The 117,738-nt window shown below is 40.1% G+C and overlaps 1 protein-coding gene and 1 long non-coding RNA gene across 2 annotated transcripts; both read left to right on the top strand.

The window, feature by feature from the left end:
* Positions 1-3,727: 3,727 nt before the first annotated feature.
* On the top strand, positions 3,728-12,867 carry LOC309382320. Its single transcript, XR_014173659.1, has 4 exons — positions 3,728-3,755; positions 6,761-6,861; positions 9,133-9,207; positions 12,689-12,867. It is a non-coding gene; the product is annotated as an uncharacterized lncRNA (long non-coding RNA).
* A 32,340-nt stretch (positions 12,868-45,207) lies between these two features.
* LOC309382321 (cation channel sperm-associated auxiliary subunit beta-like) lies at positions 45,208-112,380 on the top strand (the record flags this gene model as incomplete). Its single annotated transcript, XM_081971829.1, has 20 exons — positions 45,208-45,322; positions 46,900-46,969; positions 47,507-47,602; positions 48,059-48,205; positions 54,108-54,200; positions 58,199-58,317; positions 59,616-59,648; positions 61,709-61,775; positions 64,851-64,897; positions 78,841-78,993; positions 79,426-79,578; positions 80,982-81,126; positions 88,273-88,424; positions 89,648-89,784; positions 92,541-92,737; positions 95,228-95,554; positions 103,811-103,950; positions 109,086-109,196; positions 109,486-109,596; positions 112,242-112,380. Coding segments are annotated over exons 1-20 (2,446 nt in total), but the record flags the coding sequence as incomplete, so codon positions are not given.
* Positions 112,381-117,738: the final 5,358 nt, after the last annotated feature.

Below are 117,738 nucleotides of genomic sequence, written 5' to 3'. Positions count from 1 at the left end.
ACAGAGCTTTAAATCAATAATGCAAGCATATAATCTTTGGCATAACATACTTAATGCAAAATAATGATATATAGCAGCGAGAAAGAAAAAGACAAGTAATACATATGGAATAGCTCTTAGGGCTTATCCTCTGAAGGCACTCTCTCCAGTCTCCAGGGTGCAAGTTGAACATATGTACCTGTGTCTGAAATCTCATCCTTATCATAAGGATATGGGGCAATCCTATGGTCAATAAGGCTTTCCATCAAAACTAATTCTTTTTCAACCTCTATTTCCTTTACTGACCTCATAACTAGTTTTCTGAGTATCACGCAAGGAAGAAAGGCTAGGCTTGCAATCCCACATAACAGTAGAAATAGCATTTGTTTAATCCAACCAGTCCCAGGTAACCAAGAGAACTATGCATCTGCCCCTTGCAGCCTCTGTCCAACCTTGGATTCCCGGTCCCGCAAATCTTTGGCTATTTCTCGGACCACACCTGATTTATTCATATAGAAACAGCAGTCTTCTCCCAGGAATACACACAGCCCACCTTTCTCAGCAGTTAAGAGGTCTATGGCATGCCGGTTTTGAAAAACCACTGCTGCCAAGGAGTCTATTTGATCTTAGACCTCAACCAAGGTGCCAGCAATTTGGCTTAGGCTTTCTTGGAATTCCTCAGTGCCTAAACTGTATTATGGAGTGTGTCATTCCACCTGCACCTGTTCCAACTGCTGTCCCTATTCCCAGGATTACTAACAGTGGGATTACTAGTGGCACTCTTTTCTGAATATGCCCCATGAGAGGAACAGGTAGAGTTTGTTCCCCACTGACAACATTCTTCTTGGGGAAGAGGTGTTCCCCCCACATAAGAAAAAGACCCCATTTTCTCCTAGACACACAGCTATGTTCATAAAAAAGGTATGAAAAGTTCTTTTCATTAATCCATACCCCCAAGGTTCCTGCCACGAACATGCCACTCAATGGTTGTAATGGAACTTCTTGCTTAGGGTCCTTTTGCTTATCCCTGAGAACTGATCCTTCAAAGAGATAATGAGTACTGGTGTTTCCAGGGGGAAAGTGAAAACATAATCCTGTGACGGATTGAATCGAGAGCCAAATTGGGAATCAGGGTGGCTGAAATGGCCTTGGGCATTTTTCAGTTGTCAAATTCTCTCCCCATCTGCTAATGATGAAAGGTGGCGGAAGCGAAAAGGTGACCTTCTGTTGGAAGAGGTTGTGGGCAGAAGGAGAAATACTGTGGGTTAGTTTTACATCCATAAGTGTCTCTCTAGGGTTAAGGTATAATTCTGATATACATTGCTCTTCAGCCAATATCCCTACAGGAATGTCAGGTTCCTGATATTCATTTGACATAGGTTCTCAACATCCCCAGATCATCCCTCAAGGGCAAGGGGGATCACTGGGGCATTCTCACAACATTGGGAACTACTGTTCAGGATGTTATCACTCAGCAGGCCCTTTGCCAATAACAGGCAAAGCCACAAAATACCACATAATTGTCCTTTACACAGAACCTACCCAATCACAAGTATCTTAATCTACAAAATCACTACGTCAGGAAGAAGGTTAGGGTTATATGTGACTTGGGAAAGGGCAATATCAATCTTAGGTGTTCCACAAAACCAACCCCTATTTGTAACATACAATGTCCACAGACCTAGGACTAATATAGCACTACAGAGAGCCCACTCCCAGGTTTCCTCAAACATAGGTGTCTCCAGGGGTTTCGTACTGCTCTCTGCCACAATCAATGATTTTTGACTTGGCACCTGCCTTTCTGGGGAGTGGGCGACTCCAGAAGAATGAATATCCAATACAGCAATTCACAATAAGGGCAAGCACACTCACTAAAGCAATGCAAAGTGCAGTTATGGCTATGTATGCTCGACTTTCCATCCTCTGACAGGTGCCCAGAGATTCTAATACATCTTATATCTAATAAACAGAATGTTGCCTTCCTCCTCCAAATCTTCAGCCATAGGTAGAGGAGTCAGATTCCAGGGGTGACGCCAGTAAGGCCTCTTCTGCCCCGTAAGTAGTTTACCCTTTGCCGGTAACACAGTTATAGGGGGCGCTTCTTCAAGCGTACCACTAAAGGACGGGCTTTGTCCCGCTCTGTCTCCCAATACTGATCAGTAGCTGGCTTAACTCGAGTACACTGAATCCAAAACTTGGATTCCAACACTCTTACTGCAGGTGGAGAACACATGACCACAGTATAGGGGCTCTTCCACCTGGGTTTCAAGTTCTTTCCTTTCCAGTGTTTTACCCATACTCTGTCCCCCACCTGAATATTATGAGCAGAGGTGTTCAGAAATGGTGGACTAAGGGACACACAGTATTTTTGGATTTCTTGTATTTGATTATTTAATTCTCCCACCATTTGATTCACCCATGAGGTCCCTATTTGACCTAAGTCCCCTACGTGATTTTTCAAGTTAGCACTTATAACCGGGGGTCTTCCAAATATCATTTCCAAAGGAGATAACCTAATTCCCTTTCATGGAGTGCATGCACAGAGCAAAGTGCCAGCGGCAAGGCATCCACCCATTTAAAGTGGGTTTCAAGGCACACCTTGGTTATCTTTTCTTTAACATTGCAGTTCGCACGTTCAGCGTGACCCCCACTTTGGGGGGTGCAGGGAACAATGAAGTCTCCAGTGGGTCCCTAAGGATTTTGCTAGCCTTTGAATTACTTGATGCACAAACTCAGGCCCATTGTGCTCCATATCAGGGCACAATGTTTTAAGTAGGATTCTAGCTACTTCGCATGCCTGCTTTGCCTTGGTGGGAAAACATTCAGGCCATCCAGTATAATTACACACTATGACTAGCATTGCCTTATACAGCCCACACTTGGGCATGTGTGTGAAATCAATAATTAATGAATCCATAGGGTAATATCCCTTGAGCTGACTTCCTGGCGGAAGACTAGGTCCTTGTCTTGGAATAACTTGAGCACATGTATTACATCTCTCAGTTGCATGGGCACATAGTGAGTGAAGGCAATTGATGTACATGATACGCTAAAAGGCTTTTGCAAATGCATTCTTGTCCATGTGACTTGTTGAGTGAGAGTCTATTACTACTGGCCAGGCTAAATTTTCTGGTACATAAATTATTCCATCTGGGAGTATATACCATTCTCCCTGCTTATGTCCCTTCAAATCTACAGTTGCCTAGAGTTCCTTTGCTTTAGAATATCTGGGGCTCAGTCCCCTTTGCATTTCCAATAAGCTGTCATGTCAGGGTGGCTCTGATCATCTCGGGTTGCTGACAGCTTTGCTTTTCTGTCAGCTGCTCTTCCCTTTTCTGCTGGATCCGAGCATCCAGCTTGGAGATTGTGCAGATCCCCCATATGAGATCTTTAATTCCCCCGGGCAAGCACACTAGTTGCTCTTTGTTTCTAATACTCCACAAATTGCATGACTAATAAATATAGTAATTGGCTGCCCACAAGTCAATTTATTAGCTTCCTTGATCAGAAGAGCAGTTGCGGCCAGGATTTTAAGGCAATGCCGCTCCCTTTTTTTGCTACTTCATCATTGTTTTGACAAATGGGTTGTTGCCACTTCCCTTTTCTTGAGTCAAGAAAGTTTTCTCAAGATTGGGAAGTTCCTTAACATGAGCTTGAGGCAATGCTTACTTTAAAATCTCAAATGCCTGTTTTGTGCATAACAGAGACAGGCTGGAGCAACCTGATTAACAATGGCATATGTGCTTTTTTCCAGCATGTATCAAGTGACAAAATCAGTGAGTATTTTCTTTCAAAATAGCCCCATGAGCATGTAAAACTCTAAATGCATATTTTCTGTCTGTGTAGACATTAACCACCTTCCCTTTTGCTAACTGGAGAGCTCTTCCTCTGACTGGGAGTGGGATTCTAACTACTGACCCCTCCTCGACAATTCTTCCGGCAGTTACCCTGGCCTCCTGCTTTTCCTGTCTAAGGGCTTCGGCGAGAAAAACGACATTTCTTCTTGCCCTTTGAATTCCCTTCTTCTCTGAGATTTTGAGCCCACTTAATATACGCTTTGTATTCTCATTCCACAAGTTCAGAGATGCCTTTCCTGGCCCCCCTTTTTGTCTTCTGTAATTTTTACCCTAATGTCATCTGCAGAATGACCAATGAAGATCATATTGACCATTCTCTTATTTTCTTCAACCTCAGGATCTAATGTAGTATATTGCCTAAAGGTTTGATAAATGCATTCTAGGAATTCCCCTGAATTTTCATCCTTTTTTCTGTTGAATTTGATAAGTTCCTACCTTTTGTTTGAGTCCTAACAAAACTAAGGTCCAATACTTTTGCAGATGAATGGACTAAGGTTCCCAATCTGGTTCCTCCTCTTTTCTTTTCTTTTTGTAAAACAAAAACAAAAAGCACACTTAAACACATCAACAAAGACAAACACGCAAGTCAAAACAACACAGCAGCTAAATGTTTCATTGAGACTCTCCTTTTCTTTTTTCTTTTTTCTTTTTTTTTCTCCTTGAGGCTTGTTACCCATCCAGGTAACTGACTATATCTCAGGGGGTTTTTTTCTAAGAGTGTTGTATTCTGTCTACCCAGGACTACACACCTTACAACTCTTTTTCTTCTTCTTTGTTCTGGGGTGTTCAGTGTCTTCTCTTTTCTAATTTTTTTTATCTCCCCACAAGCGCTGGCATATTTTTAAAGATCCAAAGTTTTCTGTATCTATCTTTTGACCTCCCTACAAGTGTTGGCCTATTTTTAAAGATCAAGATGTATAGAGTAACATGTATTGAAGAAGTGTTCGAGGAACGCTTCCTTCACCACCCATGTTCTATTTCTAAGACACTGTCACCGATCTGGGGTGCTGGAGTATCACAGTCGCCTTCAGGAACTGCAGTGACTTAACCTCCCACACAATTCTAGGATCTTGTTAGGACGTGCCAGTCCCAGATCCCAGGGGGGTGATCAGGCCCCCTCTTCCACTCTCAACCGAGTGAGTTTACAATTCCCACAATACCTGCCTGCAGGCGTCTTCTTCTTCTCAGCCAGTGTAATTTATTGACTTGTCCTCATCCCGGTCCAGTTCTTGGATCAGTAGCGTCCACCGGATGGCCAAGGGAGATCATCTACCTCCTCCCAGAGAAACTCTCTGTTGACGCCTGAAGGTTGGGCAACACGGCCTCGATTGGGCCATCTCTGCCATCCTCAGTGAAATACCGCTCTAAGTCCTGCCATGGTCACCACAATTGTTGCAGAAAATAACAGGGCTTAGACGTTTAAGGATCAAGGAGAAGTTTATTTGGCAACCAGGTTCAAAAAGGTAGTCAAAGGCCAGCATGTAACTTCTGAACAACTCTTCTAATGGAAGCACACATTCTTATACTTTGTCAAAAGCAGCACAACACGGAAATACTTAACCCATTTCTGATTGGTTACCTTGAGGAAAGAGGCCTTATAAGCAGATACTGTCTTGCTTCCCCTTTTGTCTGGGCCGCAGGTATGGAGCTCAAGTCTCATAATGGCTACGTGGCTTTGTAAGAACTTTAGCTGAACTCTGTGGTTTTGTGAGAACTTTAACTGAACTCTGCGGCTAGGCTTCATACTTCCTGTTCTTTTACAAGTTTCAAACTCCGTCTTTTACTTTATAATAACAAGACGAAAGCCTCCCCAAGAGGCTATCCAGCCTGACCCCGTATGATCACTCTTAATGTCCAAATCTCACTTTACGTCCTATTTTAGTAAGAAGCAGACTGCTAGGGTTCAGAAGGAATCTTTCTGAGAAATTCTGTTCAAAATGTTTGTGTTGCCATGTTCTTTTGTAGGAAGTTAGGACCCCTCCCCTCCCCTAGGAAAATGAAATATCCTGGGAAATATTGAAAAGGCAGAATATTATATTTCACTGGATGCAAAAAGCTAGAAACATGTTTTTAAAGACAAAGTAGCTCCTTGCAGCTTCCTGACCCCCCTTTTCTCAATGAGCGATTAAAGCCTGGGCTAGTCTACTCAACATAACAAAGATAGGATTAGCTTTCTACAGAAACTCACCACATGGCATATGGGAACTCAACCAAGCTTGGGACTCAAAAAGACACACAATCTACAAAGTTAGCTAAGACCCCCACCCCTGGGAGTCTGACAACCAATCAGAATCCATTCTTATCCAGGAACAGGAAACATAGAGGTGGGGCCGAACAGAGTATAAAAAACCCAGGAACTCTCAGCAAAGCCCTTTCCCCCGTTCTTTTCTTCTTCACCCAACATCTGGAAGCATGTGATCTCCCTTTTCTGTTCAGGAGTTCAAGCCATGTGATCATGTCCACCATTAAACCATCTTTCCAAGCAGCTTCATGTTTCCAGTGTCTTTTTCCCCACTTGGATCTGAACCCACAAGGACATTTCTTCCAACAATTTAATGCTCTCTTCCTTGCCAAACCTACAATAACTTAAAATGAAAAATATTGTTTTCCAGATCTATCCACTTTCATTTTCATTTTCACTATTCTTGAAAAGTTTCTACTCATGATAAAGAGTTTTGATGATACTTTGCTTTACCAAGTTTTAAGTTTGCCCTTTCATCATAAGTTATCATGATAACAAAAAATCTGCTGCAGATAGATCTCCATTTCTGATTTCTAATCTAAATTTTTAGTTTTTGCTAAAGGATATCTTTATTCAAAGCATTGGCTAATCACCATTTATGTAAGATTCATTTATTACTGGAATGCATAGTCAGACAATGTGTAGAACTATTACTCAAAAACTATTTTAAATATTTTTTCAGGTACCAATGAAACATTAAGTTTGTTAAAACTAAGGACATACTTGGAGAAGAAGATCAAAAGCAAGTTGTATAATCCAGATGGGCTAACTATATCAATAACTGTAAGCTTCTGATAAAATACGTATTTTGAATAGAAAGCCAAAAGTGTTGCCACAATCTGGCACACCATATTTTGAATCCTATCCCACCCTGTTTTAGGAATACCATACCTTGGCTCCAAATTTCTGAATGATCATAAGAGAGCAGCGAGATGGTACATGTCAAGTAGCTATCATCCAGGTTTTTGCAGCCCAAATAGAAACTACATTTGTAAAAAAAACCTTCCCTCCCCCCATGGAACTCAAAGAAGTGCCTGACACAAAACAAATCCAACAAGGCAAGCAGGTTGAAAAGAGCCTTTAATACCTACCGTCTGGGAGAAATGTGAATGTCATTGGCATCACAAGACACAGATAGGTTAAAGCTTTCTTCCTTGGTCTTGATTTTGGTCAAAACGACCAATCAAACAATTGGCAATCTTAACTCTAGAGAAAAAATCTTTGTTTTCACATCAAAGGGGGAATTTTTTCCATCCTAATGTTAATTATTACCCTAATGGTGTATCTTAAATTGAATACCTGTATTTCAAGAAAAAAAAATCAGATTTGCTAAAATTGCATGATTTTGCTATCTATGATTTGTTGAATGAACATTAATTAGTATACACATTGCATTAAATAATTCAGTACAAATATTTGCAGATTGTTCTCCAATTTTAGTTGTTTCCCAATGCAAAAAAACCCCTCAATCATGATATTCATTTTCATGAATATTCAGAGAAGGCAGAATCGGTCTAGATCAGTGGTGAAATCTATTTTTTTTATTAATGGTTCTATGGGTGTGGCTTGTGGTGTGGTGGGATCATGTGACTGGGTGGGCGTGGCTATGTAGTCATGTTACTGGAGCAGGGGTGGGTTCCTGCCATTTCTAACCTCTTCTATAGAAGAGGTTCCACAAATCTACTGTGCCATTTTGAACCGGTTCCAGCTCCCTCCCCCCGCCCATCCACCGCTCACTGATTGGCTGGTTCACCAATCGCCCCACCCACCTCTAAGAGTTCTGTTTAAACCTTAAAGTCTTAAAGCTCTCAAGTTTGAACATCCCTGGGTTTTTTTTTCGAAAGGGTTAGGAGTGCAAGGATCTTTCAACTTGACAGCTTTAAGAATTGCGTGCTTCAAATGCCAGAGTTTCTGAGCCAACATTTTGGTTGCTAAGCAAGAGCGTTGTGAGAGAGTTTCACCACATTTTACAAGTTGGCCACGCCCACCCAGTCACATGACTGCCAAGCCACTCCCAGTTGGTCACATGACTGCCAAGCCACTCCCAGTTGGTCACATGGCTGGCAAGCCACTCCCACCCAGTCACATGGCTGGCAAGCCACTCCCACCCACAAAGCAGGCCACACCTGCAGAAGACTTTCTAAAAAAATTTGAAACCCACCACTGAACTGGAGGCTCAAAAGACAGAAACTAACGATGTCCTGCTGGAACAGCGTTGGTCCCTTCCAGCCCTGGATTATCCACTGAAGCTGCGTCTAGTGCCAGGTTTGTAGTCCTTCTTTAATCTCCTTTTTTCCTCTCTCCCTCCCTCCCTCTCTCCCTCCCTTTCTTTTTTCTTTCTTTTTCTTTCTTTCTGTCTCCCTTCTTCTTTCTTTCTCTTTCTTTCTTTCTTTCTCAGCACCCCTCCCCCCCCATTTTTGGCCTAGCAGGTCCAAAGATCAGCTGTGCAACGTATGATCGTCAGAACTTTTTTTTTACTTTTTAAAGTATTTTTTTTACTACCAGTTCTGCGAACCATCCCGAACCGTTAGCATTTCACGCCTCACCTAGATAGACAGTCAATAGATGATAAATGTAGTTTAACTTAAATCCCTATCTATCTGTCCAAATAAAGACACCTATCTAAAACCAATCAAGTTATTTAGGGCAGCAAATCCCACTTTGCAAATAAAGTAAAATAGTAATAGAGAAAACAATTCATTTCCATTCAGGTCCCAGAGATGCTTTTCCAAAAGGAAGTTGAACTTTCTTGGGTTTTTTTTCTTCAAAATGTTTTCCTTTTTATCCAAGAAGCTTTTTCAATTCTGTTTGAATGATGGAGAATGGGTTTTCAAAGAAAAAAAACAAGAAAGTCCATTTGTCTTTTGGAAAAACACCTTTGGGACAACCATAACCTGGATAACTGAAAATTCCCACATACATTTAAATTCATATCCTTCAAGATGACCTTCGAAATAACATTAATTTTAGCAGATTAAGCAATGCCAGAAAATCTATTTGTAGTAAAAGAAATATTATTATGCACTAATAAAAAATAATGTTTCTTTTTAACAGGGATCTGAACTTTTCCATTTCAGAGTATCCACTATTCCCAGAGTCTCCTTTTGCAATTTATTTGATGAATTTCAGGTATATTTTTCACAGTATTGAAATATAGAAGACTATGAAACAAATTTCAAATACATAGAATAATTACATTATTCTAGGGGTATCGCCAAGCCACGTGTTTGCCGCCACCTGGCTCCCGTGGCTTGGCGATATCGAAATGCTAGTGAATGGCGCTCTGCACGGCTGGAGAGAGGGTTTGCTTGAGCGGCTGTTCTGCTCTCGCTCACGCGCCTCCCAGCTCATGATGCCCTGGCCCAGCTCTCGCTGCAGAGCCAGGGCACCTCCACTGCCGCCGCCACCGCCATCCCACCATGGCTTTTTCGGAGGCTTCCAAACCGAGCCTCCCAGAAGTGGCCGCTCTGGGCGTATGCTCTATGGTTGTACACTCTGCAAGCAGCTAGCCCACAACCATAGAGCGTACGCCCAGATCGGCCACTGCCGGAAGACTCGGTTTGGAAGCCGCCGAAAAAGCCATGATAAGATGGCAGTGGTGGTGGCGGCAGTGGCAGTGAAGGTGCTCTGGCTCTGCAGGGAGAGCTGGGCCACAGCATCATGAGGCTGGGAGGCGCATGAGCAAGAGCAGAAGAGCCGCTCATTCAACCCACCTCTCCAGCCATGCAGAGCGCCATTCACTGGCATTTCGAAGGTGCAGAGCTGCAGGAGGCGGGTGGCGGCGAACAAACGCTCACACGACTTGGCGATACCCCTAGGTCAGTGAATGATGCTTTGCTCGGCTGGAAAGGGGTTTTTCCGGGTGGCTGCTCAAGAGCGTGGTCGCTTCATGGCTGTAGTGTTGCACTGCTGCAACAGCGCAACACAGCCATTTGCCCATGAGGCTGTGCCCGGCTCTTTGGGAGCCCGCTCGCAAGAGAGCAGCTGCCCAGCAACCCCCTCTCAGCTGGGCTCAGCACTGCTCACCAACCTAGCGGTATCCCGGAGGCACCAAGCAATGCAATCACCTTTGCCCCCCCTCCCCGGTTCCTGTGGCTTGGCACCTTCGGGATACCGCTAGGTTGGTGTGTGGTACTCTGCCTGGCCGGAGGTAGTGGGTTGTCCAGGGGGCTTATTTGCAGGGGAAAGCTTATATTTTTGCCCATCAGAAAAATGTGGCATGGCCTTATTATCAGGACATGTCGTAATTTCGGGGAAACACGGTACCTATTTGGCCAAACCAGTCCAAACTGGTAAGAACCCACCTCTAGTTCACTCCCCTCTTCTTTGTGACATCCTCTCAGATATTGGAAGATTGCTATCATGTTATCCTTAGTCCTGCTCCTTTTTAGACTAGATCAGTGGTCAGCTCTTTACACATTTTAATGCGGCTCTTCTGTGTGCCGGGCGCCCGCTCCCCTCCCTCCTCTCGGGCACTTCAAAACAAGCGCCCCTTTCCCTTTTTTCTTTTCGACCCACAATGATTAGGGAGGATCCTGAAGTCGGGCGGGGACGAGAAGCAAGGAGGAAGAAAAAGAAACGGAGGCTAAGGAGCTTCCCCCCCGCCCCCTCCTAGCAAAATTCTAACTGGGGAGCCGGGCGGGCAGTAGCAAATTAGCCGATCACGGCTCCCCGGTTAGATTTTTGCTGGGAGGGGGCGGGGGGGAAGCTCCTTGGCCTCCGTCTCTTTTTCTCCCTCCTCACTTCTTGGGGCTCCACCAATGGGGGAGCAAGGCCCGCCCAGCGCCAGGCTTTGGGCTAACACAGAGGTCTGCAAAGTTGGCTGTTTTAAGACTGGTGGACTTCAATTCTCAGAATTCTGGGAGTTGAAGTCCACGAGTCTTAAGAGCCAATTTTACAGATCCCTGGGCTAATATGATTGATGCCCTTGGTGGACTTCAATTCTCAGAATTCTGGGAGTTGAAGTCCACAAGTCTTCAAGCTGTCAGGTTTGAAGACCCTGGTTTTTTTTTCTAAAGGGTTGGGGGTGCGAGGGTCTTGCAACTTGACAGCTTTAAGACTTGCATGCTTCAATGCCAGAGTTCCTGAGCCAACATGACTGGAGGAGGAATTCTGGGAGTTGAAGTCCACAAGTCTTAAAGCTGTCAGGTTTGAAGACCCCTGGGGGTTTTTTTCTAAAAAGTTAGGGGTGCGAGGGTCTTGCAACTTGACAGCTTTAAGACTTGCGTGCTTCAAATGCCAGAGTTTATTGAAACTAAAAACAGTGTACCATCCTATGTATTTTCGGTTTTAAAAATGTGGCTCTCAAAATAAATTTCAATCGTGGTTTTGGCGAGATTTGGCTCAGTTGAAAAAAAAGGTTGCCCACCACTGGACTAGATATACCCAACAACAATTCATCATATGTTTCAGCTTCCAGCTCCCTAATCATCTTTGTTGTTCTTCTTTACTCACTTGCTAGAGTCTCAGTATCATTTTATATTGCAGGGACCAGAACTGGATGCAGTATTCCAAGTCTGGTCTTACCAACGCAGTATATAGCACTACTAATAGTTCGTGTGGTGATAATCCTCTGTTGATTCAGACTAGGACTGCAGTGGCTTTTTTGGCAGCTGCAGCACACTGGTGGCTCATATTTAAGTGGTTGTCCACTAGGACTCCTAGATGCCTCTCACAGTTATACTGTTGAGCCAGGTACCATCTATTCTATCCATTTGGTTTTTCTTACTCAAGTATAAAACCTTACAGTACTTTTCTCACCATTGAATTGCATTTTGTTGGATAGGGCCCAGTGTTCAGGTCTTGGCTATTTCCCGTAGTTTGCTGCAAATTTGATGAGTTCCCTTTCTATTCCCTAATCTAAACTGTTTATGAAGAGGTTGAAGAGCATTGGGCCTAAGATAGAATCTTGGGGTACCCTCATTTATACTTCCCTCCATGTAGACATAGTTCCATTGAGAACTATAATGGTTGTCCCTATTTGTCTCTTTCTAGAATTTAAGCAAGTTAAGCAAATATACCATTAAGTAATACAAATATAACGTTACAAGACTTTGACACTGATTGACTGATTTATTGATATTCATCCATTTATTCAGTTCTTATAATATACATATAACCTCAGATTACAACTGTAGTGGAACTTGTCCATCACTATCGTAACTTATGCTGGGTATAAAATAATTGGTTACATGACCTTTTATAAAATGGTTACAAAATGTGTTCATGTGACCACAGAACATTGCAAATTGCCATAGAGTGTGGTCAGGTGACCACAGGGATACAACTACAGGATCTTCGAATTCAGGTCATAAGTACCACCACTACCCAGGTAGGCCCATCAGAACATCGAACTGTCACTAATTGGTCATAAGTCAAGGATTACGGTACCTGTACTGTATTTTAAAACTTTGAATAGTCCTAAAATGGAAATGTAGCTGCTCTTTCTGCTTCTTTAATGTAATAAATTTTCAAATCTGTATTTAAACTTGCAATGCTAGACTTGGCTTCAAAGGTACATTTACTAATGTAAACTTAAGTTATCTATCTCAAGATACACCTTTTAAAGTAGTATGACATTTCAGTTTACCGGGATATATTTTTATTGCAGATTTATGTTGATGATCCACCACTGGCTTTTCCTGGACAATATCTCATCACTACAGTTGTAGCTGTGTCAATAGGAGGGATTCTCTTTATAGCTTTTCTTCTGCACATGTATGAAATCCAGATAATAACTTTTTTAAAAAGAAAGAAAACCAGAAACAAAGTAGAATCAAAAACTTCAGTTGCCAGTGAAGCATCATATGAAAGCAACAAATCATAATTGTTAATTATGGCACAATGTTCTCACTGCCATGCCAGTATGTGGCTATTTTGGTCTAATTTGGCCCACAAAAATTGAAAGGATTTGTTAGGGTTTTTTTCTTGTTAGATAACAAAAAGAATATTCTTTGATTTCTAAATATGACATTATTCTAGCTGCTGTTGCCATGCACTTTTTAGCTTTTGAGTGAGGAAGCTAGTTATGTATGCATTTATTTTTGCCAAAGTGTAGACTGATGTTCAGAAAATGTCATTCAACAGTATATAATAACTTAATTAACATGTAATAGAAAAGAGTTATTAAATATATATCCATTCTAACTCTGTATTTATTAAGTACCAGTTATTTTTGATTAAAAGCTCTGTAAGTCAAATCTAGCAGTTATTGTCATTTATGTTAATACATTGCAAAAAAAAAGTAACTAAACAAAGTTAAGAACAAACAAGATTAAAAACAAATAAATTTAAAAACAAAATTATGAATGCATTATAATGTATTTTACTGTAGCGAGAAATTCCCTAATTATGAGGCTGATAAAATATAAATGAGAATATACATTACACTGAACATTTTTAAATTTTAAGAAGTTATTCAGAGATAATTTCAAAGGAAAACAAAAGTATATATAGCAAAAAAGAAAGAAAAAGAGCCATGATAGCGTAGTGGTTAGAATGTAGTATTGCTGGCTAGTTCCGAGATCAGTAAAAAGAGGACCCAGATTGTTGGAGGCAACATGATGACCCTCAAAACACTTAGCGAGGGCTGTAAAAAACACTGTGAAACAGTATATAAGTCTAACTGTTATTGCATTTGCTTAAAAAATCCACCAACTACTGTTACATATGTGCTTTATACTTCCAGGAATTTGAAACAAAGGGCAAAGATTCAAAATATTATTTTTTAAAAATAATGTCCCCACAGATTAATATGGTTGGTTCATTGCCATACAGCATGAGAAAAAGATGTATGATATAAAATGGAATCTGAAATAAAAATGAGGAGTATAACAATATTCCTGTTTAAGGATTCAATGCAATACTTTGTTCTATTCCTCTCGCTTCCTTCTCTCAAAGTGATTCCCAAACTATCCGTGAGTTGAGGTGTAGTCATTCGGCTAAAAAGGAAGCATTACAGTTTGCTTGACCTATGGATATAATGCAAAACTTAGGATTTCCCCCAAATAAGTTTATTTTTCACTGGGCTCCATTTAGCCTACCATGCAGTATATCACGTGAGTTTCTCACTGGAATGATTTTTTTTGTATTATTACCCAAAACTAATCAGTAAAGACTAGTATATGTATAACATCAATACAGGATCTATCCCACCTAAATTTTACAAGCATAGCCATTAAAAAGGCAGTGAAAAAGGCCTGGAAAAAAGCAGAACTATCAAAACATGGAATGTTCAGAGATGATCTTCATTAGTCTTTACTAAAAGAAGACCAATTCAAGTGCACACCAAAGTCAGGGGCAGATTTCTCATCCCAGTGTTGCATGACAATTGTTTTAGTCCTCTCCCATGACTGAAAAGATCCACTGTTTTGATAGATGGCATATTTCAAATGTGAGGATATAATCCAAAAGAACTTAGGCATCTTTGATATTGACCCAGAGGCTAACAATGCTATGTTAGCTCCAAATATAATGCCATAGGATAAGATATAATCATATTGATTACAGTTCAAATTTCTGTCTTTCATGTCCAATAATAACGTGATTATACCCAACTCTTAATGAATGTTCTTTAGGATATACGTAGTAAGCTGTTGTGCATATCTCATTTTAAGACCATAAGCAATGAATTTCACATTGTTTAATGTAGTGTGCCATTGGTTTACCAAGAAAGGTCATTCAAACTTGCTATTCTAAAGGTTACATGCATAATATCAATTCATTCAGGTTCCTCTAAGAAAAGGTTTCTGGCTTGGGAACCCCACATAATTCTCTAAAACCTCTAATTTCTGCAAAGTATCAGAAGTTGCAATCAGATCTGAATAAAATAACAAACATGTAAGGTGACTATATTGCCAAAAATGGAGTAGATTTCTAATTTTTCATCCTGTAGAACCAGGCAAAAGACAAGCCTCAGAAGTGCAGAATAAAATAAAACATTACCATCTAGTGGTAACTATACAAGCTGCAGTTTGCAGAAATGGTGTGCCTTACATCCAAATTTGACTTTAAAAATCAGCTGGGGGGGGCTTCAATTTAAATTCAGAGGCACAGCACACAGTATTACTTTTCAGACAGAAAAAAAGTAAATGTCATGATAAGACATAAAAACTTTCTCTAACATGGTAAAAGAAAGAAAGTACTGAGAATTATTAAAGATATATATCTTTGCTTGTATTTGAAAGATATTATTGGCTTTGGCTCTTACATCCTAAAGTCTGCTTTGTTAGACAATAGGACAACAATTGGCTGTGTTTCACTTGCCTAGCTGATTGGCTCACTCCCATACAGGATTAACAATCTGTCTTGTGTTTTGCCCTGTTGGCATCCATATACCTTACCAATTCAATACCAATACAGTTTGCAATACCACTACAGAATATTGGCTGGTAGCTTGAGATTTAGTTTCATTTCCTTCAATCTCTTGACTGGAATCCAGACTCCTGTGGTTGATGCCTTCCTGCAAAGGAATCTGAATGCTTCCACAAAGTCTGGTCTTTTCATTTCCCAACTGCTGTCCTGTAGTCTCAGACTTCCTTGTTTAAAGTCTGCTGTAGATTTTGAGTTTCCATTGGAGCCCTGATCTCGTTTGCTCCAGCCAGCCCCAGATACCGAAGCAATATCTCATTAGAGAAGCTTCTAGAGAAGATTCCACCAACATTGAAGCATCTGATCACCTTTTCTGTTCAGGGCTAAAGCCATGTAGACCTGTCCACCATTGAACCATCTTTCCAAGCAGCCCCCAGAATGTGGGTTTTCCAGTAACCTTCCTCTGGAGTGGGGAGGGAATAGAGATTTTACAGTATCCTTCCCCTGCCATGCCCACCAAGCCATGCCATGCCCACCAAGCCACTCCCACAGAACCGGTAGTAAAACAAATTGAATCCTACCGCTGATCGAGATATACAGTTAAGCTAAGTGCAACTTTATTCATTTACTTCACTAAGCAACAGTTAAAGATGATACAAAGAAAGTTTGTGTCAAACATTAAATGGGGGGAGGGGGAAGAAATATTGCTGTTTTAGCCATGCTCTGGCTAAAGTAGCCCTTAAATAACAAGATCAAACCCAGTTTTGGACATTGCATAAAAATGAATATATGTTTCTATGCTAGCAGAGACTCTGCCAATTGAAAAGTGAACTTGTAAACAAATATAAAGTTGGCTTTTAGTGGAAGTTGATTATATAGGAATGTTTTTAAAAGTTCACACTGAGTTGTATTTGCTGATTTGATATCCATTTTTCTGGTTAAGTGAGATCCTTTTATCGTTCTTCACTGAATGACAAAATAAAGTGATAATGAAAAATTGCTACCTAACTGACTGGGTGGAGTCACTTTAGCCCCACTCAATGACATTCCTTTTTCATTGTTTTAGCCAAAGCAGACCTTTGTTTGTTTGGAACTAAAGCAAAACTCACCTGGTAACCCCACCAGGATCACTTGATAGAGTCAGTTGGCCAAGTTAAAGTACTGTAATTGCACAACACATTTCTCTCTCCCTCATGGTTCAGCGTAGTATAAACAGTGAACAGGGCCAAGTATTATTTAAATCACCTTTATCTGCATGTGTTTTTTTAATACTGACTGGATTCACTCATCATTTCCTGGCTTGGAACCAAACCCGTCAGAAAATAGAATCCTTACGGCCTTAAGCATGAGCAACATTTTTAAGACCTGCAATTGGTATTTAAAGGAAGGTGTCAGAGATATTGGGAAAAGGGCTTCAAAGCCAGAAAGAGTATGCATGTCAGAGCATACAGAGAAAGCTCTCTTGCAAAGGATCACGGAAGAGTCGGATGAATCTCACTCAGTCTTTGAGTCTGTGATGGGGGCCAAAGCATAGTGGGACTATGACTAGGGACAAAAGTTGAATGGGAGAATGCATTTAGTGAAATATAGTTGACACTATTATTCATAATCTTCTTCTGTAAGCCTAAACATTAGCTTTAGATAATTTATTTATGTCCTTTCATTTGTTTTCATTTATATCCCTCTTCTTCTCTAAGAGTTCAAGGACATTTATTTGTTGCCAAAATAAATTGCCAGGAATTGACCTTCACTATAAATATAGTTTATTTACTTTACTGCCCTATAAACAAATAGAGTTTCCAAATTAGCTCTGCCAGTTTATATTTAGGAATTATATTCTGCAAGGGGACTGTCTCATGCAATCTTCTGCTTCCAATTGAAATCATTCTGAAAATCAACTGTCTGGATGTCCATCATTGTTTAATAGTCCTCAACTTATGACAACAATTGAGCCCAAAATTTACTTTGCTCAGCAGGACAGTTGTTAAGTGATTGTTGTCCCATTTTATCACCTTTCTTGCCATCGTTATTAAGTGAATCACTATAGTTGTTAAGTTAGTAACACTAACTTCACTAGCTTCCCAATTGACTTACTTGCCCAAAAGTTTGAAAATCTGATCATATGACACACACATCCGGGAGACTGCAATCGTCATAAATACATGACAGCTGCCAAGTGTCCAAATTTTGATCACATGACTGCAGGGATGCTACAATGGTCATAAATGTGAAATATGGTCATGTCACTTTTGTGCTGTTGTAACTTTAAGGGAATGGTTGTAAGTCAAGGACTACCTGCAGTTTGATCTGCTCATATAACATGATGTTTGGAAGAGAAACTGCATCCTTCTAACTGCCTTTCTGAAGATTCAAATGTAAGAATCAGTTAACTGGCTCTTTCAAAGGCCCTACAAGGGGGTGGGGCAGGAAGAACTCAGCAAAAGCGCAAGGGAGAAGACCCCAGGAAGTAGAGAAAGGTATTGTTCGTCCTTGTTTCTCATAGATATTTGACTACCCACCATTAATATCATCAGCCAGTTGTTATAGCACTCTGTCTTTCAAAAGATATACCATTACAAGGTAGATTTACTAGATAATCCTTCTGTTAAAAAAGCTGCATCTCATTTAAACTCTCCTATTAGTAAAGCCAGCCCTGGCCAAGTTAGGTAAGATTTATATATTTCATTCCTTATTTATTGCTTGTAGCCCAATGGGTTTAGCACAGGACATGATGATTCCTTTTTTTTGTCAAACCCTCAACTCAGTAATTTTAGGCACATATTAAGGTTAAGGCTTAGACAGCAAGTAAAGCAACATATATAACACATGAAGAACAAAAAAACATATTGTTCCTTGGCAAAAAAAATGATTGAAAAAAGCAAAATAAAGGGATTAAAAGAGAGAATTTTAGGCACAGAATACCATCAGGGAGCAAATCAGCACCCCCAACCCCAGGAAAGAGCCATCAGGGGGATACTGTTCCACAGCTGCAGAGAAAGCACTTCAACCCTTCTCATCTGTTTCCAGAACAATGACATCTGTCTGGGTCCGTGAAAAAATATATTTGGGAGGAAGTCCGTTTATTAGGTCATTGCTACTTTGCAGTAAGTAGAAAGTGTGATTTTGTTTCCTCCAAAACCTGGTTCTATAAGTCCAGTACTTTGCTTTTACTTATGGGAGATTTATAGACATTCACTAGTAGTAGGAAAAAATGGAAAGTCAGTGGGGTGTGGTAGACAAGGTGCAATGCTATATCCTGGTGGTCCCCATTCTTACCAGTTCTGCAGACCAGTGGTGGTGGTGGAAGCAGGGTGAGAAAGGGGGTAGTTTCGTGTGTGTGCCCAGCATTTGCTCAAATGGAGCTTCGTGTTCTTGTGAGTTTGACCGTCACTTGCGTGACCTCGTTCTCAATGGGCTGCAACCCAGTCCTGAGCTATGGACCAGGGGTTAGGGAGACCATTGAGCATGTCCCTAACTATTCATTCTCTAGCATCCTGCCCTTCCTCACCATGCATAGAAGGCAAGTCTTGCTGACTAGACTTGGTGTGGACAGGTCTACCGTTGACTGTCTTTTTCTTTTATGGATTTCTCCTTTCTCACTAGTCCCCATTCTTTTTCCAAATATTTATGCACCTTGGAACCCACTCCTACATTTTCTTGTTTGACACTACCAAACCTTTCTTTCTTTCTTTCTTTATTTTTCTTTCTTTCTTTTTTCTTTCTATTTCTTTCTATTTCTTGCTTGTTTCTTCTTCCGTCCATCCATCCATCCATCCATTCATCCATCCATCCATCCATCCAATTATCTATCTATCTATTTATCTCTATCTATCTATCTATCTATCTATCTATCTATCTATCTATCTATCACCTATCTATCCATCCACCCACCCACCCATCCATCCATCCATCCATCAATCCATCTTTTCTCTTATATTATACTATTGTTGCCTTGATGCTACAAAGATTAAAGTGAAAAGAACACACTGTCCCTTTGTTAGGTCCATAACAATTTTGTGGCAATGAAGAGCTGATAGGTTCATAGAAGAAAAAGAAATAGGATTCATTGAAATGTTGTGGCTTCATTCCAACATGCCAAAATTGTAGTTTAAAGATTTAAAAAGTGGGGAAGAGAACTATTGTAATACTATTCTATTGGGTCAGAAGGAGAGGAGAATGTACTTCTACCAGCCTAAGCAGAAATCAAAAAGAAGGTGTTTTCAGGAGATAATATAAAGATAACCTGGAGAAGAGGTAGGGGACCTGGTGGAAAAAACAGAGCAGCTGGGAGATTTCAACTGGATTTTTAAAAAGGAAATTACTTATCCCCTGAGGACAGCACAGCCTACCCGCCTGGTCTAAGCAGGTATGTAACGTATGAACCAGCCACTGGATCAGAGGATGCAGCACAGTAAACAGCAGTGTGCTGAAGTGCCACCTGCCCATGCAATGCACATAAAAACAGATGCAGCTGGGATTGCACTCTTGGGGCTACCATCTTGACTTTATTTGACCATGTCTGGAACAGAAAGTAAAGGTTCATATTCACATTTTCTTTTCTTTTCTTATGTCATAGATGGAGCTGCTACGGCTTTATATTTTGCTTGGAGCTGTTTTGAAACTTTCTTCAGGCATTACCTACAATAAAAGAGGCAAGTTGTGATTTCAAATGCATTCACCCCTGATTGTTAGAATGATCAAAAGGAGAAGATGGACGCTCAGGCTAGGGAATTTGCTCATTGTTCTCTTTCTTTGCCTGTTTATGCCATAGGAAGGCTCGTGCTGGCTTTTTTGTGCTTTTTTGTGATGTCCCGGGCAGCTACAATGACCATCAATCATGTTCCTGACACTATAAGGAAATTTTGCTTTAAATGACAGCTGAAATCATGCTTGTTAGGTTTCATAATGGGTTCTATTTTAGATTTTGTAATGTCCTTGTTTTATTATGAGATCTCATTGGCTCACCACAAGGGCATCCTCAGCTTCCTGACGATACTTCTAAAGAATCATATTACGGGTATATCCTCGGTCTAGCAAATCCAAGCTGCAAAAATTCAGATGAACAATGGATCCTGGCAAAGAACCCTTGGCTGCCATCTAGTGGTTTTCCAGGTTTCTGCAGCCCAGATCTGGCAGTCCTACCGTATGCCTCCTGGAAAAGTTGTGACTATCTTGCAGATGTAGCTATTGAAAATTTCAAAACAAGACATACAATCTTAGATGTTGTGATAGTAATCTATCTCTTCTATGAATGCATTATGTGGAACCTGTTGCAGCCAGAACTGAAACAAATTAATATTAATTGACCTCAGTGTGTGTGTGTGTGTGTGTGTGTGTGTGTGTGTGTGTGTTGCATTTGTGTTGATAAATAAATAAAGGGAGACTTGGATAGATCTATTTCAAGCTATTTAGCTCTCATCAGCTAGCCATACCCTTACTGGGATTCGAACCTTGGCTGTTTTTACATGTTACCCAGTTTTATTAGCCTCTAAGCCACAAACTCTCCTCCCTTATCAGCTGAGGCAAGGAAATGATTAAGCATTATGTCAAAGCACCTGGTATGCCCAAATATGGGAGGGAGCCTACTGCTTCCCTTTTGCCTTTCAGCTCCACCTTAGGAGCCTTCCAGGCAGAAAATCATTTTTGGGAAGCAGTATGTTCCCTCCCATATTTGGGCATACCAGGTGCTTTGACATAACACTATGTTTTCTATGTCTATGTTTTCGTAGATTTTCACGGGTGTAGGTATGCTGGTCTTGTTGTATTCTTGTTGTATTTGGTTCTTTTCCCGTGCAAGATCTTACACGAGAAAAGAACCTAATACAAGACCAACACACACACACACACACACACACACAAACACACACACACCTACCAGGACAATCATTCTTGCACCACAGTTTTATTAGAAAGGGATATCAACAATCCATTTCTGATCCATTGCAAAATTTGTTATTGTTTATTAAGGTGTTCTGTAAATTAAATGTAATTCTTTAAATTAAAAGAATAACTCTCTGCTTGCAATTCTATGGTATCTTAAATTTCTGTAAGCAATTAAGCATTTGATTTGGCCCAAAAGAAGGAGCAAGGAGGCTATTTATGTAAACTAATTTTTACTACAAGCCCAGTGATAATATTAACAGTAAATGACACCAAGAATGTTTTGTCTGTCTGTCTCTGCCTGCCTGCCTGTCTGTCTCTGCCTGCCTGCCTGCCTGCCTGCCTGCCTGCCTGCCTTTCTTTCTTTCTTTCTTTCTTTCTTTCTTTCTTTCTTTCTTTCTTTCTTTCTTTCTTTCTTTCTTTCTTTCTTTTTCCTTCCATTTCTCCATGTCTCCTCCATTTCTCTAAACTTTTAATTTGTTTCTCCTTCAGGCTTTCATTTATATTAAACATCAAACATAATGATTGTACAATCTAAGTTTCACTGGCTGCATACTGCTTTCCCAAATCTTGAGCATTAGTCCTAGAATTTGTACATAATCATATTGTAATATAACACAAGAGGAAAAAATACTATAGTAACCTTCAAATTGTAGGGCAGTACTCAGAGTTTAGAAGGTACCCCATAACCTTTTTTGGTCCCAAGGCATGTAGCTCTATCGATTCTTTTGTGTTTCTCACAGCTTAGTCTCAGGGCTACTTCGTTCTCGACGTTACCAAGGCCTGAAAGTGATCATCTTCAATTGCGATGTCCCTGGTATTTCCTTCTGATTTAAGGAAAAGGAATAAAATAATTCAACAAATAAGCCACAACTTGGAAATAGGCCAGGAGAGAAACCTAACATAGAAGAGGGTTGACGGGAAAGTAGTGACAGAATTTTTGAATTCACCATGTATGGAAACCCTAGCGCTTATATGCTCAAATAGTACAGGGGAACAAGAGCTTTTAGTATATTTTGCGGAAATATGCATTAAATTGAAGCATTTTTTCATGACTACTAAGCCAAAGGGCCAGTTTGATCAAAGTCACTCAACATGGTTTGATAACGAATGCAAAGATAGGAGAAAACAGCTCAGGAAGTCACTTAGGAAATACTTAAACAGCCTAAACATGGAATTACAGAAGGAATATATCACCATGTGGCAGAAATATAAGTAGCTAATGAAGAAGAAAAAAAGGCTCTTATACTGATAATTATTGGGCTGGCTTAGAACAGGCAGCAAAGCTGGCCTCACCTACACTCTTCTGGTTGGGGGTCTCAAAAATTATTAAAGATAGAAAATCAATAAGTGACCCAACTATTACTGCAGTAAGTTGGGAGAGGCATCTGGCCACTCCAGCAGTAGCGGAAAATTCTGATGACGTGATGTCTTCTCTTAGCCTGGAACAGAGATATGAAGCCTTACCCCAGTGGGCAGAAGTGTCAATCATGGACGTGAGGCGTTTACTTTCTTCCCTGGAGTCAAAGCTCCAGGACAGGATGAACTCCCGGCAACGTTATTTAAAGAAAACATAACCTGGTGGGCGCCTGCCCTGGTGGGTCTCATTACTTTTATTAATAGAACAGGTTATATTCCTGCTAGCTGGCACACATCAATAATTATTCCACTACATAAAAAAACCTTTAGGGATAACCCAGATAATTTCCAGTTAATTAGTTTAATTGACCAAGCATTTAATAGTGATTACCATACCATGTGCTTGTCTATTTGCTGATATTCTGCCTTAGTTATGTCCCCCTCTTTCCACTTTTTATACTTATCTTTTTTGTCTTTCAGTTTGTCAGAGAGTTCTTTATGTAGCCATGCTGGTTTCTTTTGGGAGCTGTTATTTTTCTTCTTCATTGGTATTGTGCTAGACTGGGCTTTTGTAATCTCTGAGGAGAAATTTCCTGACAGTTAGAACAATTAATCAGTGGAACAGCTTGCCTCCAGAAGTTGTGAATTCTCCAATACTGGAAGTCTTTAAGAAGATGTTGGATAGCCATTTGTCTGAAACGGTATAGGGTTTCCTGCCTAGGCAGGGGGTTGGACTAGAAGACCTCCAAGGTCCCTTCCAACTCTACTATTGTATTGTATTGTATTGATATTTCAGCAAAAATTTATGCTAAGTATTTACTGCATAAATTAGAAGATTGGATAAAGAGAGATAACATTCTAGCTGAAGAACAGACAGGCTTCAGGCGCGGAAGATCTACTATGGACAATTGTTTTGTATTGGACCATATAATAACAAAGTTTAAGTTTTGGAAAAAAAACCACTGTATGTGGCATTTATAGACCTAAAGGCTGCCTTCGATACCATTAATAGACAAATATTATGGGATAAATTAGAGGCCATGGGAATAGAAAAGAAATTGCTATATTTAATTAAACTGTTATACATGGAAAACCAGGTTAGAGTTCGAGTGAACAGGACAGGATCGGTAACAAGTGCAATCCCAATAAATAGGGGCGTAAGACAAGATTGCATTTTAGCTCCAACACTTTTCAATTTATACTTAAACGACTTGCCAAAATGTTTGGAAGACATATCACTCCATGGGCCTAGTATAGGAACAAGACAGGTAAATTGCTTATTATATGCTGATGATATAATTTTGATGTCGGCCTCACGGGTGGGGCTACGAAGGTCACTCGGGAGGTTGGCAGCACATTGCATAAAGAATCGCTTGATAATTAACGTAGAGAAATCAAAGGTAATGATATTTAGCAGGCAACAAAAGATGAGGAGATGGATTTTAAATGGCAGAAGAATAGAACAAGTTCAGTCTTTTACCTACTATGGGATAGTATTCCAGACAAATGGTAAATGGAATAAACATGTAAAAGCCGGAGCTCAGAAGGCTCTGGCTTGGACGGCCCAATTAAATAAACTTATCTTAGAGAAAAGTCCATCTTCATTAACCCCAGTGTTAAATGTCTTTCAGGTGAAAATTGGACCAATACTTACCTATGGGCAGAAATATGGGGGTTAGTTAAGTTGCCTGGGTTGGAAATCCCTCAAAATAAGTTCTTGAGGAGAATCTTGGCTATGTCCCCTGGAACACCAGCATGAGTAGTGAGGGCAGAATTGGGAGTACATGCGATTGGCACAAGGGCCATGTTGAAGACTGTTTATTACTGGCTAAGAATAATCGAGATGGAGGAAGGGAGGTTAGTAAAGGTAGCGCTAATGGAGCAGATTAGATCAAGTAATAAAAATAATTGGTTATCAAGAATTTTGAAACAGGTATCAAGTTTTGGTATTCCTCTAAATTGGCAGCAGCATGATCTTAGGCAGATCAGATCTTGGATTGCACAGAGATTTATGGACATAAGTACACAATCAGACATTGCACAAGTGACAGCAGCCAAAGTTTGCCCCCGGCTATCAGTAAACAAACAAATTTTTAAAATAGAAAAAATTCACCTTTATCTCCCGTCATAAGGAGATTTTTTTTCCAAATTGAGATTGGACCAACTTCAAACAAACATGCTTTGGGGGCAGGTATAAGGGAATCCCTGCAACTGAAAGAGTTTGTTTATGTGGGATGGGGGAAGTCGAAACAATTTCCCACGTAATTTTTGATTTCCCCCTGTACTCAGATTTGAGGGAACACCAGTTGGGTAGGATCTTTTATATCAGCACTCCTAAGTCCAAAGAGCGCTTTTTGCAACATTGTTTGTTAGGTATTAATTTGCAGTTGCTGAAATAGATTGCCAAATTTACTGTAAAGTTGATGGAAACAAGGACAAAGCTGGTGCAGCAGAACGTGGTAGATTGTAGGAAAAACCACTTGACGGGGTAGACATAGGGGTGACATTGTAATATAATTTTAAGCATATTTAATTTGTAATTTAAATTATTGCACTCTATTCTGACTATATTTTAAATTGCATTTTATTCCATTTACATTTTAAATTGTGATTTATTTCAATCTCATTTTAAACTGTAGTTTTTGTCTCTGGAACTTAGTACTTTGATATGGCCCAAGGGCTAATCAATAAAGATTGATTGATTGAATACTATAGTCACATCATTATATTAATTACATTTGATTTCATTTTAGTTAGATTAAAATTTGGCTTTTATCCTGCTACCCTTTTAGTCATAGGTGTACATGAGCAAAGACCAGATGCAGCCTTTAGCCCACAAAGTTTGTACATCCTTAGTATAAATAAAAATGTTTAGAGATGTTATTATAGTAATTCTGTATTTTCTCTCAGGGGTGAGCACTTCAAGTTTTTCTTGCTACACTGATTTGTACGAACTTGAGATTATGAAGTCTAAAACAATCAAACTGTTTCTTTACTCGACGAGCTTAGTAAGTTGCTCATTCATTTTCATATACTGTGCAGAAAGTTAAATTATAGCAACTAACAATGACTTTTGAAAAACTCATTATCCAGTAAATAGGTTTACCAAATCTCTGTTTCACAGACTTCTTAAACAACAGGCAAAATGTCATTTTATTCACCATTCCACACAGGCACTATTTTACATTTGATTGTAACCGATCCATCCCTTCTCTCCCATGAGTCTGTTAAATTAAGGATTTCTTCTTTGTATGAATGAAATTATGTTATTTCTATAAAATTATTCTTTTGTTGTTATTTCTATAAAATTCAGCTTGAATAGTTATATACAAATATTTTTGATAAGAAATGTCCCTGAAAACAAAGAATAGTTTTTTACTTGCTAGGGGAATTTTTTTAATCTATGGAAGTATAGAAAGGATACGGTAAATAAAATGTAAATTAAAGAAATGGCTCTCAGCTATCAATTTTGGTCTAGTCTAGTGCCTAAGGCAACAGTCGAGAAACCAGGAGACTATCAGTTCTATGCCTGCCTTAAGCATGAAATCCGCCTGGTGATCTTGGGCCAGTCACTCTCTTTCATCCCAAATCACCTCACAGGGTTCTTGTGTGAGGTAATAAAAGGAGGGAATATTAGGTATGTTCACCACCTTGAGTTATTGATAAATAATAATAAAGGCAGGATTTTAAAAAAATATTTAAAAAGAGATAAAGTGTTGTAATCATATTGTCCACTCTTCCAGCATGTAGGTACTGAGGACTTTATATTCTGCCATTTCACACCTGGGTTTTCAAAGGGCAAGCACTCACTTCCTGCCTATAGCAACAAGGGGAAAACAGGGATCTTAAACAGGAGGCAGGAGGCAGAGTTGTGGACATGCCTGCTGTGATTCCTGATGTATTGACACAAAAGAAAAACATTCAGAAAAAAGCATCTGCAGCATTTGCTGCAATAAGTTTTCATTCAGGGTTGAAAGCCAATCCCAAACAGGTAACAATGCGTAGTAATGGCATGAGGCCTAGGACAAACCATGTCTTTGTATGGATTGATAAGACAAGGATTTAGAGCAGCTAAGATTCCACTTTCTAAAAAATGAATTGCCAACATCAGCAACTTTTCACACATTGTGAATATTGAAGTCTATTCTTATTATTATTATTATTATTATTATTATTATTATTATTATTATTATTATTATTATTATTATTATTATTATTCAATTGTATCACAGTGGCCAGTTGTTTGGCCAGATTTGGCATTGATTACTAGTCGGGCCCCACCCAGGGGCCTAGGATGTCGTAACGTATTATCTTAATATACGTGCAGATCCAAGCAGTGCAGCTTTTTGCATTTGACTGATGGTGATTTTGTCAAGTTTTAACTGTTTTAAATGTAATTCCAGTGCTTTTGGAATAGCACCCAGTGTGCCGATGACCACTGGAATTACCACTGCTGGTTTGTGCCATAATCGTTGGATTTCGATTTTTAAGTCCTGGTATTTCACGATTATTATTATTATTATTATTATTATTATTATTATTATTATTATTATTATTATTATTATTATTATTATTATTATTGCATCAACAGTATTGTATCACAGCAGCCAGTTGTTTCGCCAGATTTGGCATTAATTACTAGTCGGGCCCCACCCAGGGGCCTAGGACATCATAACGTATTTTTGCAATATGTGTGCAGATCCAAGCAGTGCAGCTTTTTGCATTTGACTGATGGTGATTTTGTCAATTTTTAACTGTTTTAAATGTAATTCCAGTGCTTTTGGAATAGCACCCAGTGTGCCGATGACCACTGGAATTACCACTGCTGGTTTGTGCCATAATCGTTGGATTTCGATTTTTAAGTCCTGGTATTTCACGATTATTATTATTATTATTATTATTATTATTATTATTATTATTATTATTATCATTATCATTATCATTATCATTATTATTATTATTGCATCAACAGTATTGTATCACAGTGGCCAGTTGTTTCGCCAGATTTGGCATTAATTACTAGTCGGGCCCCACCCAGGGGCCTAGGACGTCGTAACGTATTTTTGTAATATGTGTGCGGATCCAAGCAATGCAGCCTATTGCAATTTGACTGATGGTGATTTTGTCAAGTTTTAACTGTTTTAAATGTAATTCCAGTGCTTTTGGAATGGCACCCTGTGTGCCAATTACCACTGTAATTACCACTGCTGGTTTGTGCCATAATCGTTGAATTTTGATTTTTAAGTCCTGGTATTTCGCGATTTTTTCATATTCCTTCTCGGCGACCCTGCTATCACCTGGTATTGAGATGTCTATGATTGTAACCTTATTTTTCTCAACCAGTGTGATGTCTGTTGTATTATGCGCCAGTATTTTATCCGTTTGTATGCGAAAATCCCACAAGATCTTGACCATCTGACCCTCGACGACTTTTCCAGGCTTATGTTCCCACCAATTTGTTGCTGTTTTAATATTATAATTTTTGCACAAATTCCAGTGGATCATTTGTGCCACTGAATTGTGCCGCATTTTATAGTCAGTCTGCGCGATTTTTTTTACAGCAGCTGAGTATGTTGTAAACAGTTTCATCAGCCTCTTTGCAAAGTCTACATTTGGCATCATAAGAGGATTTTTCGATTTTGGCCTTAATGGCATTTGTGCGGATAGCTTGTTCTTGCGCAGCCAGGATTAGTGACTCTGTTTCTTTCTTTAATGTACCTGCTGTTAACCATAACCAAGTTTTTTCACTGTCCACTTTATCTTTTATGTTTTCCAGAAATTGGTCATGCAATGCTTCGTTCTGCCAACTCTCCATTCTTAATTTTATCACATCTGTTCTGTATTCTTGTTTCGTCTGTTGGGCCTTCAATAGATTTTTGTTCTTTACTTCGATTAATAGATGTTCTTGACTTTCTTTTAAATAATCAGCCAGTGCATGTTTTTCTTCTTCAACTGTTTGCTTCACTTGTAATAATCCTCTGCCACCTGATTTTCGGGGTAGGTATAGACTATCAATATCACCACGTGGATGTAAACTGTAGTGCATTGTCATTAGTTTCTTGGTTTTTCGGTCCAAAATGTCCAAATCAGCTTGTGTCCAGTTAACTATACCAGCTGTGTATCTTATAACTGGTACTGCCCAGGTGTTTATGGCCTTGATTGTATTTCCACCATTCAATTTAGATTTCAAAATTTTCCTAACTCTGTTGGTGTACTCTCCCCTGACAATAGTTTTTACTTCTCCATGCTTGATGTTATCCAACTGCAGAATGCCTAAGTATTTGTAGGCTTCATTTTTGTTGCATTTAATTAGTTGGCCATTGGGCATTTCCATTCCCTCATATGTAGTGATTTTGCCCCTTTTTATGGATACAGTGGCACATTTCTCCATTCCAAACTGCATTGAAATATCGGTGCTGAATACTCAGACTGTGTTTGTCAATGACTGGATTTCTATTTCTGACTTTCCATAGAGTTTCAAATCATCCATATATAATAAATGCGAATTTTTTTCGGCTTCTTTGGCTGTTTGGTAGCCTAATTTCATTTTTTTTAAGATTACTGATAGTGGGATCATCGCGATGATGAAGAGAAGAGGTGAAAGTGAATCACCCTGAAAAATTCCTCGCTTGATATTAACCATTCCGTAGTTCTCATTCCCTACTGCCAACTCAGTTCTCCATTGTTTCATCGCCTTTTCAGTAAAGGATGTAATATTTTTGCTAATGCCAGTTGTTTCTAAGCATTTTATGATCCAACTATGTGGCAATGAGTCAAATGCCTTTTTGTAATCAATCCAGACCATATTCAAGTTCGTTTTTCTGTTCTTGCAATTTTCTAATATCATTTTATCAATTAGGAGCTGATCTTTTGTGCCCCTGCTCCTTCTTTTGTTGCCTTTCTGCTCTACTGGCAAGATGTCGTTTGTTTCCAAATAATCCATAATGTTATCTGCAATAATGCCTGTGAGTAATTTGAAAGTTGTTGGCAAGCATGTTATTGGTCTGTAGTTTTCAGGTATTGTTCCTTTAGTTGCATGTTTCTGAATCAAGTATGTTTTCCAGTTGTCAAACATTCAGCAATTTGACCATTTTGTAAAATTTCATTCAGTTGCCTGGCCAACATTGCATGTAAACTGGTCAGATATTTGAGCCAGAAACCATGTAATTGGTCATTTCCAGGTGATGTCCAATTCTTTACTTTTTTTATTCGATTTTTGACCATCTCAGTTGTTATTTCTAATACTTGCATTTGTTTGTTGCCAATGCTTTTCTCAAAATCATGTATCCATTTTGCTTCCTTATTGTAGTCCTTTGCATTTTCCCACAATTCTTTCCAGAATTCAACTGTGGCCTGCTTTTCTGGTTTTTGACTTTTGGTGTCACCATTCACATTAAGACTTTGATAAAAACGTCATTGGTCTGATCAAAATTGCTGATTTTGTTTATACTGGATGATTTGTGCCTCATATCTTTCAATTTTCCTAGCTGTTGCTGTTATCTGCTGTTTTACAATCTCTACATTATTATTATTATTATTATTATTATTATTATTATTATTATTATTATTATTATTATTATTATTATTATTATTATTATTATTATTATTATGTTAATCTTTGGTGAGATTCACAGCCTTTGGGGCTGGTTGGTAGCCTAACAGCTTGAGTCCTAACCAAGGACCTAGGAACTGTTAAGGTAACGTTGGAGGATATAAGTTGTTCCAAGTAGGGTGGTTTTTTTGTAGAGTCAGGATGTTCAAGTCAGGTAAATTTAGAATTTTCAAATAGCGAGGTAGCCCTTTAAGTATTGCTCCAAGGGCTCCAGTTACAATTGAGACAACACATGATTTCTTTTTCCACAGTCGCTCAACCTCAATTTGCAAGTCCTGGTATTTTGTGTTTTTTTCTTGCTGTTTATCTTCAATTTGTGCATCACCAGGTATTGCAATGTCAATGAACCATACTTTTTTTCTTTTCACTTATTGTTATGTCAGGTGTGTTGTAGGCCAAGTGCCTGTCAGTCTGGATTCTGAAGTCCGACAAGATTTTGCCTTTCTCATTCTCTAAAACCTTCTCAACCTGATGGTCCCAGTGGTTTTTACTGTACTAAAATCCAAACGTTTGGCACAATTTCCAGTGAATAATCTTAGCAACATGGTCATGGCGTTGTAGGTAGTCAGTTTGTGAAATTTTGCTGCACCCTCTGATCAAGTTGTCGACTGTCTCATCTTTCTCATTACAGAGGCGACATTTGCTGTTGGAGGTAACATGTCGAATTTTTGCCTTCATGCAGTTTGTGGCTAAGGCTTATTCTTGAGCTGCCAAAATGAAGCCTTCTGTTTCTTTTTTCAGTACTCCTGATCTTAACCAGTTCCAAGTTAGTTTTTGGTCAGCTTTGCCTTCAATACTTTTCAAGTATTGGCCATGCATAGCTTTGCTTTTCTAATTTTCAGCTCGCTTCTCAATTACTTCTTTCTTATATTCAGCTTTTAACTTAGTTGTCTTCAAAAGGCCTCCTTTATTTACTTCCTTAATCATTGGTTCTTCACTTTTCTGGATGTAATCATTCAAGCTGTGTCTTTCTTCTTCCACAGTCTGCTTTACTTGTAGGAGTCCTCGACCACCCTCTGATCTTCGTAGATACAATCGGTCAACATCACTTTTAGGGTACAAAGCATGATTCATTGTCATAAGCTTCCTTGTTTTTCTGTCCAAATTGTCCAACTCCATCTGGGTCCAGTCAATTATTCCTGCAGAGTATCGAATTACAGGTATAGCCCAGATATTTATGGCTTTTATGATATTTCCTCCATTCAGTTTGGACCTTAATATCTTAAGAATTTGTTGAATGTACTTGGCTGAGGTTAATTCCTTGACTTTATTATGCATTAAGTCAGAGGCCTTTAAAATCCCCAAGTACTTGTAGCCTTCTTCTGGTCTTACTGCCTTTATCATTTCTTCATTCTCAAGTTGTAATCCATCATCTTCTAGGACCTTGCCTGCCTTGGTTGCCATTGTTGCACATTTGTCAATTCCAAACTGCATACCAAGGTCTTGGCTAAATTCTTTTGTGCTTTCAATTAATAAATTCAGTTCAGCTTTTGTTTTACCAAACAGCTTCAAATCATCCATGTACACCAAGTGTGAAATTTTCAGTCCTTTCTTTGTAAGTTCGTATCCACAGTTCACCTTCTTCAAAATGGTTGTCAGTGGTAGCATTGAGAGTATAAAATATAGGGGTGAAAGGGAATCACCCTGGAAAATTCCTCGTTTAATTTCAACTTCACCCAGTTCTTCTCCATTAGCCATAAGCTTCGTTTTCCAGAGGTTCATTGAAGTTTCCATGAATTTTGATATGTTGCTGCTGATGCCAAAGATTTTCAGGCATTTCTTGATCCAGCTGTGGGGAACGGAATCAAACGCTTTCTTATAGTCTATCCAAGCTATGAACAGCTTGATTCGTCTTTTCTTTGAATTCTTTAGGATTAGCTTGTCAATCAGCAGTTGGTCCTTTGTTACTCTTGAATTTTTGCAGCATCCTTTCTGTTCTACAGGAAGCAAGTCATTTCTTTCCAAATATCCGTAAACTTGGTTTGCAATGATACCAGTAAGGAGCTTGTATGTTGTTGGCAAACAGGTGATTGGCCTATAGTTTCCAGGGTCCTTTCCTTTTTCTTTATCTTTTTGGATCAAAAATGTCCTTCCAGTTGTCATCCATTCATCATTTGCAGGTGTTTTTAAAATATGGTTCATTTGGGCTGCCAATCTTTCGTGCATACTTGTAAGTGCCTTTAGCCAGAAACCATGTAGCTCATCTGGTCCAGGTGCACTCCAATTCTTCACTTTTCTTGACTGCTTTTGCACCATTTCTTTTGTTATTTTCACATCTTCCATTTTATGCACTTTAATAGAATCCTCAACCTGCTTGATCCATTTTGCATTTCTGTTGTGCTTCTTGTTGTTTTCCCACAAATTCTTCCAGAATTTCAGACCTTTCTCTTTACCAGGCTTTTCATTTGTTGTTACTCCATCTCCACTTTCTAAGCTCTTACAAAACTGGTGCTGATTTGCTTTGAACTGTGAGTTTTCCTTGAACTGAGTTACTCGATTTTCATACCGTTTAATCTTTTCAGCAATGGCAACAGCCCTCTGCTTCAGCTCTTCAATTACTACCACAATCCCCTTATCCTCCAAATCGTATCTTGCTTCCAGGCTGCTTTTGACCTGCTTGTTCTTTAGCTGACCTTGCCATAGGTTCTTCAAGTTGCTCAAGTCTCCATGAAATTTTTTGATCTTCAATTCCAAACAAATTTTCCACTTAGGCTTCCCCTTCTTGCCTCTTTGGTTCCTTTGTATTTTCAAACCCAATTCTTTGGTAGTTATGAAGGCTGCTGCATACATCAGCTGGTTTGTTTCAGCTAATGTAGTGGTTTGAATGGTTTGCACAGCCTTATTGACCCTTTTTAGTACATTTCTCAATTCTTTTTGGTTCACTTGGTTCAGCTTTGGCAAACGTGTTCTTTCAGCGCCCTCCATTTGATGCTTTATTTTCTCAGCTAATTGAGCACTATCTGTTGGTGCTTGTTCTTCAGTGCTTCCTTGTTCTTCATCTTCATCCATTTCAGCAGCCTGTTCCTCCCTTTCTTCCTCAGTTTGCTTTTGAGTCTGCGGATCATTCTTGATGTTACTCTTCTTTATTGGTATACTCAGACCATTAGTTGCTTTCTCTTTGATTCCTGTTAATTCTGCAGTAGAGCTTCCGATCGACGATTTAAAGGCCAGGCAGCGAATTCGAGGGATTCCTGGCTACCTACCTGCCCTCGGAGCTCGTCAGCAGCCGCTAACGAGTCTCCCGGTGGAGCCTCAACCGCGGTGGTCGCGGAAGGGCCACGCACACCGATCACCTGTCCAACGCACTCACACCACTTTATAGGATCGACTAAATTAACAGACCTACACTAAACTAATACAAAAATAATAAAAAAGAGACTACACTAACTATATGGAGAGTTCAATTTGCTGCTCAAGGTCTGGAGCCTCTCCAATTGCATCCTTTTAGGGCGACTGAGTTTTTAAAACTGAGCTCCTGGAGGGAGCAGGAGGCGTGGCTACACAAAGATTTGAACTCAGTCCTTGGGCAGCAAGCTGAAGTTAACCCATGCTTGGACACTCCAAGCAGCGCCTAGAGAAGGACCATTCAGGTAAGCCAACAGTCGTTCTGCTGTAGTGAAAAATTTGTGGCTAAGAATTACACGTCATTGGTCCATTAGCCTTTGTTCACTGATTTATTCACTTTGTTTTGATTTCTTCACTTTGTTCACTGAATTATTATTATTATTATTATTATTATTATTATTATTATTATTATTATTATTATTATTATTATTATTATTATTATTATTATTATTATTATTATTATTATTATTATTATTATTATTATTATTATTATTATTCAATTGTATCACAGTGGCCAGTTGTTTGGCCAGATTTGGCATTGATTACTAGTCGGGCCCCACCCAGGGGCCTAGGATGTCGTAACGTATTTTTGTAATATACGTGCAGATCCAAGCAGTGCAGCTTTTTGCATTTGACTGATGGTGATTTTGTCAAGTTTTAACTGTTTTAAATGTAATTCCAGTGCTTTTGGAATAGTACCCAGCATGCCGATTACCACTGGAATTACCACTGCCGGTTTGTGCCATAATCGTTGGATTTCAATTTTTAGGTCCTGGTATTTCGCGATTTTTTTCATGTTCCTTCTCGTCGACCCTGCTATCACCTGGTATTGAGATGTCTATGATTGTAACCTTATTTTTCTCAACCAGTGTGATGTCTGGTGTGTTATGCGCTAGTATTTTGTCTGTTTGTATACGAAAATCCCATAGGATCTTGACCATCTGATTTTCAGTGACTTTTTCAGGCTTATGTTCCCACCAGTTTGTTGTTGTTTTAATATTATAATTTTTGCACAAATTCCAGTGGATCATTTGTGCTACTGAATTGTGCCGCAATTTATAATCAGTCTGCGCGATTTTTTTACAGCAGCTGAGTACGTGGTCAACAGTTTCATCAACTACTTTGCAGAGTCTGCATTTGGCATCATCAGAGGATTTTTCGATTTTGGCCTTAATGGCATTTGTTTGGATAGCTTTTTCTTGCGCAGACAGGATTAGTGACTATGTTTCTTTCTTCAATGTACCTGTTGTTAACCATAACCAAGTTTTTTGACCGTCCACTATATCTTTTATTTTTTCCGGAAATTGAGCATGCAATGCTTTGTTCTGCCAACTCTCCATTCTTGATTTTATCACATCTGTTCTGTATTCTTGTTTCGTCTGTTGGGCCTTCAGTAGATTTTTGTTCTTTACTTCGATTAATAGATGTTCTTGACTTTCTTTTAAATAATCAGCCAGCGCATGTTTTTCTTCTTCAACTATTTGCTTCACTTGTAATAATCCTCTACCACCTGATTTTTTGGGCAGGTATAGTCTATCAATGTCACTGCGTGGATATAAATTGTAGTGCATTGTCATTAGTTTCCTGGTTTTTCAGTCCAAAATGTCCAAATCAGCTTGTGTCCAGTTAACTATACCAGCTGTGTATCATATAACTGGTATTGCCTAAGTATTTATGGCCTTGACTGTATTTCCTCCATTTTATTTAGATTTCAAAATTTTCCTAACTCTGATGGTGTACTCTCTCCTGACAATAGTTTTTACTTCTCCATGTTTGATGTTATCCAACTGCAGAATGCCTAAGTATTTGTAGGCTTCATTTTCATTGCATTTTATTATTTGGCCATTGGGCATTTCAATTCCCTCACATGCAGTGATTTTGCCCCTTTTTATGGATACAGTGGCGCATTTTTCGATGCCAAACTGCATTGAAATATCGGTGCTGACTACTCAGACTGTGTTTGTCAGTGATTGGATTTCTATTTCTGACTTTCCATAGAGTTTCAAATCATCCATATATAATAAATGCGAATTTTTTTCAGCTTCTTTGGCTGTTTGGTAGCCTAATTTCATTTTTTTAAGATTCCTGATAGTGGGATCATTGCTATGATGAAGAGAAGAGGTGAAAGTGAATCACCCTGGGAAATTCCTCGTTTATATTAACCATTCCGTAGTTCTCATTCCCTACTGCCAACTCAGTTCTCCATTGTTTCATCGCCTTTTCAGTGAAGGATGTAATATTTTTACTAATGCCAGTTTTTTTAAGCATTTTATGATCCAACTATGTGGCAATGAGTTGAATGCCTTTTTATAATCAATCCAGACCAGATCTTTTCTTACAATTTTCTAATATCATTTTATCAATTAGGAGCTGATCTTTTGTGCCCCTACTCCTTCTTTTGTTGCCTTTTTGCTCTACTGGCAAGATGTTTGTTTCCAAATAGTCCATAATGTTATCTGCAATAATGCCTGTGAGTAATTTGAAGGTTGTTGGCAAGCATGTTATTGGTCTGTAGTTTTCAGGTATTGTTGCTTTAGTTGCATCTTTCTGAATCAAGTATGTTTTTCCAGTTGCCAACCATTCATCAATTTGACCATTTTGTAAAATTTCATTCTGTTGCCTGGCCAATATTGCATGTAAACTGGTCAGATATTTGAGCCAGAAACCATGTAATTGGTTATTTCCAGGTGATGTCCAATTCTTTACATTTTTTTACTCGATTTTTGACCATCTCAGTTGTTATTTCTAATACTTGCATTTGTTTATTACCAATGCTTTCCTCAAGATCATGTATCCACTTTGCTTCCTTATTGTAGTCCTTTGCATTTTCCCACAATTCTTTCCAGAATTCAGCTGTGGCCTGCTTTTCTGGTTTTTCACTTTTGGTGTCACCATTCACATTAACACTTTGATAAAAACGCCGTTGGTCTGATCGAAATTGTTGATTTTGTTTGTATTGGATGATTCGTGCCTCATATCTCTCAATTTTTCTAGCTGTTGCTGTTATCTGCTGTTTTACAATCTCTACAGCTTCATTGATGTTTCAAGTATCCAATCTATATCTTCTGATTAGCTGATCTATGATTTTGCTGTTTTTAAGCCGTTGCTCATGCATGTTCTTTAAGTTGCTAGCATCTGCTCTTAATTTTTTGATTTTTTGTTCTAATCGGATTTTTGAGTTTGGCTTTGATGCTTTTTCCATTGTGTGATTAGGAGCTTTGATTTTAATGTCTAGTTCATTAGTGATTATTACAGCTGCACTGTACATTAACTGATTCGTTTCCAAGATGGATCCCGATTCAATTGTTAAAAGCACTGCATTAACCATTTTCATGATAGGACCGAAAATTTTGTTAGGGACAGGTTTTTTTTTTAAACAAAGTTTTAATGGTTTTTTTAAAAAATAAAAAGGAAAGGGGTATTGGAATGGGTTACAAATTTTGGCAGTTACAATATGTAGAAGGTGTCCCCTCCCCCTGTACTCATAGTATTCATTGAAACAAATAATTCAATACTAAATAATAATAATTTGTCAGCATGTAAATTCAAATAATAATTTCAATCAATTTATATCAAACCGATTTCCTTATTCATTTTTGTGATCTGAGTTTTCTTGGTATTGCCCCTTCTCCCCCCTGCAGCAGGGCTCCGGCCCCTCCCGTGTTTTGTATGTCTGGTATAGGATCATCTGGTTTATCTAGGAGTGCTTTATTTTTTTCCATAAAGGCCTGAGCCTCTATGGTTGTGTTAATTCTAGCTCTTGTGTCCTCCCAGAATATTAACATACCTTCAGGCATCAGCCATCTGAACCACACCCCCTTCTGGTATAACTTCTTCGCTAATTGCGAATAATTTTTTTCTTTTCTCTCTCACTTTCTTGGGGATCTGTTTCAGGATGGTTATTTCTCTATCTTGATATTTCAACGCTTGCCCCCTTTGTGCACTCAGAATCTCATCTCTTGTGGTCTTTCTGAGAAATTTAATATGTACCTCCCTGGGCACGTTATGTGTTCTAGCATACGCTGAATTTACTCTATAAACCAGATCCAATTCCCACCCCATCTGTTGTTTTTCTTTTTGAATGTATTCAGCCAAGATGTTTGTCATGATATCCCTTAAATCTTCATCGTCTGCCTCAACTACATTTTGAAACCTAAGGAAAAATGACATTCTTTCAAATTCTGTTTTCATTTGGTGGATCTCAATCTCTTGGTTCCCCTTCTGCACCCCTTTCACCTCCCCCCTCATCTCAGCCGTCCCTCCCTCCAAAAGATCCAGTCTCTGTGTGTTTTTAGTCGTCTGGTCTTGGTTCTCTTTAAGCTGCTCTCTCATCTCCTTTAGTTCACTTTTTATGTCCCCCTGTCCCTTTAAGATTTGTTGGAACATCTGTTGGAAATCTGTCTCAGCAGGTTTGGGCTGCATCAGAGAGGTTAACGTCTGTTGTCCGCTTGGACTGGATACTGTAGATGTCGGGGCGGAGACAGCGAAGCCTGGCTTCCCCGGGGGTGGTCTTTTAGGTGGCATTATGTTGAGCAGTAAAAGTTCAAAGTCAATACAGAGAGGAAGTTAAGGAGGGAAACTGCCGAGAGAGATCAGGAGGCTAGGAGTCCAACCAGAGGGGAAATTGTTCTAATTACTTCTGGCAGTAGAGTAATAAAGTGTTAGGGACAGTTTTTAATGATGGTAAACGTTGCCTTTTCTCACTAGCCAGAAAATGCTCCATGATCTTGTCCTTCAGTTCTTTTTGTTTTTGAGTTGGTTCATCAGTTGGTTCAATGGTAACTGGTTCTGGTGGTAGTGTTGTTATTTCCTCTCCGGCAGCTTCCTCTGGGAGTTCTACTACGATTTCTTTAGTTGTATCTTGAGTATCAGTTATTTCCTCTTGTGATGGGTTTTTTTTTTTTTTGCAATTTGCCTGAATTTCCTCAAGTTCAACTTCGCTAAACACTTTATTCCATATAAATTTTCCATGATGTCCACTTCCAAAGTTACAGTCAATTATATAGTTATGCAGTTCTTATTTCAGAGTTCTGTTCCACCTTAAGTTTATCAGCTTAAGTTGCTGTGGGGGAAAATGTTGGTGGCTATCTTACTCTTTTGTTCTACCTTAATGTCCAGATCCAAAATTGCAGTTAGTTATACAAATCTTATTTTGAGATTCTGGACCACCTTAAATTCAAACCGGAAGAGAAGCTGGAGCCATCTTACTCTTTTGCCGAGCGAAAAAAAGGAAGAAGAAGAAGAAAGCAAAACAAAATGAAAAAAACCGTTCATATTTCCCAGTTTGGATTCCATTATTATTTTGTTGTTATTCTTTCCCTTACCGGGTCCAGTCTCTTGTAGCTGCTCACATTATATCACTTGAAATGAGCCAGATTTGGATGTTCTTCTTTGCCTCCTACTTTTCAAAGTTCTGATTTATGGCAGTTGGTTGATTAAACCTCCCCACACAGTTAGGTTATCAGTTATCAGTAAGAAAAAGTGCTTCTCTTTTTTTTTTGAGTTAAGATTAATCAATTGGAGAAAATTCAAACAGAATAAATCTTTGAAAGTATTTGGTTTCTTTTTCAAATCCAAAACCAAGTTTAAAGTTTATATTTGAGTAGGTTTCTCATTTCTCTGCTTTCTCCTTTCTGTCCAAAATTGTTTCAAGTAAATAACTTTTGGGGAGGCTGGTCTTTCAACTCTCCATTTTCTCTTTCTTTCTTTCTTTCTTTCTTTCTTTCTTTCTTTCTTTCTTTCTTTCTTTCTTTCTTTCTTTCTTTCTTTCTTTTTGGAAAAGTCCCAATCTGACCATCAATATTATTTATGTTCTCAGGATTTCTTTGCCTTTTCCAAGTTTGATTTATGGCTGTGGGTTAGATAAATTTACCTTACCGACCTTTCATCTCTTCTGAACCCTCCTGTTCCAACGCTCTCTACATGGGGCTTCCCTTGGGATGCGCCCGAAGACTGCAGCTAGTCCAGAATGCAGCCGCACGGGTAGTCATGGGGAGTACTAGGTACTCCCACGTAACACCTCTCCTGCGCGAGCTGCACTGGCTGCCTGTAGTCTTTCGGGTGCGTTTCAAGGTTCTGATCAAGGTTCTGATCAAGGTTCTGATCAAGGTTCTGATCACCATCTTTAAAGCGCTCCATGGCATAGGGCCTAGTTACCTGCGGGATCGCATCCTCCCACATACATCCCTGCGGCCAATTCGCTCTCACAGGGAGGGCCTTCTCCTGGTGCTGTCCACGAGGCAATGCCAACGGGCGACACCGAGGAGTAGGGCCTTCTCTGTGATGGGCCCAACCCTCTGGAATGACCTCCCCCCCGACATTAGAACCACTACTGACCTCCGCTCCTTCCGACAGAAACTGAAGACACACCTGTTCCGACTGGCTGGTCTGGCATAATTTATAACGTCTACCTCCTGGCATACACATTCTTACTGGTTTTTAGAGGGATAGTGTTTTAAATTTGATATGATATTGGGATTTTAAATTTTTGTATCGATTTATTTATTTAGCTGTACAGTTTGGCATATTTTATCCTCCTCTTATACACGTATTTATGTAGTTATTACTATGTTTTAATTGTATTTTGATAGGGACTGTACACCGCCCCGAGTCCCTTTCGGGAGAGGGGGCGGTATATAAATGCTAATAAATAATAATAATAATAATAATAATAATAATAATAATAATAATAATAATAATAATAATAATAATGCTTTGACAAGAAGTTCAGCATCTTGTCAGCCATATTTATAAGCTGTCGCCCTGACTGATTCAAAAGACAAATCTCTGACCTGCAAGGGATCTGTTGCCTCCACCTAGGTGTAATGAGACGCTGTCCTCTTTGCCCCCCCTCCAGGGAGGGGTTCTGGTTTAGACGGACCTCAGAATTGGTTTGTCAGACAGGGTTCATGTGAGGCTCTGGAAAGCCCACAAACCCCCACATCTGTCCAGCTGAAGAACTTCCTCTAACTCTATGTGAAACTATGTCTAATTTTTTTTAAAATATATACATAAATCAGTAAAATCAGTTGTTAGCGTTCTAAATACCATGTATGAAATCATCAGAGACCAGGGCAGAATCATCCTTAAAGTTCCCTTTTAATCATACAGGCAAGTTAGCATGTCTATGGAATTCCAACTCTAATGTTCTTCCTGGAATTCCACCCAGTTGAAAGTTCATGATCTATCCCCACACCCACAAATCCATCACATGTTCCAATCACCATCTTCCACGCTGGCATCTACACCCCTCTGCTTCTGGTCAGGTGTTGAGGTGCGGAGACAAAAGATGACCTTGACTTCTATAAAAGAATGACAACAATACATTCCACAATCCTACTCCTTTCTACTCCCCCCTCCCAACTACTACACTAATGAAACACATAGAAAATTATAAGAAAGTGTGGCAGGCCAAAGATCCTAAAAGAAACATAACTACAGGCCTGACATCAGTAAAATCAAACCTAATTAGAATTTTGAATCCAGAGGAGCAAATAGCTATAGAAGAACTCAAAGAAGAAGGGGGGCGAGACATTGAAGGGGTAAAAGCGGAGGGAAATAAAAAGCAGACAAAACACTCCTTTGGTCCCGGCAATGGTGTAGGGAAAATTGTAATTCTTTTCCCTTTTCTTTCCCCAACAAAAGGGAAAAGAAAGCTGACAAAAGTGATTTTGGAGGCTGTTAGTGGCATAAGGGAAATTGAAGCAGGAGGTTATGCCCCAACAAAGAGGAATATAAATTATTCCTTTGGTCACCTGGGGAAATTTGAAGGGAGTGGATGTGTCAAAATAAAGAAAAGGGAGAAGATAGGAACAGAGAAGTGGGACAAAAGACTTACCAGGAAAAAAAAACAGATAATTAGAAACTACTATATGGGAAAATATGAAGTTAAGATAAGGGCTTTGTTCCCAAATATGATAATAAAATGGAGTTGCTAACTTGTTGAACATGATAATGGAAAGATAACTAAATAAAAGTCAAAATATATGGAATATGAATAAATATAAAATTGATATGGGGAGTTTGTAAAGCAGAGGTTTGTGATATTTTAACATGATAATTAAATTGAGTTGCGAACTGAGTGAATATGACAATACAAGGACAACTAAGGATGGGTCAAAATCTATGAAACGTGGACATATATAGAACCTTTAAGATGATGAACAAAGTGAGATGTTTACAGCTTGTTACTTCATATAATACATTAAGGGAAGTGTAATGAACACTGAACAGCAAAGATTGTCATCTAGAGGTAATTAAGGCTAATCTAATCCAAGATTTAGAGAAATGGAGAAGAAACATGGTATATATCTACAATGGGAAACTATTGTGATAAAAAGACAGAATCACAAATTGGGGCGGGGGAGGAGCCAAAGTCGCAACGCGACAATGTGTGATCTCAATGCTCTGAGATCGCAGTCAAAACTTTTGCCACTAGGTGGTCCAAACGGACCTAAACCGTCCCGCAGAGACGGTGAACAGGAAGAATACGTCTTGCTGATCTTAGGGACATTGCAAAGTCCCTGATTGATCCAAGAGAAGTTCTTCAAGCCAGTGACAAAAAATCCAGCCATTTGGCTGATGAAGTCAGGGCGGCTCCAAAACGGAAGGATATGGAAAGAGAAAGTGTTTCCAGCTAGTGAGGAATTTTTACTGTTTTAAAAGTGACATCCTATAAAAAATTTAAAATTAATTTACAATATAATACAATAGCAGAGTTGGAAGGGACCTTGGAGGTCTTCTAGTCCAACCCCCTGCCTAGGCAGGAAACCCTATACCATTTCAGACAAATGGCTATCCAACATCTTGTTAACACTTCCAGTGTTGGGGCATTCACAATTTATGGAGGCAAGTTGTTCACTGATTTAAATTGGAGAACAGAAAAAATCAGCAGTGGAATTAAACTTGGAATGGTTTTGGACAGTGGATTATCTTACTTTTTAAACGCTATCTTCATGGATGGAATTTACGCAAGCCTTTTAAAACGAATGGATTAAGTTTCCTTCTTCTATTTTATTTCTTTTACTATTCTTTGTAATCCATGGACTAAAATTCTCCTCTTTTATTACTGTGGGTGTTTTTCTAACTCATTTTAGAATTGGACTTTTTTTTAAACTTGAAATACAAAAAAGATACAAAAAGAAACAAAGAAAATTGCAACATTGCAACAATAACACTGCTGCTCGGAGGCTGGGGGTTTGTGTATTGGAAACGAAACACTTTTATTTTTTTTCACTGATTATCCTGGCTTGGCACTTCAAGGTCTCACCGCTTGTTTATAGAGAGTGATAAGTAGAAAAGCACACAGATGTTCATTTGAAGTATATTTTTAACCAGAGAAAGATGAAATGTTATTATGAATCTATGCTTAATCCTGTTAAAACCTTCTAAGCTAGAACAGCAGTGTTTGTTAGCTGGAGATAATGGCACAATTTCAGCAGCAGAAATAAGTTTTAAGTCTGCAAAAGATATTCTCAGAAATACAGAAATTATCAGATACACATGAGAGGATAGAGAAGAAGATGGAAGACTTAGTGCACCTGACAGCAAGATATGATGAAGAAGTTGAAGACGTTAATCAAATGGAAAAATTGGTGGTTAAAATCCTAAAAATTGAAGAGGAAAATGAATATAAAGAAATTAAAATTGCTGATATTTATGGTGATTGGTTTGTCTCTGAAAAAGGAAAGAGTGGACTACTGAAAGAGGAATTAAATGGAGGGGAAATCTACCCCAGATGATAAGATACAGAAGAAGAGAAAACAAAAGAATTTATGGATTTAAAGAGAGAAATTTTATTAGCAATATCATTGATAACACTACCGACAATCAAAGATAAGCTGATTAAGGAAACAGAAGAAGGGCATCGAAATTACATGAGAGATTTTATAAGCAAAGAGTTGCTAAGAGGAGTCCATACAAAGTTGATTAAGGAGATGATTAGAGGACTGACACCACAAATGGCAGAAGATATGAGACTGTTTTGTTACTGGAAAGATACAGGTTGATAGATGGAAGAGTATAATTTAAAACTAGTTAAACTTAGTGAAATTTAGTGACAATAGATATAGTTAAATAAATAATTGATAATGATAATAATGTATACAATGTGTAGTGTTATGATAAGTAATAACTGGATATGAATATTGAATGGTGCCCATGAAAGGAAGATTAGAAACCCTTTTGGATTATATGTAAAGGTTAATTAAAAAAAGAATTAAGTTAGATTCAGTTAAGTCTTGATTATTAGGGGGGGAAATGATATGATACAGGATATAGTCAAATAAAGGAGGGATAATGATAATAACATATATATATATAGTACAACATAAGGAAATGGGATGTAAATTTTAAACAGTGATTTGGAAAGAAGGATTAGAAAACTTTGTTATTAAATATTATGGATGTTTAGCTAGAATAGGACATAAGGATTTAGTGTTATTGGGGGATTTTAGAAATAGTAAATGAAATGCCAGTATGTGGTTATGTATTAAATCTTGGTATATTTTATGATGAAGGATGTTTAAACAATTATAGTCAAATGAAAATGGAGGTATGATGATGGTAACATGTATAAATATCTGAGTTAAAATATTTGAGTTAATATGAATTATGTTTTTGACTGTGGAAGAGATGCACATAAGCCTTTTTGTAAACAACTGATACACTTTCTACAGTATGTAAAGAAGGATGTGTTGGATGTGTTTTGAAAATTTAAAAAAACATTAAAAAAGAATCACAAATTGGGGGCATGTAAGCATGTATATAAAGATAATGATTAGAATAGCTGGGAATTGTAACCAGGTCTACAGCTCAACCAAAATTAGGTTGGGGGGGGGGGTGTTAGAAGCACAATGACTATATATGTATACTTTTCTGTTATATCACCTTTTTTATTAAAAAGGAGGAGAAAAATTAAATATGTATATTGAAAAAGAATTATAAATACCATCAACATAAAAAGGAGCTTGCCCAGAAGCTGAAATACACCAAGTAAATGAGATGAAGAGTGGGAAGTAGAGGAGAAAGGGAAGGGAAGAAGAGAGGGATAGGAGAGAAGGTAAGGGGGGAAGAGGAAGAGAGAAATGAGCAGTGGTAAGGGGAGGGAGGAGAAGGAGAGAGGAAGGGGAAGTTGAGAAGAGAAGGATGACAGAGGAAAGAAAGAAGGTAGGGAGGGGGAGGAGAGAGGGAGAAGGAAGTGATGGCCAAAGTACAAATATGGTGTATGGAGAGCAGAAGAGCCAATAATTGGTTCTTGGGAGTTGTTGGTTAGATGAATTGATGTAAACATTTAATAATTCAATATGATGTTTGCTATGTAATAGTATACATGTGATTATATGTTATGAAAATGGAAAAATAATAATAAAGATATAGATTGAATCTATTTAGCTATATCACAGAAGCAGCAAGTTGGAAGGTGTTTTTGTAGGAATTAGGAATTTTTGTGTGTGTGGGTGCGTGCAGACATGTTTGTATTGGCATATTATTTAACATTTTAAATATGTTCAGTGCTATGGTTGGACAATATGACTTTGTGTATAACTTTTTTCCTTCTTTTTTTTTGGTGTGCATCTCATCTCAAAGAATATCCTCTGCCATTTGTATAATATTAATGAAGAGGATAACAAGGAGAACAGAAGAAAAAACCTACTGCTCTATTCTTCAGTAGGTCTTGCTCCCAGCATACAGATCTTCAATAGCACCTACTCAAGAGTCTTCTTCTTCGAAATGACTCTGGTAAATAAAATGACTGGGGAAGGTAAATTGTTCCATGGGAAAGAAAGTGCAAGGTTAGATTCCTTTCCTGATATACAATGGCAGAGTTGGAAGGGACCTTGGAGGTCTTCGTGTCCAATCCCCTGCCGAGGCAGGAAATCCTATACCATTCCAGACAAATGGCTATCCAACATCTTCTTAAAGACTTCCAGTGATATCTTCAGTTAGACTCAAGTGGCAAATGACTGAAAGATGTAGAGAGAGAGATTTTCAGTAGTATGAGGCAACAATAGATTAAATATTGAAATAGTCCTATCCGGTGTACAGCAGCATCTTGTCTTTCTATTATTTTGTAGCAGAAGCCAGCAATCTTTTCAGATGATGGGCATCATTATCTGATTGTACATGTTAAAGCAGGTGCTACAAAAATATACAACATTTCTAAAATGTTTTTTTTCCTAAAACTTCTTTTAAAGCCTTAAAAATTTTTTGCAGTTGTGCAAAAATAGTGATTTTAGAAGCCTTGGGTCCTTTATATACCCCTAACATTGTATAGGATTTGGCAATCTCATGGAATTTCCACCATTTATTTTAAACAAGTTATCTTACTTTTTAATTTACTTTTGGTTTCCTTTAAGAGGGTCATATGTGCCATGATTCCTGCAAGAATGGGACTACCAGATATTACAGTGCTTAGAAGATTTGAATAAAAAAATTGTGAGGAAAAAATTGAGATTTACAAGATTGCTCAGGCTGAAAGTGGAATGTATTGCAGTTGAACCGAGAAGGCATATTTTGATCTCTGTACTTGATAATATTAAATCTCAAGCAAATACACATACAACATATCTGCAGACATACAGTATGTGTCTGTGTACATGTGGCATTCATGATGATTGATACTACTTTCAGGATCAGATCTCAGTTATCAGTTACTGTGAATTACAGCAAGAGATGATTTGGTCCATTTATGGGCCTCGATAACCAACTCTTTGGTACAATTTGCATTAATCTGAATTAAAATGTTTACTTTACTTATGTCTTATATGTTTATGCTGTCCATCTCCCCTATAAGCTGACTTAAATTAAAATGTTCATTTTTGAAGAGGCATAAACATTCTGTTATTTTAGTTTGATATTCCTACAATACATACTCATTTATTTTCTTGGCCAGAAGTGGAGTGCCACTGTTTTATTCCAGTATACAGTATATACTGTATCTACACCTAGTTTACATTTAGTCTATAAATTTTGGGTTTCTTTGTAGTCTTCCATCCGAATACTAATCATTGACCTCGTGTAGTTATTGCAAGATATAAATATAAATAAGAAAAATGCTTTACTTCTGTTTTTGATTTTTCCCAAGGAGCTCATAGCCTATTCAAGAGTAGTTTTCTCCCCTCCTATGCATCAAGCAGTAAATTTGGTTAAAAGATTGACTCATGCAGGCTAAGCTAGTAAATTTGGCTGAGAAGAGAACCAAATCTAAACCAACCATACCATACAATACTAAATGCATATTAAAATTATGATCTATAAATGACTATAGCTTTTTAAACTTTAAGTCTGAAAGTCTTTTTCTGACATAATTTCTAAAGGGAAAAGGAGATGAAGAAGTGGATACATGGTCTATTGATATCCCTAGAGAAATGATTACATATAATACAGGTGAGAGATTGTTATCAGCCACGGTGGATGGCACTGTGGAGTGCAGTACTGTGGGCTACTTCGGCTGACTGCCGGTTGCCTGCAATTTGGCAATTCAAATCTCCCCAGAATTGACTCGGCCTTCCATCTGAGGTGAGTAAAATTAGGACCCAGGTTGTTGGAGGCAAAACGCTGACTCTGTAAACCGCTTAGAGAGGGCTGTGAAGCACTGTGAAGCGGTATATAAATCTAAGTGCTATAATAGTATGTTTCTTCTAATGGGATTATTGCTGCTTCCTTAGTTTAATTTGCACCAATGATCCAGTAGTGTGTCATGTTAACCATAAACAATATAAAATGATAAATATAAATGTATATATGAATATAAATAAGAAAATGACATGAACCCCCAAATATGAAAGCATACTCATTATTGAAAAGTAAACTGAATAACTCCACTGAATATGCCTGAGTGTATCGTATATTAAAGAAAGATGTTAATATTACACTTAGATGTTCATAGGAATTATACTCATTTTCTATTTCCTGTTTGACTAGATATTGCTCCAGTAGAGGAATGGTTTGTAAAATTCAATATGCATCATGGGTTAGGTATGTTCACCACTGAAGGAACATTATTGGATATGATGCGAGGTAAGTTATAGCTACAGTTCAGGGAAATTACTAGTAGTAGCTACATACAGTTCAAAGCTTTCTGAAGGTGTTCAGATATTAAATGATGGTCATCTGATTGGCTAAGACACTGCGGCCACGAGGAGAGATTTGTTTGTTGACAGCTGAGATAGATTTTCAAGTGACTTTTATTACTGGAATTTAGGATAAATAAATCCAAATCAAATATGAAGGACAGATAGCAATTCTTTGTTTATTTAATGGCATTGTTCTCCAGGAAGTATTAGAATTTAGATACTAACTAGATACATAGTATTTAGGATTGGGCTCATAATAATGGGCTGTAAATATATTTTCAATGATTTTAACAATCAAAATCTGTATTTTCATTCTGTATCTGTATTTTATAGTAAAGTTACAAAACTGTGCAGAATACACATTTCTTACATATTCACCTCACTGTCTTATATTTTACAGAGCCAATTCTTCAGTGGCTTCATATAATGGGTACCATCATAGATATTTTTGAAACAATGTCTGAGATAAAAGATATGGAAATGACAAAGAGTCCTTGTGCAAGTGATGTAGCAATGATTGGTGTGATTTATAAAAAGAAAGATTTTGGTAAGTGCAGCATCTTGTAACTGCATATTATTTGATGAGTGTTACATAGCTACAACCACCAACGATGATAGGTTTGCTATCCAACAAGGTTACCTGATATATGTGTACTCGGAAGCAAATGCTACTACATGTCCCTATTCATACAGATAGTCCTCGACTTATGACCACAAATACAAAATTTATGTTGCTGAGGCAGTTGTTAAGTGAATTTTGCCCCATTTACAACTTTTCTTGCCACAGTTGTTGAATCACTGCAGTTGTTGAGTTAGTAACATGGCTATAAAGTGTTACTTTGCAACTTCCCCCTTGACTTATTCTTGTCAGAAGGTGGCAAAGATTATTACATATCCTGGGATACTGCAACCATTATAAATATGAGTCAGTTGTCAAGCATCTGAATTTTGATCACATGAGCATGGGGATGTTGCAACAGTCGTAAGTGTGAAAAATGGTCGTAAGCCACTTTTTTCAGTTCTGTTATAACTTTGAACAGTCACTAAATGAACTGTTGTAAATCAAGGACTATCTGTAATTACTTAGGAATAAGTCACAGTGAGCTCAGTGGGTTTAATTTTTCAATAAATAAGTGAACTCATAACAGACTTTGTCTTTTAAGCCTGTAAAGGATTACACAATTATGTTTTACTTAAAATTGCAAGCTATTTTACTGAGGCCAGAGAAATATAAATGCTAGAATTAAGTAAATTTATTTCAAATTTACCACACATACCCAGAGACAAACAAAAGTGTAAGAAATTTGCCATCTTCCAAATTTGTCTTCTTATTGGTACTTCATCATCATATTTTCATTTTTTTTTCCAACAGAAGCTGAACAAGGAAAGAATCCTGTTGGGCAGGATTCTATGTTGGTAGTTGTAGGCGTTCTTTCTTCTCCATGAGGACATCCTTTTTAGGGGGAAGTAACCTCCCTCTGGGGAAAGGAGGGAAGATCCCAGTGCATGAGGCTTCTGAGTTGATTGACATTTGCCTTCCTACCTTTCTACTTAGCTATAATCTCCAAGAGGCAATTGGTTATAACCAGGGGTGGTATTCAGCCAGTTTGGATGGTTTGGGAGAACCAGATGCTAATTTTACATCTGGTTTGACGAACTGGTAGTTGCAAGGATTGGCTGGCCCACCCGCCCTGCCCCACTCCGCCCTGCCCCGCCCCACCTAGGAGTCTCCATGTGGCCCATTTTGGATGTCAGTTAAGTGCAGGGCCTGCACGAGGCTCTGGGAGGGCAAAAAATGGACCTCCCCGAAGTTCCGGGAGTTTGGAAACAGACCCATTTCTGGCTTCCAAAAGGCCTCCAGAGCCTGTGAGAGACTGTTCTTGCCCTCCCTGAGACTCAACAAAAGCCTCCGGAGCCTGGGGAGGTCAAAATATAGGCCTCCTGGAAGTTCCGGAATTCTGGAAATTTCTGGCCTCCGGAGGGCCTCTGGAGCCCGTGGGAGGCTTTTTTTCACTGTCTTGGAGGCTCGAGAAAAGCCTCCGGAGCCTGGGGAGGGTGGAAACGCCCCCCCACATACCATTGTGCAGGAGGCCAAGTAGGCCACGCCCACCATGGCCACGCTCACCCAGCACCAGGCAGAGAACTGGTTGATCAAATCTTTGAGTCCCACTCCTGGATTAATTTCAAGAACTGCTAAAATGATTAATCTTGTAACTAGTTCTAAAACAATTTGCATAACTTTCTTCTGCTGGTTGTCTCAAAGGTGCTTTTTTCCCCTCAAAAGGTAACTGGATTATGTTTTTTCTTTGAGGAAGAAGACATTCTGTTTTTCATCCAAGAAACGTCTTCAGTTATGGCTATCTGGGGCCGGGGTGGGGGCGGGTGGGGGGGGCGGGGGGAATGAAAGGATAGGTTCTGACAACTGTGCACAACTAATCCTTTCATCCCTCCACCACCACCAATGTTCCCTCTAATTTTTTTTCAGTGTGAGCAGAAAAGTATAGTGTTTGAGCGGCACATTTTCATGCCTGAGCAGCACCTGAATTTTTTTCACAGGTGTCACCTAAGACAACAACGAAATCAGTATTATTTGAAACTCAAAGTTATGTTTCTTCAAGGTACCCGCTTAATTAAAAGTGTTATATAGTATCACTTAACAACGCTCTTGCTTAGCAACCAAAATGTTGGGTCAGAAACTCTGGCATTGAAGCATGCAAGTCTTAAAGCTGTCAAGTTGCAAGATCCTGGCACCACTAACCCTTTAGAAAAAAAACGCAGTGGTCTTCAAACCTGACAGCTTGAAGACTTGTGGACTTCAATTCCCAGAATTCCTCCTCCAGTCATGTTGCGGCGACGTCATCTACATGGATCTGCTCCATCTTCGGTTTTTTTCACAGGGGGCAGGGCTGCTGCTGAAGATGCCGACGAGCCCCTGCCGCCACCAGAATAACAGCTGCCTCCTCCTCCTCCTCCTCCTCCAACAGCACCATCACATTTGCTGCCCGGCACTGCAGCTGAGGTGAAGCCGCCAAAGCTCCAGCTGGCGCCCCCCGCCCGTGGCAGCAGCAGCGGCGCATCCCCCTCCACTCGGAGCACGTGAGCTGGGCACTGCATTACCCCTGCTGCCTCCTCCTCCTCCTCCGTGCTTTTGAGAAGCCATGAGGCCTTTTCCCCCTGCTCCCGCCCCCTCCGCCGCCTTCCTACTGGCTCCTGCGGCCTCATGGCTCCTCAAAAGCACAGGAGAGGAGGAGGGGGCAGGGGTAATGCGAGGCTCAGCTCAGGTGCTCTGAACGGAGGGGGAGGCGCCACAGCCACGGGAGCTTTGGCGGCTTCACCTTGGCCGCAGTGTTGGGCAACAAATGTGGTGGTGCTGTTAGAGGAGGAGGAGGCGGCAGCAGATATTCCGGTAGCGGCAGGGGCTTTGGGGGTTTACTTTAGCCGCAGCGTCGGGCGCAAGCAGCTAGGATTGGCAGCCAACAAAGAACCTCCCCGGGCTTGCTTTGCTGAACTCAGTCGCCCCGCGTTCATCAAAACAAGTCCGGGGAGATCCTTTGCGGGCGGCCAGTTCTAGCCGTTTGCAAAGGACCTCCCCAGCCTCCCGCGCCTGTGACAGTAGAAATCACTGCGCGGCAGTTCAAAACTGCTGCGCGGTGTTTTCTTGCCACGTGCGTGGCCGCGCAGCCGTGCACCTTAGAGGGAACAGTGACCACCACCTAGCCAAAACAGATGAAATTTCTTTGATGCGAAGCAAAATCTCTTCTTTTTCCTCAAAAAACACAGTTATACTTTTTGGGGGGAGGAGGGAAGCACCTTTGAGACAACCAGGACCTGGATGACTGAGAATCTCCATACAAATATTTATTCTGTTGAGAAACATGTTGATTGGGGACACTTCCACATGGTCTTTGAGTTGATCTCTTTCTGGCTCAGCTGAATTGAATTCAGAATCTTGCACAAACAGTACATAAAACTCCACTGTAATCTGTTTAGCTACTCACCTCTACCTGCCACGTTTTCTTAAGTTTTCAGTCAGAACAAGAAATTCTGTTCACTTCCGGTTCCGGCGGCTACGGCGACAGGCAAGCCTTTGCCTGCTCCCGCTCTCCTGGTGGGCTTCCCCCGCTTCTGGGGGGGCACAGGACGCCCCGGAGAGGTGTCCTGCCGAGGGAACGGCTCGCGGAGGGTCCTGGCGTCGGCGGCGGCTGGCGGGGGCTTCTCCACTTCGTTCTAGGCACCGGGGAGCAGTCTCGGAGGGCGCCCGTGTGCGCGCGCCTCGCCCCATGCCGATCGGAGAACGCGCTATTGAACGAAGCAGCGGCAATGTGGTGAGAGGCTTCCCTTCTCCATTCCCTCTATCTTGAATTTATGGACTTTTCAGCATCTTTCTAAAAAAAAAAGTTAAACTTTCAGACTTTTGCTAGAGGTGCGGCTAGAGGGAGGGGGATTTCCCCCCCTCCCTTGGACAAGCGGCTTGAGAAGATTTTGCTTTCGCCCTCAGGGGAAGGAGGAGGGGGGAGAGCCAACTAATGATGCCTCACCCTCATAAAAGTGACTTTCATTGGACTTAGCTCCAGAATCTATGGGTGAACTGAGAACTTTCTGAACTTTTAAAACTTTATTATGCCTCTGAGCCCAAAGCTGGCAGGGCAAGATGGCACACTTCCGTTGTCTTCATGAACTGTGAAACCTGACTCCACCTTTAAAATTCAGGCTTCCGGTCTTTGTCTCCGAGTCACCCAGAGGAATCTCTTGTGGATTGTTCTTTTCTGAACTCTTTGGGGAAAAAATTTTCATCTATTGCTAGACTGACTAAAGAAATCCCCATCTGTTTGGATCCTCTGCCTTCTGGATTCGCCTGCCTGCTCTACTTCTCCAGCTGCCCAGTCTCTATTTTGACTGATTTCCTTGCTTTAAAAACCATGTCTCCAAAAAGACCACCTCCTGGAAAGCCTGGATTTGCTACTTCTGCCCCAACGTCTGCAACGTCTAGCCCAGCTACACAGTCAAAGATAACAGAACTGATGCAACCCAAGACTACAGAGATAGACTTTCAACAAATGCTTCAACAAATTCTACAGGGCCAGGAGGAAATTAAGAAACAGTTAAGGGAAATGAAAGATGAAATTAAACAGAACCAAGCCCAAATCTTTAAGAACTCACAGAGACTGGACCTTGTGGAGGGTGGGGTGGCGGAGGCGAGGGGGGGGGTAGAGGCTTTACAGAAGGGGAACAAAGAACTTGACACCCAACAAATGAAAATAGAGTTTGAGAGAATGTCCTTTTATCTTAGATTTCAAAATGTAATAGAAGCAGATGGGGAAAACATAAGGGACATTATGACTAATATTCTAGCTGAATACATACACAAAGATAAACAGCAGATGGAATGGGAGATAGACCTAGCTTATAGAGTGAATTCAGCATATGCCAGAATACATAATGTACCCAGGGAGGTTCACATTAAATTCCTTAGGAAAACCACAAGAGATGAAATTCTGGGTGTGCAAAGGGGGCAAACATTGACATACTGTGACAGGGAGATAACCATTCTAAAGCAGATTCCCAAAAAAATTAGGGAAAAAAGGAAAAATTATTCGCAATTGGCGAATAAATTATACCAGAAGGGGGTGTGGTTTAGATGGTTGATGCCTGAAGGTATGCTGATATTCTGGGAGGAGACAAGAATCAGAATTAATACACCCATAGAGGCACAGGCCTTTATGGAAAAAAATAAAGCCAACCTAGAAAAAACAGAAGACACCACAACGGTCACGCAGGACACGGGAGGGGCCGGAGCTCTGCCAGCGGGGGGTGAAGGGGCAACACCAAGAAAGCTCAGATCACAAAAATAAATAAGAAAATCACAATGTTATAAACAGACCGAAAGTAAAAATGAATTTATAACTAGACTATATATTATAATTATATAAATTGATTGAAAATTATTCTTTCTAGAATTAAGATGCTGACTTTTTATGATTATGTATTAAGATTTGATATTTTGATGTAATCTAGGAGTTTGGAGGGAGGGGGCGTCCGCCGCATTTGCAACTGCCAAAATTTGTAATTCCACCTACCCTTTTCCACATAAATGTTTTTAAAAAAACCAATAAAACATTTTGAAAAAAAAAAAAAAAAGAAATTCTGTTGAACTCTTATTTTCTGCAAGCTCCTGAAGATGCAGAAGGGCTTCCAACTAGAGATGAGCTATGACTATAGTAAATGTTGCTCCTTTTGCAGTGTCATGTCTCCACCTATCATGTAAAATCCCAATATGAAAGAAATGCTTTATTTCTCTTCATTGATGGGGACCCCAAATCTGTTTCACCTCTGAAAATTCAAGATCACTTGTAGAAATGGGAAGCCTATAACACTGTACTATGTATTAATATCCAGATTTGTATATAATTCTGTTTTCATGTCTGTGTACTTTTTCTGGGGATTCATAGGACTAGTTATAGGACTCACCTACGATGGATTTACGTCCCCAGATGTAACTTGGCATAATTTAACAGATGAAATTTGTGTTCTCATGGATTACGGTAATATTTTCTTTTCAATTAGTATTTGTCTTTTTTCATTTGTAAATTTCTGTATTCCTAAATTTTATGACAGAAGCATAAGACTCATGTAGCCCTAAAAACTTTAACTATAGGCTTCAGAGTTCTCTCCCAGATTTATACCAATTATCATTTTGATAAGTCTGAAGGGAGAAAATATTAAATAATGTGATTGGACTGTAAACACACTATAACTTAACTATAGCTTAATTAGAATAAAAAGTAGGCTCAAGATAGAGAAGTATCTTGACAGACTTGAACATTGGGCCCTATCTAACAGAATGAAATTTAATGTAGAGAAAAGTAAGATGTTATACTTAGGCAGAAAAACCAAATGCACAGGTATAGAATAGGTGGTACCTGGTTCAACAGTAGTAACTGAAAGAGGGATCTTGGAGTTCTAGTGAACAATCACTTAAATATGAGCCAGCAGTGTGCTGCAGCTGCCAAAAAAGCCAATACAGTCCTTGGCTGCATTAATAGAGGGATAGAATCAAGATTAGATGAAGTGTTAATATCGCTTTATAATACCTTGGTAAGACCACACTTGCAATATTGTGTCCAGTTTTAGCAGCCACAATATTTAAAAAAATATTGAGACTCTAGTAAAGAGCAACAAAGATGATTAGGGGAGTGAAGACTAAAACATATGAAAATGGTTGCAGGAACTGGGTATGTCTAGTTTAATGAAAAGAAGGACGAGGGGTGACATGGTAGCAATGTTCTAATATGCTGCAAATAAGAGGGAGTAAATCTATTCATCCATTGCTTCCTGTCCTGAAGGCAGTACAAGAAACAAGGGATGGAAATTAATCAAGGAGAGAACCAACTAGAACTAAGGACAAATTTCCTAACCGTTAGAACAATTAATCAGTGGAACGACTTGCCTCTAGTGGTTATGGGTGTTCCAACACTGGAGGTTTTTAAGAAGAGATTGGACAACCATTTATCTGAAATGGTACAGGGTTTTCTGCTTGATCAGGGGGTTGGACTAGAACAACACCTTCATGGTTCCTTCCAAATCTGTTATTGTGTTATTAAATTCAGTTTTTCTTTCCTGGTCTGGTCTGATGCTTTTTGGAGAAAGGGCCTGAAAAAGTTGTATGCTCCATTCTTTAAGGCCTATTAGAATTCTGTATGGTAATTTTATGCTTTGGAGAGAAGATCCCGATGCATCTCTTCACTGACTCAGAATAATCGCTGTTCTTTTAATCCTAAAAGATAATGGCCAGTGCTCGTTCATTCTGAAGTCAGATAAGCAGTTGGAGTTCAGGGGGTTTCAATTAATGCCTCATAAGCAACTGGCTTTTCCCATGAATTGTCCTGATGATGTTTCAGTCATGGTTATTTAACTGCCAGGTCCAAGCTCAAGTGAGTTGATGCCCCTGTACATTCCCAAATCCTTTCCTCTATTTTGTACCATCCTCCTATCAATGCTCCTTTCTTCTTCTTCTTTTTTTTACAGAAATGCACCTAATTTGCAGTTTCCAGATTAAATATATGGGTTCAAATACATTCTGCATTTCTCTCAAAATTTCAAACCAGAAAGCAAAGTGTGCGATCACCAAACCGGTTGTTAAGCCGGTTGTAGCCCACCCCTAAAGACACTCCTGATAGGACTCAGAAAAGAAGTACCGTATTTTTCGCCCTATAGGACGCTCCGGAATACAAGACGCACCCAATTTTAAAGGAGGAAAATCTAGACAAAAAAGATTATGAACCAAATACTATAGTAAAATATTTTATATCAACTGTATAAAGTTAACAGCAGTTTAAGAACAATTTTATGTCAACCATGTAACATATTAAGAACTATCTTTACTCTCATTAACAGTCAGAGCAAGAAACAGCAAGAAATCCAGAAATGAAAGAACTGTCAATATTACCAATATGTTCTTCATTTCGCCTCGCTACTTATATTTCATCTGGTGCTCTCTTATCCAGCCATATTTCATCTAGTGGTCTCATAACCCCTCATATCTCATCTGGTGCTCTCTAACCCCCATATTTCATCTGGTGCTCTCTAACCCCCTCATATGCATCTGGTTTCAGTGAATGCTGCTGGAAAGGAGATTGTAAAAACTCATGAATGAAACTCATTTAACAATGCTCTTGCTTAGCAACCAAAGCTTTGGGCTCAATTGTGATCATAAGTTCTCTTCCTTTTTCTTTCTTTCTTTCTTTCTTTCTTTCTTTCTTTCTTTCTTTCTTTCTTTCTTTCTTTCTTTCTTTTTCTTCCTTCCTTCCTTCCTTCTTCCTTTCTTTCTTGTGTCTCTCTCTCCCTCTTTCTTTCTTTCCTTCCTTCCTTCCTTCCTTTCTTTCCTTCCTTCCTTTCTTGCGTCTCTCTCTCTCCAACGTTCTTTCTTTCTCTTTCTATCTTTGTCTCTCTCTCTCCCTTCCTTCCTTTCTCTCTTACTCTTTCTTTCTCACTCTCCCTCCCCCCTCACACACACATACGTACCTTCCAGTTGGCAAAAATTTCTGTTTTGCCAGCTGGGAGGCTGGCAAAGAAGCCTCATTTTCCCTGCCGCCCGTGGCACTTCACTTGCTGCAACTCGGACAATGGGGAGGTGGGCGTAGCGCTGTCCGGGTTGCAGCAAGAAGAAGGATCGGCTGCGGGAGTCCGGCAGAGCAGCGTGCGGAGCCCCGGGGAGACAGGCTCCATGCGCTGCTCTACCAGACTCCCGCAGCCGATCCTTCTTCTTTAGGGGTCAGCGGATGATCGGCAGACCAGCAGAGCAGCGCGCAGAGCCCGTCTCCCCGGGACTCCGTGCGGCTCTGCACGCTGCTCTGCCGGATTCCCGCAGCCGATCCTTCTTCTTTAGGGGTCAGCGGATGATCGGCAGACCGGCAGAGCAGCGCGCAGAGCCCGTCTCCCTGGGACTCCGCGCGGCTCTGCACGCTGCTCTGCCGGATTCCCGCAGCCGATCCTTCTTCTTTAGGGGTCAGCGGATGATCGGCAGACCGGCAGAGCAGCGTGCAGAGCCCGTCTCCCCGGGGCTCCGTGCGGCTCTGCACGCTGGTCTGCCGGATTCCCGCAGCCGATCCTTCTTCTTGCTGCAACCCGGACAGCGCTACTCCCACCTCCCCATTGTCCGAGTTGCAGCAAGTGAAGTGCCACGGGCGGCAGGGAAAACGAGGCTTCTTTGCCAGCCTCCCAGCTGGCAAAACAGAAATTTTTGCCAACTGGAAGGTACGTATGTGTGTGTGAGAGGGGGGGGGGAGAGTTAGAAAGAAAGAGTAAGAGAGAAAGGAAGGAAGGGAGAGAGAGAGACAAAGATAGAAAGAGAAAGAAAGCATGTTGGAGAGAGAGAAAAGGTCTTTGCTCCCTCTCTCTTGCAGCAAGCCCCGATGCAAAAAAACACCAAGGACTTGCGAGTGAGTGACAGGGGCGGAGCTTCCGGGTTCATTGACCAACCGCAGAAGCCCACCACTGCCCAGGTGGCTACATTTGGCCTATAAGACGCACCCAGATTTTCACCCTCTTTTTGGGAGTAAAAAAGTGCGTCTTATAGGGCGAAAAATACGGTATATAGATTATATTGAAGTTTTTAATCTTCAATAAAATTTTGCCAGGAAACAAATGTATTTGCTTTAGGTGTTTTGTTCTTGGTGTATACCTTGCTGTTGTTCATTTATCTGCCAGCTCCAACTACGCTGGTCTTTAATATATTAACCTAAATGTCCATTCTCCTTGTTGCATCATACAGTCCATCTAAAATCCATTGTAAATCATTCAAGTTCTCAGATAGCAACACAATATTTTCGGCATACGTGTAAATCTACACAAATCTTGACAAGCATTCCTTATGCTTATCTATCTATCTATATATCTATCTACCTACCTACCTACCTACTTCCTCAATCCTCAAATTTGGATGTTTGAAAAATATATATTATTTGCCTTATTGGTAGAAAATAATGTTAAAAGATATAAAGAAAAATAACCACTCTCCCATGAATCTTTTTCTTTTCTACAGATTGCTCTGGTCTTGCACTTGTGGATATCCTTCTAACAAATACACGTTTAATAATACTTACTACATTGGGTCTATTTGTCAGTGAAGATCTACGGTATCTTTCTAGTTACAAAATGAAAGTATGTGTTGAATATATCCTTCCCCTATGATATGGTGTAGTAAAGTTAACAAAGAACATACTGAAAAAAAAATGTTCAGAGAATGTTTGAAAACTGACATTTTAGACTTTTAGAAATCTTTTGATGGAAACTGAGAGGTGCCTTTAAGTCAAATCAAACTAAAGAAGTAGAACACAGAGTTAGAGGAAAAAGTTAGAAAAAGTGTAGTGAGGAATTGAAAGAGATTGATACATTATTTATTTTCATAGAAAGATATTCACAAACTATTTCACAGCTACTCTCTCTGCCTCTTCTATTAATGAACATTTTTCTTTCATGCATTTATTTTAAAGATACATAGCCTATATTTCAATTTAAGTCAGTGATCTGCTGTAAAGCTATTAACTTGTTCTCATGGCAAGTTTCTTCTGTGAACTGAAGGCAATCAAGCCTTTTCCCTCACGGCACTTCAGAACAAACAGCAGTGTAAGTGGAGCTGGTTAAAAAAAACACCACTTGAATTAGATACCAACTTTCTGGTAAGAATGTCATGATTCCAGTACAGCTTCCACTTGAAGTCTTTTAGTAAAAGGCTTTGTGGTCTAGGAATAGTTTCTATGGTATAAATGTAAGAATTCCTATGTTGGACTGCTATCTGTGGCACTCACTCTAAGAAAGTAGAAAACATTTAAGTGAAAAAAATTAACAAAGTTAACTGGATAGATAAGCAGTTGTGGTGGTGGAAAAAAACCACAAAGAATCTACAACAATGGGTTCTGTATAAATATTTGAGAGTAGAAACCTAAGAATGATGATGTAACTGCCCTCCTTTGCAATTCCAGCATCCAAACTCCTCAATTAAACCGAGTCCCCATCCCTGAAATATTTGGCAATTAAATTCTAATACAAACACAGGAGAAATGTATAATATTAGGACACAGCACTGTATCGAGGTGGTCTAAGTATTAGCAATAGCACTTAGACTTATATACTGCTTTACAGTGCTTTACATCCCTCTAAAAGTGGTTTACAGAGTCAGCATATTGCCCCCAAAATTTGGGTGCTCATTTCACTCACTTCGGAAGGATGGAAGGCTGAGTCAACCTTGAGCCTGGTGAGATTTCAACTGCCAAATTGCAGTCAGTCAGTAGTCAGCAGAAGTAGCCTGCAGTACTGCACTCTAACCACTGCGCCATTTCGACTCTTAGGTGAATATGTAATATAATAAATAATATATTTCTGCACTTGCTTTGCAAGCTTTAGAAGTTTTAATTTATTCATACATTTCTCCTTTTTCATTTTACTTTTCTTTCTTCCAGTTCAACAAACCAGCTTTATGCGGCTTTGAAATGGTGAGAAATTGCTAATATTTTTGCTACGGTCATACTCATAACATTCAATTATTTGATATGCTATTTCACAACATAATCACAAACACTTGAAAGCTTCTGACTTCTCTAAGTACTTGTTTTCAACATCTTTATTTTAAAAGAAAAAGAAAAGAGAGGAAGGTAGGGTCTTCAAAATGATACATTAGAATATACAACCAAATTATGAAATGCAGTATACTTAGTTTTCAGTACATTTTTTGACCGCAGCCTACTTCTTGGTAAGACAGAACAGTAAGGGATAGACAGTATCATTAACTGATGGATTTGTAGTTGGCTGACCAACCACACTCAGCGTGTGGTCCTTAATACAACTACATATACTTGGAGGGAAATATGCAGAGGGGTTCCTCAAGGTTGTCTCTTGAGACCAACTTCTTAATAAATGACCTAGATGAGAGGATTGAAGGGGCACTTGTCAAATTTGCAGATAACACAAAACTGGGAGGAATTGTTAACTCTTTGAAAGGCGCTTAAGATTCAGAAGGATTTGACAATTTGAGTGCTGTGCCCTATCCAGCAAGCTGCAGCTGAGTGGTGAGAAATATAAGGTCGTTCAGTGGTGAGAAATATAAGGTCGTTCACCTAAGTACAGGATTCAGTACTTAGCTTAACACTACTGTACTGTTCTGTATGGCACTGGTGAGCAACATTTGGAATACTGAATCCACTTCTGATCACTGCAATACAGAAAAAAGCCCTAGGAAGAGTACAGAGAACAACAAAGATGGCAAGGAGTCTGGAGACTAAATCCTATGAAGAATGGCTAAAGGAATTACTGTATATACATTTAGCTTCACAAAGATAAGGCTGGAGACATGATACCAGTCTTCCAAGGAGAAAGTTTCTGACAGTGAGAATGATTAATCAATAGCACAGCTTGCCTCTCAGAGTTGTGGGTGCTCCATTGTTGGAGGTTTTCAAGAAATGATTGGACAACCATTTGTCTGAGATGGTATGAAGACTCCTGCCTTGGGCAAGAAGTTGGTCTAGAAGACCTCCAAGGTTCCTTCCAACTCTATGATTCTATTAAATAACTTTTGTGAAGCCACATTGTTGTTGGGCAAGTTTGATATTCTTAATACAGAATTGATCACAATCCTATACTACACCATGACTGAGACAAGAAATGAACAGGCAATGTTCTAATAAAATTCAAGATGCCAGTTAATGTCTCCCCTTTTCTTGACATATTTCCAGTCTTGCCTGCTTTATCCCACCCTTCTGCAAGTTTATGTTGCAGTAAATATTATTGCTGAGGGTCCAAATCCAGTAGCATCTGAAGACCCACTGGTCACAAGGCCATTGTATCTGCTATAGTTACTCTTCTATGTAGAGATTACGATGGTTGCATGACTGATTTGGGAGGGATATGAGCTAGCAATTTGTAGGCATTTGGTCTCAATATTATGTTGGTTGCAAGTGTTGCTGCCATCTGTGGAGCTGTCCATTACTGGACGTAAAACAAGGATATAGTAGTAACCCTTGAACAGAAGCAAAGAGTTTAGAGATTTCTGGGTGCTGGACGAGATTTTTAAAACCTGGATCTGATAGCCCTGTTTTATATTGTAGTTTATGGCATATGTACAAGTAGTGTTCCCAATTGCCATCATTTAAGAATAAACTTTTTTTCCTTTTAATCCCTAGTAAGAGTCAAATATCCCAGTTGCATCAAGAAGGTTCTATGCATGCATTTCTTATTATGTGGCCTATGCTTTTTTTATTAACCATGATTGGTTAATTCCATTTTATTCTTGAATTACTAGATTTACTCTTCCATAATAGTGTTATAATGATGGTCTCTCCTGTTAATTGCCGTTGTCACCAGAACTGCAACTAGAGATCCTGGGTTGTCATCTAACCTTGCTGGCATTTGATAATCCTAACATCTATCTTCCTCAGCTTCACTTGCGGCAGAAGGAAAATGAAATTCAGATAAAGTGGGGCCAATCGTATATAATACTTACATACATCATGTTCCAATCTATATGTTAAGTATTTATTTCACATTTTGATTTCTACAGAATGATTATTATGAAGCAAAAATCTGGTATAATCGTCAGTGTTTAGCTAATAGAGAAGCCTATGAAGGTAAGGAAAGCAGATTTTCCAGCAGTAAAATGTATGATGCACAAAGGTATATGCAAAACAGTAAATGAGAATTATATTATTGGTGCTTTTTAAGTGATTGTTGTGATATATGTCTACAACTTTGTAAGGATTTAGTAATAAAGACACTATAGCTGAACCCACTAATAAGTATTTCATGAGGTTATCAAAGAATGAACAGTAAACTCACACATAGTTGAGTTTAAGGATAGAACTTCAAATAGCCCACACCTTTAGTTTTTCAGTGATAATCATTGGCATTTAATGTTAGCTCTGAAAATTGTGTCAGTCAATGATGTTGTGTCAGAATCAAGATAGTGACCATAGTTACATTTTAAATTTTTGACACACACATTTGCAACATATACATGGAACTGAAATAAATGGCTTCTCTATACCTGTTCATTTAACAACTGGGTCACTCTATTCCTCGTCTGCTGAATTTTTTGACCTATTACTTTTTTTAAAAAAAACTCAAAATGTGCCGTATTTGGTTTTATTTTAGCGCAAAGCAGGACCCCACAGCTATGAACTGTAACCATATAAATTTAGCATTTTTTATTTAGCATTTTTATCTACTACAAAAACTTATCATTTTTATCTACTAGGCCAATGTGACTTGTTAGCATGTTGTCATTAGGAAGAAAAAAACTGGGATTAGAGTAATGCAGGAGTGCATAAGCTCTATGTGCTTGAGCTACACTGGATGTTTGGAAGATTCCTTCCAAAAGTGGATAGAATTTATTTTGCAAGAGGGCAATGTTGAGGTGTTAAAACTTGAGCAGGGTTGAAGCAGAGGTGGGTTGCTCCCGGTTCAGCCCTAATTGGGTGAATCGGTAGTAGCAGCGGTGGGATATTCTGCCCACAAGCTTGGACGGTTCTGCGCATGCGCAGAAGTGTTGCGTTCGTCCACAAGCAAACCGGTAATAAAAAAAAATTGGCAACCCACCACTGAGTTGAAGCAAATATTATGCTCCTTAAATCCCCCTATAATTGAAAAAAAAATGGAAGGGGCCCTAAGTACTGCCATGAAGATGCTGATAATCCTCTGGCCTCACATTTTATATCCCGGTATAACCTCAGTATTAATACCGTGTTTCCCCAAAAATAAGACAGAGTCTTATTTTCTTTTTACACACAAAATATGGCTTGGGCCTTATTATGAGGGGAGGGTTTATTGTTTTGAGGTTGCCGGGTGGCTGCTCTCTTGCGAGCGGGCTCCCAAAGAGCCGGGCACAGCCTCATGGGGGAATGGCTGTGTTGCACTGTCGCAGCAGCACAACAAAGCAGCCATGAAGCGGCCACACTCATGAGCAACCACCCGAGAAACCCACTTTCCAGCACCATTCACTGACCTAGGGGTATTGCCAAGCCACGTGAGCGCCTTTTCACCGCCCGGCTCCTGTGGCTTGGTTCCTTCGAAATGCCAGTGAATGACGCTCTGCATGGCTGGAGAGGGGGTTGCGCGAGCCAGGAGACCTCCGCATGATTTTTTCTGTAGCTTCCAAACCGAGTCTTCCGGCAGTGGCCGCTCTGAGCGTACGCTCTATGGCTGTGGGCCAGCTTCCAGCAGAGCATGCAACCATAGAGCGTACGCCCAGAGCGGCCACTGCCAGAAGACTTGGTTTGGAAGCCGCAGAAAAAGCCATGCAGCGATGGCAGCAGAGGTCCCCTGGCTCTGCAGAGAGAGCTGGACCAGGGCATCATGAGGCTGGGAGGCGCGCGAGTGAGAGTGCAACAGCCGCTCGTGCAATCCCCCTCTCCAGCTGTGCAGAGTGCCATTCACTGCCATTTCGAAGGTGCCAACCCACGACAGCCACGCGGCGGCGAACAGACACTCACACAACTTGGTGATACCCATAGGTCAGTGAATGACGCTGTGTCCGGCTGGAAAGGGAGTTTGTCGGATGGCTGCTCATGAGTGTGCTCATTTCATGGCTGCTGTGTTGCGCTGCTGCGACAGCGCAACACAGCCATTCACCCATGAGGCTGTGCCCGGCTCTTTGGCAGCCCACTTGCAAGAGAGCAGCCACCCGGCAACCCCCCTCTTTAGCTGGGCACAGAGCCGCTCACCAACCTAGCGGTATCCCAAAGGAACTAAGCAACGCGATCACCTTTGCCTCCCCACCGGTTCCTGCGGCTTGGCACCTTCGGGATACCACTGCCTGGCCGGAGGTGGGGGGGCTGTCCAGGGGGCTTATTTGTGGGGGAGGGCTTATATTTTTGCCCACCAGAAAAATGTGGCATGGCCTTATTATCAGGACACGTCGTAATTTCAGGGAAACATGGTATAAGCCCAGTAATGTTGCAATACTTGGAATATAGTACCACAATGTAAAATATTTTGACCCAGCATAGAAAAAAAAAAAAGAAATTTCTCATTCACAAGTTTGGTTTCCTAAACCAAAAGAGCAAAAAATGCTTTACTCTATTTAATAATCATACTTATAATGGATGTAAACCTTTCTTTCTATAGAGTATTTCATACACAATATTTAGTTGTAATATTAAAGTGTTGGACAGATCCAAATTCAAGGTCACTCCCAGTCATGGAAGTTCATGATGCTTTCAGCTCGTATTTGAAAGATAGACTAGTATATAACACACTTCAAACTTTTTCAGAAAGTTTTATGCAACAAAATATATAATAGCCACAAATACGATCCCATTAACCTAATTTAAATGGTTTGTACAGTCGAGGAAAGCTTTTCTGCCAAATATTTTAGTTCATTATACATTAATAATTAATAATTGATATTTGATGCTAAAAAGTATGGAGTATGAAAATGCTACAACGCTACTGATAATTTTATTTATTAAATTTTTAAGCTATCCATCCTCCCTATAACATGACTCTGGGTGAGGTGATTATTCAAAAGTGAATTACACATCAAAAGATTTCTAAAAACAAGTCTCAGAAAGTCATGTCAATTTGCGATACCTCGCTTTTTAAAAGAAAGAAACGACATTTTCTGCAATTGTTCACATGTAACTAGATGTGTACATCTTTGTACTTTAGAAATGTAAGCAATTAGATGCACTTCCTTTTTCTTCTAGCGGATTATGTCAGTCTCACATTCAACAAAGATAAGTCATTGAGTCAGGTAAGACAAATAATGACCATTTTTATCATGGCTTGCTCTATTTTGTTCAATATAGAAGCTGACCCAGGAACATCATACAGAGGATTGACCACAATGTCCATAAAAATCCAATTTTAGTAATTGATAACCATGCAGAGTCATTTCTGCCACTGCTGGAGAGAAGGTTTGATGCTATGTGGGAAGGAAGGAAAGAAAGAAAAAGGAGAGGGAGGAGAGAGGGAGGGGAGGGGGAGGGACGGAACAAGGGATATATATCAACCAGTTGCCAAGCATTTGAATTTTGATGACATAGTCAAGGAGATGCTGCAAAAGCCGTAATTGTGAAAGTCATGTCACAGTTTTCAGTGCCATTGTAACTTTGAATGGTCACTAAATGAACTGTTGTAAGTCGAGGACTTACAACTATTTACTAAAATCTAACCTATTTGCTAAACTATAAATTACGTTATGAGACGTTAGCAAGAATACTCAGACAGAAGAGATGGGAAAGGGCATTGGTACTTACTTGAGACGCCACTTCTCCTAGGGTGGAGGCAGCATCTAGACTGGGTTAACCTTCATCCAATCATATTGAGGACTGGGTCTTGTAACAAATTTTAAACTCCGCCCCTTGTTGCTAGGTAGATCCAGCTTTTGACGAAGAAATGTAGTAGACCCAGTGCGTTATCGCCGTTAAATAGAACATACCTGTACCCTTTCCATCTTGACTTGCCGACTCCATAGGGTACACCCATTCCCTGACAGAACAAACACGACTTTTTTTTTTAATTCAACATGTAACAACCAGAAACAAATAACAATACGTAAGGCAAAGGTTAGAGACCACACATTCCCACCAGGGAGGGGCTGGATGCTGCCTCCACCCTAGGAGAAGAGGCATCTCAGGTAAGTACCAAAGCCCTTTCTCCCTAGTGGTGGAGGCAGCATCCAGACTGGAACGTACCAAATCCTAGGTGTCCCAGGGTGGGCCTAAGATTGTGGCAAAGGAGCATCAGCCCCAATCACCGATTGCAGTACCCTGCGACCAAATGCCGCCTCCGCTGATGCAAAGGAATCCATTTTATAATGTTTGATAAATGCATTGGGTGTAGCCCAGGTGGCCGCCCTACAGATTTCCTGCAGTGACGCCTGAGCCGCCCATGCTGCTGATGTTGAAGCGCTTCTGGTAGAATGCGCTGTGACCCTGGCAGGTGCTGGAAGAGATTGAGACTGGTATGCTGTGGAGATGCAGGCCTTTAACCACCTGCCTATGGTAGGGGCCGAGACCTTGTTGCCCAGTGAAGTGGGCTGAAAGGAGACAAACAGAGCATCGGATTTCCAAGTTGCAGCTGAACGTTGTAAGTAGATCTCAAGGGCCCTCCTGACGTCCAAGGTGTGCCACTTGTGTTCCAGAGGATGGGTCGGATGGGGACAGAAGTTCGGGAGAACAACCTCCTGAGTCCTATGGAAGCAGGAGCACACCTTTGGAACGAAGGAGGGGTCCAGGCGCAAGACCACCCGGTCTGTATGGAAAATGCACAGCTCTTTCCTGGACGAAAGAGCCTGCAACTCCGAAATACAACTTGCTGAGGTTATGGCCACCAGAAAGGATACCTTTAGAGATAGAAACCTGAGTGACACCTCCTGCAGAGGTTCAAAGGGAGCCTCGGTCAAGGCTTCAACGACCTTGGTCAAATCCCAGGAAGGGTATCTATGAACTGCAGGGGGCTTAAGATTGGACGCCCCCCTGAGAAAACTACGTACCATGGGCAGCTGAGCCAGGGAAGGGGACCCCTTGCAAGCGAAAACTGATGAAATGGCTGCCACTTGTCTTCAGATGGTGTTTGGTGCCAGCCCCTTATCCAACCCTTCCTGTAGGAACTCTAATAGCTGTGGTATCGTGACCCTGATTGGGTCCAAGGTCTTACCCGCACACCAAGTACAGAAAATTCTCCAGGTAGCATTGTATATTCTATCAGTGGACGGGCACCTGGCGGCCTGAATAGTTGCAATAACCTTGGGAGAGAAATTGTCACCCCTCAGGATGCCCCGCTCAAACGCCAGGCGGTCAACTGGAACCACTGTGGGTCTGGATGTTCCAGCGACCCCTGACGGAGCGATATCCTGTCCCGAGGTATTCTCCAGGGCCTGTCCACTGAAAGAGTTCGCAGATCGGCGAACCAAGTCCTGCGAGGCCAGTATGGAGCTACCAACACCACCTTGGCCTTCTCCCTCAGAACCTTCTGAATGACCCTGGGCAAAAGGGGTAGAGGCGGGAAGGCATATAGGAGGCCTGTAGGCCATGAGCACCTCAGGGCATCCACCCCCTCTGACCGATACACCGGGTACTGGGAGAAAAACCTGGGAAGGTGGCTGTTCTGTGGGGTGGCAAAGAGGTCTATCACAGGCATACCAAACCTGTCCACAATGTCCTGGAAAATTGAGGGGTGGAGTTGCCACTCGGCATTGTCCAGAGTCTCGCGACTGAGCCAGTCTGCCTATACATTCTCCACCCCAGAGATGTGTTCTGCGGTGAGGGACAACAAGTGCTTTTTCGCCCAAAGGCCCAGTCTCATGGCTTCGTCCATGAGGGCTCGAGATTTGGTGCCCCCTTGACAGTTTATGTGAGCCTTTGCTGATACGTTGTCCGTGAGCACCAACACATGTCTTCCCGTCACCCCTGAGAGGAACTGACGGAGGGCCAGATGGACCGCCCTCAACTCTAGCCAGTTGATATTGTGTGTTCTGGCTACCTGGTCCCACTGGCCCTGCGCTACCTGCGTTTGAAAGGTAGCACCCCAGCCGAAGAGGCTGGCATCCGTGGTAACAGTTAGGAAGTCCTGATCCTTGAAAAGAAGACCCTTTGAAATTGCTGGAGACGTCCACCAACTGAGCGAATGTCTGACTTCCGCCAGGACCAGGACCTTGGCCAGGGAGCAGCTCACGAGTTTCCTCTGAAACGGCAAGAGGAACCATTGTAGGCGTCATGAGTGTAACCGAGCCCACGGGACAATTCCAATGGCTGACACCATGGTACCCAGCAATTTAGATAGAGAAGCCAAGGAGCACCTGTGTGCCATGGCCGCCTGGCTTGCTAAGGCTCTAATATTGTCCTGCCTCTCACGAGACAAGTACACCTGGCATACCTCTGTATCAATCAACGCTCCCAAGTGCACCAACCTGGTGGAAGGATGTAGATTACTCTTGGGTACATTGATGGAAAAACCGTGTTCCTGAAGTGCCTGCATAGTGGACGCAAGGTCCCTTCGTGCCTGACGTGGGGATGAAGATTAGATAAGTATGTCATCCAGGTAGGCCTGGAGATGAATAGGCACTTCCCTGAGAGTCGCAATCAAGGCAGCCAGGATCTTTGTAAAGACCCGAGGGGCTGAAGATAGACCAAAGGGGAGGGCAGTGTATTGAAAATGATGACCTGAATACTCAAAACGAAGGAACTGTCTATGCTGTGGTAGAATAGGGACATGGAGGTAGGCCTCCGTTAAGTCAATGGAACACAACAAGTCTCCCTGTCTGATGGAGTTCCGAATAATATGTAAGGAATGCATTTTGAAACGCTTGTAACAAACAAACCGGTTTAATCTTTTAAGATCCAAAATAGCTCTCCAGCCCCCCGAGGCCTTTGGAATGACAAAGAGGATGGAATAAAACCCCAGCCCACGTTCATCGGCCGGAACCGGTTGTATGGCCGAAATGTCAAGTAGATGTTGGATGGCCTCCAACATGAGACGCCTGCGAGCTGGGTTGGAGGAAACTGGGCAGGTGTAGGGTTAATTGATTAATCAGTAGTTAACCACATTGATTAAATCAGTCAAAATCCACATTCCTTCCTTCTTAATCCTTGGCTCTTAATCTCCTATGCTCACAAGAAAAGAGACAATGGAATGTACACATAGACATCACATTCCATGCAGCAAAATATTAACTAGTAGTCATGAAGTGCCCATGAAGTGATCATGAGGTGTCCATGAGGAAAGCATGCATTTGTAAACCAATAGTTGCCAAGTGTATTTTCTGTCCAATGAGCTTTTACTATTCTGAGAAGTTTGACAATAAAAGGGAGCCCCGAACCATGTTCTGGGTGGGTGCCCTTCGGGGTGCCTTCCATCGGGTGGCCTTCCCAGCACAACCTTACTCCTGTCTGCGTCTGCTTTTCTACGTCACCAACATCTGGTGACCCCGACGTGATGCCCTCCTACTCATTCGGCCGGACGAGCCCAGGTGCACCACAGCGAATTTCGCTCCCAATTTTTAGTGAGTATGAAGGGGGAACTGTCAGCTCCGCAGAAGGTTCATGCAACAAAGCTGCAGTAATGAAGTGACAGGAGTTAGTCTACGTAAGTTAGTCTACTTAGTAGGTGAAATAGGTTGTCAATGTCCCTGGTATCCCGAGGCTGGAACCTGGGAATTAGGGGACTGGATAAAAATTGGAAAACAATTTCATATTTATTGTTGTGGAAACAATGCAGGGATATAATAGAGAAGATGAGGAATCATAAATTTGACTTCAAGGCACCCTCCTCTTCGTTCTATTCCCTCCCAGAGGAGGAATTTGCTCTCCCTCCTTATTTTCAATTAGCTTTACCGGCTGCAAATACATTGAGGCCAGTAGAACCTAGTTCCCTTACTGCTCCAATATAAATTGTCTCTACAAAGGAGCCAATTGGAGCAGTTCGAGCAGGATTTCTAGAAGAAGAAGAAAAGAAATCTCACAGGACAAGAACTTGCAGGAGGGCTTCAAGCCTTCCCAGTGGGACAAACAGTTTCTAATGGTTATAAAAGTAAATACAAAGTGGCAAGCCCGGCTAGGACGAAGTGAGCCCCACATCTGAGCGGGATCATGGGAAGCGGTAGCTCGCGGATGGCCACAGAAATCCCCCTAGGGGAGCTGTTGGGGGCCTGGGACGAAAAGGCAAATGCCTGTCCTGGCCAGAATGAAAAGAAAGGAAGCAAAACAGATATGTAGAAAAATGAGCTTTGCTGAAAGATGATGCAGGAAAATTAATTTGGCTATATAAAGGTACTTATATAGGGGTTGCTACAAAGAAGAGGGAGTCAAACTATTCTCCAAGGCACCTGAGGGTAGAACAAGAAGCTATGGGTGGAAACTAATCAAGGAGAGAAGCAACTTAGAACTGAGGAGAAATTTCCTGACAGTTAGAACAATTCATCAGTGGAACAGCTTGCCTCCAGAAGTTGTGAATGCCCCAACACTGGAAGTCTTTAAGAAGATGTTGGATAGCCATCTGTCTGAAACGGTATAGGGTTTTCTTGCCTAGGCAGGGGATTGCACTAGAAGACCTCGAAGGTCCCTTCCAACTCTACTATTGTATTGTATTGTATTGCAGTGACGTGCGGTGAGGTTTATGGCTGGTGAGGCACTGACACAGTGGTGGGTTTCAAATATTTTTAGACTTGTAGACTTCAACTCCCAGAATTCCACAGCCAGGCATGCTCAGTTCTGATTTAAAACGACAGCATTTGTTTTTCTCCTTTGCGAAATAAGTTTGCTTTTTTCATTTTCTTTTTCTTCTCCCTTCCCCTCCTTCCTCCCTCTCTCCCTTCCTCCTCCTCTCTCAAACACACACACGCACACACAGAAGTTGGATTGGACTATCCTACCCCCTTCCCTCTCTCACTCACTCTCAAACAAACACACATATACACAAAAGTTGGATTGGATATCTTTTCCAGTGGCTTGAAAGCAGCTCCTCTGCCATCCCCCCATTCCCCTGCTGCCTTCCCCAAACACCTTCACCATTGCAAATACAGCCTGCTGTCTGGATGGGAAATGCCTGGAATGAAATAAAGCCCACTCACTCACCTCCTGCTGGCAGGCTGGGGTGAGAGGCGAGGCAGAGAAGCCGGAGGGGAGCTGATCCAAGCCTTCCAAAAGAAAGAGGCTGGGGGAAAGTGTGTATGCATGGCTCTTTGCCTGGCTTCCATGGATGACTCTGCTTAACTGTTTAAAAAAGCCTCTAAAAAGCGCCCTCTACTATGAGGCAGGAGAACTGCGTGCCTCCCCTAGGTCAGAATTTTTTAGGCTTTTAACCCTTGCTTAACTCTGCTCGAGTGATCATAAAACACCTAAAGTCAGACTAGATGAGGCATGCAGTTCTCCTGCCTCCTAGTAGAGGCCGCTTTTTAGAGGCTTTTTTTAACAGTTAAGCAGAGTCATCCATGGTGAGGCTGTGCCTCACTTGCCTCACCTGACTGCACGTCACTGTTGTATTGTGTAAAAGAAAAGGGAAAATGTTGTGGTTTCTTCTTTTTTTTTTCTCTTGTCTGTCTCTTTCTGTCTTCTATGCAACCACGTGGTTTGTTTGTTAAGAATTGAGCCTTCCCTCATTTAACATATTTGTGCTGGGAATGACTAGGATGTGTAAACCTGAGAGGTCTCTCCCCCCCCTCTTATTTTCTCCTTGTCTTTGTGTAAATGTGTATGTCTAAGACTTTGTGCACCCTCAAGGTAATTTTAACTAAAATGTCTCCAATCTGAAAAGACAAGAATTCTAAATTGTTCAAAGAAAGAAAAGAGTAAACTGGGACAAATTGCCTTCGCTCAGTTTTTGGGGCCCAGAAAACTGAGTGAAGGGGGATGGGAATCTTTACTTTGTTTCTGTTTGGCCAGCAGAAACAGAGTACAGAGAAGTTTTTTTCCCTTCCTTCCTTCCCTATAACTTAAAGTAACAACCCAGGAAATGTTTTAAATTCATTTGCAAGAAAAGTTTCATCCTTGCATTTATTGTGTGTCTAAATGATTTTACCTGTTCATTTCTTTCCTGAAGCATGTGAATCCAGACCCCATTTCTCATCTGTGATATCCCCATAATGTTTATCTGTTTATCTGTTTAGTAACTGATGGTTTTATTTTTCAAACTCTGCCTGCAAGCTATCTACCCCCCCACGCCCCTCCCTTACCTCTAATCCTCCAACAATGCCTTTTCTGTGGGGGAGGGAACCTTGTTCTCATGTGTTTCAGCCCTAGAAGATTGTACTCTTCAGGTGAGTATAGATTTTTTTCCCCTTTTGGGGGGAGGAGGAGAGTGTTGCCTTGTGTGTGCATGTATGAAATGAAGGAAATTCCTACTAAAGGTTTGCCTTCAACCTGAGTAAAAAAGAACCTCTGCACATTTATCTGGCCAACCTACTCTATTGGTCCTAAAGTAGAAACTTGGCTTCCAGGAGACAGTTTTGATTTAGCTTTTGTCAACAAATTTGCTGATTTTCTGGCCACCATCAGATGAATCAAGGGCCCCACCCAGATGCAAACGATGTGTTAATGAAAGTCTCCATACATCTTGGTCTTTAAAACTATGCCAGAAATTGCTGGGAGACCAAGATAGGGTTTGGATCTTTAAAAATATGCCAGCGTGTGCTGGGAGCGCCAACCTAGAACCCTGACTGAATGCAAACGATGTGTGGACAAACATCTCTGTACATTGTTTCTATACATCTTGATATTTAAAAATGCCAGCGCGTGCTGGGATATCAAGATAGAATTTGGATCTTTAAAAATTAGCCAGCGTCTGTTGGTAGATCCAACTTAATTAGAAACGAACACCCCAGGGCAGAGACAGGCATTAACTATCTAGTGCTTAAGGAGATAGAACAGCTGGGTCACTTCAAGCAAAAGTAAGAAATTTAGCAGGTAACAAAAAGGTAAAGCCTGTCTGAATGGAAGACCTAGGTAATTAGACTTGATTAATTTGATGTAATGTCTGTTAAGAAATTCTTAGGTGTGCATCTCCCACAGGCCTGAAAGTGTTGTTCCATGGTATTTGTGCATCTATGTGTGTGTGTGTGACCATTTCCAGACCTGGAGGGAAGTTGAGATCCTTTAATAATAGAAAATGGAGCTCATTGGCTTATGTACAGCTCCCTGAAATAATTGTAATAACTGCCTTGCATGAAGAAAGAATGAAATGGGATTTTTGTATGTGAAATTAATGATTGCAGTGCAAATGTGAGTATGTTGATGGTAAAAGTTGGTATGAATGTAGTTTGATTCTCTTTCATATAAAGAAGCAGTAAGTTGCAAGGTTGTTTAATGGTATGTGTGTGTATGCATGTGTGTTATCATTTCCAAACCTGAAGGGAGGGTGAGATCCTCTAATAAAAGAAAATGAAGCTTGGTGGCTTGTGAAAAAAGCTTCCTGAAATACTTATGATTGGTTGGCATGAGCAAGCATGAAGGTCTGATTGCAGTATGAATGTGAGTATATGTCCCTGATGCCCCAGGGAGTGATAAGTAAATGGATCCAGAGATCCACGTGATTGCCTGTGTGAATTCCCCCCCTCTTCCTTCTGGGTCATTCCTTGGAGGGAAGCAGGAAAGGCGGGGAGAATGAGTGTCTGTTCATTTTTACCATGAGTGTGTGTATACCTGTGAATGCCTCTGTGCATTCCCCCCCTCCTTCTTTCCCTCCTTCCTTTGGATCATTAAAGGTGGCTGAAATTTTTCTGCTCACTTTAACTATTTTTTTTTCCCTCTCTCTTCTGAGAAATGTAAAGTAAATGGGTGATCTGTTGTGATCTGTCATCTGCATATAAAAGTTATGCAGTTACATTTCTTTGTCTGCTCTGAATACAATTTTGATTTTTCTTTTCTCCTGGAAATATCTTCATGTTACAATTGATAATTTCATTTGGGCTATTCCGCAAAAAGGAGAGGCCACAAAACATATTATAAATCCTTGTATTAGGACATTTGCTGTCATGGGCCTGCACTCTACTTTAAAAACAGATAATGGTCCAGCATATTGTAGTAAACTCTTTGCTGAATTTTGTGAGAAATGGCAAGTTAAACACATTTTTGGCATTCCCTATAATTCCACAGAGCAGGCTATTGTAGAACGAGCTAATCACACCCTAAAATCAGCTTTGGAAAAACATAAAAAAAAACGGGGGGAAATCCCATAGGCCTTCCTGGGAAACAGGAATGGCTGAACAAAGTTCTATTCACACTAAATTATCTTAATATAAACATTTTTATCTATCTTAATATAAAAAATTTATCTACTCCAGTGGATAATCACTTTGGCCATAGAACGAGTCATCCTCAGCCAAAAGTAATGTATAGATTGTTATCTAACCCTGAATGGCATGGTCCGGTTCCTCTGTTAACATGGGGACGAGGATATGCTGCTGTGTTTGCTCCAACAGGACCTGTGTGGATTCCAGTGCGGTGTGTAAAATCTCGGAAGAAACATAATCCAATTTGGGGACAGATTAAGGCTTTGTCTGCTCAAGCCAGTCAGTTGTTACAAGATCAGAACGTGGAACCAACACCAAAGAACTTTTTAGTGGCTGCTTTTTCTTGCTTAAATTCAAACTCTCTCACTATTGTAGTGTGTCTATTTTATACATGTCTTTTCCCTCCAACTTTGGCAACGCTATCCCCACAGGATGGCATTCCAGAACAAGGACTTTGGGACCAAAATCGCTTTCTGTGGGATGTTCAAAATGTTTCAAGAATAGTTAACAGAACTGACTGTTGGATTTGTATGCATGTTCCTACACACACAAAAGGAGGACTCATGGTACATGCAGTGCCTTTTAACAAAACTGGCTGGATACAACATCCTTGGATAAGATGGAATACTGGAAAACGAACATAATAGCTATACAACTTTAGCGATTGGAAGTAGAATTCAGGAGAAGGCAACATATTGTTGGGAATATACTAATACCACTAGCAATAAGAATACTTTGTATGTAGGAAAATATCCATATTGTGACAAAACATTTGTGTTGTACAACCCCATAACATGTAATGACTCACATTTGAATCAAACTTTTGTTGAACATCTTACAAATTATACTGAATTTGGCTGTACAAATCAAATCACGGGAGGTTGTCCGATAGCACAGGGGTGTCCTACTATATTACAAAGCATCGAAACAAATGGTTTACACTTATGTAATTTAGTAAGAGCTATGGTTAAACAATTGGTATCAGAAAATAACCACACCACAAATACATTAGATAACATCTGGATGTTATGTGGAAGAAGAGCGTATCAACGTATTCCTGCATGGTGGTCTGGTCAAACAGATCGTCCACCAAAGGGAAGACTGAGAAATCACAGAGAATCATGTCAATTTGTTGCTGTTGCTGCATTCAATGTGTACCTACATTAATAACAATGTTTCGGCCCAGAATTCGACCTCATAGACGCAACGAAACGTATGTGTGCAAATTGTTAAAACAAAATGAATTAAAATAAAAGAAAGGAGGAAATGTAGGGTTAATTGATTAATCAGTAGTTAACCACATTGATTAAATCAGTCAAAATCCACATTCCTTCCTTCTTAATCCTTGGCTCTTAATCTCCTATGCTCACAAGAAAAGAGACAATGGAATGTACACATAGACATCACATTCCATGCAGCAAAATATTAACTAGTAGTCATGAAGTGCCCATGAAGTGATCATGAGGTGTCCATGAGGAAAGCATGCATTTGTAAACCAATAGTTGCCAAGTGTACTTTCTGTCCAATGAGCTTTTACTATTCTGAGAAGTTTGACAATAAAAGGGAGCCCCGAACCATGTTCTGGGTGGGTGCCCTTCGGGGTGCCTTCCATCGGGTGGCCTTCCCAGCACAACCTTACTCCTGTCTGCGTCTGCTTTTCTACGTCACCAACAGGCAGGCCCTGTAGGAACTGGGGGGGTTGGAGATAAACTCAAGGGCAAGCCCTTGCCTAACTGTGGTTCTGACCCATTCGTCAGAGGTGGTAGCCTCCCAAACGTGGGCGAACCTGGCTAACCTACCTCCGATGGGATAACTGGATGCGGAGGGGTCTAGGTTCTACGATAGTAGCGACCCCCCCCTCCTCGAAAGGGCCGCCTGGCAGATTTCCCCGTTGGGAACGGTCAGGTTGAGACCTCTACCTGGGGGCATAGCCTCCCCTATACCCTTGGGTCCCATAGTCCACCCCCCGAAAGGAGGAACCATATTCTTGGTTCTGAAATGACGAACCGGGTTCCTGGCTCCGAAAGGAGGATCGCCTGGAATAAGGTGACTGGCGGTTAAAGCCCTTCTTCGGGGCAGAGGGAAGGACCTTCCTTTTTTCTTTATTTTCGATCAGGAAGGGATCCAAGGCGTCCCCGAAAAGATACCCCCCCTTGAAGGGGGCAGAAGCCAGCTTCCACTTGTGGCGAGCATCGGCCTGCCACTGACGAAGCCACAGCAATCTCCTGGAAGCCACAGATGAGGCCCTGGCCCTGGCCACGAACCTGGCGGAGGTTAGGGTAGCATCAGACCCAAATTGAATTGCAGCCACCAGCTTGGCAACGTCCTGGTGGGCCCTGATATCAGAGACAGGGATGTGCTGCTGCAGTTCTTGGAGCCACAGTAGACAAGGGCGGATAAAGAAGGAAGCTGTAGTGGCAGCCTTTACCGCCCAGGCAGCCGCCTGATGACCCCTTTGTAGGGTCAGGTCTGCTTTCTTCTCCTCTGGTTTGAGGACGTCTTCCGGTGCCCCTGGCATGTGTGCCGGTGTGTATAGGGCGATCACCAGAGCATCAATTGGAGGAACAGGAAGGAACTGGGCTAGCTCGTTGGCAAAATTAAAGAATTTCCTATCAGTGGCCGATGGGTTAGGCCCTGAGGTAGGAGTAGCCCACTGTTTCTGGATCGTGTCCACAAATACTTTAGGCATTGGAATGGTGTCAGTCGGGGGCGCTTGTTCAGCGTAGTCACTGCAGGTTGAGGACCTATCTTGGAGGCCGCCCTGGTTTTGTAGAGTAGAGAAGGGAACAAGGCCGGAGGGAAAAGGCCAGAGAAGGATTTCTGATCAGGTTCCCTGCCCTCATCTTCAGATAACTCTGCCTCCTGTAGTTCACCATCCTCAGACTCTGAGGATTGGTCCATGTCCTCCAAATCAGACGCCACAGCCTCAGTAGAGAGAGGAGCCTGGGCTGGAACAGGTGGAATAGTGGAGGAGGTGGGCGTTTGCCTGAGCGCAAAATTCTGTTGCTGCTGGAAGCTGGCCGAGATGCCTTGAGAAATAGCAGAGGCAATAATCTCTTGAAAGTTTGGCAAGAGCATGGGAACATAGCCTCCTTGTGGCTGGTTTAAAGGATTGGAGGTGGATGGTAAAGAATCCATCCTCTGTACCATCGGTGGTAATTCAACCCCACTGCCAGCCATGGGAGTTAGTGGTGTTTGAGCTGATCCCCAAATGTTAGAAACATCTATGGGGAATATGGGGTTAACAGGGTTGTCCATATACAGTCTGTCCCCAGGGGAGAGCAGAAGAGATAATTGACCTTGATTCTGGATTGGCTTGTCAAAAGCCTTGGGAGAGGAATTCTTTTTATGGGCTTTCCTTTCTTTTTGTTTCTCATTGCTGGCTGGCTTTTTTGATTTTTTAATATTGTCTGCCTTAACAGACTTCTTTTTGTTGCCAGTGCTGGAACCCTTGTCTCCAACAGTGACTGGCTGAGGAGGAGAATTAGGTTTAGAAGATGTCTCTCCTGTCAGTGAAGCCTGAGGTTCAGCTGCAGCTTCTGCTGTCAAAATGAGCGGTTGCGAACTGACGGTAGCCATTTTGAAGTCACTGACAGCTATTCAAAAATGGCGCTTCGCGCTCTTTTTAAACTGCCGCTATCTCCCTTGTCTTCTGCCTGGTAACAGGCTTACGAGCAGCTTTCTCTGGCTGTTTAAGCATCGTTTAAGCTGTTCTTTAATCTCTTTAGTCCCCCGGGTCGCTCCGCGGCTGATTTAAAGGCTTCAAAGTCAATTAGGAAGCTAAAAATAGCCGCGGTTCACCGCTCAACTGTTAAAGGAGCGGCGGAGCGTTTCCCAGCTTTTACGAGGGCTGGCTTTAAAGTTACAGTCTCAGTTTGATGCTCAGCCTTTGAGGTGAAAGGGAAGGGCTTCCACAAACCTTGCAGGTTCCACGGAGTTACAGGGGAGCCAGGATCTTGTCAGCAATTCAGTCCCCTTTGACAGCTGTCAGCCTACACGCCCTGACAGGGCTTAGAGGCTCTGACCATACAGCCCGGTCGCAAGGACCTTTAGCCCGGTCGTTCCGCTCAGCCAAGCAGGTGCAGTAGACCAATTTTCACCAATTTAGATTTTGACAGGTGTAGATGCTGATTTTAACACGGATCAAAGCGATAATGCAACTGTCCTCTCGAATGGACTGAGTCAAAAGCTGGATCTACCTAGCAACAAGGGGCGGAGTTTAAAATTTGTTACAAGACCCAGTCCTCAATATAATTGGATGAAGGTTAACCCAGTCTGGATGCTGCCTCCACCACTAGGGAGAACATGAAAGTTCCATCAAATCTCAAACAAGTCGGGCATATTAAGCAGTGCAACAAATAGAGGTGAAGTGAGGAAAGCAGACATGCTCAAAAGTTTATACTTGCATTAACATATCAATTGTATTCCCAATATTATTAGCCCTCATTGACTGCCTCCATACGTAATTCTAATCTATAAACACAAGTTTATGTAATCACAATCACAAGTTGTTCACACAATTAGAAAACCTCCAATATAGCTGAATATAATATGTGTATTCTCAGAGAGGGATACTTGGCCTTTTGTGAATTCAGTTTTGTTTCTGTTTTCTTCATCTGCTTTTTAGAGACAACCATACTTTTTTTTTAATTTAGTTTTTATATGTACAGGTAGTTTCCAACTAGAAATGCCATCAGCTGTTTTTTGTACCTAAGGCTGTATGGGAACAAGCAGCAGTTGGGGGATGAATGGCGAGAGGAATAATTTTAACCAGAAAATTGATACAGGGTCCCAGTGCATTTCAGAAGCTCATTCTGATTGGAAGCTTGGACTCTTGGCCTTGATCCCTTTCTTTCTGGTTTGTTTTAATATGCTGAGCAGATTATTTGGCAGCACATTTAAGAAAGAATATATTTCTTAACAGTTTAATATCTTGCACTTTTATATTTATCTTTCTCACGCTTTTACAGGAATCCACCTGCTTCTATAGCAATGATTCGTTTACAAAATGGCACAGTTGCTTACCACATAAATCCCAAGCTGAAAAGCATATTTCTAGACGGGTAGTTTCTTTTGTTGTTGATTATGAGCAGAATACTGGTATAGCGCTATTATCGCAAAAGGTAAGAGTATTAGAAATGGTACTTTTTCAATTACTAGTTCTGTATATGTACACTTTGTTGCTATTCTTCCCTTTCCTTCTCTTCATTATGCAGTTTTAAAAAGTGTGCTTAGTTTTAAAATGATTTGATCAAGATTTTTCAATTGTGCTATAATGCATGGAACAACAATGGGATAACATACAGTATCTGAAGCAATCGAGAATTTTACTTTACTTTTCATTCTCTGTGTTCCTCTCTCTCCTTGCCTCCACCCCAATTCTTCTAGCTTTCTGAGTACTAACAAAAATTCCAGTTTCTTATCATGGCTTCATAAGCTCAGAAAAATGCTGTTCACTGGCAAATTTACTTGCTAAATTACATGTCATTATTGTTAGTTTATTCTGTACCTTTGATAAGGTACAAAATTTAGTATTTTTTTCCTTTTCTTCCCAGGACAAAAAACTTGTATCTGTGCATAAGTTAACGGATGGTGCATTGAATAAAAAACCCAAGTTTCCTCCTTTCATATTTCCAGGAACGTCTTTTGTACCAACTGGATTATTTTTTCATCAAGGAAGTCATATTGTGTATGCTTATGGAAATCAGGTGTGTAAAATGGAAGAGATGTGAAACTGACAGTTTCAACTATTCTTATAATTCTTTTAATTGTAATTTTTGGGAGGAAATATAGGTATACGTGAAGAGAACAAGGAGTGTCAGGAAACAAAGAGGGGTTACATCCTGATGCCATTTGGAACCTTGGGCCATTTATAAACCCAGTTATTCTTTTGCAGCTGAGACAAATGCAATTTTTAAAAAAGTTTTGAAAGAAGTTGCAAAATGTTATTTTCAAGATGGTGTAGCAGGACACTTTTCAACTGTGTGTAGAACTAGTGGTGCAGGATACATGTTTCTTCAAAACCAGAGAAGAAACATTGTGTTGGTATTCTCTGAAAGATTTCATTCAGGGGTTCCAAGATCATATCTGCCAGGCCCTTCAGTAATCTGGGATGTAAACTACCTGGTTCCAGATATTTGAACTCATCCAAAGCAGATAGGTGTTCTCTTATCAATTCCTTGTCTACTTCGATCTGCATTCCTGTTCTGTTTTCCACACAGTGCTGTTTTTGATAGGTTGGCTCTATTTTTCTTTTGTCTAAAGACAGATGCAAAGAAAGAATTAAGGAGTTCTCTTCCTCCTTCCTGACTGTCACTTTCTTGCCATCTTCTTCCATTAGTGGCCCACCCATTTTCCTGATTTTTTTTTTTACTTATTCCTTACATATTTGAAACAAACTTTTTGTTATTTTTGGCATTTGTTGCAAGCCTTAGTTCATTCCGAGCTTAGCTTTCCTGATTCCCTTTTTACCAATTCAGGCTATTTGCTAGTTTCCTTCTCTAGATATAGTCCCCTCATTCCATTTTTTTTCATTTGTCCTTTTTATCCCTCAGCTTGTCAGAGACTATTTGTGCAACCATGCTGGTCTTGTCTGGGGTCTCTTGTTTTTCTTTCTCTGTGGTATTGTTTTTATCTTTGGTCTTTATTATCTTGTTAAATATATTTGCTTGGTTACTCTCCTCAGGCAATAGAGGACTTTTTATAACCATACATTTATTTTTAGATCACATTCTAAATTGCTCAATAATTCTACTTTGAACGAGTTTGTTTGCATTCATGGTCCTAGAGCTTCATCGTGAAACTAGTCTTCTTGAAGAAGGGACTGGTAATCTTACATTTATCCTTTTTGATAATATATGAAAAAAATAAATCTAAACGTGCTTTAGAATCAGACGAACTCCTGCTGACTAAATTGGACAGAATCTTAACATTTTCTTTAAGACAGTTTTACACTGCCATCTTCTGGGATATTTTTTCTTTGTTGCTTTCTTAGAAAAGGTCTTAATTTCTAAGTTCCTCCAACCACGCCTTCCTTCTGAGTCCCAACAAAGTAATTAAAAATTTTAAGTCATTGTGATTTTAAAGTATATCTAATTTTGACTTTTTTCAGGTTTGGGGTTCTTTTGATGGAGGCAACTCATTTATACCATTGATTATACTGATTAATGAGACTATTATAAGGGCAGATTCATGTGTTTACACTCAGGGAATTGTATATGTTTCAGACAAGGCAAATCTTTATTACACTAAAGCAGGTAAGAAATTATTTTAAAATTAAAATTACTCTTGGATTGTGAAGCTTTTAAAATCCGATCTGATGCAAACTGTTGTCTTTCCCCATTAACATTTAGAATAACAAAATATCAAATACTGAAATATCAAGAATAGCAAATTTTAAAAAAACTTAGAATGTATTTATTATAAAAAAAGAAATATCTGTATTAGTCTGTTAAGATAAAGCACTTGTTGGTAGTCTGAAAAGTAAGAAGCTTTTAATGAGCTTAAGCTCTCTAAAGAGCAGTTGAACAAATATGTCAAATATTATTTGATAGATAGAAAGTAGCAGAAACAGTGCAGCAGCAATAGGGGGTGATAGGGCCAAAAAACCATAAATCCCAAGATGTGACATCTCTAAGGAAAATTTATGCACTTATATCACCATCTGAAAGAGAGAATCAGATGTAATTAGTCCTGAATACCTCCCAGGAGCCACACAACTGATCTCTGTATCAGATACATAAAATATGGCATTCATAATTTTCTTCCTTTCTCTTTCAAACTTACTTTTTGAGCTTGAACTCTGATGATTTCATAGAAACAATCCTGCACTTTTTCTTGTCAAAGCCATAGAAATGGTTTGACAATGCTTTCCTCAAGGCTGAGGGTTTTTTAAAAATTATAGTCAATTTAAAATTGAAGATCAGTATAGGTTGGCTCTATGCTGTCATCAAATTGGACACCTTGCCAATAAAAATCTTCCTGTATGAATGTATCCCCTGCACTTGGATACCCCTTTGTCATGGGGGAAGGGCTTCTGTATTCTGTTAAGGTTGAGAGCTATGCTGCAGGTATACCACCAGAAGGTAAAGCAGAAGAGTCACCCAAGCAGATAGGTCTCAACGGAGGAGCCACACTAAGAGTACTCGCAAACCATTGGCCATGAAGAGTCAACAGAAAAAGAATCCCATACGGGATTGGGCATTGCCCAAGTTAACAAAGACCATGGTAGTTGCTGTGCCTGGGCAGTTGTTGCAAAATGAGTTACAGGTTTGGAGAAAGACCTGGCAACAGAAACAACCATTCTGTTGGCATCTGGAATTTTACCCTTTCTCTAAATTTTATGGCAACTTTCAAGGAAGGGGATCAGAGTTAGAGTCAGAATTATTGATTTTCATTAGGATCAAAATAGAAAAGGGTGTAGATCTCTTTTGTTCCCTTTCCCATGCTTAGTTCTTGCTTCTAATTAGGCCTTTATTTTACTGTATTTGTTAAGTTTATAAGATTGTTCACATTTATCCACTGAAACTCTGAAAGGGCAAAGGAAATAAGAGATATTACTATATCATATTATTATATAGCACCCAAAATCACTGTAGTAGGTGAGATGGGCAGCATATAAATTTAATTCATCAAAATCATTAAATTAAAAATAACCCATGTCTAGATTCCTCCAATTTGGTTATTTGGTAGTATCATATCATTCTGATGTTATTATTTAAGTGATTGTACTATATATATTTGCTATGCTTAGAGTTTTATGACTGATGGGATTTAAAAGTAGGGTATGTGCAACAAACAAACAAAGCATTGAGATAACAGATATTAAAAGCTGTGACTTAATAACATTTTCTCTGTCATCCATTTTTCCCCTGGAAATTATGTTGTCTTTATATTCATCTCAATTGTTGATTTTCCACACTGTCCTTATTGGCTAGAATAGAAGAAATTCAATGCAATCTTCCATTGGCTCTTGAATGTTTTTCATTCATTAATTTTTTATGCAGTTTCTACACAAAGAGAAAAAAACCTGTCAAAATTGCACTTTATAAAATACATATATTTTATACGTACTTATAATACTTATAAATATAGAACCACTCCAAAACGAAGCCATCAATACTGCCAATCTCCTTTTTCCTGGTGAAGCACTTTGTACATGTAGATTGGTTTTAGAAACTATTGCTTTAAACATTTGCATTCACTTCTTTCTAAATCAAATATCTTGTATCCTGATTAAACTCAGTTTGATTAGAAGAAATGTTCTCTTTGAAAGTACTTCTGTGTGAGGCAGTGACGTGCAGTCAGGGGAGGCAGGGGAGGCACAGCCTCACCACTGTCATCATGGTAAGAAAAAAAAAGGAAAAAGGAAAAAGGCGAGAGCTGAGGTCAGGCTGAGCTAGTTGCTGCCTCACCATGGATGGCTCTGCTTAACTGTTTAAAAAAGCCTCTAAAAAAGTGCCCTCTACTATGAGGCAGGAGAACTGCATGCCTCATCTAGTCTGACTTTAAGCGTTTTATGATCACTCGAGCAGAGTTAAGCAAGGGTTAAAAGCCTAACAATTCCTGACCTAGGTGAGGCATGCAGTTCTCCTGCCTCATAGTAGAGGGCGCTCGTTTGGGCGGGGCTTCTTCAGAGGACCCGAGGCAAGAGCAGAGTTGAAATCCTCTCTGAAACAGCTGGAAAAGGTACGTGTGGGTCGGAGGGAGGGGGAGGAATTCAAACTTCAAAGTGTAGTTTGATTGCAGGCAGAGCCACTTGCCTTTTCAAACCTGTAATCAGTGAAGCTGGGCTGGATCCTTCTGGGGCTGGGGGAAAGTGTGTGTAGTCCAATTCAACGTGTGTGTGTGTGAATGTGTGTGTGTGTGTGTGTGTGTGTGTGTGTTTGAGAGAGTGGGGAGGGAGGGAGAGAGGGAGGAAGGAAGGGAATGGAGAAGAAAAAGAAAAAGAAAAAGAAAGAAGGAATCTTCTTTTGCAAAGGAGAAAAACAAATGTTGTTGCTTTAAATCAGAACTGATACAAATTAGATACAGATACAGATACAAATAGATACAGATACAATAGCAGAGTTGGAAGGGACCTTGGAGGTCTTCTCATCCAACCCCCTGCCTAGGCAGGAAGCCCTATACCATTTCAGACAAATGGCTATCCAACATCTTCTTAAAGACTTCCAGTGTTGGGGCATTCACAACTTCTGGAGGCAAGCTGTTCCACTGATTAATTGTTCTAACTGTCAGAAAGTTTCTCCTCAGTTCTAAGTTGCTTCTCTCCTTGATTAGTTTCCACCCATTGCTTCTTGTTCTACCCTCAGGTGCCTTGGAAAATAGTTTGACTCCCTCTTCTTTGTGGCAACCCCTGAGATATTGGAACACTGCTATCATGTCTCCCCTAGTCCTTCTTTCTATTAAACTAGACATACCCAGTTCCTGCCACCGTTCTTCATATGTTTTAGTCTCCAGTCACCTAATCATCTTTGTTGCTCTTCTCTGCACTCTTTCTAGAGTCTCCACATCTTTTCTACATCGTGGTGACCAAAACTGAATGCAGTATTCCAAGTGTGGCCTTACCAAAGCATTATAAAGTGGTATTAACACTTCACATGATCTTGATTCTATCCCTCTGTTGATCCCGCCTAGAGCTGTGTTGGCTTTTTTGGCAGCTGCTGCACACTGCTGGCTCATATTTAAATGGTTGTCCACTAGGACTCCAAGATCCCTTTCACAGTTACTGCTACTGAGCAAGGTACCATCTATACTGTACCTGTGCATTTCGTTTTTGTTGCCTAAATGTAGAACCTTACTCTTTTCACCATTGAATTTCATTTTGTTAGATAGTGCCCAATGTTCAAGTTTGTCAAGATCCTTCTGTATCTTTAGCCTATCTTCTGGAGTGTTGGCTATTCCTGCAAGCTTGGTGTCATCTGCAAATTTGATGAGTTCCCCATTTATTCCCTCATCCAAATCATTGATGAAGATGTTGAAGAGTACTGGGCCCAAAACAAAGCCTTGGGATACTCCACTGCATACCTCCCTCTATGTAGATGCAGTTCCATTGAGGACTACACGTTGAGTGCGGTTGGTCAGCCAGTTATGAATCCATCTGGTGGTGATGCTGTCCAACCCACATTCTTCTACTTTATCTAGTAGTAGGTTATGGTCTACCTTATCAAATGCCTTACTGAAGTCCAAGTAGACTATATCGACGGCATTCCTCTGGTCCATTAATTTTGTCACTTTGTCAAAGAATGCAATAAGATTAGTCTGGCATGATCTGTTTTTGACAAACCCATGTTGGCTTTTGGCTATTACTTTGTTGCTTCTAGGTGTTCGCTAATTCATTGCTTGATTATCTTTTCCCGAATCTTTCCTGGTATTGAGGTCAGGCTGATAGTCTATAGTTTCCTGGATCTGTTTTTTCCCCTTTTTTGAAGATGGAAACCACATCAGCTCTTTTCCAGTCCTCTGGTAGTTCCCCGGTGCTCCAGGATCTCTGAAAGATATAGTTCAGTGGTTCTGAGATCTTGTCTGCCAGTTCCTTCAGAACCCTGGGGTGTAATCCATCCAGTCCTGGTGATTTGAACTCGTCTAGGGTAGACAGGTGCTCACTTACCATTTTCTTCCCTATTTCAATTTGTGTTCCTAATCTGATTTTTGTGGTGCTGTTTTTGATAGGTTGGACTGTTTTATCCCTTTGTGTAAAGACAGATGCAAAACATGAGTTAAATAGTTCTGCTTTCTCCCTGTTGCTTGTCACCTTCTTGACACTTTCTCCCAGCAATGGGCCAATTGTTTCCTTAACTCTTTTCTTCTTTTTAACATGTTGGAAGAAGCTTTTTTTGTTATTTTTTACTTTTGTGCCAAGACTTTCTTCATTGTGAGTCTTAGCTTTCCTCACTTCATCTTTACATGCTTGGGATATTTGCTGATATTCTGCCTTAGTTATGTCCCCCCCCTTTCCACTTTTTGTACTTATCTTTTTTGTCTTTCAATTTGTCAGAGAGTTCTTTATGCAGCCATGCTGGTTTCTTTTGCGAGCTGTTATTTTTCTTCTTCATTGGTATTGTGGTAGTCTGGGATTTTGTAATCTCATTTTTCAAATTTTCCCAAGCTTCTTAAGTTGTTTTCCCCTTGAAGATTCTCATCCATGGAATTTTTCCCAAGCTCTCTCTAAGTTTATTGAAATTAGCTTTCTTAAAGTCCAAGACTCTAGTTTTACTTTATTCTACTATTTGTGTTTGCATAATGTTGAATTCCAATATTGCATGGTCACTTGCACCCAGGGTGCCTGTGGTTTCAACACCTTCTATCATTTCCTCTCTGTTAGTGAGAATTAAGTCCAATATGGCTGATCCCCTTGTTCTCTTCTCTACTTTTTGGAAAACAAAGTTGTCTGCTAGGTTTGTTAAAATCCCCCACTACTATTGTGGTGTGCTTCCTACATACCTTAGTTAGCTGACTAGCAAACAGTTCATCTACTTCCTCTGCTTTGTTGGGTGGCCTGTAATATAGACCTATGGCAATGTCATTCCCCCCCAACCTTTAATATTGACCCAAATGCATTCAAGATAGTTCTCATCATTGTTGTGCTCCATTTCTGTAGAGAGGTAATTATTTCTTATATATAGTTCAACTTCACCTCCTCTTTTATTTGGTCTATTTCTTTTAAATAATTTAAATCCTTCCAGCTGTATGTTTCATTTGTCGGTTTCATCCCACACAAGTTTCTGTAATGGCAACAATATAGTATCTGCCCACTTTTACTTGAATTTCTAATTCGCCCTGTTTATTCCTCATACTCTGTGCATTGGTGTATAGACATTTGAGTCCATTTTGATTGACCCTGTGTTTACTGTCTACATAACCTGTGTTGTGCCTGACTGCCCCTATTTTCTTGCCACTTGTTTGATTCATGCACAGGGTATGGCACTCACTATTAAATGCTTGGTTTTGCTTGACAGCGGGAGTGATAATCTTACCCGCACAAACATCTGTGTTACATGCACTGATAACCCTATGAATTTTAGATTGCTGGGGACAGAAATGTTCTGTATCAATTAATTCTGTCCCCACTGTTCAGTTTAAATGTTTATCCAGAAAATCTGTGAATTTAATGCCAAGTAACTCAGTCCCTTTCTTGGATGGGTGCAACCCATCTCTTTTCTACAGTTTTTCATTGGACCAGCTGCAGACATCATGACTAATAAAACCAAAGCCTTCCCTTTTACACCACTCCTTTAGCCACACATTAAACTCTGCTACACACTGGCCCTTCTCTTTTTGTTCCTTATATATTGGTAAAACCTCTGAAAAGATAAGCCTACAACCTACACTACTAAGTTCATACCCCAAGCTCTGGAAATCATTCTTCACAGAAAGTACATCTTTTTGGGACAGATCATTTGTGCCAAGATGTATAATAGCATCAACATCACAGTCCTTACTTGCATTCTTGACTATCTTAAGAATACGCCTCTGTCTCTGCTGGCAGTAGCACCTGGCAGACACCTGACCTCTTTTGAAACCTCCATATCCTTTCCTAAATTTACATCCCTTATGATTGAATCACCAACCAGAAGGTGATTTCTCTTTTTGCATACTTTGCTCTTCTGTCTGATGACTCAAATAAGCAGGGGGACAGACGGATCCTCTGCTTATTTGAGTCATCATTATCACAATTACCTTGACCTCTCTCTTTAGTGTCCCCATTAGGGGCAGCAAGGGCACTATATCTGTTATGCTGGGTCACAGCAAAAGCTTTGTGTTTATGGTTCACAGCTCTCACCCTGCCAGATCCCACGGTTGTCCAGACTGCTCTTCTCCTGCGGTATCTTTGCGGTGGGGGGGGCAGATAGCGTGGCATGTCCGTAGAGTGGAATGGCCGAATTGGACACCTAATTTCTGCTTGGAGAGCACAGATTAGGGAATCTACATAGGTAATCTGTCTATGTAGACTAGTAATTTGTTTACAAAGGGGACAATATCCAAATTTGAAAAGAGTACTGTGAAAGACAGGTGCAAGATAGCTATTACATTGAACTAAAGCGGTCATTTTGAAATCAATAAAATCACAATTTCAAGCGCACTAATCCAGAATGTATTATTGCTATTTTGGTTCAAATGAAATGGAATTAAAAGGCCACTACCTGCTCCTCTTTTTCTCTCTCCTCCCCCCCCCACCTTCCAGCCAGCAGCTCCAATCACTAGCCACAGGAAAGTTCAAATGAAACTGAGCATGCCTGGCTGTGGAATTCTGGGAGTTGAAGTCCACAAGTCTAAAAAAAATTGAAACCCACCACTGGGTCAGTGCCTCACCAGCCATAAACCTCACCGCATGTCACTGGTGTGAAGTCATAGAGTTTATGATAATAACATAAGATACGCACACATATTTTTTTTCTCTGTAGGAGTACTTGCATATACCTTTCTTACAACAATGCCACCTGGTGCTTTCAGCATGTACTATGATCATCTGGGAAATTTAAATCATATAACTTTTGATAACATAACTGAAGATGGTTTGGGGGTTTCTGCGGTGGATATCAGCACTTTAATGAAGGTTTGACTTTTACATTTATTTGATGTGCTACTAAAGATGATTTATAAAATATTACGGTAGTGTAAAGATTATTCAGTTTGATTGTATGAAATGCATATTTACTTTCTTTGTAAAGATATTATAGCTACAGTAATTTATTGTATGACCAGCTGGTAAGGCAAAGCTATGACAAAACATTGAAAGAATTAGAGATTTCTTAGAAACTAATAAGAGTTTTAGAAATTACTGGCTTTTATTGAATCATATCCATTTCTTAAGTATTGTCAGCAACTATTAGATTTGTAGTTGTAACTGTAACACATAACATATAAGTTTAAGATCTAAACTCCCTTAGAATTCTTCTTATGCCTGAATATGAAACATCAAACATGACTTTAGAAGAACACTGGAATGGTCACAACCTGCAAAGATTCCATTTGTCTGCTCAGATACAGAACTGAGCAGCATATTAGCCAGTACATGTAGTTCTTTTTTCCCCCAAGGTTTCTATTTTTTATTGCACATTTTTACATATTTTATGAACAATGTTGTCCGGATCTTTTCTTTTACATCCTCTCATATACATAATCCATTTAACATCATATCTCTGTTTCCAATTTCAGCCAAATTATTCTCTTTCCATATTTTTTATTTTAAACCTATTTTCTTCTTAGTACATAAACAACATCACTAATTCCCCTTAATTTCTAATCTCTTACAATAACATCAACTCCATCACTAAATATGTTTCTCAAATTCCCCATTGCACTCTTTAACATTTTATCTTTGTTTCTTAATTTAAATTATCTTCAAAGTTAAACTAAATTGCCATTTCACATTTCATCTGTTGGTCTGTTTTAGTGTGAGTGACATACATTATCAAAATCATTTTTTTATGTAAAGACCATGTTGCTTTGATTCATGTTCCAGTCTTGGATATTTTTATAGTGTGTCAGAAGACACATAAAAGTAAGTTGAATAAAGTGACAATGAATTAATTGAATCTGCATGGCAAAACAAGAAGAGACAGGATCAAGGATCAATTGGTTGTGAATAAATAGAAATTGAATATGGACTGAATATAAGAAAGAGTGGTCTATATGCTGCCTGGAGACATGAATGTTTGTGCGTTTTGGTGTATCATTGTGCCATATTGTTGATCAAGAACCCTTTAGATTTTTTTCCTAAAATAGTTAAAAATCTATTTGAAGAAATTAAATAATTACTTCTTCACTTTATTTCAGGAGACTGACTTAGGTTTTGATGGTCCTTTATCTCCACATTATGTTACTGAAGAGCAAATGCTGTTTTTTCACGCCGGGCCACCAAATACTATGCCAACGTTCTCCAACTTACACAGCGGAAAGCGCTTAGATTACGAGTAAATACCAATAGTATATAAATTATTTCAGGTTTTTAAAAATTACTCTGGTATTATGAATTTTAAAACATTGTCTAATGTTTAAGAAAAATAAATAGCACTCTTTCTTAAAATACAGATTTAAGGGACAGAACTTGTAATATGAATATGACTTGTAATATTTCTTCCAAATGAAATCACATTTGTCAGCATCTGAAATTAAATTATTCCAGTAATGCAGAATTGAGATTATACAAGACCCCCTTAACATTTCTTTTTGATTAGAGTATAGAGACCTGATTTGCACACCATGGTAAAGTATAATATGATTTGTTTGGTTTGGGTTCAGCATGCTATATGAACCCAGCCATTGTGGTTTGGGAATCATACGTAGCTGGAGAATTGGCATAACAGTAGCAATTTTTTACAGGCTACTAAAGGTTTAGAGTGGACAGGGCTGACAGTTTCAGCTATTCTTGATGCCAGGAGGGACTTGTCGTCTCTTATTTTAAAAAGAAGACAATGAAATACTGTATCACTTAAAATGCTAAAGTATCATTAGGTCTCAGAGATGTGATCCTGAGGGGCTTTTGAGTCTTATATTATAGAACAAAAGTCATAGACTTCATATCCCTTAATGCTAGGTGCAAATATCTGCAGCTTTAAAAATATATTAAAATAAATCTAATGCAGAAACCAGTTTTGGGGATTTCATTTTAGTATTTTACATTGTCACTACTGTTGGACCTTGGTAACTGTTTAACAGAAATATGCATGCACTGAAATACAATAATAAAGCTTAATAAAAATGTCAACTTACATCTTTTGGGTTTTAGCCTTGCTGGATTTGGGATTTTAGGGTTTGTTCTCTTCTTCTTTTGTTAATAGTTCTAGGCACCAACAGTATTTTTTTTATTTCTGTGACAAAATTTTCTAGTGTGGGACTTGAAAAGATTAAAACTAAACTCTGGATAGATGTTGGAAAAGTTCAAAACAATTGGGAACTGGGGATTTGCTAACAACTGCAGAAAGTATTCTAATAAAAGTAGATTAATTAATGCTTAATGCTGAAAACCTTCTCATTTCAAAAGATAATGAGTCTCCCATAAAGAAATAATATGTTCTCTGAGTCGGTTCCTCCATATCCATATGTTTTGTAAGAGGTTTCAGTACTTATAGAGTTATAATTAAATATAAAAGTTGAATTTATATTAATGTTACTTAAAGTGAGCAAATTCATGGAGAGTTTTCAAATCTATTCAAAATGTGGAGTTTGACCCACATATTAGAACCCTGCTGCTTAATAAAAAGTCCTGGAATAATATCAAGCCAACTACCCATAAAATGGAAGAGAATACTGATGGCCACAATGTGTCTGCTACAATGACTTTGAAAAGGAAAGGTATTATGACTCTTAGTAAATCCTTAATAAAAGCATCATCAGAACAGCTTATAGAGGAAACTTTAAATCAAAACTCTTTCAGACAATTTCCTGGGGAAGAACACGTTGATATTCTTTGGAGGCTAGAAGCTGTAAAACAAACCATGTTAGAGCTTCATACTGACCTACAGTAGTTCCTTTCAAAGTTCTACCCTCCGCTAATAGTCAAGATTCAGAATTATAAGATACATACAATCCTCTGTTAATTCTTAAAATTTATTGATAAAATGTTACCTTGTGACATGTCAATGATAAATATTTTCAAACTTGTCTTCCCTTCCTTAAGCTTTGTCCCTTATCTTATAAACAGTAGAATTTAGGAGGAAAAACAAGCCCACAAATCCTATGAGGCAGTGGTGGGGTCCAATTTTTTTTACTACCAGTTCTGTAAGTGTGGCTTGGTGGGCATGGCTTAGTGGGGGTGACAGGGGAACGTTATTATAAAATCTCCCCCCTCTCACTCCAGGGGAAGGTTACTGCAAAATCCCCATTCCCTCCCGATCAGCTGGAACTCGGGAGGCAGAGAATAGATGGGGATTGGGCCAGTTAGAGGTGGTATTTACCAGTTAAAAGTACTCAAAATTTTTGCCACCGGTTCTCCAGAACTGGTCAGAACCTGCTGAATACCACCTCTACAATGAAAAGTATGGAGATGCCCTTAAACTTGACATCCTGCTGTACTCCACTAAACCGCAATGAACAGAGAATGAGTTTATTTATCATGGTGCTTGTTCGAGAGTTTTTAATCTGAATATTAAAAATCAAGATCACCTTCTCTTATAATATATAGAATCAAGGATGAGTTATTTCCTCGAATGGGAACCCCTTAGAACTGCAATGGCGAACCTATGGCATGTGGGCCACAGGTGGCACACAGTGCCGTCTCTGTGCACACGTGAGCAATTGTCCCAGTTCAGCTCTGCCGCGCATGCGCATGTACCTCCCAGCAGCCAGCTGATTGTTGGGTGTCTGCCATGCATGCGTGGGGGCGGGGCATGCATGGGGGCCATAAAAATGGGGGTTGGGGCAAGTGCAGTGGCCCACACATTCATGCATGTGGGGCATGTGAGGGGTGCCTGCACATTGCAGTTTTGGGATTCAGGCATATGCACGTGCATTCATGTGCCTGCGCGCGTGCTTTGGGCACTCAGTCCAGAAAAGGTTAGCCATCCCTGCCTTAGAAGACAGGTGTTAACAGCAGAAACACATGCTACCTCAAAGCAGAAAACAGGACCAAGCCTAGAAGGTTTCTGACAGAAAAAGCTATAATTGTGGTAGATATAGAATGCAATTGGACAAAGCTATCAAGATAATAATATTTACTTTTTTTTTAAAGGCCAGGAGGATCAGGTATAATTAACACAATCTTCACACGTGCAAATCCTGAAGGAACTGTAACATCTGTCTTGGTAGATGTTCTGGAGGATTTTCCTGTTGAATCTGTAACTGACAGCCCTTGTACAGCAAATACTTTAACCATTCTACCTCCTAATTCTACTTCTGAATTATATCAACTTAAACTTACTACTGCAGGTATGTCAATTGTTCGATAATGAAGAACTTTTGGTTCTGAATTTGCTTAGGCGAGTCCTGCTTCTGTACCCTTCAGTATTTCTCTTAAATATCAGCATTTTCTAAATTCTGAACAGCTATGCTTGTTAATGCCTTAAGTGTACTACTGTGGTATCTGAAATCCTTTGGAAATCCTATAAGAACAAGAAAAAATTGTTATGCCTAGAATGTTAAAAGCCATATTTTTTGTTATACAAAATGAATGGTATTCCATTTCAGCTGGATACCATGGGTCAAGTTCCAACTTAGCAAATCTCTTGAAAACATTGTAAAATTCCAAATTATGGTTTCTCAAACATACATTCAATGTTTCCTCAACCTGGTCAGGGAGCTAAATCCTATAAAGGTGTTTATTATGGTGAGACTTTTGAACTATCAAGACTGAAATTTCCCAAAACCCAGGAAAAAATAACAAGCAGCAAATGGCAGATCTTCCTGATCAATTCCCTATTCTCCATAAAGCCCAACCCCTCCTTTAGGTAGGAGCTCTCTCTTGATTTCTTCTTTTTCATGCTATTACATTGTCTGTTGCAACCATCTTCTAGTCCGCTTGACGTTCAATCACTTCACTCCACGGGGTCCAAAAGTTCATTTAGCAGGACTGGGTCTGTTCTGTTTGCATTCAGACTGCTTCCAGCAGTCTCAAGTCAAAAAGAGCTCCACTCCAACCATCACTTCTCCTGTGAAATATTTCTCCACATTCCTATGCACCTGTATATTTCTCCACATTCCTGTATATTTCTCCACATTCCTATGCACACTTTGACTCCTGATTGTCTCCTGATGGATTTATAGGTTACACAACTGGACCACGGACCTCAACTGGCTCCTCAGATGTGTGCCCTTTCCCTGTACCATTTCTTTACATTGTGTTCTCTTCCAAGGGATTATCAGCTAGCATTTACCTCCTCCTGGCTCCCCCGTTGTCTGCCTCCTTCATCAGCCTTTCTTTTATTCATATACTGCATCTTTGCATTTCTGAGTCTGAAAAATTGATTATTGTTGAATTAAAACTTTATTTCCAGTGGCTACAGTCCTTTTCAGACACATTTTTAGATAAACAAAACATGGTTTCCCGCACTTCAGAAGGAGACACAGATGCTATGCTAATAAGGCTAATTATCATCTTTATTAAATGGCTGATAATGAAGTCTAAAAAATCCAGGTAATATTGACACTTGGAATGCTTTTGTCACTTTGGGCTACAGTGTTTTAGTTGGTTGTGGGCTATCCTCAATAGCTCATTGGTTTCTTTGCAGAGAATCATCCATTCAACTAGGCTAATGTTTGTTTGTTCGTTTGTTTATGTCCTACCACTTTTATTTTTAGAAGTAACTTGGGTCAGTTAACATATCCAACACACCTTATCACGTGTGCATTTTAAACTTTCTGCAGTATATCTTTGCCTTACCAGTACTGCTGAAGCACCATAGTGGTTAAGAACTTCACTTGGCATAAAGAATATTGTCAATTTGGAAGGCTTTATCTTGGTTTTCTTCCCCACATATTTGCCATTTTCTGCATCACCCGAGACAGAACCCTTTCATCCTCAGTTCCCAGAAAGCTGATAGTTGTGTTTGTTTTCTCATTCTAAAGAAGAATGACAAGCGGAATTAATCTGAGTGTGCTGTCATACCAGTGACGTGCGGTGAGGTTTATGGCTGGTGAGGCAGCAATTTTTGTAGACTTGTGGACTTCAACTCCCAGAATTCCACAGCCAGGCATGCTCAGTTCCGACCTGCCGCCCTCCGCCCCGGGATTCGGCTATGGCACTGCCCGCCAAAGCTGTGCGGCATCCGGGGCGTGCTTGTCAGGCAAGGGCAGTGCAGGTGGGGCGCGGACGGAGCGGAGGAAGCCTCTCCCCTCCCTGCTTCCCCCGCCCAAAAGAACAAAGGGAACCTCTGCCGCCGCCTGGGCAACCTGGCCGGCCTCTCTTGCGGCGGCTCTCTGGCACCGAGCCTGGGAGTCCCTGGAGGAGCTGGTGGGGGCTGCAAGCGCCGCAGGCTGGACTGGAGCCTTGAGTCTAGGGCAGCGAGTCATTCGATGGGAAACTTACCTCTTGGAAGGAATGACTCGGCTTGGCTCCTGCTTCGTCTCTCCTGCCTCTTTGCTTCTCCGCTCAGTTGTTGGGTGCCAGATCAAAAGCGGGAGCCAAGCCAGGTCATTCCTTCCAAGAGGCAAGTTTCCCATCGAATGACTTGCTGCCCTGATGATGAGAAGTGAGGCTGTGCCTCACTTGCCTCACCTGACTGCACGTCACTGTGTCATACATGGCTAGCAAACTATGGTGAAAATATGCCTTTTATTGTTAATTAAGGTATACAAATCTAAGGTTCCTTATACTAAGAGAAGCGGGCATAGGCCAGGCAATTATTTTTGAATAAATTAGCCTTATTCATTTTAATGTGAACTCATTTTAATGACAGCTCTCTCTGTGTAATTTTTTTTCAGGTACTAATGTATTTAAAGCAACTGATGTTGAAAAGACAGTGGTGATTCCAGGCACTAGCAGTTTCTTTATCACTGAGGTTGTGGATGATCTTAACGCTTTAGGAATGGCCACTTTGCCTGAAAAAATGCTTCTAAACCACAGTTTTCCACCTGATGAGTGGTTTCTGTATGACTTTGGCACAACAAATGGCAGAAAATGGACAATTGTAGTTGACGAATGTAGATATGTAGTACAACAGTCTGATGATCTACCACTCCATGCCATTAAATACCTGGATCTTGGGGAAAAATTGCATTTTTCATTCAGAGTAACTCCAGTTAATACTGGTAAGAACCACTGGAATCATGCATGTATCTTTCTCTCTTTTTTAACTCTCAATGTGTTATAAATATATGTACAATAGGTTTTTACAGCAGGAAAATATTAATTTAAGTTAAATGTATGTTTTTAATAACCTCAGTGCAAATATTCACTGCTATTCATGGGTAGGCAGCTCTGCCTTTTTTATCTTTAAAATGTTCAAAATAGAAATATCAAGCTCTGAAATGCATAATTCATTTATCTGCTTCTCAATCTGTAGAAAAGGCTGAAAAATGTCATCCCTGGACCCCACTACAACCTTCTGAAGCAAAATTTCTTAGATGGTGATTGACTCTATACTGGGAAAAATACTATCCTTGCCTAATTAATCATTAATTGCATTTCAAGCTCTTATCAATTTTAATGTAAAATTATAATAATAAAATTATTAGCATAGGTAACTAGAATAAAAAAGATTTAAATAAGACAATACTGGCAGTTCTCATTTATTGACCACAATTGAGACAGGCAATTGGGTTGTTAAACAAAAAAGTTTTTAACTAAAGCTGTGATTGTGCTTGTGATCTTACTTCAGTTTTACAGGACTATGAAGGGCATACATTTGAGATTGCTTGTAAAATATGTATCATTGTAATTATGAACAATTGGTACAAAAACCACTCACTAAATGAAGACTAGTACTTTTTAAAAAATGAAAGAGATGGGCTGGCATTATAGTTTCCATAGACAACATTAAACCATCACCTAGCTGTGATAGACCTCTGTAAAGCAAAATGCATCTTTCCAATCCTTTCCGTTTAATGACTCTTATTTTTTATGATATGGTATAAAATAATAGAGTTGTAAGGGATCTCAAAGGTCTTCTAGTCCAACAAGAGACCATATACCCCTACTCAAACAAGAGACCCTAAACCATTTTGGACAAATGGCTGTCTAATCTCTTAAAAATCTCTAGTGATCCACAACTTTTAAAGGCAAGCAGTTCCACTGGTTAATTGTTCTCACTGTCAGGAAATTTCTCCTTAGTTGTAGCTTAGATCTACCTTGATTAGCTTCCATCCATTGCTTCTTGTCCTGTCTTCTGGTGCTTTGGAAAAGAAGCTTGGGAATTTTTGAAAAATGAGATTATAAAAGCCCAGTCTAACACAATTCCAATGGAGAAGAAAAATAACTGCTCTCGAAGGAAACCAGCATGCCTCCACAAAGAGCTCTCTGATAAACTGAGCACAAAAAAGATAGGTACATAACTAGGCAGAATATCCTGAGGCTGCAAAGATGAACTCAGGAAAGCTAAATGAAGTAAGGCTTGTGACAAAAGAAATACATAACAAAAAAAATCTTTTAAAATGTAAAAAACAAGAAAAAAGTTGAGGAAACTATTGGTCCATTAATGGGAGAAAATGGCAAGAAATTTGTTTTATTTATTTTATTTATTTAGTTTGTCAAACATGTACGAGGTAATAGGTATAAGTATAAACATGGACATGAGCACATGTAATGAGTACAAATAAATGGGGACAGTAGGACAGAGACAGCTGGTGGCTTATCCATGCCCCTTTCAGACCTCTTAGGAATGGGGTGAGGTCCAGGGTAGACAGTTTAATGTTAAAGCTAAGGTTAACGTTAAAGGAAGTAACAACAGAGTCAGGTAGAGCATTCCAGGCATTGACCCCTCTATTGTGAAATTATATTTTCTGCAGTCGAGTTTGAAGCGGTTTACCTTGAGTTTATATCTATTGTTTGCCTGTGTATTATTGCAGTTGAAGTTGAAGTAGTCGTTGATAGGTAAGACGTTGTAGCAGACAATTTTGTGTACTATGCTTAGGTCAGACCATAGGCGACATAATTAAAGGTTGCCTAAGCCCAAAATTTCAAGCCTGGTGGCATAAGATATTCTATTGTGACCAGAGGAGTGGAGTACTCTTCTCATGAAATACCTCTGGACCCACACAATTGTATTAATGTCCGATACACAGCGTGGATTCCAAGCAGAAGAGCTATATTTGAAGATTGGTCTGGCAAAGGTTTTGTATGACCTAATTAGCAGTACAGTATTACTGGAGGAAAAAGCTCCACAAAATTAGGTTAACAACTCTTAATGCCTTTTTGGCAATGCTGTTATAGTGAACTCTGGGGCTTAGATTATTTGAGATGAGTACTCCTAGGTATGCAACATGTTGATATGCAACGTGGAGAACTGCTTAATTCATTTTTTTGCATCTGTCTTTACACAAAAGGAAAAAAACAGTCCAACCTATCAAAAACCGTACTATAAAAAACAGATTAGGAATACAAATTAAAATAGGCCAAAAAATGGTAAAAGAACACCTGTCTACCTCAGATGAGTTCAAATCACCAGGACCAGATGGATTACAACCCAAGGTCCCGAAGGAGCTGGCAGATGTGATCTAAGAACCACTGAACTATATCTTTCAAAGATCTTGGAGCACTGGGGAACTACCAGAGGACTGGAATAGAGCTGATGTGTTTCCATTTTCAAAAAAAAAATGGATCCAGCAAACTACAGACCTATCAGCCTTACATCAATACTTGGGAAATTCTGGAAAAGATAATCAATGAATCTGCAAACACCAAGAGCAGTGGTTCTTAACCTTTGGGGGTCGAACGACTCTTTCACAGGGGTCCCCTAAGACCATCGGAAAACACGTATTTTAGAAAAAATACAGAAAACATAAAATAATTTTATGGTTGAGGGTCACCACAACATGAGGAACTGTATTAAAGGGTCGTGGCATTAGGAAGATTGAGACCCACTGACCTAGAGGCAAACAAAGTCATAACCAAAAGCCAACATGAGTTTGTCAAAATCTGATCATGCCAGTCAAAACTTATTGCATACTTTCACAAAGTGACAAAATCAATGGACCAGCAAAATGCTTTGGGTATACTATAGTTTACTTGGACTTCAGTAAGGCATTTGATAAAGTAGACCACAACCTACTACTTAATAAGGTAGAAAAATATGGGTTAGATAGCATCACCATCAGATGGATTCATAACTGACTGACCAACTGCACTCAATGTGTAGTCCTCAACATAACTGCATCTACATGGAGGGAAGTATGCAATGGGGTATCACAAGACTCTGTCTTAAGCCCAATACTCTTCAACATCTTCATCAATGATTTAAATGAGGGGATAGATAGGGAACTCATCAAATTTGCAGATGACATCAAGCTGGCAGGAACAGTCAACATCCCAGGAGATAGGCTTAAGATACAGAAGGATCTTGACAGAATTGAACATTGGACCCTATCTAACAGAATGAAGTCCAATTGTAAAAAAAAAAAAGTAAGATTCTACATTTAGGCAAGAAAAACCAAATGCACAGGTTTAGTATAGGTGGTACCTGGCTCAAAAGTAGTAATTATGAGAGTAATTTTGGAGTCCTAGTGGACAATCACTTAAATATGAACCACCAGTGTGCTACAGCTGCCAGAAAAGCCAACACAGTCCTAGGCTACATCAGCAGAAGGATGGAATCAATTTCAAATGAAGTGTTAATATTTCTTTATAATGCCTTTGTAAGACCACACTTGGAATATTATATCCAGTTTTGGTCACCACAATATAAATATGTATATATATTATTGAAATGCTAGAAGAGGGCAGGGAACAGCAGTAAAGAAGAATTGGAGACTGGAGGCTAAAACATACAAAAATTGTTGCAGGAATTGGATATGTCTAGTTTAATTAAAAGAATGAGTAGGGGATGACATGATAGCAGTGTTCCAATATCTAAGGGGCTGCCACAGAGAAGAGGGAGTCAACCTAGTCTCCAAAGCACCTGAAGGCATGGATGGAAACTAATCAAGGAGAGAAGCAATCTAGAACTAAAGAGAAAATTCCTGACAGAACAATTAATCAGTGGAACAACTTGCCTCCAGAAGTTGTGAATGCTCCAACACTGGACGGTTTTAAGAAGAGATTGGTCTGAAATGGTATAGTGTTTTCTGAATGAGAGGGGGTTGGATTAGAAGACCTCCAAGGTCCTTTCCAACTCTATTCTGTTATTCTTTGTGGCAGCTTCTCAAATATTGGAATACTGCTATCATGCCACCACTAGTCCTTCTTTTCACTAGACTAGACATAACCAGTTTCTGCAACCATTCTTCATATGTTTTACCCTCTAATCAAGTGTGGTCTTACTAAGGCGTTATAAAACAGTACTAACAACTTCACATGATCTTGAGTCTATTCCTCTGTTGATGCAGCCTAGGCATTGGCACACTGCCACACCGCTGGCTCATATTTTAATGGTTGTCTAGAAGGAGTCCTAGATCACTCGCAGTTGCTTCTATTGAGGATCCACCTATTCTATTTCTTTTTTAAAAAGTTTTATTGCAATTCCCCCCCTCCCCATCATATATACTTTATGGGCGGAGTGTTGACTGGGTCACGATTTATACATCTCATTTATAACCAAAATTTCAGTATATTCTAATCTCCCACTTTCATCAATATTCATCTCTTTTATATAATCTTTTATCTTTTCCCATTAATTCATTTAAGCTTACTTATCATTACTAAACACCTAATCTTTACATATTAATCATTTTTCACCATAGTTTTACTATACCAACTTCAATCATATTATTCTCTTTACATATTTATTTATCTTTTCTTATTCAATTTTCATACATAGTTAACATCACCATATGCCCTATATTTCATCTTTTTTACAGTTTTTTCCAGATATTTCTTCTTCTCAGAAAATATCTCATCAATTTCCCTTTCCCAATCATTGATATTTTTAAATCCCCCACATTGTTTAAATTACATTCAAAATTAATAGTATTATCAAATTATCTACTTTCACATCCCCATTCACCAATTGGACTTTTTAGCCACACCAGATGCTGCATTAGGAGCACGATACCATAGTCTTTTGAGACTGAAGGATGCCAACATCCCCATCTACTGATCTAACTCTTTATATATTTCTAGTAATATTTACCCTATAATTATACTTCTCTTCTGTTAACATTTTTTCCTTATCCATCATCTCTTGCTCTTTTGAGGACCCCATTTTAAGTGATTTTTTGATCTGCCTTTTATCCCGCTCTCTTGAGGTTCTATTTCTCTTGTCTTTATTTTTATGTGCTTTCTCTTCTGTGTCCTTTTTATCCCTTTTTGTCTTATTTTTTGCACCTCCCACACCAAGACTTTCATTTGTCTCTGCAAAATATGTCCCTTTTTGCCTTTTAGGAGTGGCTGTGGCTACCGGCCCCCCAGTTCAACCAGCTGACTCCATCGCTGGCCATTGGGGGTGAGCAACTGGCCCCCGTGGAGCGGGCGCGCAATTTGGGCGTCCTCCTAGATGCCCGGCTTTCTATGGATGACCATGTGGCAGCCGTGGCAAGGGTGGCGTTCCACCAGGTTCGCCTGGTGCGCCAATTGTGCCCCCTATTGGACCGGGATGCCCTTCGCACAGTCACTCATGCACTGGTGACGTCCCGTCTGGACTACTGTAATGCTCTCTACATGGGGCTCCCCTTGAGGTGCACCCGGAGACTGCAATTGGTCCAGAACGCGGCCGCGCGGGCAGTTATGGGGAGTACGAGGTACTCCCATGTGACACCTCTCCTGCGCGAGCTGCACTGGCTCCCTGTAGTCTTCTGGGTGCGTTTCAAGATGTTGATCACCATCTTCAAAGCGCTCCATGGCACAGGACCTAGTTACTTGCGGGATCGTATCCTGCCCCATACATCCCTGCGACCAATTCGCTCTCACAGAGAGGGACTCCTCCGGGTTCCGTCCACTAAGCAATGCCAAAGGGCGGCGCCGAGGGGTAGGGCCTTCTCTGTGATGGGCCCAGCCCTCTGGAATGACCTCCCCCCCGACATTAGGACAACTACCGATCTCCGCTCCTTCCACACGAAACTCAAGACCCACCTGTTCCAACTAGCCGGCCTGGCTTGAATTATAACTACATTCTCTAATCACCCTGGACAATTTTAAATTTTAAATTAATTCTGACTTTTTGGGTATTTTAATTGTTTTAATTTTATTGTGTTGTTTTAACTCATGATTATTTATTTATGTATTGTAAAATGTTTTTGTATATACCTCCTCCTTGTCATTTGTTTGTATATTGAATTGTACGCCGCCTCGAGTCCCTTTGTGGAGAGGGAGCGGCCTATAAATTGAATTAATAAATAAATAAATAAAATAAATAAATTTTAGCTGCTTCCTTTTCTTTTTTTGAGGAGGGCTTTCTCCTTTTCCTCTCTACTCTTTCTACCTTTCTATAGGTTCTGTGGCATTGTCTAGTTGATTTTTATTTTATACTTCTTCCTCTTCTAAATTTTTAGCTTCTTGTATTTCATTTACATTCCCCCCCTTCAAATTCTCCCTCTATTTTATTTATGTATGTTTAAACACATTTTCTGTTTCTTTATTACCTATCAAAGAGTCACTTGCTTCTTTTAACATCAAAAGTATTTCTCCATATATCTGAAACTCATTTTTAGAACAATATAACAATTTTTTAAAACTTCCCCAAATATCTCTCTTCATAGTTAGTCCAAATTTAAAGTCTATTTAATTGTTTTTCTTCTTTTCTTCAGTTATTGTCTTCTCTTCAAAAGTAGAGTGCTATGCTATATTAATATATCTAATAGTAACCCAATTCTAAAAATAAACAAATCCAGTTAACAATTAGTTTTCTTCAAAGAGAGCAAAGAAAAGGACAAAAGAGAAACACAAGCACTTCTTAAATTTTCTCACAATGTCCAAATTATCTTCTTCTTTATAGCCAAGGTAAAATCTTCCAGCTCTTGTTTTATCTGTTTTGTTCTTAGCACATATTCTGCTCACCAAAACTGCTAAACTTTGTAGCACATTTTTTGTCCAATAGATGGCACTCTGAATTTCTATTCCATATGAGTTACTAGTTAATCAAAATATTCAAGGAGTTTAAAATAAACATAAAAATTCTATTTTCTCCTGAAAATTATTGTTGTTTTTCAATGCTTTGGTTTTCCCTCGCTTCCCAATTGCATGAATTCTTCTTGGGCTTTTTATTTTGTAGTCTCAGCGTTTTCTGTTTTTTCCCCAAGTGCAAAATAGCCACTATTCCAAGCTCTGGAATTAATTTAAGAACATCGATTTCAAATTTCCAAAATTTTTCTTTACTTGAGAATTGGCAGTTATCTCACCCAGCTCTGTCCAAACACCGCTCCAGCACGATTCTTTGTTCGGTTGCCCCAGCTTCAAGACAACCATCGGAAAATGACTGCCACCCCTGCCACTGATCGGGAGAGCTTGTTTCTGTCCTGATGAGGAATTTCTACTTCCTTGCCATCCATGAAACACCTCTCCTTTCTTCACCATCCCTGCAAGATGGCTATGGCCCGAAGGCCTCCCAACAGCTGGTACCGGCTGGTTTTTGCAGAGCTCATCAGAGCTCTGCTAATTTCCCATCCATTCTCACTGTGAAATCAACCAGAAGTTCCACCTATTCTATTCCTGTACTGTACATCTTTGATTTTTCTTACCATTGTATTTTTTAAAAATTTTTTTAGGTGTTTTGCTCTCTTATTGCAATCAATTAAAAAATAGTCACCAACCTAACTATCTCTCACCTAAGACACATTCCCAGAGGACTCAGTACTAAATCATTATAAACAGAATGTTTATGGGTTGGAGTTTCAAGAGTGGCAGGGTAATTCCTCCTACTACAAAGCATCGTTTTGTTTCTTGAGGGTTATAGTGTATACATTATGACACTGACGTCACTGGAGAAGAAATGGCTTGTAAACTAAAATTTGGGAAAACAAGTGGATTGGAAAATTCAAACAGGGTGGTAGGAAACATGTTCAGAACTATCCAAATATTGTATGATTATGTGTTGGCTTTCTCACACAACAGCCCTTATGCAAATGTGAAAACTCATTCATCCAACTTTATGTTAAGTTGAATGGCAGAAACTAGCATGATTCCAATGTCTCATTCCTTCCGCAGACTGAATACCTGCATAGGGTCAGAAAGTGGTACTATGATTTATTTATGTGTGATTCTTTATATTGAGGCAAAACCTTAAATTGGGCTTTATGTGGAACAATGTGCAATTACTAGCTCCAGTTAAGATCTTTATTTAACTTTATTTGTTTTTCAGAAATTATAATCTGCGTAAATGGTCTGTAAAATAATAGGTGTTCCTCTTCTTACGTGAAATTATTCTGCAGAAAACCAATAGTACAAATAAATATAATTTTCATGGTTGTTTCAATCCACAGCTTTCATAGTGTTTCATCAGTATCTGATGAGAGCAATAGTTGGAAAGCCTACTCTACTGGATCTGAGTACACAAGATTACTGGGATGATAATCATAGTTATATATTGAAAATCTTTGTTCACAGTAAATTTTTTGAACAGGTAATACCCAAACTGTTTTGCTCAATTGTTTGATAGAGTTTACTATGTAGCTAGATCTCAAATGTTTAGGCGAGCCCTTTCTATCCAATACATATTGCACAATAAACTTGTTTTGATCTGCTTAGGTATAAATCTCTTCTCGGGATAGGTATAATATAGGGAATGAATATTAAAGAGTATTAACTATAACACAGAGATTCCAGTCTGAACTAATATACAGGTCAGAATAAACGTGGAGTAGTTCAAAGAGTTGTAAACAAATGATCTTCTTCAGGTATTCTCAACCAGTGGTTGTCATCCCTTCAATTCCCAAGTTTATTCCTGCCACCACACAGGTAGATAGTGAACTCTAAGATGAAGGAAACTGTGTGCTTCCAGCCACAATAGACTTCCCAGGATCAATTGCCATGTGGAAGGAAGGAAGGAAGGAAGGAAGGAAGGAAGGAGGGAGGGAGGGAGAGAGACACACACAAGAAATAAAGGAAGAAGGGAAGGAAGGAAAACAAAGGAAGAAAACAAAGAAAGAAAGAGGGAGCGAGAGACAGAAGAAAGAAAGGAAAGAGAAGGAAGAAAAAGAAAGAGAACTTATGATCACAACTGAGCCCAAAATATTGATTGCTAAACAAGAGTGTTGTTAAATGAGTTTCACAACATTTTACAAGTTGGTCACTCACACCCGGTTGCATAACCACCAAGCCATGCCCACAAAATAAGACACACCTACAGAATAGGTCCTAAATTTTTTTGAAAACCACCACTGGAAGAAGGGAAAAGAAAGAAGGAAGAAGGGAGGGAGGGAGGAGAGATTTTCCATATCTGATTCTGCAAAATAATCAGATAAAATAACAATGTAAAAAACAGATATATAAATTGTAAAATTTCATATTAATGTTAGAAAAACCAAAGATATAAACCCCAGGCAACAAAAGGATAAAAATGGCCAGCTCAACAATGGAACCTTCTCAGTAATTTCTACCGTGTTTCCCTGAAATTTTCTTTTGATCCCCCCTCCCCAAAAAAAACAGGGATTATTTTTGCACATGCGCTCATGTAATTCTACATGATATTTGGAACGCTGACATCTGATGGGCTTATTATCCAGGGAGGTATTATTTTTGGGAAAACAGGGTAGAATCCTAGGAGCCATAGGCATAAAAACTAAGGTATGAGGGCCTTTTGGCAAAGTAAGTTCCAAACATTAGAGCATTAGCACATCAAAGAGACTATTCACTCATATTTAATTTTAATCCCTCTTAGTCACAGTCTCTATTTGCAAATACAGAAGGGCCCTTAAACCATGATCATGTTCCTGGACAGGAAATGCCTGTCTCTTTAGGGATAACACTGATACCAACGAAGAACCATGATGTATAAACTGCAACTCGTTCATGCTTTGATTCAATCTGAACCTCTTCTTTCCTGTTCAGACCTTAACAGTCTCCAAAAGGGCAGCAAATCAGAACAGCAGGATCTGAGAGTATACAGAGTATTAGCATAGCATGGCATGGCATAGCATAGCATGGCATGGCATAGCATAGCATGGCATGGCATAGCATAGCATGGCATGGCATGGCATACCATAGAATAGAATAGCATAGCATAGCATAGCATAGTCCATCAGCACATTGGATGACTCTCCCAGGAGTTTCATATAAAAGTTACAAAGCAAGAGGTTGATGTATGCCTTAATTAGCGGTTATGGGACAACCTCTCCTTCTCCACTGCAACCGATAGAAACCATTCAGAAGTAATGAGCAGAATTACTACAAAACAATGCCCCCAAACCTCCCTGCAGGTGGTCCAGAAGATGCTATGATCAATAATATCAAAACAGACCAGAAATGCTCAAATATATAAGACAGCACCTCTCAAACAGGTGTTTTCCTGTCTGCAGATTTTCTCAGGTGGAAACCAGGCAGCTTAAATGGAAACTTTGCTCACATGTACTTAAACATGTCATAATTTTTCATCAGATTACAGTGCATATGTTGATAAAGCAGGATCCGCAATTCAATATAGAGTTTTATTCACATTCAAGCCAACTGCCAGCAGAACTCTTCTTGCTCTGCTCAAGCAGGAAGAAGAACAGTTAGGGAGGTAAGGATGAGTGACCAGTGTGTACAGACCCATCACTCTCCATACATAAGCCACAGACTTCTAGAAGAATGCCTGAAGAAGTTTGTATGAAGGCAGGAATTCATCTGGTCCAGTCTAACTACCGTACATTAAATTGTGACATGTACTATCTTGTGCCCAATTAAATTCCTAGTATTTCTAGGACTACACTGCAAGATTTCTGAAAGCAACAATATATACTTTTTTAAATGGAGAATTTTTGTGTTATTGTTTCTCATTAGCTGAATTGAAAGATTCTCTTAAAATGTATACATTATATTTGCTGTATTTCAATGTACAAATAATGTCTCCACTGAAGATATATTTCTCCCACCTAGAATTCTTGAACTATTGTAATGAAAGACAGCTTAGCTATTTAACCATTTTAATGTTTGAGCTTTTGTAGATAATGTCTTATGATGGGATAATAATTATTTATTTTATATTGGGGCAAATTAATATTATGCTTTTTAATTATCATCCCTAGGGTAAAACTACCATAGCTGTGATTCTGCCATATGGCAGTCTCTTATGTGATGTTCTATGTATTGTATTAACCTTGAAGAGTTCCTGCTCCTACCTTAAAGCAGCACACTATGTTCTACCTTATAAACTGTCTTCATCCGACTGGCTGTCTTCGGCGAATACCTTCGGGTACAATTATTCAGGGATCAGTAAATATTTGAAGGTTCTGCCGGTAAGGATACTGAAGAATTTTCAAAATGCTCTAGACAGGAGAAAACAAAGATGTAGCAATATGGTCTCTGGCCACCACTGTTTCAGAGATGGACCTAATCAGACACCTGGGATCAAAGTATGCAACTGAATTACATTGCAATCATTCCTTTAATTTGGAAATGAATTATTATTTTTAAAGTATAAGGAAACTGAAGCAAATTTGCCATGGGTAAGATATAGCTGAGTGTGCTTTGCTTATTTGTGAGATAGCATTGCTTAGCAACCTATCAAGTTGAAACAGTATAGGGTTTCCTGCCTAGGCAGGGGGTTGGACTAGAAGACCTCCAAGGTCCCTTCCAACTCTACTATTGTATTGTATTATAAGTGCAATTATGAGGTAAATAAGGTTGAGAGAATTTGACAATCTTCAGTGTACAATCATTCCAGTTCTGGCTAGTCTTCCTGACTCTCCATATGGAAGCTAGAAGTTAGGGGAAACTCTCAATTGATGCAGTGATGTCCCCAAGGTGAGATTAAAAAAAGTCAAGATGGCAGCCACAAGGGGTTGCTGAAACTCTGCTCATATTTGTATGTTTGTGTCCAATCCATGTAAAAAGCAGACAGAGCTTCAATCTCATAACTGTCATCTTGATTTTTTTTTACCATACTTAGAGGAGAACATTGATTGATGTTACCAAAGCAAGAAGTATAAGCAGCAAAAAAGTTACAGAGTACATGACACATATAAAAAAGGGGGAACAAGTACAGTGGCCATCTACAATGATAAAGTATGTTATCTGAGAAATCATCTCATTGTGATGGGACTAGCCTGCCGCACTCGTTCCTGGGGAAAGAGCCTACTTCAGATCCCATCAGACAAAAAGTTGGCTTGTGGGGCCCAGGAAAAAGATTTTTAATGCTCTGGGCCCTGCCCTCTGGAATATTCTCCAGTCAGAGATGAGGTCCACCCAAAAACTCCTGACCTTATGCAGATCCTAAGAACTTGACTCTGTTGCTTGGCCTTGGGGTGTCTGACTGATAGAGAAGATTCCCATTCCCAGGCTTCCCATCATCTTGGTTTTTCACTTTTCTATTCAGTTTTTTCTAATTTTAACTGTTTTTAGCACTTTTTATTGAAAGTCACCTACAAATAAATCTGTTCAGAAATATCATTTTTAAGAAATCTGAAGATCTCCCATCTGGTGTTTTGTTGCAAAACATTTTTTTGTTGCATACCCTGATCTTTGCCTCTGTTGCCCCAACTATACAATCCTATTATATAGTGAAAGCAGAAATCCAGTCACTGCAAAGTTCTTGGTCAGAGCTATTTGTCCTAAAACATTAGGACTGTGCAATGTTTGGATTTAGGCCCCAGCATATAGCAGCATAACGTGAAAGCTTAAAGTGCCTATTCCAGTATTACTTTTTTTTTTCTCCTGCACATTTTGAAGCCCGAATGAAAAGTGCTGCAAGCCATCTTTTTCAACCTCTTTGGAGAGGACAACTCAAACCTAGCCCTGACTTTTGGATCCATCAGTACCAACCATGCCCTTCTAATTTCCTTTGCATCTCCAGATTCCAGGACTATAGAAAAACCCAGGAGATCCCATCAATTTTAGGTCACAGATTCATAGCTAAGCTTCAGAACTCCAGCAGGATTCTTGGAACCCCAGAAGAGTAGTTCCTGGGTCCCATGAGTGAAATGGAGTTGGAGTCTAGGGGTGGTGGGAAGCAAATGGGTGTGTTGCACTTAAACTGTGTGTAAAATTCTGTATCCTTTATTTGTCTTGTATATATACATGTGTACCTATTCCCTCTTTTGTGTGTGGATTGGGTGGATATTTTATATATGTATTTCCTGAAGGTAATCCATTTGCCTTTTATGAACTAGATTGCTTTCAATAGTCTAGTAAGTAAAAAAAACCTGTGTGTTTAGTAGTAGCACCGTGGCCACCTATCCCTTATATGTAGGTAGGGATTTTCTTTCGCTATTCTTTATTTGAGGTTTGTGGATTTGTTGACCTCATCACTTTGTTTTGAAGAAATTACTATATCCATGTGTCTCTAGAGTTTACAACACTTTGTCATAATTACAGACATGAGTAACAACTAGCTGGCTAATGTTTTTTTGGGATGGGGAAATCTCCTGCACATGCATTACGTAAATTGTACTGAAGACTGCAATTCCTAGCACAATTTTTAAAGACCACTTTCAGTGGAATCAGGGTAGCGTAATTTCATAGGAATCAATAATACTAATAAATAGGAGTTTGGGATTAGAAAAAGGATGCTGAAGTACACTTTGTATTCCTCAACAGTTTTTGTTGTTATTTTTGATATAGGTGAACTATAGACCACCATCTGTAATGGGAATTGCTGTTCCACTCACAGATAATATTTATAATGCAGATCCAAGTAAACCTAGATTGAGAGATCATTTTGAAGGATCAAAAGTAAGTTTTGGTTATTAATCATTTTTGTCATTTGAATGCCATGATTTTTAAGACTTAAATAAACTTAAAATACTTTGCTTCTATGCTTTTTTTCCATGTACAATGTTAATATACAAGTGTATTCATAAATTACAAGTCACTTTTAAGAATGAAAAGAAGTTGCAAATCCCTTTCCATTCCCACTCTACCATTTAGGAGCCTACATGTGAGCAAATGATAGTCAAAAATGTCACTGACTTAAAAACCAGATCACTGTTCAGTCTTAGATCAATAGATATCTTTTCCACAGGCCTCTGGAAAGTACAAACAGTGTGCTAACAAATCAAGCCGAGCTGAGTGCAGTTGTACTGATAATATGAAGCTGTCATTTTCTGTTGCCTTTTCCGACTGTAAAGAGAAGGTAAGCTTTAACTGCCGCCTACTTAATGTGTTTGGAAAGGGCTTCATTCTCGAAATAATTTTGGGAGATAGGGACTGGATTTACAAAGACACAGTAACACTCAGAAACAAATACAATCAACTATGTCATATTTAATTAGCAGTATTTTTTTTAAAAAAGTGTGAGAGGCACATCTCTCTAAGAAAAGAATTCCAAAAATGGAATGTTCAACTATTTTTTTATCACCCAATACGGATCAAGAAGCCTCTACATAGGTAGTGTGCATCCTTAATACTCTCTGAGCTTGGTTGTTGTTTTGCAGATATTTCATTACTAAACTAGGTAACATCCTCAGTATGCGAAGAATCCCACAGTTTAACCCTGAGCTACAAATATTCTCTTCTTCTAATACTCAGAAAATTTAATATGCAAACATACCTTTCTTGAAATGACAAACTTGACAAATCTAGCAGACAGCTTTGTCTCCTAAAGGTAGGGATGGGAACTAGAGCAGGGGTTTCCCAACTTGGCACCTTTCAGAATTGTGGACTTCAACTCCCCAACCAGGACTTAATTCCACTAACAGAGATGAAATTATAGGAACCTTGGAGGGAGTGACCATGCCATGTTGGGATTCAACATTATGCAAGCACAAGGAATAGGGGTGGGGGAGCCAAACCAGAGTCTTGGACTTTAAGAAAGCTTATTTGAATAAAGTTAGAGAGAACCTGGGACTCCATGGATAAGAAATCTCAATGGAAAACACCCCAAGAAGCTTGAGAAACTTTAAAAGTGAGCTTATAAAAGGCCAGTCTAGCACAATACCAATGAGGAAGAAAAATAAGAGAACTCAAAAGAAACCAGTTTGGCTGCACAAAGAACTCTCTGATAAACTGAAAGCCAAAAAGGATAAGCATAAAAAGTGGAAAAAGAGCACATAATTAAGGCAAAATATCAACAAATAACCAAAACCTGCAAAGATGAAGTCAGGAAATCTAAGGCTCAAAAGGAACTAAGAGTTGTGACAAATGTCAAAAATAACAAAACGTTTCTCTCAACATTTACAAAGCATGAAAAAAAGTCTAGGAATTGATCCATTAATAGGAGAAAATAGTAAGAAGGTGACAAGCAGCAGAGAGAAAGCAGAACTGCTTAACACAGATTAGGAATGGAAGACAAAATAAGCAAGAAAATGATAAGAGAACACATATCCAGTCTAGATGAGTTCACATCACCAGATGGATTACATCCCAAGGTTCTGAAGGAACTGGCAGATGTGACTGCAAAACCACTGAGCCATATCTTTCAAAGATCCTGGAGACTGGGGAACCACTAGATGACTGCAAAAGAGCTGTTGTAATTCCTATCTTCAAAAAAGGAGGGAGGAAATTGATCCAGGATATTACAGACCTATCAGTCATACATCAATACCTGGGAAGATTCTGGAAAAGATTATCAAGCAATGAATCTACAAACACCCCCTAGAGGCAAGCAAAATCCTAACTAGAAGCCAACATGGGTTTCTTAAAAACAGATCAGATCAGATTATGCCAGATAAATCTTATGCATTCTTTCACAAACTGACAAAATTAGTGGGCCAGCAAAATGCTGAGGATATAGTTTACCTTAACATCAGTAAGACGTTTGGTAAAGTAGACCACAACCTACTACTTGATAAGATAGAAAAATGGGGGTTAGATAGCATCACCATCAGATGGATTCACAACTGACTGACCAACCACTCAATGTGTAGTGGTCCTCAACAGAACTGCATCTACATGGAGGTAAGTATGCAGTGGGGTACCCCAAGGCTCTGTTGTAGGCCAGTACTCTTCAACATCTTCATCAATGATTTAGATGAAGGGATAGAAAGGGAATCACTGGGAGTCCTGTCTGAAGATCTGATTATGGATTGACTATTGGCGTCTAGAGCAGACGTAGCATTTTACAGCCCCCAGGCTACATCCAGCCCTTTGGCTGTCCCTGTCTGGCTCATGTAAGGTTAATCAGTAATTAAAAATCAAATGTAATAAGCATGCCACGGGGGGGGGGGGGAGGGGGGAGAGATGAGTCAAGTCCAGCTCTTGCCCAGTCACTGTAGGCTCCTTCAGTCAGCTGGCAGTCACAGGACGGCAAGAACGCAAATGACTTTTCTGCACCTGTGCAGCACTTCACCCCTCACCTGGAACGGCCTAAGGAATGAGGTTGTGGTGCTGGTGGCAGTGGTCATTGCGTGAGGGCTTGGGCTCAGCCACCCACTGCTGCCTGGGTTGAAGGATGGCTTTCTGGGTGAGTGGGCAGAGTGCAGCCAGAAGTTATTGGTTTGGTCCTCCACAACAATCCCAGTTTCTCAAATGGCCCCTTGGGAAAATTAATTGCCCATTCCTCCCCTGTAAGACATCTGTGGGTGGGAGAAGAAGATGCAAAATAATACACAAAGTATCTCTTCTTAAATCACTTTCTCTAACTTCTTATCTTTCAAATGGAAAAAAATATTCTCAAAACAAAAGTCCCACTGACACTTGACTTGAATTTGGCAACTTTAAGTAGGTTTTTGTAGACCCTATGTTGTCTGAATGCTATCTCATTCAAAACCGTGCACTACATTGGTAACAATATATAAAATGATTTTAACATCTCTGTCTCTATGGTACATTTGTCTTTAGGCGCTGCGGATGAAATTTCCAGTAGTAAACCTTCCTCTCTATTTTATTGTGGAAGATGAGGGTTATCTTGTTAATCTGACATCTCCTTATTTTGTCACCATAAACGAAGTAAACAATAGAACAAACTGGATAATTTCAGGTAATGTTGCAGAAAATAACAGGCCTTAGACGTCTCAAGGAGAAGTTTATTTGGCAGCCAGGTTCAGAAAAGCTAGTCAAAGGCTAGCATGTAATTTCTAAACAACTCTTCTAATAGAAGCACACATTCTTATACTTTGTCAAAAGTAGCACAACACGGAAATACTTAACCCATTTCTGATTGGTTACCTTGAGGAAAGAGGCCTTATAAGCAGATACTGTCTTGCTTCCACTTTTGTCTGGACTGCAGGTATGGAGCTCTAGTCTCATAATGGCAATATGGCTTTAGCTGAACTTTGAGGTTTTGTGAGAACTTTAACTGAACTCTGCGGCTAAGCTTCATACTTCCTGTTCTTTTGCGAGCTCCAAACTCTGTCTTTTACTTTATAATAACAACATGAAAGGTCCCCCAAGAGGCTATCCAGCCTGACCCCGTATGATCACTCCAGTGACGTGCAGTGAGGTTTATGGCTGGTGAGGCTGGTGACATCATCAAACCACGTGGTTGCTCCGATCACACGGGCACAGCCCGACTGGAGAAGTTTCTCTTCTCAGAAATGTCAGAAAGGGACAGGCAGGCTGCCACAGCTCCACTGAGAAGACATTTCTGAGAAGAGAAACTTCTCCTTTCTCCTCCTCCCTCCCCACTCCCTTCTAGCACTGATGATATCATGTTACCTAGGCATTTTTTGCATCGGGCGAGCCCGGGATCCTTGCAAGAGGAATGGGATCACATGTGCAGGAGGCTCCTCAACGCCAGCCTCAGATTAGTGCAGCCGCAGTCCCCTTCCCCTGCACATGTGGTCCCATTCCCCTCCTTCTAGAGCCAACATGAAGGGGACCGCGGCTGCGCTGATCTGAGGCTGACACTGAGGAGCCTCCTGCACACGTGATCCCATTCCTCGCCCGATGCAAAAAATGCCTAGGTAACATGATATCATCAGTGCTAGAATGGAGGGGGGGGGGTGAAAGGAGAAGTTTCTCTTCTCAGAAATGTCTTCTCAGTGGAGCTGTGGCAGCCTGCCTGTCCCTTTCTGACATTTCTGAGAAGAGAAACTTCTCCTTTCTCCTCCTCCCCCTCCCCACTCCCTTCTAGCACTGATGATGTTACCTAGGCATTTTTTGCATCGGGTGAGCCCAGGATGCTTGCAATGGGAATGGGACCACGTGTGCAGGAGGCTCGGAAGCGCCAGCCTCAGATCAGCGTGAGCCGCGGTCCCCTTCCCCTGCACACATGGTCCCATTCCCCTTGCAAGGATACCGGGCTCGCCCAATGCAAAAAATGGCGAGATCGGTGCACTTGGGGCTGATGCTGCAATGTCCAGGGAGGCTAAACCAAGCCGCGCGCCTCTCCCAGCAACTTTTGCGGCTTCCCAGAGTAATTTGTTTTTAATTTTCATGATGAGAGTGGTGAGGCTCTGCCTTCCCTGCCTCCCCTGACTGCACATCACTGGATCACTCTTAATGCCCAAATCTCACTTTAAGTCCTATTTTATTCCCCGCTTCTATACTCTATTTTTAGCTATAATTGAGTCTAGTCTACTACAGAGCTTTAAATCAATAATGCAAGCATATAATCTTTGGCATAACATACTTAATGCAAAATAATGATATATAGCAGCGAGAAAGAAAAAGACAAGTAATACATATGGAATAGCTCTTAGGGCTTATCCTCTGAAGGCACTCTCTCCAGTCTCCAGGGTGCAAGTTGAACATATGTACCTGTGTCTGAAATCTCATCCTTATCATAAGGATATGGGGCAATCCTATGGTCAATAAGGCTTTCCATCAAAACTAATTCTTTTTCAACCTCTATTTCCTTTACTGACCTCATAACTAGTTTTCTGAGTATCACGCAAGGAAGAAAGGCTAGGCTTGCAATCCCACATAACAGTAGAAATAGCATTTGTTTAATCCAACCAGTCCCAGGTAACCAAGAGAACTATGCATCTGCCCCTTGCAGCCTCTGTCCAACCTTGGATTCCCGGTCCCGCAAATCTTTGGCTATTTCTCGGACCACACCTGATTTATTCATATAGAAACAGCAGTCTTCTCCCAGGAATACACACAGCCCACCTTTCTCAGCAGTTAAGAGGTCTATGGCATGCCGGTTTTGAAAAACCACTGCTGCCAAGGAGTCTATTTGATCTTAGACCTCAACCAAGGTGCCAGCAATTTGGCTTAGGCTTTCTTGGAATTCCTCAGTGCCTAAACTGTATTATGGAGTGTGTCATTCCACCTGCACCTGTTCCAACTGCTGTCCCTATTCCCAGGATTACTAACAGTGGGATTACTAGTGGCACTCTTTTCTGAATATGCCCCATGAGAGGAACAGGTAGAGTTTGTTCCCCACTGACAACATTCTTCTTGGGGAAGAGGTGTTCCCCCCACATAAGAAAAAGACCCCATTTTCTCCTAGACACACAGCTATGTTCATAAAAAAGGTATGAAAAGTTCTTTTCATTAATCCATACCCCCAAGGTTCCTGCCACGAACATGCCACTCAATGGTTGTAATGGAACTTCTTGCTTAGGGTCCTTTTGCTTATCCCTGAGAACTGATCCTTCAAAGAGATAATGAGTACTGGTGTTTCCAGGGGGAAAGTGAAAACATAATCCTGTGACGGATTGAATCGAGAGCCAAATTGGGAATCAGGGTGGCTGAAATGGCCTTGGGCATTTTTCAGTTGTCAAATTCTCTCCCCATCTGCTAATGATGAAAGGTGGCGGAAGCGAAAAGGTGACCTTCTGTTGGAAGAGGTTGTGGGCAGAAGGAGAAATACTGTGGGTTAGTTTTACATCCATAAGTGTCTCTCTAGGGTTAAGGTATAATTCTGATATACATTGCTCTTCAGCCAATATCCCTACAGGAATGTCAGGTTCCTGATATTCATTTGACATAGGTTCTCAACATCCCCAGATCATCCCTCAAGGGCAAGGGGGATCACTGGGGCATTCTCACAACATTGGGAACTACTGTTCAGGATGTTATCACTCAGCAGGCCCTTTGCCAATAACAGGCAAAGCCACAAAATACCACATAATTGTCCTTTACACAGAACCTACCCAATCACAAGTATCTTAATCTACAAAATCACTACGTCAGGAAGAAGGTTAGGGTTATATGTGACTTGGGAAAGGGCAATATCAATCTTAGGTGTTCCACAAAACCAACCCCTATTTGTAACATACAATGTCCACAGACCTAGGACTAATATAGCACTACAGAGAGCCCACTCCCAGGTTTCCTCAAACATAGGTGTCTCCAGGGGTTTCGTACTGCTCTCTGCCACAATCAATGATTTTTGACTTGGCACCTGCCTTTCTGGGGAGTGGGCGACTCCAGAAGAATGAATATCCAATACAGCAATTCACAATAAGGGCAAGCACACTCACTAAAGCAATGCAAAGTGCAGTTATGGCTATGTATGCTCGACTTTCCATCCTCTGACAGGTGCCCAGAGATTCTAATACATCTTATATCTAATAAACAGAATGTTGCCTTCCTCCTCCAAATCTTCAGCCATAGGTAGAGGAGTCAGATTCCAGGGGTGACGCCAGTAAGGCCTCTTCTGCCCCGTAAGTAGTTTACCCTTTGCCGGTAACACAGTTATAGGGGGCGCTTCTTCAAGCGTACCACTAAAGGACGGGCTTTGTCCCGCTCTGTCTCCCAATACTGATCAGTAGCTGGCTTAACTCGAGTACACTGAATCCAAAACTTGGATTCCAACACTCTTACTGCAGGTGGAGAACACATGACCACAGTATAGGGGCTCTTCCACCTGGGTTTCAAGTTCTTTCCTTTCCAGTGTTTTACCCATACTCTGTCCCCCACCTGAATATTATGAGCAGAGGTGTTCAGAAATGGTGGACTAAGGGACACACAGTATTTTTGGATTTCTTGTATTTGATTATTTAATTCTCCCACCATTTGATTCACCCATGAGGTCCCTATTTGACCTAAGTCCCCTACGTGATTTTTCAAGTTAGCACTTATAACCGGGGGTCTTCCAAATATCATTTCCAAAGGAGATAACCTAATTCCCTTTCATGGAGTGCATGCACAGAGCAAAGTGCCAGCGGCAAGGCATCCACCCATTTAAAGTGGGTTTCAAGGCACACCTTGGTTATCTTTTCTTTAACATTGCAGTTCGCACGTTCAGCGTGACCCCCACTTTGGGGGGTGCAGGGAACAATGAAGTCTCCAGTGGGTCCCTAAGGATTTTGCTAGCCTTTGAATTACTTGATGCACAAACTCAGGCCCATTGTGCTCCATATCAGGGCACAATGTTTTAAGTAGGATTCTAGCTACTTCGCATGCCTGCTTTGCCTTGGTGGGAAAACATTCAGGCCATCCAGTATAATTACACACTATGACTAGCATTGCCTTATACAGCCCACACTTGGGCATGTGTGTGAAATCAATAATTAATGAATCCATAGGGTAATATCCCTTGAGCTGACTTCCTGGCGGAAGACTAGGTCCTTGTCTTGGAATAACTTGAGCACATGTATTACATCTCTCAGTTGCATGGGCACATAGTGAGTGAAGGCAATTGATGTACATGATACGCTAAAAGGCTTTTGCAAATGCATTCTTGTCCATGTGACTTGTTGAGTGAGAGTCTATTACTACTGGCCAGGCTAAATTTTCTGGTACATAAATTATTCCATCTGGGAGTATATACCATTCTCCCTGCTTATGTCCCTTCAAATCTACAGTTGCCTAGAGTTCCTTTGCTTTAGAATATCTGGGGCTCAGTCCCCTTTGCATTTCCAATAAGCTGTCATGTCAGGGTGGCTCTGATCATCTCGGGTTGCTGACAGCTTTGCTTTTCTGTCAGCTGCTCTTCCCTTTTCTGCTGGATCCGAGCATCCAGCTTGGAGATTGTGCAGATCCCCCATATGAGATCTTTAATTCCCCCGGGCAAGCACACTAGTTGCTCTTTGTTTCTAATACTCCACAAATTGCATGACTAATAAATATAGTAATTGGCTGCCCACAAGTCAATTTATTAGCTTCCTTGATCAGAAGAGCAGTTGCGGCCAGGATTTTAAGGCAATGCCGCTCCCTTTTTTTGCTACTTCATCATTGTTTTGACAAATGGGTTGTTGCCACTTCCCTTTTCTTGAGTCAAGAAAGTTTTCTCAAGATTGGGAAGTTCCTTAACATGAGCTTGAGGCAATGCTTACTTTAAAATCTCAAATGCCTGTTTTGTGCATAACAGAGACAGGCTGGAGCAACCTGATTAACAATGGCATATGTGCTTTTTTCCAGCATGTATCAAGTGACAAAATCAGTGAGTATTTTCTTTCAAAATAGCCCCATGAGCATGTAAAACTCTAAATGCATATTTTCT

The sequence above is a fragment of the Natrix helvetica genome (genome assembly GCF_964273705.1).
Source record: "Natrix helvetica genome assembly, contig: HAP1_SCAFFOLD_190, whole genome shotgun sequence".
In the NCBI taxonomy this organism is placed as follows: Eukaryota; Metazoa; Chordata; class Lepidosauria; order Squamata; family Natricidae; genus Natrix; species Natrix helvetica.
The sequence above is the reverse complement of the archived record's forward strand: the minus strand, read 5'-3'. Positions and strand labels throughout refer to the sequence as shown.